This window comes from Melitaea cinxia, chromosome 6 (assembly GCF_905220565.1).
Source record: "Melitaea cinxia chromosome 6, ilMelCinx1.1, whole genome shotgun sequence".
NCBI lineage: Eukaryota > Metazoa > Arthropoda > Insecta > Lepidoptera > Nymphalidae > Melitaea > Melitaea cinxia.
The window spans coordinates 9,020,008-9,144,776 of NC_059399.1; the positions used below are offsets into that span (position 1 = coordinate 9,020,008).

Consider the following 124,769-nt stretch of genomic DNA (forward strand, 5'->3'; position numbering starts at 1 on the left):
TCAACCAACAACACAAAAAGTTTTTCTATATACATATATGTGATAAGGCAGAAATAAAAAAGGGTACATATATTTTTTATTTATTCATAAGCAATAAAAAGTAATTTCCATAATATGTGTCACAAAATTGAACTTATCAATACTTACAAAACGAATAGGAATGCATATATTAATTTATAAATCAATCCGTACTAAGTTTATTGAAGTTACAAGAACAAGGCAAAGAATACAATTAACACAAATAATATTCTGACAAACTGCTGTTAAGACGCAAAATGATGAATTCGTTATAGGCACGTGCACTCACGTTAAGCGTTCTCGAAATACGTAAAGGCACTTTTAATTTAGGAAGATTAATAAAATGAATTCGATAATAAAATTTTAAAATGTTGCTCATCGTCCTGTTGTTCGCTGGAGGACAATGTTGTTCAACACGCCATATGTTAACGATTTATAATAATTTAAACAGATTATTTTGCCATCTCGCCCCAGTTTGTCAAAAATGTAGAGGAAAATTGCGTGACAGAAATGAACAAACAAATTATATAAGGTAAAATTATAAAAGTACAATACTTACAATAACATTAGTTACATTCGTATTTAACTTCAATAAGTCTCTAAATTTCTGTTGTTCTTCCTACATTACTTTCAAATGTCATTGAAGTATGAAATACAATCGCAATTAATGAGCACATTTTCATTATTCACTCATATTTGTTTATTCATTTTATTAATTATATTTTCTTAGTATAACAATATCTATAAATTGATTGTATAAGTTCGTAATTATTAAATTCGAATATTTTAACATATGTATATTAATAAACAGGTTTTATTTAATAAATCACAAAACAATTTTGGATCTGATACTTAAAATTTGAAAAATAATTGTAATATGTGTTTGTGTGATAATTATAATATTACAATATCTAGACTGTATTAATACACAATATACAATAAATTTCAAAATTATCATATAACATTTAACAGTCTGTTATTAAAACCACATTATAGCATTTTACTGAACTTTGTTCGGTGATATGTCCCAACTTATAATTAATACACATAAAGCAATCATTGATATATCATTAGTAACAAAAAGTAAACATTACGTAATTTTTTAATACAACAAGCATTTTTACGTGATGTTAAGATTCATACTATTGTGTAACTATTAGGAATAGATTAAAATAAATTGTATACATACCTCCACTTATATAATCTCAATTATTTGCCGTTTTATTACAGCAAGAATATAATTGTTTCTTAATTTTGATGAATAAATACTAAAAATTAGGCGTTTAGTTCAGTTAAAGTTATACGGTGGTTTTGAATAACATTGTCACAATTTTACATCTGTAATTTAAAGAAATATTTATTTACTTATACCTCGAGGGTAACCCAAACAAACCGAGACATGGATACATGTTATATAATTTACCTAACCTATGATAGAAATTTCGAATTTGATCACGAAGAGAAATTATTATCAAAACTACCTAGTGTATTTTTTTTTCATAAGGTAAGGTGCATATTCAACTATAGGGTAGTTAAGTGATTGCGTTGCCGATGTGACCAAATAAAACGCAAATAGATTACAGCTAACTACTCTCACGATACATTTACTCAGTACTATGTTAACAGTGAGTTATAAAGAGCTTGGATAAGTACGTGTATACCTCGTTTGGCACTGAATACATATTGAAATTTCATCTTTGGCAAATACGTTGTATTAAACTAGGTTATCGTAAGAACATTTTCAACTTTTTCGATTGACTTGCTTTTATATTAAAAAGCGCCGGCTCTTTGAAAAATGATTACTCTATTTCGGCAAATAGGAAACGAATTAAAAAAAAACATAAAGCATCCTTTTTTATTTACTTATAGTTTCTTAAAAGTCTATTAGCTGCGAATTAACGTCTACGCTTCATTGTAAACCAAAATATAACAGCAGAAGTATACGTTAACGAATATATTGATATTGTCCTTTTACATAACTGGGGTTGACTTACTGATTTAGGGATTTCCATTAGATCTAACATGAATAAATGCAACCTAACAACTATCTGTAGTTATTTTCGTGACGTTCGCGTGAATGTTAAGTTCATGCGGAACTAGACAGGTTCGACGCAGCACATTTACTATTTTAATATTACGACCACGTGTCAAGTAACGTTATATACATAATTATATAAATAATTTTCCAACCAATTATTTTCCATTAAAGAAAATTTATATCTATAGTTTGAGTATTTATCTTTTCCATACAACAGACGAAACGTACACAGTCTTATTTTGGATGTAATTAAAATATTTGAGCATAAAATAAATTATGTTCATTCAACGGAAGAAACATAAAAACAAATAACTTTGAGCTTTAAGCAATTGATGTCGAACTTTTTCTATGGATAGTAAAAACATTATTTTCTTTTACTTTTTATACCTATTATATCTAAAACATTACTTTGCAAGGTAACAAATAGACCCAAGTGTTTTACTGTACGACCTGAACCCTACCATCTGTCTCTATTGATCACTAGTCATTGCCAGGTGCAAAGTGTTTCAGTGTGAATTTTTCAAACGCATGTTGATGATTATCTTTGCTTTATAAATATAATATATATACACATATATAATTTATAAAATAGCTAAAAAAACTCAAACGAATCTCGAAAATAATTATGATAAAAACAATATATGCAAAATCAAGAGTTTTTTGGTAAATAAAACTTATGTTTGTTGGGGATCAAGCCGGTTGAAATGGAAGAAATTACACATCTAGTATTATTTGCATCACCTAATAGTTTCATAAATATTACTAATAGATCGGACTCGTTTTTAAAAGTCTGTTTCAGCATTCATTGCTATGACACTATAAATGACCTTCTCTGACGTTCCTAACTTTAATGTATAAGTTTGGTCGCCATTTCTTTTTAAGTAAAACTGAACTAAAGTAAATTTATTAAAATTAAAGTGATTTATTACAACAGATCAAATATATACACTTTATAACATCAATTTAAATTAAATCAATGAATAAAATACTTTTTAGCAATTTTTTTTTCAAATTTAATTTTATTCTCTTCGTTGTTAGTCAAATTTATAAGGGAAATATTAATTAAGTACTTTGGAAAATAAAATTTTAAGACCGTTTAGTAAGTGAAATATCATATTAAATAAATTAGGAACTAGACTCTTGGCAGTAATTTTCCTATTGCATACAATTTTGGATTTGTGCATCAACATTCACTTGAAAACTTCACTTCGTATGTAATTGGAAGTGCACGTCTTTATTACAAATATATGATTTTTAACGTTGTATAAAATATATAATAAAATTAACTAATAAACATTTAACCTTTCTCTTAATATTGTTTATATACGTTATGTGCAATCGATTACAATTTTTTCGTGGTTACTGTATCTGAAAATATGAGGTTAATGTATTGCGAACGACGTTCTTATCCACGAATAACTTTCTAATTCTCATATTTGATTCCTTTTATAATATTATATTTTGTTTATGTTTAATTTAGGCTAATTAACGTGAAGTAAAGCCTTTTGTTTAGATACTACAAAATTGAATAATCATTTATAAAAACACTTAAAAATTATAAATTGTGCACTACAAACCCTTTACTTTTTAATGCATGCAAACAACGATTCGGATCGTCATTAAAGTTTTTGCATATGTCTGGCTTGTGAGCTGCATCTGATTATTTTATTTACTTGTACAGTCTCTTACAATCTTTTAAGTTATCCAGATTAATACAAATTATATTCATAAAACATAACAATACTTAAGTAATCAAATACTTTGACACTTTTTTTTTAAATTGGAAGCGTAAAATGGAAGATAGAAGAAGACACATGATTCAAAACATTTCAGCGTACGGTGCTATGAGCGCCCAGTTTGTAGTAATACATCTTTTTACACAAAAAAAATGTAAACAAGATGTCTATCTAATTTTTCTGCGATTTTAAAGTAGTTGATTATAATATAAATATTATGTTTCCTGTAGTAAAACAAATACAGCTATAAAAGACATGTTTGATCAAAAGACTTAAATAAACGCACACATAGTGCCTCACGCCAAGATGAGTTGAGCTATCAATAATATTGAAACAAAAACGTTTTAAAATCTAACGGGAAATGACTGGCATATATGTATTTTCAAAAAATCATAATTTTTTTTCTATTTAGTATTTTCAGTTACTAAGCAATAATATATCTATATTTAATTAATCTATTGAAGTTCTCTCTTAAATTATTTGTTAAGGATAATCTAATAGCTTTCCATGTGTAAAAGATTATCGCAATAGTGTTAGACATATACAGAAAATTAACAATATTTATAAAAAAAAGACTCGACGTCGTTTCGTACTAATTGTATGAAACACTATCAACAGATGCTCGCTTGTTTACTTGTGAGCCCTAAAAGTAGACAAGCGCGGGCATCGGTGATTTGAATATTTCGTTTTCAGTCCGATTCGTAAAAATAGAAACGGTCGCTCTGTAATAAAAAGATGAAGCCATCACATGAAAAGTGGAGGTACATCCTATCGGAGTTCGTGCGGTCGAGGGGGATGAATCAATCGGCGGTGACGGCCAGTGCCTAGTGGCGGTGGTCGGGCGCGAGCGACTTGCGGCTGGCGGACAGGTGCGCGGCGCGCGGCGCGGGGCGCTGCGGGCGCGGCAGCGTGGTGGGCGCGGCGGGCGCGGCCTCGCGGGCCACGTCGCGCGGCTTCCACACGGGCGACCCTACAACACACCAAACACCGAACTCTTTTACACGTCGCCCTCGCTCGAGCGTCGTCGTGACGCGTCCTCGACGTTTTTGATATATTTTTTTTTTTCAATTCGTACCGATCGCCGTGTATCCGGCTCCGCGAAAAGAGTTGAATGTTTGATGAACGTCGTCGCCGTCGCCGCGTCCGCAGCGCACGCCGCGTCCGAAACGAAGCCGACGGGCGACTTCGTTTCGGGCGCACGGTTACACCGTGACGAGTCACGTGATGCGAGTGAACGTAGTGAACGGTCGAAAGCTTTCAAGCTGTGCCATTTAAAGCGGCTAGTTTATGATTCTGAGGTCAACATTGTCATCGAACATTCAAAAAGCTTCGGCGGTGTCGTGACTTTGTGATCGATACTGTGTATTATATAATTTACGACTATTTTTGATTAAATATTTTTCTATTATTATAAACCTACAGTGCACCAATAATTAGACATTTTATGATTTATTACTATTTCGAGACACTAAGTTTTCGGGATTTTATTAGGTGCTGTATCTAGAGGGTATCCCGTGGATAGAGTGCATGTCTAATTGCTAAGTAGTTAGTTATTTTAATGAATATTTTTTCATCTACTTTTATCGATAAGTTATTACATCAATAGTGTATTATAATCATATAGGTTAAATGTTATAAGGCTAACTTATAATAAGATATCAGTATGATAATTGAGTGTTATATTCGTTATATCATGCACATAGATTATATAATTATTGATTATTTGAATATTATTATATGTATTTATCTCATTGCAGAAGAGTATTGCTTTACCTACAACTTGATAGTATAAGAGTTAAAATTAAGAGTAAAGAGCATTTTATTCGTGATAAGGACAATAATAATAATTTATTAGCACATTAAATAGTCAACTTAACTCTAAATTGAGCAGGCACAGAATAAATAATAAAAAATAAATTTGTATCATTAAATGTAGGTATTTCGAAATGGAAGACATAATGGTACAAATCCATGGCAATATAATTATAATGTACGTAATAATAACAATACGCTACTTACTTAATGAAATTTGTTTTAAGAATATCAGAAGTGAAATGATTAATTTAATAAGATAAACACTATGACAATTATATTAAGGATTATCATCAGTACGATTCCACAGCCATTAAATGTAACACTTAGCTCTTGAGATCTAGAATAAGAGTTTTTATTAATTTTATTATGAATCCAATATACGTCTATTTTTAATTTATTGTAGTTTTACATACCCTAGACGGGTTTGAATAGAGTGTTATGTATTTGTAAATATTGTTTACGTATACGTATTTTGAACCTTACCAGTTGTCTGAAGCTTCATCTTGCAGTCGAATATTATACTATTGGATTAACTTAATTGGTGTCATCTACTTAATATGTAGTGAGATTATATCTAAGATCTAAAACAAATCTAGGAATTTTCAAGTTATCTATCTAGTATCTTAAAATAACGTGCTTTTATCCTTTCTTAATCAATTCCATTCGTCAGTATTCCTTATAACTTTTTATCTTTTACACGACACACAAGTAATGCACATCTGTTTCCACATATATTTTGACTTTTGATTTCAACCAAGAGACGTTTCTGATAAACCAAAGTTTCAAATAAGGTACTTAGTGAGTAAAAAAAAACTAAAAAAAAAACGGTTGCAAGTGTTTGACATAATAAGGACCGCAAATTCCTTTGATCAAGTAATTATTTATGGAGTAGTTATTATTAAATGTTTATTATTATTTCGATCAACATGGTGCAACCGCTTTGTAAGCTGTTAAGTTTGTAAAATTAAACATGTATTTGATCAAAGTCGTTCTTCAGACAATGCCGGGAGGAAGGGCAGCGGCCACGCTCGGGACCGCAGCCGTCGAGTGTCTCAATACTGCTACGATCCGAAGACACCAAAATCGATTGCGATGTTAGAGACTTTCGACGAGGTTTGGGCTGCTTGCCCCTCCCCTTATGCTAGGACGTTTTACTTTGTTTTTTCCCAGAGAGGTAGCATTCGACACAGGTCGGATGCTCGATAGCTTTGGCGATTGATTCGGTCGATTTCGAGACAACAATACCCATTTTCATAGCTTTATCTTCCGCTTTCGCGAGTTGCGAATAGTGTGTCATTCTATCGAGAGAGTTTGTTCCTAGCTTTGCCAGTTTTTCACCACTAGACTTGGAAGATCTACGACTCATATTCGGAGATTTGCAAGGAGATCTATCGAAACTAGCCTGTGGAGTGCGCATTATACCCTTCTTAGGAGCTGGTTTCGGTGATTTCGCTCTATCTAGACTGCTTTCTCTCGACTTCATAATGCTACCGCGAGGAGATCTAGAACCATCGAAACTCTGTTGAGGGGAGCGAGATTTGTCGATTGATCCACGCGGGGACTTAGATTGATCAAAGCTTCCTCTTGGTGATCGATGGAGCGTCTTATTAGAATGCTTTAAACTTGATTTGTTTGGAGATTTACATATGATAACTTTAGTCACGCGGTCACGATCTGGTGAAATATGTTCGGTGGATCTTATTGGAGATTTATCCCTGTTAATACTGCTGCCACTCCCTGAACGGATAACTTTAATTTTTTTCTCCGACGCGGACGAGCTCCTCCTCTCAGGTGACGATTTAAGAGATTGTGAACCTTGCTTACCTAGCTCTCTGACCATCGTAGGTTGGTATTGGGTAGGTTGATGTGAAGATTGGATGAGTCGAGCCTGACTTCCCGTACTTCCAGCACTCAGCGTCGACGTCGTGCTGTAAAACGTTTCAAAAATAATAATATAATAAAACGAAAATAGAATGTTTTATCGGCTGGAGTGCAGCGCTAGTGTCACATAAAAGTCACAATCTAGGGGGCGACATATGTATGAGAAACAAGCGAACCTACGTCATATTTAGGCATAAATTTGGAGTCAGTGCGTAATTCGTCAGTTAGTTGGGTCGAATAGCGCAGGCGGTGCGGTGTGGTTAGCCCATACATATGTTGGTACCTGAGGGTGAGGTGGTTGGGAGTGCGGCCTAACCCTCGCTTGGCGGGCGGCGGCGGCGGCTCGTCCTCGCCCTCGGACTTGGAGCCGTCCGCGCCCGCGCCCGCGCCCGCGCCCGCGCTCGCTGCCGCCCGCTTGCCCGCTTCTGCTGATTAGAGCGAGTGATGCACTTTAAATTTCCAAAACACGTATTCATTCTAATATTTATATTGCATAAGTCATCAGAATAAATAAATAAATAAATATTTACACAATACACACACGGTCGTCTGTTCCTAAAGTAAGCAACTTAATGCTTGTGTTATAGGTAACAGCCGACTGGTATATAGCTACATATTTTTTTTTTTCGATAAACATACTTATAAATAATACATATATAAATATATAAATAAATATTTATCTTACACCCAGACACGGGGTGGGGATCGAACCCACAACCCTCGGAGCAGAAAGCAGGGTCACTACAAACTGCGCCAACGGGCTAGTCAAAGTCAGAATGCAAAGCTATTATCAATAAGTAAATAAATCTTCAGAAGATATAATACCATGTTTTGTTTTTGAGGTTTTAATATAATACTGTTATTGTTAGAATGCTTAAAACAATGATCACGAAATGTTTTATCCAACCTGCTGAATCACCAAGTGTTTTGCTTCTTTGCCTGAAAGTCGTCTCGTCTGATGATAGCTCAGATACTTGTGGTGGTTCCTCTGCTTCTTGTGAATTTTCCCTAGATAAATCGCCAACCTATAAAAAAATGAAACGTGCCTTTCAATAAACAGCTCCACAAATTCTAGAAACGTATTTAGAGAACTTCTTACTTAGGGCTAGTAAATAAATGGGTAACATATTTTTACCTCAATATTGCCAGCGGAAAGTCTTTGTCCGGTTGTTTTAGGTTTCTTTGTCTTTCCAAGAGTCTGAGAGCCCTGCATTACCTGTACCTATAAATGAAATGTATCAAACATCAAAAATATAAATTAAAAGTTAAAAACTTCTAAAAAGACATGCTTTGCTAGCCGCAATCTTGGGTGTTCCGCCATGTTAGCTTTAGAACGACGTCACATAGCTAACCGTGCAATTATGCATGACAATCCAAAATAAACGCGTATACAAAATTTCAGTTCGATCGATTGAACAAATATGTATGTACAAACATTGCAATTTAAAAAAAAGCTTTTAAAAATTACTTTTTACTAAAGTTTGGCTAGAATAAATTTTTAGAATGGATGTCAATTTTGTTCATTATTTGCTTGCAGTTGCTTTGTACTGTTTAAATTATTATTTTAATTTTATTTTTTAGTCATAGCATTTTTGAGCAGTCCAAAAACAATATTCTTTTTTGATCTTTTCTCATTTAAGACTTGGTAATTAAAGCAGTGCAAATTCCAGGTTCATTACATTTAGGATACTCTTATTCTTAATAGCTACGGCTACAAATTTTTCATATCTTATCTATTAGATCTTGAAGTACTTAATACATTTTACCTATCTTAAAATTCCAAATTAATTTCCTTTCTTTATTGTTAATCTTAAATTATTGTTCAAGTTAAGTTTGTTTGTGCATATTGGTAAACATTAGTTAACTGTTGCATATTTTGATTATGTAATGTCACAGCTCTCTTGATGGATAATCTCTGAGCAGAACATTCGTAATCAATAAATGCCGAAATAGTTCTAAATGGTTTGATTTCTTTTTTGGAACATTTAAAATAACAGGTATCATTCCTTGCTTGTTTCTACGTTGTTTCATTTCATTTTGTATTCCAAGTTTAAAAAGTTACCTGATCTAAAAAAGTTTCTTCACAAACTTTTAGATCAGCTAATGAGAAAAACTTTTTCAATATCTACTAGAAAAATTGTGGTTAGTTCTGTTATTAGCTGTAATTTAAGTCTTATCCAAGAACTTTATGAATATGTCATTTTTCGCTATCATCAATCATAATTTATGAGTAATAAAAATAATTATGATATAAATAACCAAAGCCATTTAGAACAACATGGAAAAATATAAGAAAAATATTAAATTGTTGATAAACTGTATGTACACTAAATATCAAATATTTTGCATGTATTGTTATATAATGTTTACGCGAATTTCACTCATTGTAATGAAACAATTTTTTTCGAATTATTTAGTGGTTTATTAGGCTTTCTCCCGTGACTATGGTTGCTGTAAAGTATCTAAAACGTTGGTAATGTGAAAAAACCTAATAAACTACGATAAAACCCGAAAAAAATGTTCCATTGTATTGTATGTACTAAGATTGCGGAGAAAATTTATTTTTCATTCTAATAAATGGATGTTTCGATATTTTATATAGAAACAGATGCGATCGGAACTCAATCCTTTTAACCCACTGAATTGAATCGAACCACATAAAAAACAAAGTACATTTATATTTTTTTTTCTGAAATTATTTTCAGAATGCCTAGATCAACTTTGGACGAGTCGCTGAAATCAAAATGGAATGGTCGTTTCTTTCACTGCGTTGAATTTTATAAATTGACACGCTGTGAATACTACATTACTTTTATTTGTATTTGGGTTGGCGATATGATTAGCAACGCGCTTGCAATGATTCTGGTTTTGCTGGCGTCAATAGGCTACGGTAATTGCTTACTAACAGGTGAGGCGAAAATATTTTTTTATAATCTTTATTTTTTTATATAGAGGGTTTGTTCACAGGTTGAACAGAGCCGTATACTTACTTGGCGATCTAAATGTAAAAAAGGATAATGAGGTGGAAATCGAGATGTAATCGATCGAGATTTGAATCAAGAGTGAATAGGCATCCTCTAGGCAAGCGCGCATCACCTTAGGCTGCATCTTCACTTGCCGTCAGGTGAGATCGCAGTCAAGCGCTAGCATAAATATATATATTATGTAGTATTTGTTTATGTAGTATATATGTATATATTTATTTGTATATATGTATGTGTATGTATATTGTGTGTATATGTATGTTTATATGTATATTTACTTCTGTTAATATCATACTACTGTTTGTACACTTCCCTCCCGCTTCTCTTTTTCTTCGCTATGTCCTATGCCCAAAGGTTGTCTGGAAGAAATCGCTCTTAGCGATAAGACCGCATTTGTACATCTTTCTTTTCATGTATCACTTTTTTGTAATGTTTCTTTGTGGTGTACAATAAAGAGTATTTATTATTATTATTATTAAGCGCTAGTCTATATCTATAATATAAAAATGAGTCGCTCAATGTGTTGCTAAGCGCAAAACTCGAGAACGGTTGGACCGATTTCGCTAATTCTTTTTTTAAAATATTCCTTAAAGTATGAGGATGGTTCTTACGGAGAGAAAAATTCTAAAAAAAAAATTTTTAAATTTCCTGAAAAAGTCTAAAAACAACACTTTTCTATACTCCCATACAAAAGATTTGTGATAATACTTAAAAGTCAATTTGAACTAATACCATACGATAAAGTTTGTGTTAGGCGATACGAAGTTCGCCGGGTCAGCTAGTATTAAAAAAAATGCAGCAGCCGGTACAGTACCTGGTGCTTGGGCCGCTCCAGCGTGTGGTGCGGCGCGGGCGCGGGCCGCGCGCTGGGCAGCGACATGTTGCGCACCGACTCGCGGATGATCTGCCGGATCGTCTTCAGGAACGCGTTCCGGAAGTCCGCGGTGCTGGCGAGTGCGTCTAATCTTAATTATCCGCCTATAAACGTACTGTAGCGCCTTACGACTTCAAATTTAATCTGTTTGATTCTTGAGTAAAACTTGAGATCTCGTAGAAAATTTTGAGTATTTTATCATAATATTGAAATAGAAAATCACCAAGAGAAAAGTTTTTAAAGAAATAATCGTGTACAGGTTCAATCACATTGAGCAATATGATTGTTTTGCTAATTAGTAACCTCTTTAATTTAGCTGATTTATTACGAAATTGTTATTTTACTTATGCAGATTTCTAATGAAATTGATATTTGTTTGCTACGAATGACGTCAAATGAAGTCTGTACTTCTGCCTATATATACTCAAAATAATCTTAATAAATTTAGTGTTAGATCGACTTTCATTGGGTTTGGTTTCCCTCATAACCTTCCCTCACATGTCGTCTCTCACTCAACCATAGACTGTACCATACAAATAGAGTACCTCAATAGATATAATATAAAAGTATTCAATTGTTTACTGTGTTCTTTTAAATATTTATTAATCACTATGTGTGAAGTAAAAATGGTGTAATTCCTTAAAGTAAAAATGGTGTAATTCCTTAAAGTTCCTTAAAGTAGGTTAAGGCTTAGGTAAAATTGCCTTACCTGTTTGATAATACGTAAACTTTTTCAGATCGACGTTGGAGCTGACTTCGCAAATGGATAAGCTCCCAGAGGAAGTGACTGTCCATGTCCTTGGCCGAAGAGGCCCGAACTTGCACTTCCGTTACTGGTATTAAAACTTGATAGCGTATTATTTCTACTTCATTTGAATTGTTTTTAGAAGACACCCCCTAGAAACATAAAAAAAATATGTAAATGGATGTTCTAAGAATAGATGTTATTAATGTTTCGCATGCGTTGGGAACGTCTAACAAGGTTGCGAGAAATATTTTTTGTATAAGAAAGTTTACATGATTGTTTAAATAATTATAATTAAGAGTGTATATGAATTATAGCGAAAGAGGAAGTTCATTAAGAGCTTTAATTAACTCTCAAATTTAGAAGAGCTACGGTTTCACGAAAAATAAACAAGTTTTTTAGAAACGAATTTAGTCCTCGCAGGAAAGTAATTTCTTTTAAACAACTTTGTATATCAGTTTTAATATCCATATCATATTTACACATTTTTAAAATAGAATAAAGATATGAGATTGTTTAAATTATTATTGTAAAAATCTTATTTTGTGTAACATACCATTAACTTTTTCTTCTGTCTCAGTCTTTCTTTGCAAAGGAAGACAACGGCCGACTTAAAAACAAAGCACATTGCGTGCAATTCAAGTCCTTTCTTTATTTTGCCTAAAAAGTCTGATATATTCAACCACTCTACACCTCCATAGTATAATAAATCACCTGAAAATATTCACAGATAAATGACATGTTCGTAGAATAGTTTTTCATTATAGTAATTTTTTATTTATTTGTAAATCTAACCAGGACTCAAGTCGATAGGTTGTTTGCAAGACTTTTGGTGTTGCCTAAACAAATGATCAAATATAGCACCGTATTCTTCGTGTATGCGCTGCATCTCATTTATGTGTTCTGCAACCTTTTCCATTCCCTTCAAAGCCTCTGGAATGTACAGTTTTCCAAATCAATAATGAGTTATTTTACAAAATAGATTATTTTTTTTAGTGTTTCATCCTCGTCTTACCTACTAAATGGAGGTGTTCTTCCGAATTTACGTCAGTTAGATTTCTCAACTGTTGTAAAAGTAACGGATATTTGAGAATTCTTTGTATTGGTTTAATTAGGTACGATTCTAAGGTCGATGAGTGTTGTTGTTTTGGATTGCGAGCTGCTAAGAATTCTTGTAGAGCTTGGTTTCCTTCATCTGTGAGTATGAAAACACGATTTAGTAGAAAATGCAAAATACTTTAAAAGATAAAATTGTGTGTAAAAACTTACTCGGATGTAAAACTTTCTGTGCCTTACTGTGACTAGCGCAGAAAGAACTGTATAATTTGAAATGGTTGACATAATAGAGAAAAGCATTTCCAACTGCGAAGAGAACGTTCTGAAAAGTTATATTTAAATCGTCATTTCAGTCATATTGTACATTTTACTGGTAGTTAATAATAAGTTATATATTATTGCTCCTGACGAGAAAATAACAAGATATTACGATTAAAGATATCAAAAATGGAAATAATATAATTATAAGGGAGGTATTCAATTAAAGACAACTAAAAGAAATATTTTTTTCATATGTCACAATTAAGGGATATTATGGACAAAATAACTAAAAAAATAGGTTGACAGGAAAATTATCTTCACGTAGCATGAATTACATATTTACGCAAACATAATACAGACCTTGAACTGATTAGAAAATTCAAAATGATTGAAATTTGGTTCAGCCTCGAGCGCTTCCTCTAAGTTTTGAAGAAATTGTCGTTGGAAAGTTACTATCTCTTGAATATTTCCAAACAAAGCGTTGATTTCGGCGTTTGATAAAAAAGTTTCCTTCTTTAACGGTTCCAGGTAATTTTCCAATAAATTGTTTAGATTCTGCAAGTATTGATAAAATACGTTTATAGACACCGTAAATAGCTAACTCAAAACATTGAAAAAGATAAAATAATAGTTGTTCGATTATGTCATTAAGTTATAGACTCAATTTTTTAGACAACAAAACATATTTCGCTAAATAGTTTATATTATTATACTAGATGAGCTCGCAAACGTTGTTTTGCCATATATTTTATTACCCTTCTCAATCCCCACCCCCTATAACTTAGGGGAATGAAAAATAGATGTTGGCCGATTTTCAGACCTACCCGATATGCACACAAAATTTCATAATATTTTATTAACCCTCTTAACCATATCCCCCTTATAATTTAGGGGTATGAAAAATAGATGTTGTTCGATTCTCAGACCTACCCGATATGCTCACAAAACTTCATGGGAATCGGTCAAGCCGTTTCGGAGGAGTTTAACTACAAACACCGCGACACGAGAATTTTATATATTAGATTAATTGTTTGGATAAATTTATGCCAACAAAATCTCTCCTTTAACGTGAAACTTCATATTTTTCCATTAAAATAATTCTAATATCGGACACCTATAACTGAATAAAAACGACGCTGTTAACACTCTTAAAAGTTACGAGAAAATTGCTTTTAAATTTTATTGAAGTCTTCATCCACAACTTTGTTAAGTTGCTTCGTATACGATAATGCTATTACTATAAATCTATATGTCTATTTATAATACGTAGGTCGTAGATCCTATATCCTAGTAGCTAACTCTCGGGAACAGTCAATATTTCATAACAGAATATTGATTATGTTCTAATTTATAAATATTTGGTACTTTTATGTAAATAAAAAACTGAAAGAAGAAAGAAATTTAATTACCATACGTAAATGTAATAATTAATTGGTGCAAGAGATTCGTGAAGCGATGCGTTCAGCGACAAAAATAGATATTTTACACGACAATCGTGTAACCGAGCGTGAAAGCGCAATCAGTCGATTATTTCAACAAGTCTTTACCATCTTAGACCCCTCGATAAAGTCGTAACGTCATACGGAGATACGAGATTGTCAGATAATATCTTACATCATCGAACGAAGCGCCCTCGTCATCGAGTCTCGGAGGGTGTGGTCACTTTGTTCATTATGTAGATAGTTTAACTCCTTTTAACACGCACATGTAGTATCTATATATTATGCGACTGAGTACACGTAAATATCTTGTTTCGATTTTTGTGTTAATAAGCGTTCTCGTTCGATTTCCTAACAACAATACTACAAGTACCTTGGAGACTAAGAGTGTTAATTAAAATGAAGTTTAATATTTTTTATATGTTCGAACAATAATAACTTCGTCGTGCGGATAAAGTCGATGAAAATAAACATAAATTTTTACGGAAAAAGACCACAAGTTTGACTGTATTTTTTTTTTTGGCGCACACTTATATACGATATCGGTTCAATTTTTAGCAATAAATAGAACCACAGGCTTAAATGGTTTAATTAGTCTTATATACTACAATCGCTTCAGCCTGTAATATCCCACTACTGGGCATAGGCCTTTTCCCCATGTAGGAGAAGGATCAGAGCTTTATCCACCCCCCCCCCTAACTCCCTAATTCCCTACTATGAGTAATGATCGCTATCAGGTGTACATGATAACAACCGGGACCGACGGCTTAACGTGCTCTCCGAGGCACGGTGGGGAGACCCACAAGGACTGCACAAACACCCAGACCACGCCAAACACCTGTATGGCCAATAAAATGTTTGTCACGTGCGGGGATCGAATCCACACCCGTCAGCGCAACAGGTACAATCCATGGCTGTAATGTGCGCCAATGCGGCGTCGGTCTTATATAGTACAATACACACACTTAATAAGGCAACGGTCGCTCTGACCTTGACGTAGGCGCGCTCGGTGTCGACGAGCTCCATGAGCACCTTGCGCAGCTTGTCGGCGTCGGAGAGGTGGCGCGAGGGCGTGACGGCGGCGCTGGCGGCGCTGCCGGTGGGGCTGCCGCGCCGCGTGTCGGCGGGCGAGCGGCACCAGCCCGTCACCTGCTCCGCGCTCTGCCGCACACGCACACGCCCACACTTCTATTTATGCCCACGGATGGAAAGCTATTACTGGCTACGTAGCGAATGACTGGCTGACAGCGAAACGATGACAGCGGGGAGGGACACGTGCGGGTCGATGTGTTCCATACGAACTTTCGATACGATACGTCGTTTATTTCTTTCGATTTTATCGGTATTAGTAAACAATGCTTACGGAAACGAAATTGATTAAATGCTCGTTTAGAAACGGATATCGTATCGAAGCGAGTGCTCTCGAGTAGTAGAGGGCAGGTTACGTAGATCGTTGAGACGTCGAGTCGAGCGGGTGAAGAGTGCGGGAGAGAGCAAAAAAGCTTTTAAGTGAAGTCTTCCTTAATAAGCACCTTAAGGAGGTTCTCGATCTCGAAGGAGTTAGTACGAGAGCTGACTTTCGGTGGTCCCGAGCTCGTCCCGTCTCCATGGGCTTCTGTTTCAGGGCTGTACAGTTCCTTACCTGTTTGAATGGAAATTAAAAACACATTTATTAAGACTCTTGTTTTTTTTTTTACTTATAACAAAAGCAAATAGAAATAAAAGTATGTGTCTTAATAAAAATGTATTAATTAAAGTATTTATTAATATTTTATAAATTGTATTGTATTGCTATTTTACAAAATTTAATATAATAACACACTACGCTGCTATAGTTCTGATGCTATTGCCTATAATTTTTTCTTTATAGAATACAAAATGTTTTGAAATGACTTTCATATACAATATTCTTGCTAAAATGTTAAATAGTTACTCTCTAAAATTAAAACTTAGATTAATATCAGCCCTATATCTAACCAAGAATGCAGTTGTAATTAAGTCTCTCCAAATTGCTATCAAGTACTATGCCGGAGCTTGAATGGCTTTAGGGATGAAATACGAAACGTTAATATTTATTTTGGGACTTTGATAACACAGCAGATTTCAAAATTAACGAGTAAATTACAACTCTCATAGCCAGGTTTTATTGTGATAAGAAGTGACACAATGAGTTTTTTGGTCGAGGTAAGTCGACATCAGGGGCGAGCAAATAGCCCAGGGAAAGGGTCGCGGCCTTTATTTGGAGGCCGCGATGAGTGGTTTTGCTTTCAGTTTTTAATTTACTGTAACCTATTTCATATTCTAAAATACTACATTCACGTATGAGTAATGAGTATTATCAATTGTAATATTAAAAGTACAAAGATATTATATCGGCAGGTTTGACGTGTTTTTATTATTAAAAATATATTCAGTAGGTACAAAAAATTAGTTGTGATGACCGTTATGGTATTGAACGAATAAAATTACGCTAATGATTACGTTTCGATTTCCTCTCGGAGTGTGTTATTTGTATTTATACATAACTGTTTCACGTGTGTTATCTTTGTTGATCTTCTCAACGTGGCTCAGATAACATGTTAATTGGACTAGATTTTTTTTTAACATCAAATAATGTTTAATACTCTTGTGAGTAAAAGGAATTTCAGTCCAGTGATTTGATATTTATTGACTGTTTCAGTAAAACAGACAAGTTTTGTTATTTAGGTAGTATGTTTCATAAGGTAAATATTAACTAATAATAATAATGTAACAATATAAAGTTTAAATGATATAACTATCAAATATAATTATATAATTATTTATTTGATTACTTATTAAAGTTTAAAAGTACTACAAAATATAGATTGTATTATCGTAACACGTTAAATTTAAAATGCCGAGTCTCGAATACAGCAACAACAACAGCGCGTAATAAAGATTTTTACTGTCGATGAGGCTCATTGTTCCGTTCGTATTCTCTATCACAGGGTCGAGTATCACCTCGCATGTCAAACCAATACGGTATTATAATTGCCTCTTGTGTTGCAAGCCCTCGTACTGAAATAGATCACAGCGAGTAATTCAAGAGCGTAGCAATTTCGGGCCGCTTATTCTAAATAATGACCACACCATCACAATGATACCGTTTCGGGAGTGAAAGAGGTCCATTTGTAATTAGCTCTTGCAACAAAATGATGTAAGTACTCTCTTATTTTTATTTCAAGCACGTTTCATATTTTATTTTTTCTTTACTGTATTTTATTTTTCGCGTTTGTAAAAAAAACATTTTATTGTTTTATAAACATGTAAATGTGTACACACTTTTAATATTTTTGTATTTTTATTGATTTTACTTTAAGAGATGATATGTGATAAAATGTATGATTCTTGTTAATTCTCTGTAATTATTGTTAGAAGTCACAATCGCAATGATCGTACGATTGTACTTAATAGATGTTCATTTTTAGACCTATTTATTACGGTCAAAATATAAGTAGTATAAGTATCGATAACAACGAACAATTAACAGAACTCTCTAGAATAGCATTGGAAATCAATAACCGCAAATTGAAATGATGCTAATTGTAATACTTCGATGTACTAATAACAATACTGGCTGACAGCCATGATATTGGTAGCTAATGAAATTTTAGTGTAGCGGAATCGTTGCCAAGTATTACGTCGACGAAAAAAACTGAAGATGCTTGTTAAGCATTTATTGTGAGATAAAAATAAAAGCTTTTTGTTCTGTATTGTCAATAGCGAAATAAATTGTATAATTGTATGTAATAACATATAGTGAAACAGCTTTGTTTGTCATTTTAACAAATTATTTATATTGTTTATCTCGAAGGCATTTCTGATTGTTATGATTTTGATTTTGAGAGCTCGGACCTCGATTTTCCGTCGTGGACGATTTCGTTACGATTTGAGTTTTATTAGCGCTTCGTTAGTTCGTAGGATTAAATGTTGCTATGGTTTTCAAGAGCAGCAGGATTAAAATATGATCACAAGTGCTATACAACGTGCGCATTGAATGCATCTGCGGATTTAGAGTTTGCACGGGCATACCTATCTTTAGACTCGCTACGATAACGGCATCGTTGTTTGGCCACCTGCGGCGAGCTCGCTGGAAATTTAATTGCATTCGACGCAGGATCATCACGCCATGTTTGCTAAAGTTCATTGATTATTAAAAGCAAATATTTTTCCTACTATTTTAAAATAACAATATATGGGGCATGAACAATATCGCTCGACAAACAAAGTTCATAAAAAATCGTTAAAATACGAATTAGATTAAAGTGTAAAGGATTGATATCAGCATAAAATATTTAATTTCGTATATTTTTTAAATATCCATCTCTGTCTATCATCTGTCTGCCTGTGTTTTTAAAGATACTTTTTGCTGTTTTTTCACTTTTATGTTTTAATTTTTTAGATATTTAGTCTGTAATGTCTTACTGTTGTAGGCCTCTTTCTCCGTCAAGGAGAAAGATCAGAGCTTAATTCTCGACGCAGTGCCAGTGAGGGTTACTGAATATATTCCCTGCTATGAGTAAAGATCATTATCAGGTGTATATGATAACAACTGGGACCGACAGCTTAAATTTAAATATTACTACTTATGCTGCGAAATTATCAAGTATTTTCTTCGAAAGATACCCTGAAAATAGTGTAAGGTGAAGTGTATGAAGCGGGTACTCACTCCAAGCGGGCGCGGGCACGATGAGGCCGGATATCATGTCGTCGGAGATGACGGGCGGGTCGCTGGGCGGCGGCGGGCACACCAGCGAATCGATTATGTCGTCCGTGGCCGCGCGCATCGCGCCGCTCAGCTCCGGCGGCTCCGTGCGCGACGACCTGCGGCAGCGAGCCGGCCTCAACATGCTGCTTGTATTGTTGCTTTTCAACTTGAAATAACTTTATTTATTCAAGAACATTACCGTTCACTTATGAGCACACTATTGCGTATATGGATACTTTATTGAATAAGACATGCAACAAATGGTTCGACCGTATGTATTAAGATAGATAATGACTCAAAAAAGGAAACGGCACCATTAAACAGAGAAGTTTATTTATTCGTTTAATACGAGTCAATCAATTTTGATAAGTGGTTTTCGTGTTTGTCCCTTAATTATAGCTAGTTTAATAAATTGTTGACAGTCATCGATAATAATCGACGAATGATAAGTGTCGTTGTACCGATACCCTTGTCGTTTTATTTAAAACTATATTTTTTTTATTTGAAGACATTTCTTGGATTATGGAAGTAAGACGTCTCCGAAGACCAAAATATTTAATTATATCTTTGCAAAAAAAATGTGTAGAAATTATTTAAAGATTCCTCGAGTTGAAATAAATCTAAAATGTACATAAAACAAAGATTAAAGCTAATTTAAAAACATTTATTTTTAAACAAATTGAATCTGTGAAAGGATCTCGTTCAATATGTGGGTATTAAAGGCTACAGGCACGTACACATAAAAGTTAATTAAATGTGATGTAGACTAAGTCTGGTTAAATCAATTCGATTCGAGGATGAGTACAGAGACTATTCTAGCATCGCTAGTTGTTTGCGTGGTGTCATGCATTTCCGTCAGTTCCGTAGAATATGTAAATCGCATGCACTATGCAGTCTGCTTCCTGCGTTTAGAACGTTCTAGTGTTTGAATTAGAAAACCGAGAAAGTAGGTTGAAATAAGCGTAACAGTTTTTTTTATGTAAGTTCGACTAAATGAAAATGTGCTACTTTCATGCTGTAGAACAAATTTAATTAACTAATCCTTTAAAAATTTAAAAACTCATGTGCAGTTTTTTTTATTAATAAAACTTCACATATACATCAGTTTTATAATTTAATATATTATGTATGTAATTTTAAAAGTAAAGCATACCTATATATTTGTAAGTTCGTAAACTTCTTGAAGAATATAAAAATATATAACAATAGCATTATCTTTTATATTCCTAGGGTAAAGCACAGTATTTCTACACTGGATGTCAACAATATTAATGTTGGCATACTGTAACAAGGACCACCTAGGTATATTTTCTAGTTTTGACATTAAGGCGTTTGTGAACAATAAATAAAGATTTTATGTTCTTCGTCAATGAAGTCGTCATGTCACATAAGTACGAACACATCCATTAAAAAATGAACATCAAATATGTGTTTTGTAAGATATAACAATATAAAATAGTAAAGTAATTGCGAAGATTTCAATAGGATAGAAATTAAGGAACAATATTCGGCAACAGTGTGTGATGTTTGGAAGTGGTACGTACATAAAAAAAAAATAACGAATTTATCTTGCGAACAGTTCCATAAACCTTATTATTATGTTGTTTTTACATTTGTTTTTTGAATGCAATAAAGTATTCAGTTCATGTAATATTATTCACAGTTATTTTTTTATGATAAAAAGTCATCCTATGTACGAATTTTGCAGAAATTTGGATCACGATTGGTTTTAATAAATTTAGGTTTAGTGATAACTATTGATTACTATTGATATTTGTTTTTGTATTTCCAATCCCAAAAGAAATAACGGTAAAACATATATCACATATTATGTCCATGAAAAGGAAATTGCGGACTCTCTGCCTGCTCAGATTCCGTCTTTCATTAGTGGCCCCATTCTGCAAGTGGCATTGGATTGATTAATTAAGGCCATCTTATCAACAGAGCTGCAACAATCTGAATATAAGTGTTACAAGTGAAACTTAAAAACCTTTAGCTAAATGGTTAGTATGTATGGATGACTCAACAAATTCATTACTTAATACCTCAATTGAAAGAGGAGACAATAATTTTTTCATAGTCGATGAAATATTGGAAAAATAACATTGTATTATATAATCCTATCAGATTAAATTTGAGTCATTGAAGTCGTAAATTACTATTAAAATGGTGCGAAAGAAAGAAATGTTTTGTTTTTCGTAAATGGAGCATTCCCGATCGATTAACCGCCTTCTTTACGCAGCCGATTTCACGCTGAAAAAAAGTTGAATCGAAATATTGCATAATTCTCCTGTTTTTATAACGAGGCGAAATTTTTTATTTTATTTAAAATATGATTTCTATGATCTAGGGGAGTGAGAATAGGTAATCATATCATTGTGGATCATTGGATCATTGGACTTACCACACTACCGAAGAGACTTGACTAACTTATCTCGACAATGTATTTTAAAACACTCATTACACCGAAGGAACAGGTAAGACGCAGCAAACTGTCATCCAATACTTGTACAGGGATGAAATAATAATTAAAGCGTGACGTCGAGAGACTCGACTGCGGCGCGCACAATGGCGCGCGGGCGGCGCCGCGCCGGTAGGGTCACCACAATTCGTTTTTGAAATAGACACTAGTCGCAAAACTTTGTGTACATTTAAATACATAAATAAATATAAATGTCTTTTAACATACACACATGGTCGTCTAATTCAATGGTAAGAAAGTCAATGATTGTGTCATAAGTAACAGTCATTACACATAGAAATTTTACATATGTAAATATATACATACAAATGTTACACCCAGACTGAGGCGGGAATCGAATCCGCAACCCGCGGAACAGATAGTAGGGCCACAAACTACGCCAACGGGCTACTGTGATTTTCTAAATCTAAATCATATTTTTAATTATTTTAACAAAGTTTTTATTAAATATGAGAAAGAAAATTACTTAATTATTAAAAAAATTGCAACTTGGAACTTTGCATATGAATGTTCTCAAAGTATATGGGTAATTGATAGGGACTTAAAAATAAACAAAATAAAATCAAAATCACTGTCTAGTTCATCGGATCCTGGTTAACCTAGCGAGGGAGCATGTAGGTCGGAGCAAGCGCTTCAGTAAACTCGTCGCGGTCGAAAGGTCAGGTGTATGAGGGCGGGAAATGCCGACATGAGCCTTCCACCGAGACTGCCACACAAGGTGCCACGCTTTGACTTCCGTTTTATTAGGTCCCACGACCCGCTTTCTAGTTCGCTTCAGGCTACTCTCACGAGCCAGGAAGTCTTTTTATTCATAACAAGCTCGCTTCGTATAGAATTATGCGAATCGATGCTAACGAATGCACTTGGAATACTTTGATTAATGAAAAGTTTACGTGTCTAGCAATCGACGAAATTGCATAAAAATGATAATTGATTAACGATTCAAAAAACCTTACCTCATCATCATAACCAGCGAGAGTTCCTCTTGTAGAACGCTTTCCAAATACATCATATCCAGGTCAGATACGATTGCTCCATTAATCACCATTATTTCGTCGCCTTTGATTATACCTGACAAAAAATTGACTGCATAATATCTATTTTTAAAAGATGTTTGGGTTCCTAAACTTTAAAACAATCTTTATATCTCAAAAATCAATCTCAAACATACATTTTTTGATGTGAATTACTGTAATGAAGATGTCTTGTCATCATAGTAATTATAGAGTTATGAGATGGTGTCAGTATTGATGAAAACAACTTTTATACATATTTATCATTATACCGTCTTTGATTGATATTTTTTACAAATTAATTAAATCATATATAGTTTATCTGCAAATATACAAACGTCGTCGTTTCAATATTAAAAGTTTTATAATAAATAATCTATTGTGGAGACACATTCGATTTTGCAATTTAGAATGACACCCTATTAAATCATACCTTTGTAATTATTTAAAATTGAACATTGTCAGGAAGTACAAGAATAAACGCTTAATACTAAATAGCTCTTAATTAAAGAAATTAAGAATTAAGATCTTTATACTTGTAAGTCAGGTGAAATGTGAAAAAATATAAAAGATTGACGAATATCTACCGCCATTCTTAAAGTAATTAAACGAATTGCAATTAATTTTACTTTAATTAATTTCAATTTTTTTTTTTCGTTTAGTAAGAAAAAATGTTTCACTTTAACAAAAAATTGAAAAGAACATTTAATACAAATAATCTTTAAAATTTCTTCCAAAATTAAGTTTAAGTGGGTACTTTCGTACTGAAAATAATCTGTAGAATAACTTGTATCAATAACAATAAAAATAAGTCATCATTTGACTGTAATCAACTTTTTGTTAAGTATTCAAAATAATTAAGAAAGTTTGTATTTTTGTTGCACTACCCGCTTTCAGCCCGTGATATATTTATAATAAAAATCGGGATCGAGGCCTTAATATGTCCTACGAGACACGGTGTGGAGACCCACAAGGATAGCCACATATCCAAAGCGGACAGAAATATTTGTACAAATACATTTTTTTTTCTACAAATTATTGTTAATGATGCTTGTTTATTTTATTTCTTGTTTGGCATACAATAAAGTGTAAATAAAATAAATAAATAAATATCCATCCTGAGCGAGAATCGAACCCGCAAACCGTCGGTGGCGACTACTCGCACTACGCCAGAGCAGTTATTACACTACTCAACAGTATAAAAATTGTACCACTAGATTAGATGTCCTTTGATATGCTGTCAAATTTATACTCCAATGTGACAACAAGTGTACTTATATAAACTTTTACGTTATCTTAGCTCTAAGTCTCACTTTTTTTTTTGTTAAGTATTAGCTTAATAAAAAAAGTTGGTTTCTTGGAAAAATTCCATTCCAATAATTGTCGACTTCTGACCAAATTTATTAGAATAACTTTTACTCTAAAATATAATAATTTTTTATATTTTAATTGTTCATACTAAATATCAATCGACTTAAATTTCATGTGACTTGTTAAAGAGTTGTTGTTAAAGAGTCCTTCTGTGAGCATCGTTCGAAACGTCAGGCATTTAAAAACTTAATAAATCGCGATAAAATCCGAAAACGTAGTTTCATTGTAATGAGTAAAATTCGCGTAAGCATTAGAAAACGATACTTGTAAAAGCTAAAACTATATATATTACTTGTAATATAGCTTAAACCAAAATACATTTATATTCTCAATTCAACGGTTGTTTATTTGTTATTTCCTCCGAACATTTTACTGGGGTCACCGATTTTCATGATTGTTTTTTTAATTGAAAGCTGGTGCTTGACTTGTGGGCTATTGAATTTGATTGGGATCTGACGAGTAGTTTTAAAGTTACTCCTAATAATGCGTTTATAATTAATTGTTGATATCAATTTAAGTCATTTTATTGATTTTCATTATTAGCATAAAGAGGAAAATAGTTGTTCAGCAGCAGCGTATTAATTTTAATGAAAAGGTTGCAAAATATTTTTATATCTAGGTAAAATGCTTTTATGATTTAGTTTTAGATACTATCATCTTCAATTTATAACAAAATCTTTATAGTGCAGCAGATTAAGTTAAAAAATATAAAACATGCAAAACCAGACAAAAGATTGTTGTTGCCCTTTTTTCTGAAATCGGCAATGTACATGAATATTTCGAGAAGTATATGGAGGTATGTCGAGTGTATTCTCAAAGGATTATCGAGGGATGATAGCTGAAAGTAATTTTGACAAATTATCAGTGAGTCGAAATATAATCCCCATACGGAGACACGCACATGTATCTGTTTAATGTACAATAAAATCTAATTTTGTTCCAAATGAGTTTGTTCTATCGTTATTTTCCAGAATTTGTTCCTAATTAACAATACTATCCAATAGGATATTGCAATAGTGCTTGATTTATATTTCAAAATGAAAAGCTAAAATACAGCTAAAATATAACCAGTAAATTAAAAATCTAGCAATGTGGTTTATATCTTTAGTTCTTCCATGTCGTTTTTGGATTGGCTATGTAATAAAGCCAACAAGTTTTTAACTTAATTTCACTGGGTCAAAATGACTTTAATTTTTTTCTTGTAATAATTTATATATACAATGGCGTTGTGCTGGTGCTATACATATATATATGTATTAATTCCGAACAATGTCCTGATTACTATCTATGTCTACTGTTTGATTGCGGCAGTAAAGAACATAGCCATCCCCTCTCTTCCCGTGGGTGTCGTTAGAGGCGACTAAGGGATAACACAGTTCCACTGCCACCTTGGAATTTATAAAGCCGACCGATGGCGGGATAACAATCCAACTGCTGGCTTTGAAATACACAGACCAGAGACGGGCAGCAGTATATTCTGTGCGACAAAGCCAGCCCTGCGGTCACCAACCCGCCTGCCCAGCGTGGTGACTATGGGCAAAACACATGAGTTGAACTTATGAAGGCCTATGTCCAGCAGTGGACTGCGATAGGCCGAAGTGATGATGAATGTCCTGATTTTTGTTTGTATTTTATTTATATCTAAATTTTCTCTTAATCTTATTCGCTGATTGATTATGTAAATAAAAAAAAAATATAAAAAAAATAAAATAAAAAATAAAATAAAATGTATTATTGAATTTACTTTTTAACCAACCTCAAAAATGGAGGAGGTTATCAATCTAGCTGTAATTTTTTAATATATATCATTGTAACATTTTACTGTCAATGTAAATTAAAGTCGGTTTTTCTCATTTGTGACGTCTTTCGTTCGACGGTTCTCTTTCGTTTGAAATACAAATATATATTATATATTTATTACAAGGTAAATATGAATACTTTCATATTGTTAGCATACTTAAATAAATACAATAGAGAAATGAATAGAGAAGGTAATGTTACCGTTCTGCATGGCGACGCTCTTGTCCTCGACGCGGCTGACGTAGCAGCACAGCTCGTCCTGGCGCTCGGCGTTCTCGATGAGCTCGGCCTCGACGCTGAAGCCCCACATCTGCTCCAGCGTCGTCCGCTGCAGCTCCACCTGGTACAGGATCTTCGCACACACTTCTACCACTTCGTGTGTGTGCAGCTGTGTGAGTAATTCATTTCATTTTTATTGAGGTAGGGCATACAAGAAAATAATCTGCTCAAATTTGGAGCAACCTGACTGGGGAAGTACCTTAACCTTACAGAATATCACAGCTAAATAATACTGCTTTCACGCAATGTTGTATTATTGTGGTGATTAAAGTAGCCACAGCTTCTGGGGAGATTCGGGGGTAGGGTCAGCAACGCATTTTCAATGATTCTGGTGTTGTACGCGTCTATAAGGTGGGATAATCGTTTACCATCAGGTAATTGTATAAAAATCTTTCAATAATGGGGCTTACCAATCGAAATGAACGGTTAGTCAGTTTTATTTCTGCAATTATGGGATATATAATTTGGATGATTTGGCGTAAGCCCTTACTCTTTTGGAACTATTTTTTATTGGAAGGAAGACGTAAATTGAAATTTATTTAACATTTTTACTACAACTGTGTAGGGCTTGATTTGAACAAGTTCACCGATTTAATGATCAAACTCCACTAGGCATCTCGATCAGTACAAAATTAATTTAAGTTTCAATTTAATTAAAAACGTACTGTTAATTATTTTGGTTTAATTAGATATTGCATACAAAATGCATTTTATTAAAATTTAAGGTCTTGAATAATAGAATGTAGGTAAAGTTAGTCTTTTACAGTATAAATTGATGTCCTTCAAAATTTTGTTTTAAAGAAATGTTATGTTTATTGATACTTCTTTTACGTATGTATCCTTGTAAATGAAACAAATATTAAAATGTTCTGTTTGTATAAACAGATATCAAACAGAACAATAAACAAATATCAATCTGTCTGGCTCCAAATAAATTTACATAAATCTACTTATTTACTTAGTGAAACTTTCTATATATTTACAACAATTGAATAAAGTATTTTTGAAAAAGTAATCTTTCAATTCAAATAAGTTATTATTTATTATTGTTATTGCTATAGAGTATAAGTTTATCATTTTGATTAAAACTCATTAAAGAAAATTGTATTTATATAACAGTATACAAAAATTATATTAATTACGATACGACAGTAACGATTCAGTCTGTAACATCCCACTATTGGGCATAGGCCTTTTTCTCAACATAGGAGAAAGATTGAAGCTTAATCTACCACGCTGCTCCACTGCAGATTGGCGGATATGTTCCCTACTATGAGTAGCGATCGCTATCAGATCTCATGATAGCAGCCGGGACCGATGGCTTAACGTACTCTTCGAGGCACGGAACTGTACAATAGGTAAGTTCCTATTATTCTCAACTGACCCCTATATTGTTCCGAGAGCTATATATAATTCATGCTCGACATTAAGAACGAATGGTGCGCGTCTCACGTAAGTCTCGATGAGATCGCTCCTGTGGGGCACGAAGTAGTTGTGGTCTTCCATGTCGCGTCGTTTCTTGACCCTAACGAAGTGCTCGAGCGGGTTGAGCGAGCGCCGCGCGCACGCGGCGGCGAGGAACTCCTCGACCGACATCCCGTCCCGCACGCCCACCGTCGCGGTCGTGCCTTCGGGCAACGAGACCCTTACCGCGGCTTCGCCTTCTTCACGCGACATCTGTTGTACAATGGAACCATCACAAAGGAGCGCCCACATAAAAGTCTCTGTCCATATTTAAAGAAAGTATAAAAGAAAAACAAAAACTTTGGTTTAATAGACAAAAGAACTTCTGACTGGAATATATGTATAACGTTCCTAGAATATAGTGGTCGGTTGTATTCTACGTTGGCGTAGAGCTCATTCAAGCTGTAAAGACGTCTCAATGGCCAGGCTTTAACGACGTTGTTTAATTATTATTTTCTTTGTTTTTATTGTTAGCTTTCGTAAGTTTACTTTATTAGATTACAAATGAGAAAAAAATATTTTATTTTAATACTACTACGAACATTTGCCACATGTCACCTTGGTGGCGTAAAAACCACGGTAAAGCTTAATTCAGATACCAAGGTAACCGTGTTTGTTCTTAGGCAATTTATTTTAAGTAATTTGTTCTCGTAACAAGGGAGAAATGTCTAACGACAGGCAGTCGGCGGATGTTGGTAACTAAGTAATCGTCGCTTTTCGTGACGGCGTATATTAAAAGTTCCTCTGATATTCAGGACACTAACTGAATATTTAGGAGCGAAATATTTTTTAGTTTCGCTTGGAGAAACTTTTATTCGTTTTAGATAAGTAAACGTTACGTTATTACATATGTAGCGACATAGTATAAAATAAAGTCCCTTCCCGCTGTTTCTATGCTTAAAACTACGCAACAAATTTTGATGCGGTTTTTTATAGATAGAGTAATTTCAGAGTAAGTTTTATATGTATAATACATGCATAATATAGTAGAGTGTAACTGATAGTTTTAGAGGTTTCTAATGTTATATGTTTCCAATGTGGTAAATAAACACATTTTTTTGCGTATATATTATATTTTATTTTATATTTCGTATCAGCATTGCACCCATGCAGCATGGCGGGTTTCAGATTGAAATACGATCGATAAAAAATCATCAAATATTCACTTTTAAGTACATTCATAAATGGAATATTAAAATATTTGTCGATACTGGGCAGTAGCGAGCAGTGCTCCATCTAATTGGGTACGACGGCCTCGACGTCGCATTTGCCTTTGTAATTTAATTTTTTACCATAACGAATACTTTCGTATTTTTATACCAGACCTTCGGTAATGAAATAAATACAATTTTTAAAAATTAATTTTTAGCTACAAAATATACTACTGACCTGCATCGAACGTCGGCTGGAACCAGAATTGGATCGCGACAGGTTCGGAGCTCTGCGCTTGGTGGCGCCGCGGCCGGCGAGCAAGTTGTTGAGCAGCGAGGGTGAGCGCGCGCAGATGAACGCGTGGAACGACGACACCGTGAACACGCCCAGCTTGTTGAGCGTGCTCTTGGTGCCGCGCGACACGTGCGTCAGCAGCGACTGGAACGGCACGCGCGCTTAGCTACGAGTACGCGACTACGATGCTTCTACGACACGCTACGACACGCTACGTAACGCACGTACGCCAACGCTACGTACTCTTTTACTACTTCTTATCATTGAAGTGAAGTCATTTTACAACTCAAATATTCAAATAAAACTTTATGATCTGAGACTACTTAAAAAATAACGGTTTTATTTTTAATAAAATAAAATTTAAATATTTTTTTAAGTAGCAACAACTCCTATTTATACATTTTGGAAATTATAAATATTTAATTAGAACACAAATTATTTATTTGATGTAAAATACTCAGTAATTATTCAATAAAGTAATATCGGATTGGTGTGGAGAAGTAAAAAATACTTTTGCCAAAAAGAAATTACTTTAAATTCTATTAATTTTAATAAAAATCACTTTTAATTTAAATATTGGATGATGATATAATTAACAGATATAATATTTAACTTGTTGTCAAAATTTTCATTAAAGCCACAATTATATACCCACCTATTTATTTATATACTTTATTGCACTCAAAAAATAGATATAAAACATAAAATAATAGTAAGGTTTATGGCAAAGGTGGACTTATCTCTGAAAGAGATTTCTTCCAGTCAACCCATGGGTCATGAGTAAGTGTTTCATATAGCGAGGCAAACAGTGCAAGAAGTATTCATTAATAAGAAAATAAAATATATAATATATATATAAAAAAAAAAAACATCACTACTTCATAATTTATTATAACATTAATACATTTAGTACTTGGAAACCGGACAAATTAAATACTATTTATACTTGTTTAAGCGATGTTAATAAAACAAAATCAGTGACTCGCAAAAAACATTCAATACGTCAGTTTGATGCGTCAATATAATTCAGTCGAGTATTATATTCGAACCAGGTCGACGTATTTCCAATATTGTAGGCATTTTCATTTCAATCATTGAAAGGCAATTTATAGAGGCGTGACATGGGTCGACGTAACAGATATGATCCACCACCCGGTCAACGGATCTGTCAATTTGGGCAACGAAGCTAACAAATATCACTTTTCTGTCGACTCGATGAAATCATTTCATAACATTTTTATTGCTCGTACGGTACAGGTTTTATATTCTTTCTCGTATAATAACTAATCTCTCATTTTGGAAGACTTATTTGAAACTTTAAAGGTCAATGATGTTGGATTATTGAAACCGTTTATTTATAGACTAGCAAAAGCTTCAATAAGAAGTTCTAAGTGTTAAAAACACTTGAAAAGTTTTGTCGACATAATAACTAGATAATTAATTTAAAATGATTATATTGTTATTTACCCTAATTTTCCATATCTATACTATTTAGATAAAATATTCTATAAATCTAAAGTTGTGCATGTAAGTTTTCGTTACCTTGGGATTAGGTAACTCGCCGCTCTGTAAGCTAGCCATGTAGCATCGAAGTCGGAATTGTTCGCAGTGTAATCTTTCTAGATTTTCTTCCCATTGCAACATTTGTACAGCCAACTGTGCTCTTGTTTCCGGATCTGATACTACAGATTGTTGAAGATCTGCCATGTGTTTCAGCTTGTGATCCTGTTTAAAATATTTATGATAATTTATTAAATTTAAGTAACATATATAATATAATAATTTGATTTATTGATAGTTGAATGGCTTTTAGTTGTGTCATTGAAAACACGCTTTGCGCGTCATATTGGATGGGGATGACAATATAATAATTATGATAATTATAGAGATTATGATAATTATAGATATTAAGAGAAGTATTTTTTTTTTAATGACCGAAAGCAGTGACGGTTCTATCACTTATTCAGACTGATTGTCAGTTATACTTAATATTTTTTTATTTTATCGCGATATATAATACTACACGTTTAAACAATATAGTATAGCTACTCGCTCAAGTTAATACGGATATTGTTAAAAAAGGTCTGATTTTCAATCAAACGCATAAAATGTTAGCGCTGAGTGAAAAAAATAGTCATTCGGAAGGGATTTATTTAAAAGGGTTTCCTTAAAAGGGTATTTGGACTAACGCTTATTTTACACAATTTAACGTTCATTTAAAAGTCATAAGTGCTAGATTGATACGAACATCAACATATTCATGCAGCCTTATTATTTATTTATCGTTTATTCGTCAGATATAGTTTTATGTGTATGATAAGGATTACGTTACCCGATACGAGAACCCGTTTGTGTGATAAAATATTCACACTATTTTTAGAATTACATAACAGAATTATTGTAAGGTCAACATACCTATACTAACAAATGTCATACATCAACAGCGGTTAAAGATAGCTCAGTATGACACAATTTGACGGCAGGCGCGGCCCTCAAACTGTACTAGGGCACGAGGTATGTCATGAATATTAATGAGCGAGCACCACCTGCCTGCTATCACTAGACCACGATAAACTTCAACATATATCTTACCCGACGCGTGTCGGTGTAAATCACGCATCAGTCAAAATTAGAAGTGTAATCATGCTATTCAAAGTTTGTGTAATTATAATAGCTAGAATTTACCGGAACTGATAATTTGATACGACTGTAATCAAATGGGAGGAAACGAAGAGCATCGATCGCACTGAATTGCAATTATGCAGTGTAAACGTCAGGTATTAGGGTCACATGGTTATTACTATTCGCTATTACTAGCAAGCTAGTGCCTATTGGTCCGTACACAAATAAATATACTCAATTAACATATCAAATTCTGTGCGGGATTTAATGAATCCATGGAAAATATAGTCATAATTTGTAGCAGAAATTGATAAAGCAAACTGCAATCAACCGTAACATAATATCCTGGGTTCGTAACATAATATCGGGAATTTCGATCCCCTTTTCCTTCATTTTAAGGGATGTTTGTTCGCTGTAGTCGTGTCTGCATACAACTCTACATCTGTCGTTATTTAAATACAGCGCATACAGTACGAGCTCAAGGAATTAAAGCATTTATCTGCTTGTGGTGAACATGTAATGATCAGAGACTGCGGCAAAGGCTTTGATGCGTGTTGCGGTTACACGATGAGGGCCAGAAATTGGCTCAATTCGTACGAGAAATGTCGTCGACCGCACGCCACTAACACAGATTACAAGTATGTATAAACTGTCGTCTTGTATAATACGTTTTTAATTTTATATTTTTTACAAAAAATCGTTAATAATAAATGGAACCTGCTATTATTGTTTCATAAATAAAAAAATATGTAACGTTTCATATAATTAAGCTTTCGTCAATATAAATGACAGATCAGATAACTGTGTCAAATAATAAAAAATATACCACACAACATGTTTTGGAAAATAAATAATTAAAGGTTATTTTATTTTATTCAATTAAAAATTACAGTCTCTAATTGTTCTAAAGTAGTATACTTACGGATTCTATTGCTTTCTCTAGACGGTATATTTCTTCTTGCAGTAAGTGAAGCGTTCCCGTTTTTCCACGATGTCGAGCGAACGCCGCCGCGCATGCACTGTGTATGCTATTCACCCAGTTTTCGAGCTCAATCTACGGAATACAATTATTTTTATCACAGTTGATTGTGCAATTATAATACATAACTTTTGAAGAAAAAGAGCTTACCTGGCACGGCGCTTGAAACAGATATGCATCACCAAAAGCTGTACTTAAGCAGAATATGTGATCACGTTTAGGATGTTCAGGTATCGGTTGCATGATGGCTCCATCGACTATAATGAGGTGTTTTGGTGCAGCTTCTACTGAACGGCCCTCACGAGAGTCACAGGGGTAGAAAAGCAGTGTTGTTCCCTTTAGGCACACCCAATAACCTTTCCATCCTCGCTTGCGAGCTAGCTCAATCTGGTGTTTCTTGCGTAGCAACCACTTTTTCACACTAAGAAAACTATAAAAAAATGTGTGTTAACGAAAAAAATGTTATTATTAAAATACAAGTATATCATACGTATTAATTTCGACTCTCAATCAATCGAACTTCAACATTTTGTTCATCATACACGTATTTTGTACATGTTTGTGTGTATATTCTGAATTTTCAATATCGAAACTATTAATTCACGTTGAAGCAATTTAAAGTACTTCGGTACGTTATATGAATTAAATACACGTTATATTTATATCTTTAAATGCCTGTTTCACTAGTTGTGGATAACGCTGTTTGACGGATGACGGTGTCTAACAGATAAAAGTTTATGATATATATAACATATTCTTGTTATATTTTGCCATTGATATCCATTGTACTTATGACTCATTTCTATTTGCAAATGTGAATCTGGAAATGGCCTCTTTCACTTTCTCTGTTAATCGTAACTTATGTGTAGGATAAAATTCATCCGCAACCAGTGAAACAGGCCTTAATCATTTAAGGCCTGTTTCACCGATAGCAATCAGTCGATAACTTCAGGATGACTACACCGTTTTGTAGAATTAAAAACACGAACAGGAAATTGAGCGGAAATAATAATAGGGCGGTATGAAGTTTACCAAATCAGAGTATTTTAATAATCATTAAAAAAAATGTGTTTGTAGTCCATTATTATTGACGCTTATTTTAAATTAACATATTATGATTTATTCTAATAATATATACTTTATTGCTTACGCGTAAATGATGTGCTGATTATTAAATAAACTTACAAAATTATTTGCATTAATATTTTCACTAAATACATTATTTTTATCGTTTTCAAAATAAAATTATAAAAATAAAACAGAGATTTTTAAATTTGTTTCCATATATTTAGGAAAATATGGCGATGTAAAGATAGAATTATTAAAAATGATTATGAGTAATCTGACATTTTGCCACTAAGATAACAATTATAAAGATGTAAAACTATCATTAAAAAATTAATGATAAAATGGTGTAGTAGTAATTAATTTAATAAAAACTTAATTTCATTATTTATAGCTATATATTTCAAATGAATACGAATCCATATAGTCTTATACTTCAAATTAAATTGTAGATTAAAAGTATCTTTTTAGATGCCTTCAAGTCAAGATAATAAGTTATAAAAGGAACTCATCGAAGGTGAGACATCCTGCCGTCTTACTTTTCCCCGACGTTTTTACAGCGTCATTGAATGGGTCACGGCTAAGATTTCCCTCCGGTCATTTGGGATTCATGGAACAGGAATTGTTGCCTTAAGGAATATAAAAGACGCTGTAGGCTCTAGGAAACTCGTCAACTTTCCACGACATCGTTTTCTTTGTTTTTTTTTTCCCAGTAATAAAAGAGGATAGGAACCCTTTTGCAATAATTTTAAACACTACAACGTACAGGTCCTTTTAGCGAAGTATCATTTTTATTTGTGTAGTAAAAATATGAAGAAAAAAGAAATAATTTTCGATATGGACGTGTTTCCCGATTGTGCAAGCAAAGGTATTATTTAAGTACAGAATATGGTTAAATAGCTGATATATATATATAAAAAAAATATATTACCCAGCCTTCCTGACAGCACCGGTACAATTGAAGGATGCGGCAGCGGCGCCTGTCTGTTTGCCCTTATACGGTGAGTTCATTGCGCTCTCACCGGGTTCCTCTTCATCAGACACAGCTGTGGTCAGCGACATGCGGTCATCGTCCGATATCTGCGTAGTTAAATTTATGAGAGTAAAGTATGCAATAAGCATATATTTAGTGAGTAATATTTCGTCTTCAGTTATATAGCTTGTACCTACCTGTAGGTTGTATTAAAATTACAACAAAGAAAGTTGCTTATACTTTGTCTATATTTTTTGTATAGGACAAGAATGGAAATATATAAATAATATGAGACACGTATTAAACCTAAAATTATTTGGGCTTAAAATTTCGTACATAAAAAATTTCAAATCCTATTAAAAATATAAAATTATTTTTCTTTTAAACTCTTAGTTAACTTTACACTACAGTAAGCTGCTTAAGTTACGACATTTTTACCGTCCTTCAATTACGTCTGTAGAAATGCATAATATATTCGATAAAACGTTACGGGCTGGCAAAACGAGGATTTGCTTCACGCTTTCGTGATTTCATTTAATTTTCTTTAAATGTTTTTACCATTTTGATGGAGTAGGTAAATAAATACTTAAAAGCTAAACTAAAGTACAAATCAGTTTAGATAAGAGAATACTTTAAATTTTAACGAGAATTACACTTACGAAATAATTACTTAATGTCATACATAATTTGATGATTCTTATTTATATTATGAATGTGTCTTTAACTGTCTCACACAACCTTTTTTCTTAGGCTACGAATTCAGCTACAAAATACGCCTATTGTAATTCCATTATGAAAACATCTAATTGTGGATACAATACAAATTTCTATTGATGTCAAATAAATTCGAGTAAATAAGCTGAAAAATGTATTGGAAAATAGTGTTTGCTTCAGTGTTAAAACAATGTTCATAGAATCGCTATGAATACACACTCAAAACATTTTTTTAATGTTAAAAAAATACTAAGAAGAAAAAACATACGTTTATATATTCTTGCTATATTTTACAGTATAACGCAATTTACCGGCTCTCGCGCCCTCATTTCCAGCACTGAAAATTGTTCCCTCTCTTGCCGTCTGTAGCTAGATAGGTATTTGTACAATATATAACTTTAGTTAATATATGTTTGTCATTAATGATATAAAATACAATTGGAATAGCGATTAAATTAACTGTAAAATTCTATAACCTGATTATATCAGTAATAACTACGTAACAACTATTTTGATTTATTTAATGTTCACAATATATAGTGTAATTTCCTTATTTATTGGCTGTAATGACACAATAAATTTAAAACCAGCAACATAAACATATACATATACACTTCGACTAGCCCGTTGGCGCAGTTTGTAGTGGCCCTGCTTTCTGTGCCGCAGGTTGCGGGTTCGATTCCCGCCTGAGTCTGGGTGTAATATTTGTATTTATATATTTATATATGTATTATTTCTATGTATATTTATCAAAAAAAAATATAGTTATAGCAGTTGACTGTTACCTGTAACACAAGCATTAGGTTACTTACCATAGGAACAGACGACCGTGTGTGTACGTTATATGATATTTATTTATTATACTTTTAGACACTTTTTAAACAAATTCAATTGAAAACTCATTCGTAAAAAAAAATACAAAATAAGTACCACAAAAATTTATATAAATACGAATATAAGAATTCGAGCGGCGAGTTTCGTTCGAGACAGACGTGCATACAAATTTCTTAAGAAATGTCTGTATCATTGGTATTCAACTGTAAACCGTATTAAGCAGCTGTTTAAGCAAAAATTGTCTTATCACACCTTAGTGATTTACGGCAAATTGTATCGCAAAATGATTTATTTACTAGCCTACCGTCACCGACGCATCAAACTCTTCACCAAGCTTACGTTGTGCACTGTTTCACGGATCTACTACGCTCACCGGATGGAAGTTAGTTTGAAGAATCTCAACCCAATCTAACAAAATTATCTACAGTAAACATTAGCGATCTAGGTAGGTCTCAAATAACAAAACGTAACAAACGCAAACAGCCTGATGATGACAGCGACAATAAAGCGGAATAATAATATTTCTAAATCAAAAAAAAAAACAAATGACAGAGATGATGGCTTTTTCAACATTCACTACCAACTTGCCGATGGAAAGTATTAAAAAAATTAATAAGCTACCTCAGGATATTTGTTCTACAAAGAATATGGTATGTAAAATTGGAACTATTTTAGTTATTATTTTAGAACAAAACTGCCTAAAACTTTAATTCGAGACCCTAAAGGGAACCTCAAGAAATACTAAAAAGAAAATGGAAGTTATAAAATCTGAAGTCATCTACTTAAAAAAACACATTATATGAATCCACTATAGTACCAGCAACACACAAAGAATTACTTGATGAAATACATAATCAAAGTGCAAGAGCAAAGAACGTTATTATAGTAGGAATCCCGGAGTAAATGTCAAGAGTAAATAGTTAGAGATAGTTCAGAGGATGAAGATATCTGTTGTCTTCGGAGATTTTGATGTGGATCTGTTAAATTCTGAATATTCCAAGAGTAAGTATAAAAATATGTATAAAGTGAATAGCTATAGATTTTTAAATAAAACCGATTATAAACACTGTACGCGTGAGACAGAATAAACCAAAAATCTAAGATAGTTTAGACCATGTGTGCTTCAACCTCAAAGATAATTGCTTTCATTGGGCTATTGTTGACTCAGCCATGTCTAACAACACATATATTATGAGACACAGAACTACTAACTTCCTACCATAAGGAAAATTTTCTACACAGTTTTGGATTATGATAAATTCTACAAACACTTTCAAAATGAACAACAGACCCAAAATGACATTTCTTACGAGATAATAATACAAAAGATACTATCATCTAACTATATAGGACATAGTCAAATATAAAAAAACAAATTAAACTCGCCCAGACAAGACTGGATAAATAAGGAAATTAAAAAAGGCTTAGCAAATAGAAACAAACTATGGCAAGAATATAAAAAAGATACTGCAAATAAAGAAGATATAAAATGAATTTAAAAAATAGAAAAATAATATGATAGAATTAATTCAGACCAAAAATAATACCTTCTACCACAAAAGTTTTGTTGCTATAGCAAAGAAACTTCGTAAAATGTGGAAATTGAAAAATGACTTATACAAAAATATAATAAAGGATATCACAGGCCCGGAGAAAGTAATCACTGAAAGTAGGGAAATAATAGACGGAAAAGAAATTTGTGAAGAGTTCAACACCTAGGTATTTTTCAACAGGATGTACGATCTTAGCAAATGAAATCGCACAAGAGTATCACATTTTTCGTGTACCAACACTAACATCAAGTTCAACTTAGAGCTATGAATAGTATAAAATGTTTGAGGAAATATTTTATTCTCGTTTGGAAACATTCTTAAATTCAATAAAATTCTTTTATAAAAATCAGTATTTCTTCCGGCGAAAATCTAACACGTTATTAGCGACCGCCTAACAAGTAGCTCATGGTGTGTTTATTGATAGTAAAAAGGCATTCGATACTGTAAGTCACTATTTACTGTCAAAAAAACTAAAGTTTTCCAATCAAAAATCGGTAAAAATCGAAGTAGGGCTAAATTGATTTCCCGCGGAGTCCCACAAGGATCGATCTAGGTTCACTCTTATTATCTGTACAAATAAATAAAATCGGAGTGTCTGTTTGAATATTAAAATAACCGCTTTATACTAAATTCATATGGATGTGTGATGTATGCACGGCACATATACCTAAATAATATTTTTTAATATTTTTTATCTGTCTGTATGTCTGTTTGTTCCGGCTAATCTCTGAAACGGCAGGACCGATTTTAACTGGACTTTCACTGGCATATAGCTGATGAATAAATAAAATAAAATAAATAATAAGGAGTAACTTAGGCTACTTTTATTTCAGAAATTTTATTTATTTTGTAACTGCGAACTGAACAACAATTTTTTTTTAATTCCACGCGGATGAATTCGCAGTCTTAGTTACGGCATAGCTAGTTAGTCTATATAAATGATATTTATCAGATCGACTTATAAGCGATACGAGTATCTTATATTACGGCTACTCTGTGGACGCTATTTTACCGCAAGCTCAATGTGATTTAAGTAGGTTGGATGATGAACACAATCTGTTGACGCTTAATACTAAATCAAGTGATCCATGTTTTAGTAACATTATATTTGGTTTGTGACCTTTTTTGAATTAAATCTTCTTTACGCACGCTTCACTTTGGGAGTAAGTTGGTGAATGCGTGACGAGAGCGTTACGAAAAGTGTGATCGGGCGAGGCGAACGGAGCAAGAGAGATCTGCGAGCACACATTTTCTTTCTCTCTTTATCTCTAAGCCAGTTACGTTTCGTATACCTAAGACAAGGTGCAGGCCTATTGTGTAGGCCTATTGCTCAAAAAGTTTTACTTCAGTCGTGTCATCAAAAGGATACCGGGTTTTTTTTATATAAATAGGTCGGTAAACAAGCGTACGGGTTACTTGCTGGTAAGCGATTACCGTAGTTTATAGACAGGAACACAACACTGCTTGACAGCAGTGAGTTGTGATCTTCTGTAAGGTCGAGGTTACTACCCAAGTCGGGCTGTTCCATATATTAAGCTGGAAATTTCCTGCTGTGCCCTACCTCAGTTTAACTACCGGCATTTTTTGATAGCTCAAGTCGCATTTTACCCTAATTATTATTGTAATTGTGTTATTATGTTTTTCAGTGAGTGAATTGTAATTCTGATAAGAAATGAAGTTCTTCAACCTCGAAGCACTGCAATCTTTTTTTAAGATAAGCTAAGTGGGGTTTTGACGGAAATAAGGTTCAAGAAAAATAAAACAAGCCAATCTTGAAATTATTAAGTGTATCTAAAAAGTGTTCACTATTTTAACAAACGGAAATATGTGAAAATTGAAGAGCAAAAAATATTTTATATAAAAAATTACAGGACAAGGTTTAAAATGCATTTTAAGAAAGGTTCTTTTTATAAAGCGCATGCGGGTCTCGCCACCGTGCACTTCGCTCGATGGCTCTTGACGTCGCTGCCGACTTTTGAAAACAATGAGAAATATATTTCATTTTAAAAGCAAACAAAGTTGACCACAATAATGGATAATTGAAACGTGCTTTTTTTAACCGACTTCCAAAAAAGGAGGAGGTTCTCAATTCGACTGTATTTTTTTTATGTATGTTACATCAGAACTTTTGACTGGGTGGAGCGATTTCGACAAATTTTCTTTTAATTAAAAGGTGGTGTGTGCCAATTGGTCCCATTTAAATTTATTTGAGATCTAAAAACTACTTTTCGAGCTATATCTAATAATGCGGTTTTACTTGACGCTTTTTTCGTCGACCTACGTTGTATTTTACCACATAACTTTCTACTGGATATACCGATTTTGATAATTCTTTTTTTGTTGGAAAGAGTATATCACTGGTTTGGTACCATGATAAGAAAACCAGGATCTGATGATGGAATCCCAGAGAAATCGAGGGAACTTCTTGAAAATCCGCAATAACTTTTTACTGGGTGTACCGATTTTAATAATTTGTAATTTAATCGAAAGTTGGTGTTTGTCATGTGGTCACATATAAATTTTATTGAGATCTGATAACTAATTTTTGAGTAATCTTTGATAACGCGCAGTTACTTGACTATTTTTTTGTCGATCTACGTTGTATTACTCGTCGATGTAATTGAAGTCGGTTTTTTTTTCGTTTGCGAGCAAACACAATTATTAAAAATAATAGTAATAATAAAAAACTCACACTGAAGGCCTCAATTCAAGTCAGTTTAAATATAAATCGAATTATATAAAATAAAAAATACGAGATACTTCTGTTTCTTCACTAAAATCTTACTATTCGAATTTGTTTTAAATAATATACTGTAATATATGGCACTTACTATCTTTGTGCGTAATAACTCACTCAGTTTCAACCACGGTACAAATATACTTTAACAGTAAATTTATCAGCCACTTTCCTCATTAAACGGGTTTTTTTTTAGTTAAAAAATAACTCTTTAAATACGAGTAAGACCAGTCAATCCAAACTTTTATAAACTAGATTAAACAAACCAACAGAACCTGATTTTTTATTGTACAGATATAAATAATAGATAATGTTTTTAATTGAAAAAAAAAAGAAAAAATATTAAAATAGAAAATGTTTAAATATTTTATCAATCCTAACAGCGAGTAAAGCCATTATTATTATGTATGTGTACAACCAAGGAAGTAATTGTTTGAAAGAACTAATATATTATAAACCTAATATTAATTTGCTCTCTCATAGAAAATCGTTGTTTCATTAGAGCTATTTTAATAAAGAAAGGAGACTACTCAAAAGAGAACAACGCAGGCAGTTGATAAAATTGTCTACTAAATGCGTATTATTAGGGATAACCCCAAAAGTACTTATCATATCTCGATTAATTTTAAAGAGGACCACACGTCAAGCACCAGCTTTCGAATGAAAAAAGAATTATCAAAATCGGTGTACCCAGTAGTAAACTATGAAGTAATACAACAAAAAAGTACAATTCAGATGAGAACCAACCTTATTTAAAGTCGGTTAAAAAGTCGATATTTGTTCACAACTGAATATTAATTTTATCGCATGCAAAACTTGTAATAAAGCACTCGGTATTAAATTAAACCTAAGAAATGAATATTCCATTTTCTTGAAGCCTCGCAATAACAATTTTATTTTTGTAGAAACATTGAAAACAAATCACAGGAAATTAAACTTACATTACAGGTAACTTAACAGCTCTTCTAATATACGAGATATTAAAATAAGCGATAACAAAACATTAATATTTACTAAAAATAGAACGCGAAGTTTTTGTGTTAAAATAGTAACATAAAACTGGATCATAAATTATTCTACAACTTTATAATGAAATACCAATTTGTAGTCTAGTTGAAAGCAGAATTCATAGTTGTGCAACTAACTTTCCCATTGCTAAATCGTTTGTGTGCAATTAAGTAGCTACGAGTATGCATGGTTAAATATGAGTTTGCGGCAACTTATAAGTATCATTTTATTTCCGAACGATTTTCCTCGCTTAAAACTTTAAATTGGGGTGCAAACGGCACCTACTACGCTGAATAGTATAAAGGTTTTTTCACTTCAGGGTTATGATAACCATAAAAGGTGTTTAATATAAGTTTATATGTTGCAGATTGAGACGTAAAAGTTGAACCGTTAAACTTATTAACTCATCACTCAACTCAACAGCATCAACATAAGAAAAGTGTTACATATTTGGTCTAGTTATTTTATCTCTTCTCGATCACGATTACAAACGCTTTACAAATAGTTCTATGTAATTTCTATAAATTTAATTCAAACAGATAAACGACAACATTAAAGTTAGTCCAAAAATAAATTGCAAGGATTGACGCTCACATACGTCATTACGTACGTACATTACGATGTCTGACGTAATCTGCTCACATGAGCATCCTGGAATTACGTCACAAATCTTTAATTTTATTGTACTATTTCACTGAGAGAGTAAGGGGCAGTTGGGGATGATAGCCCTTCACCAATATTACGACATCGTGACGCGTCGTAAAAAAGCACAAATAAAATAATCGATACATTTTGGTGCTCCACGTCATCATTAAATTTTCGCTTATACTAGAATAAAACTCAAAGATTGAATATAATAGTTACAATTAAAATAATTAATTTTATATATGTATGAAATTATCAATGTTGGATTCTATAAAATTCAAATGGAATAGTTTGCATCAAATTAATTTTTGCAGTAAAACAATGAAAACGGCTATTATTATTACTACTTGTTATGGTGTATTTGTAACTTTTATACAATGTAAATATAGTTATTTTAAGTTAGTTTTTTAATAAATCTCAACTAAATATTTACTCATAATTACTTAAATCACTATTCCGATCCTCTGAGCAAAAATGAACAACCGTTTTTGTTACAACTAATGACTATATAAGTGTGAAGTTAAAGGATTTTTAGCAGTCCAACGTTAGCTCAATATTCAAGTGTTTTGGCTGCAAACTCTCGAAAGATATAATTTGAATTATTTGTATCATTTACTCGATACATATTTACTTTCATTAACTCTACTGCATTTTTTCTACACCTATGACTGAATGTTTAAATAAGTCAATATTGTCAGTTATCTACAAAGGCTAAACTTAGACATATTTTCAATAACTATCTCCTCGTTCATTAAATTGATCTCTGGAAATTCAACACAAAAAATTAAAAAGTAGTTAATATTCCATAAAAGCTTATACCTTAGCGCCATAGCTTATTTATCGTAAGACAAATCCCTTGCTTTCGTAATTTATACTTTCACAGATCTATAGCACGAAGAACAGTCAAAAATAGGAAAAGAGATAGGTACTTAGGTTGAGCTATAGAGTAGAAAATAAAAGGCCTCATTAGCAGAAAAGGAAATTGCAGCCTCGCAGAGGAATCTAAAATAAGGTCAAAATGTTATATTTTACTGGCTTTTATTCTTCAAGCTATCCATTGTAAAGGTTATTGTGAAACCTATTGAGCTTTACAGGTACATAAGTGGAACTTTAAAACCTGCAGTAGACAATGTCTTTATGTTATAAGACTGAAGTTTATTTTTAGATTAAAAAGATCTTTAAGCTTTTTGGTTACACTCAGTTAAAAATAAAATCTGTAAGAAACATTATTGTGATTTGGGATTTAGCATAACAAATCAATTTAGATATTTTGAATCGATGTATATAGGTATATACATATATTTATCAATTTTGATATTTTGGGAAATGAAAGCAATGAAATTTACTGACCTTTCGAAGGAATGCTTCATTGCAGGTTTGAGCTGTGCCTTTCCAATGATAGTGACGAAACCTTACATTTCCAAGGAGTTTTGCACCTTGCAAAGTTGAAACTTCGTATACGATTCTCCGTATGTTGAGAACATCAGTACGTTTCTTATATTTATTAAGTTTACGCCGACGAACTATGCGTTCATCTGGCTCGGAATATTCGCCAGTGCTCGTCAGTCCTTCCTCTGCAGCCCACGCACTCAGAACACTCTCAATGAAACTGAACAACTGTTGCACGTTGGGTTCTAGCTTGCTAGGTATATAGAGGTAAGGCGAAACTGTTTTTTTTGGTACTAATGATTTTTCCTCTGGTTCATCTTCTGGAGGAGGTGCGACATCGTGGTAAGGACAATTATGTATCTTGTGGTGATGGTGGTGGTGGTGATGTTTTGTTTTTCGCTTCGGTTCTTTTGCTACCGATCCGCTACCGCCATCTCCTTTATCTGCGGTTTCGCCACCACTTGAGTGAGAGTCTGCACTACGGTCCCGGTGCGGTTTTGGACGTTCATTTGAAGTCAATGCCACGAGAGCACCGGCAGCCAAGCAACAATGATGCGCAACGCAGCAAAAGCGCGCGTCTCCTTTAGCAACACCTGTGTGGGCTTTATGACAAAAGGATATATCTGGTACTCTGGCTCCAAGCGCTGTCAAATGGGCACGGTCAGCGCAAACCTGCATTAAGAGATTTTCCCCAAAATGTACAGTCTTGTGGCGGCGGCGGCGGAGGTGCATCACTGTGCCGCTGCCAGCAAGCGAGGGTGGCGCGGAAGCAGACGCGGGTTTCCCTCGGGGCTCGGGCACGCGCGCACATCGGGGCGGCGGCACGCGGTGCGTCTCCACCATCATTGGCGAGGAGCGGCGTCAGCGGCCGGCGCGTGAGCGTCACCTCATCACGATCAACAAATAATCCGCCTCTTTTTTCTGTTCCCGCTTCACCTCTAATCTACTTAACTTTTTTGTAGCATCACATTTGGCGTCGTTTAATTTTTTTAAATTTTAAAGTCATTTTGAATACCGAAACAATTACACACCAAATGGTTTTAAATTAAAATTAACGTGACGTTATCAGTTTTCAAGCGTAGTCTCTGCTTAATGTTAATAGGTACCATTGTTTATCATTAGAAAAAAGAAAAAATATGAAAAGTTAACTGTTGATTTGTGTTATTAAAACATATCCAAAAAGACCTTATATGAAAATATTATAATTTTTCTTTTATACCCGTTTACTTATTTTGTAACTTTCTTTAGGCGAATCAAACAGGTATCGTAAAATATTGAAAACTAGCTGTCCGGACAGACTTCGTTCTGTCAAAAGTTATATTAATATAATTTTTTTTTTAATATTAATCTTCCGTGGGCCTTAAGAAACATACAAAAAAAATTTCCGAATTAGTCGAGGTATTCTCGAGTTATGCGCTTAGCAATATTCATTTTTATTCAATAGATTAGTCTTCTGTCATACGTGAACAGGTAATAAATTTAATTTTTATTAAAAAGAAATAATCATAAAATAGGTATGAAAAGAAGTTTAAACTTTCTACAGTTTTGAGTTATGAAAATAAAAAATGTTTGTTTTTCAAGTTTTTAATAGAAAAAATTTAATTTTTAAAGAACCATTAGAGAAAACTAACTAACTTTTGAAATAGGATAATTTTAGCGTCGGTATAGCACTAGTCATTAATAATTGTGGAAACAATAGTCACACCACCAGGGGTAAAAACCAAATTGTAGAAATTTTAAGCATTTTTTTTTCTGGAAATAATTATTTGCCGAAAAAAAATCTTGATTTGACTATTTTCGAGATTTAAAATTTTAAAGGAATAGAATAGTTAAAACGTAGGTTACGGAGAGTTTTATTTTTTCGTAAGAACGGTAGATACGTAAATTTTCAAGGACAGACGTTTCCTGCCGTTTCACCTGTTTTTCGAAACTTTCTAGATATGCGTACGTACATAAATTTTTGCTACCTTCTAGTTATGTTTTATAGTCTTTTTTTTTAATGTCACCGTAAAGTCTGAAAAAGTTAATAAGTATTTAAATAATAATGACATTAACAAATATTAAGTCATATGTTAAGTCATAGCAACTTACTCGAAAATTAAAAATAATCGATTTTAAGTCTGTTACTTCTTTTCTGGAATAATAATAATTAAATCTTGACGACTAACTTAATGCTTATCTCGTATATAATTTAATGTCACGCAATAGGTTCACTTCGAAATTTTTTCTTTTCAATACCTTAAAAACAATATATACATTATACATATTACAAAAGTAACAAAATGCTTAATACAAGCATAAGTCGAATCTTGCTGTAGTTAGTATTTCTATTTTTTGAAGATGTTGGGTACATTAAAACTATATACAAAAACTCTTCTTTCATCTTTTTATCGTTAAAATAATTGGAAAAATAAAAAATGATAATAAATGGTCGAATATCCAATGTAAACGTCCTGCATCTGAAATAGCTCGTTGTCTGAAATAGACGTTAACAAGGTGTCAAGAAATTGTGTTAAACCGGAAATAAATCATAGATATTTTTCTGTTGCCTGTAGTTTTTTTTATCTCGATAATGACAACAATAATGTATTTCGTAAATGCTAGAAATTTTAAAATTATTAAAATATTAATATGTTAAGAAATTATCATAACATCGAAAAAAAATTATTTCTTGACATGCAAATAGTGTACATATATTGATTGGGAAACGGAAGTTATTTTTTATACAATTAAACACAGTAAAAAATAATTTTTAAGATTAAAATTAACAACAAAAATGGTTAATTAATTAATCATTAAGTTAATTTTTGTACAATCGCTAAAATATAATAAATTATAATTTTTTTTTATTCTGTGTGCTTTTTTGCTATTGATTTAATTATAATAATATAACTCTTTATTGTATACCAAAATGAACATAACTAGAAAAATATAAGGAATAAGTACAAAAAGTGGCCTTGTCGCTAAAGAGCGATCTCCAGGCGACCTTAGGGTAGAGGAAATGGTATATTAATGGTGTACGTGTACAGTTTTTTTAGGAATGAATATATAAAAATTATATAATTTTTTTTTGATTATTCGTTTTTGGAGCACGCTAATGTGTGCTCTTCTAGCTATAGGCTCTAGGATGTTTACAGGGAACGGTTTATTATAAATATGTTTGTCCTAATGAGACAAAAAAATATGACGAGGATTGGAAAAATTCGGGAATTATGGTACATATATCTCTTTATTCATACATGAGGAAGGAGGGACTCTTCCTGTTATATATTTACATTATCTATTTTTTTATTCTTTATTACAGCCATACAGCCATCAATACTAAGTCGGCTATTTACAGTATCTATTGATTATTTCAAATTTTACATAATAATAACGATTGATTTCTCTTTTAAACGTTGAAAAAAAATATACTCATCATGTACTTTATCTAATTCATGTATTTCACTAAAAATGCTTAACATAACATACGGCTTTAGAAGAAAACCTCAGGAAAACTTAGACTATATATACGATGTAAGTTGAGGATCGTTAGGAAAAGGCAAAACCGACACTCTGATTCGAAATTGCGCAAATTAGGCGCGACGTGTTAACAATTAATTAATTTGAGCAATACAGGAATGAACTTCTTTTATTTATACATTATTATTAAGATAGTAAAAAGTTACTGTATAGATTTTTTTTGTATGTATTAGAATGTGGCATAAATTACACTAAACGTTTACACTAAAAAGATAAAAACTAACGTTTAATTAAATGTTGGCATGTTGATGAGCACAAACGGATGACAAAGGAAAATTATTTTCAGAATTTTATTTAATGAAGATATGTTTCGTTTTTTTCGTACATCTAAAATTAGTTCAAATACCTATATGCTATTTTGCGCTTATTCAGATGAAAATGATGATTTTTTTTTTTGTAGTTTTGTCTTGTTTTAATTACGCTAACAGCCAACGCGTCCCAAGAGAAGTAGGGCGTGTTATAGCACAGCAAGGCAACATTGCATTTGGTTTATCGTGTTGACATCAACCTTATACCAATATTTGATTTCTTATCATTTTAATTTTCGGGCAAGATGATCTTATCTCAATCTTAGGTACATTCAAGTATGTAGAACATGTTAAATTTTACTTGAAATTAAATTAAAAGTTGTACGTACATGGTATAAGAACCTCCAGTAAAATGTACCCGTCTGGAATATCACTAAAGAGTGATTATTATTAAAAACCTTTACAAAATTACAGCACTGCTTACAATTTACATGTAATTAAAATCAGCAATTAAACTTGAATTTTTAAATGTAGTACATCGTTTATTACTTCTAGCGAATTTATAGAAATTTTAATGAATAATTTGTTGCATAACTGTAGTCTCTGTCAACAGATATTTGGAATAAAAAGGACCCCGCACAATTTGTATGGAAAATGGCTCTCGGCTAAATTGGCTGAAATTTTGCATAGGGGTAGTTTTCAACATGCTGATCAAAAGTCTCAAGGGACACAAACCCCCAAGTTCAACCTACGACCCTCTGCAGCCCCCCGAACCCCCCAAAATGCACTTTGCAATAATCGACTGCAGTTTTGCGAAGAGATAGGCACCAACATGCTTAACATAATTCTAAACTATACCCCCTCAAAATAGACCCCCAACTACCTACAGCTCGACCCCCACTCCACCAACCCCCACACACCCTCCCTTAATTCACTTTGCAAGAATTAGCTTAAGTTTTTAAAAGAGATGGATATCAACATGCTGGTCGAAATTCTCAATCGACATCCCCCACCCCCCCCCCTAAAATCAACCCCGACCAACAACCCCACTTAAACCCCCAACCACCCTAAAATTGAGTAAAGACTCGTGAATGTACCAACTGTAAAGCTATTTACAGCGAATACTGCTATTCTAAAATTAATTTTCTTAGGGTCCGCAGAATACGGTGATTCAGCAGTCCTTTTCAGGATAGTAGACCCGATCTTCATCACTTTTGCGAACTTTAGTTCGTGTTCGCAAAAGTCCTTTCCAGTTTTAAACGAACTTTTTACAAAAATGCGGTGTTACGTTTGTAATGGAGAATTCAACGTGCGACAGTTGGCATTTATGAACGGTGATGACATTGCTGATAAACGTCAACTTGCGATTACTAAAAGGCATGATCATGGCCATCCACCCCTAGTTCTTAATGAAAATTCAAGACTTTGCATCAACTGCAATAGGTCAATAATAGATGAAATAAGTTTAATTAACAAGTTGTTTGCGATTGAACGTTCTAATACAAACAGCATCGCGTTCGTGCGTTATTTGTAACGAACAAAATAACACCCAGAGATTGTCTATGCAATGCAATTCGTAAAAAGAAATATTTTTGTGCCGGATAATGTTCGCAGTTGTGGTCATCATTTAGACAAGAATGGCTATCTCCTCAACCATATTCATAAAGGTTTGTTAAGTTCGCAAAAGTGATGAAGATCGGGTCTACTACCCTGAAAAGGACTGCTGAATCACCGTATTCTGCGGACCCTAAGAAAAATATTTTTAGAATAGCAGTATTCTCTGTGAATAGCTTTACAGTTGGTACATTCACGAGTCTTTACTCAATTTTAGGGTGGTTGGGGGTTTGTGTGGAGGGTCGGGGTTGATTTTAGGGGGGGTGTCGATTGAGAATTTCGAACAGCATGTTGATATCCATCTCTTTTAAAAATTTAAGCTGATTCTTGCAAAGTGAATTAAGGGAGGGTGTGTCGGGGTTGGTGGGAGTGGGGGGTCGAGCTGTAGGTGGTCGGGGGTCTATTTTGAGGGGGTATAGTTTAGAATTATGTTAAGCATGTTGGTGCCTATCTCTTCGCAAAACTGCAGTCGATTATTGCAAAGTGCATTTTGAGGGGTTTGGGGCGTTGTAGAGGGTCGTGGGTTGAACTTGGGGGTTTGTGTCTTGAGACTTTTGATCAGCATGTTGAAAACTACCCCTATGCAAAATTTCAGCCAATTTAGCCGAGAGCCATTTTCCATACAAATTGTGCGGGGTCCTTTATTACTGTAGAAGATTTATATTTTCCTTTTATACTGCTACATTGTGTGTGTGTTTTTTTTACAGCAGATTGCATTATAAAAAAGTTCATTCTACAAAAGTAACCAGAAACTCTTCCAACTAACATAATTAGCACCAAAGTTATTATGTACTAAAGTAGTCCGTACTGTTATTCCCGAATTGAATTTATAGTTCTTTCACACTACCTTTTATTTCTCTTACACCTAAAAGAACTTTCCGTATCAGTTAGGCATTAACAAGCTGTTACAATATAGAACCTAATCATGACTATTAATTATTATCCACGGAAATATTTTTTTATGATTCGACCTTCTAATTTAACATCTTTAGCATAACCAAAAAGGTGAATATTTAATGAGTTCACAAAAGTGTTGTGTGTAACAAATAACATAATCGCTTTAAATAAAAAACGAAATAAAATTTTACAAAAATGGAATTAATTTTATTAATTACTTGTAGTCAATAAAATAACCCAAGTATATTGGCTATTCTTTAATCTAATTCTTTAGTCTTTCTGTAATCTACAATATAAATATAATCTAATAAATAATCTCCTGTTTTCGTAAAATTAAATATAAACGTCGGTTAATATTTAATAAAGTGCAAGTTTATGATATATTTCATATTATGTGCTGCTCCCACTTAAAGGTTACTAACTATTTCTTATTGTATATAATTATTACTATATTGTATATATTACCATCTACACACATATATATATATATATATATATATATATATATATATATATATATATATATATATATATATATATATATATATATATATAAATACGTGAAGCAAAAAGTCTGTACCCCTTTTACGAAAATTGCGTGAACGGAGGAGTATGAAATTTCCCACACTTATAGTTTAAGAGTCTATAGAGAAGGAGTGCAGAATGCTGATAATTTTTTTAAAAATTATACTTAAAAAACTACGTTACATACGTGACTAAAAATTTATGCTTTTCGACTCTTTCCTTTATCTGTGTTATGAGACTTTGCTTCGTACCAAATTTCAAGATTCTGAACTCACGGGAAGTTCCCTGTAGGTTTTCATTCCCTTGCGAGTGTCGAAAATTTGCAGTATAAACGGTTGTATCTTTTGATTGCGTTGGCTTAGAAGTTAGATTTTTTTACAGTTCTAAGGAACAGCAGACTTGAGTGTTTGGTATGAATTTTAGCTTGATACCTCTACGCGTTACTGAGAAAAAGGGTCTTGACAGAGAGACGGACATCAAAGCGATCCTATAAGGTTTCCGTTTTTTCCTTTTGAGGTACGGAACCCTAAAAATACATTAGATTAATAAAAAAAACATTACAAACAATACTATGTATTTGACATACACTACACGTATATATACTCTTTTGTTTATTATTATAGAAGTATAGTCTTTGACAACAGAACCTTAAATAATGTTAAAACTAATTTTAATATTATATAATAAAATTTAAATTAATTACGGTCGAATTTCTACCACTGGGCAACCACCTGTATAATATATGTGCATAAATTATTATTTGAAAATGCCGTGACAAAAAACGTCAGCTTTTATTTAATTCTTATACATCAAATAATCTAAACATATAAATAAAATTGAAGTGTCTGTCTGTAATTTCACAATTACTGTGTTTTTCAAGTGCATTTAGTCATTTATACTATATATACTAAAACAAACAAACGATTTGAAAATTTTATCTGTCTGTCTGTCTTTCTGTTTATCCGGGCTAATCTTCGGGAGGGCTGAACTAATTCTTATGGAATTTCATTATAGAAGATAGAGGAGATTGTGGAACAACATTCAGACTAATTTTTATCCCGGAACTCTCGCAAAATCGGGATTTACACAAAAAAAAAAACACAATAGATAAGCACAAACTCCCAAAACACAACAAACATCTGTATGGCCAATACAAACGTTTGTCATGTACCCGTAGCGAACCCGCAACTACCAGCACCCGGAACTACCAGCACAACACCCACAAACCAGTGCTGTGACCGTTACGCTAGCGCGTCGTCAGATATGAAATAATTAAAAGTTTTATATTATATATTAGAAGGTTTGAGAGCAATTCTATACACTAATATTATGAAGCTGAAAAATTTGTTCGTTTGTTTTAAAGCGCTAATCTCAAGAACTACTGGTTCGAATTAAAAGATTATTTTTTGTGTTGCATAGTCCATTTACCGAGGAAATCTATAGGCTATTTTTTCTCAAATTAACCCAGGTAAAACCCACGAGGCACAGCTAGTTAAAAATAAATTGGGTCATTACACATTCGTATCGAAAAGATTTGAATTTAATTTTATTTATGCTAAAAATTAAAGTATAATAATTATATCAGCTTAATTAAAAACGCAACGAGACAACCAGGTAATTAATAATTCTGCTGGATGGACGTAATCCAATACAGACATTTATGTCATTTTCTATTTAACTTACATGTATGTTAATACTTCATTTTATTTTGTATGATTTTTTATTTTTTGTGTTACCAACACATTAGGAAGTTCTAAACGTTAAGTAATAAATACAATTTTTATTTATTCTATTCTAATTAAGTGCAAAATATATGAAACTTAAAATATAATGTTGATGTATTTAATATTTTAAGTAAATGGCAGATGCCTATCATTGCACCAAATTTATTATGTATTATGTAAATTTTCAAGAACCAAGTTCGTAATCAGTCACGAAAATCCATTGAAACGGGGCAGAAATCTGAACTTTTTTTAAAACTGCAAATTGGATTAAAGGTGAAAGTGTACAACGTAAAAAATAAACCTCAAGATTAGATAGAATTCTCTGTGTACGCTTTTAGGTCAAGTATTGTCGCCGAGTTTTGCATCATACAAATGTTTGGCACTTGTTTTTGCTGATTCTACACAAGTTTAAAGAGCTAAAAGATCTTCATTTATTTACGAGATAATCCTCCTTTACCTTGATCTATCTATAATGGCAGTTGCTATTTCAAATCCATTATTTGATCCGTTTTATAACCACTATCATTCGTCGTCGTCGAATCTGTGTGTTTTTATTGAAATTTATTGAATTAGCGTTTCGTTTTATAATTGAAACAATTTATCGCATGTAAATTTCATTAAACAAATGATCAGGTGGTCAAGAATTAAAATCGAACAAAGGTTAATGACTCATTGATTTTACCAAGCAGATACCGTTGTTGTCTGCCTGTTGTCTCAATGACAGTACTAAAATTAATAAAATGTAATACTATAGTAATAGTACGTATTATTAACCATACATTTGTTTACAAAATACAATCAAATTGCAAATGAGCAGTGAAAAACTTTATAGACCTTTTTCAAACAAGCGTCCTGCATTGCGCCAAATTTCTGTTTGTGTTGTTCTATTTGTTCTTTTAATTGGAACAGCTTCTATAAGCATGACCTGGCATGTGAAAAATTAAAAACGTTCATCGTATTTCGGTTCATTATGATCGCTTGTATTTTTAAAAATAATTTATCACCTAATCACATTTATATATATTTTTAGGTCATGTTTGAATAACACAAATACGAACAGTTGAGATAAATGATGACGTTCAAAATAAAATTGAAACAACATTTTTGAACGAAACGATAAACCTGTGCCGATGTCTATTGCCGCGAGGATAGGCGGAGGTACACATCACTTTTACACACGTTGTCGGAAAACATATGTAATAGGATTTTAATATCAGAGTTAACAATTTTTATCACTAATGCGCCTGAAGATAATTTCAAGACTTTTAGTTGATATATAAATAAGTTTACTGAGTTACATAACCGAGCACCGGGTACACATAAAAGTGTTCCAACGCCCAGGCGGACCTCACTGCGACTGGATCCGGCACGCGTCGACAGAGGGTGGCTGCGATCGTCGAACTTCGTTATGGTTCGGAGAGAAACGATCGTAATTCCTCGGGCGGATTCGGGACACGCGCGCCTGCGGGCGGGCGGCACCGCGGCGCCTGTGTGCCCTGCATTACTCGCCTAGTACTACACAATGCCGACCAATCTTTTCATGAAAATTCCTTAAATCGAAGTAAATTAATGTTTAGGTTATCAAATCTCTATTAAGGTAGCGCGTAGCACGTTGACAAAACGTACGGAATAGTATATTCTATGTCATTGAAGGGAAATTTTACATTTACTTTCTTTAGTTTTGTTTGGCTTAAATTTTGAGTAAATTTTAATTATCTTCAATATTGTTACATTATATCTTAGAATTTTAATAATATGAAATCTTAGCTTTTAAGCCGAATTTATCAACAAACTTAGTAGAAGCGCACAATTTGTGCTTCCATGAACGACATAACATAAAAAAGTTTTATTATTTTGTTATATAGGAACATAAAATATGTATATGTAGAAGTGCTACTAAACTTCGTCCGCAAAAACGAGCGTAATCTAATTTAATACAAAAAATTATCTCGCGGCCGTGACATCCATCAACTGCGGATCACGGAGAGAATATTCTTACAGACTGCTATTTAAATCGAGAAGGCAGAAAATAAAACGTTTTGTTTATACTGACGAGAAAACGAAGAATGTATCGGTTACATAAATACCTCTTAGGCATCACGTATAACATGTCAACACATTATTAATTGATGTCATTTTTATATTAATTTTCGACATTTTTCGTTTATTTTGCCGAAATTGACGTACAGAAGCGATAGTAACGGTCGTTCATCATATTTAAGTTATGAAAGTGCTCAGTCATTTATGAAAACAGGCATATCTTCGACGATAAATACACATGTGGACTTCATTTTATCTGCATATTTTACTAAAAAGTAAGAAGTACACGACATACATGCACAGGATTGTTCATAGCATACAATAATTGTTAATTACGTTAAAAATAGATTTCTTTAGTAGGTAAAAACAATAATTTAATCTTTATTTTTAAATATAATCGTAAAGAATTGTAAAAATATGATTTTCATTGAACACAAATGCATAGATTTATATTATAACGAGACTTATGTTATAATAGTGTCTGGTTGTGTAACCGAGCATATAAAATGTGTCTGGAAGTAAGAGGGGTGGCGACGACATCCTCTTTGAAAATTTGTTATTACATTTTTCTTCTCCCTTTGATATTCTGCTTCAAACGAAATTTTGAAAAACATGAAATTTATTCATTATTACGAGTGATATTACTTATGTCTTCTTTGGACTGTGTATACAATTTTTACGGCCTTGCGTAGATGATAGAAATAACTATTTAACTATTAATTATTTAACAATACTATCCGTAGTACGTTTGTACGAATATTAAAAAAAATATCATTTACCTGACAAAGTCTTATTAAATAAGCTAATAAGCTTGACAAGGTCGTTGACACTCTCGATTTTAACTAAGTGCAATAATGAATAAGTAAAAATAACATTAAGAATGCAGGAATAAATTTAACATGATTATACCAATTTTTAATTTGATCTTCGCTTATCTTTCGATGAGGCAAGAGCTTTATAGATATCTTGTAGTCTTCGGACTACTTCAACTTTTTATAACGTAGTAGTAATTTTTTACTACATAAAAGAATAAATTTTAATGTTAAACAATTGGGTTTATTAATCCAATTACTTGTCTGTAATGTATATTTTAATGTTTAGTTTATGTAAAATCTACTGGTTTAAGTTCGGTATAAACTATTATTAAAAAAATAAGTAAATTATAACTGTATCGATATTTTGTCGCTTTTACAATATGTGGAAGATAATTGACCGAGTAAACGAACTGAAAACACGTTACAAGGGAATAATATGGCGTTGGTTGTTAAGCGCAGGCGTGAGTTCCTGTCTCCCTGCACAGTGCACGGAATGAGGCGATGCGACGTCGAGGCCACCACCGGCGTCACTAGCGTCAGAGCCGCCAATTTCAACACTATCTATAGCCATTGAAATCTAATGCAATCTCGGATAAAGGGAACAGAATCGTCAGAACGTGATGATACAAAGTTTAATATTTAGGGAATGACGCAAGAAATGAATCAAGAATCCTGTCAAATATCTATGTTGCGCAACAATGTTTCTTAATTATTTAACACGCTATTGAGTCTCAAGTATTTACCGTAGAAGCGTGCACATTGTTTAAGCGTGACAAAGCGCTTCGGGTGACTTTGTTAAGCCTTAGTTAATATAGTTTAATATTGCCCCTTTTTAATCTAACTATATTATTTAAATAATAATGTTGTGAATAAACTGCTAGAAATTTGATATTGTCATTATATATATTGTCATTATATATATTGTTATTATATATTGAATATATAAAAATATATATATATTAGCCTACACCAGTGTTCGCAACCGTACGATGACTATCGTACATGTACGATAATTTCATGCCTACTTACGATGTAATAGTATCCTAGTATCGTCAGTAAATAAAATAGGGGTCAGTTGAGAATAAAAGGAGCTTACCTATTATTACAGCTTCTGTGCCTCGCAGATGACGCTACGTTGTCGGTCCCGGTTGTTATAATAAATACTTGATAACGATCATTATTCAGAGTAGCGTGCAGTGGTGAATTAAGTTCCGATCGTTCTTCTACATGGAGAGGCCTATGCACAGCAGTGGGGTGTTAAAGGCTAAATCGTTATTATCGTTATCGTATATATTAAATACATATATGAACATCCTATATATTGTATCGACTGTATTCCTAGCACAATATGATAATATAAAACTTAAAAAGACAACAAAACCCACAAATAAGACAAAAACTGTGAAGAGTTTATTGAATTTCTTTTCTAACGGTATCCCTTTGTGTTTCGTGAATATTCAGAACATGTTTATTTTTAGTGTAGAAGAGTGTATATAATATATAAGTACGACTTCAGTATTACCATTAGGAAAGGTAAACCATGCCGTACATTTTCTAAAAGCTTTTACTCTATCCGGCCTGTCCGAAACATTGCCAAAATGTGAGAAAATAAAAATGTTTGTTCGCTGAGTCTATACTTTATTCGAACTTATTCTATATATAAAGGCCTGAACATTCGTAGTAGAAAACTGCATGCGTACTTACTTTTTAAAAACGAAAGCGTTGATATTCACTTACCTGAAAACAGAGAGTTTAGTTATTAGAAGGTGTAACAAAGATAAAGGCATATATAAAAAAACGTATTTTTAGTAAATCGAGTGCATTGAAAGCACTCGTAATAAAGTTAAAAATAGGTATCGATAGAGTATTTATTTATATTCAAACAGTTATAATATGACTCACGAATAATACAGACATAATAACCCTTTAGTTATTAGGTCTAAATAACTTGAAAATCAGATTGGAAATTATTGAACGTACGGTTCATTTTTAACTGGCTCAAGTAGTTTTTTTTCTATAGGCTAATGAAAAAGATGGTATGTGCGAACATAGTTATGTGTAAGCTGTAAAGACTAAAACATTATTATAGTAGTTGTTCAATACTTATTTATTTTATACAAATTTTGGTGTTTTATACAACAGCTTAAGCGCTTTGCTTACTTCAAATTTTTTATAGTTTTATAATAATAAAAACTTAGATTAAAACCAAATAAAGATTAACTTAGACTACCATTTTTATTTATTTATTTTTTATTTAAAAATTTACACCCACGGGCTCAAAATGCCCATGCCTTTTGTCAAACATGCATTATAATTATATTAATACCACAGGCGATTTGTCATACAAACTACGGATCGACAGTCCTGTGACTGCCTAGTAAAACTAGTACGTGGTCCGACGCTGACGGTTCTTTTTTTCCGTTACAAATACTCTAAGATCACTCATTATTCATTCATTCATAATTTCTGAACATTTTATTCAATTTCTTATCTATTAGTCTACCATTCAGACTTCTTCAAATTTGCGAATATGTACATATAGTACTTTTACTGTGGAATGGAATATAAATTAGAAAGTTAAGGCGGATTTATATTTGACTGATGTGTCGTGTCGTGTCGCATCAGAACAGAATCAGTATCATAAATTTTGTATGACAACGTTTACAATGATGTAACATGTCGTGATGGCTTTTGATGTGTCGCATCAGAATCGATCCCGATTTGCGACATATAAAGGCGGATTTATATTTCATCAATGAGTTTTCTGCTAACTTAATTTAACTGTACTTGCTTTTATTTGTATGTATAATAGTTTATGTAAGATCAACATGTTTAATTTACTAAGCCACCTTTTCTTTTTATGATTGATTATAATTTATTATAAGTTTAAGATTTTTTTTGAGAAAGCCAGATATTGTAATAAAAATGGTCACTTCCTATTGATACGTAAACAAGACTTTTCTTAACTATGATTGAGTAAATATTTCTGTAAGGCTGTTTTACTGATATTAAAGTTACCGAAATAGAATAAATATTAAAAAAGTTTACATATTCATTCTGTTCGACTTTAAAGTAGAATGGTACGAATGAAAACCGACATGCAAGAGACTTATACTTTTCATCTGATCATACAATGTTACTGAAGACGAACAATCTTAATCTATACCTACATAAAAATACAAAAAAAGTCTGACTTAGGTATCAATTGTTGTTATTGTTCGATGTTTTACATCGACCAAAAGGTCGACGTAAAGAAGAGTTATTATTCTCTTTAAAATGAGTAATAAATAATCAATGTCAACACATAATTTAAAATTTATATATAAATATTAAAACGCAAGTTTTATTCATTACAACTTCTTTAAAAAATACTTTAAAACATTTTAACTTCTGATAAAATTAAATTATCCACGTCTTAAAACAAGAGGCCGGATTCATTAGAAGTATAATGAAGCACAAAATTAAGGGATAACTTTAGCAAAGACAGCTAAGGGAAACGAGGACAAGTTATTTTGAACTGTTAAGGAGGTTAAATTTTACATTAGTACAGTTAAGAGTATTGTTACTTATACATTTATTTCGAAAAAAGGCTGATTTCGTTTTTTTTTTTTTCGTTTTTTTTAACCTGCAATGTAAGTACGATTGTGCACGTATTTGTTTGTTACGGTGGAATCTTGCAAATCAATTTTGAATTATTTATCTTCAACCGATTGAGCTGCAATGCTGTATAAACATAATTATATATATACAAAATCCAGTAAGGCGGAATACCCATACCACACCACAACGCAGAAGATACCGGATTAATTAGTTTTCATGCTTGAGATATACCTGTGTAGATAAAAAAGTAAAGTAGCAACTAAATAACTTTATCTGATTTATTTTACCGTTTAAAATTTTCAAACTGTGTACTTAAATACGAGTGCTTAAATCTCGAGACAAGCTTTTGTATCATATTAGCAGCTGCCTGTGGCTACGGTCACGAAGAAATTCATTATATATATATCAATTTATGAGGTTACTCAATTCGGCCGTATATTCTAATATATAAAATTCTCGTGTCGCGGTGTTTGTAGTTAAACTCCTCCAAACGGCTTGACTGATTCTCATGAAATTTTGTATGCATATTGGGTAGGTCTGAGAATCGAAAATTTTTTAATCCCCCTAAATGTTAAGGGTAGTCAACCCCAAACCTTTTCTTTTAATTTTTAGATAAATTACTTATTCTTTATTATATTATGTTTTGAAATACATACAACCCTAAATTTTCACCCTTCTACCACCAACCCCTACTTTTAAATAGCGTTTGGGCAAGACAACGTTTGCTGAGTAAGCTAGTATATATATATATATATATATATATATATATATATATATATATATATATATATATGTGTATATATATATATTGCCTGCAAACACAATTATTAATAATGAATTAACGCACGATGTGTAACAAAGGCAATGTATAAAAAAATAGTGGTAAATTAAAAATTGATACGAATTACAAAATTACAAGATTGAGAGTAATTGCTTCTCAAAAACTGATAGGCGCTCCAACAAATTGTGTTTTTTGGAAATCATATTTAAATACGAATAACATATTTATTAAATATGAATAATAATTTTACCGACAATAATAAAAAATATAAATAAATATAAAAAAATAAAAAAAAAATTAAAAAATCATGATGAAATATGAATAATATTTTTAGATTTTACATTTATTATTTTATAATAAAAAATAAGAACTGCCTAAAAAATAACGAGTGCAATTAGAAAAAAAGGAAAAAAAATAATCGATCAGGGACGTGGGGATTTGAACTATGATCTTCTCGATTGACCCGATTTCCCACCGAGCTATTACAGCTTTATTGAGAGTTGCAAAATTTACTTTCGTATTCTAACGATATTGTAGCTATTTTTTTCACTCCCTAAAAACAGGGATAAAACGACATTTTCTAAAAATGAATCCTAGCTAGATGAATTTATCTCCCCCGAAACCTCCTATATACTAAATTTTATGAAAATCGTTGGAGCCGTTTCAGAGATTCAGATTATATATATATACACACACACACACACACACACACACACACACATATATACAAGAATTGCTCGTTTAATAGTATAAGATTTCCGATATGACAGGATTTAGATATGTCGAGGCGTAATAATTACATCAAGACTAAAAAAAATTCATTAGACTAAATATGCTTATTTATATTTTCTTATTAGTAGTTAGTAACATTTATTTATTTTTACTAAATACCTAACCCGGTGGGCCTAACCGGGTGTAATGGGTATAAGTAATCCAGGGTAAAATAATATTTATTATTTATCGTTGTGTCCATTTGTTATAAGTATTATTTGACGATGATGGATTTGCGTACATATTTCATCCCTATTTCACCCAATTAAGGTTAGAATTTTAACAAAAACTGAAACACGTGTTCATAACATTTTTGAAATGACGAATTTCCATCTTAAACTGTCAACACCTATTTAATTTCACCCCTTTAAGGGTAGATTGTCCAATTATGCTGCCATGCATATTTATTAGTTTTTAATTAATAGTGCAAAAATTAAGTTTCATGCTTCTTCTTTAAAAAATGACGGACGGACGGACGGATAGAACGACAAATACAAACTTTCAAGCTCTATTTGATTTCCTTAAAGGTATCATTTTTCAAAAGTGTTCTTATTGGACGTCTATTACAATAAATTTGTAGTATTTGTAGCATAAAAAATTAAAGACCTACCTACAAACTTGTTCGAGGCCTTAGACCACCTTTATCCAGGCCTGTCACAAAAATTGTTCTTAGGGGACATTCATTAAGTATTAACTATCTCTCTGCCATATTTCAAGCTAATAGCACAAACAATTAAGGGTTCTCATAGAAACTTATGAGAGCTCTTAGACCCCTTTAATCAGGCCCAATCACAAAATCTGTTATTAGCGGAAGTCTACTAACTATAAACTACTTACTTCCTTCATTACTTATAATACTTCTCCAATCGGGTTGCTCAAGATTTTGAGTTGGATATACACTGCCGTGCCCTACCTCACCAAAAATGCATATTGCATGTTACTTACTACAATAAATTAAAGAATAAAAAAAAACAACAGCCATAATTCTTACCTGCTTGCACTAATGTTCATTACAACACGAAATTTAATAACTATACTAAGTGACCGAAACCATTCTAAAATCATAGCACATGAATCATTATAAACTTTAAATAAATGAAACAATGCAAACTACTAAACTTTGAAAGTAGTACGACTACTGTCGAACTTTGTTGTTCTCCATGTGCAGTGTGTACTAAAAACTATCACGTTCAGTATCAGCGTTATTGCGAGACTACTACGACGGTTTCAATATTTTTATCTTTTAGTATTAATGGTTACGCTTATTAAACTATACCTTTTTTTAGATATAATATAAATTATTTTGATGACTTTTAAAAACTTGTCAATCCAATAAAGAGATAATTAGGTATTTATAAAGGAAAGCGGTACTTCAGCAGGTGTATACAATAAATTTATGAGACAGTGAAAAATACGTTTTGTACCTTACCTAAAAAAAATCTTTCTTACGAAGTTGAAACGCTAAATCTTTAAATGGTAGAACAAAAGCTTGATTTGAATCTATGTTCTTTCAACGGTCCTTTGTTTGAAAAGTTGTCACTGTGCAATGGACCAAGAAAAATAATTATTCCGTTTATTAATTAGTCCCGTTCTAAACGTAAAAGACAGTGAACGGCTCGACTGTCCCAGTGAAGAAGTTAAATCAATAGGAACCGACCCTGACACAAATCTCAGTATCCGTAAGGCAGACAGAGTTGCGGTGTTTGAGAATAAACATTCAGCTTCTGCATCCCGTTACAAAGTGGAGCTTGTTGAACAAAACGTAATCTCGACTATTATGTTTGTTTACCGCCTAAAATGCTATTTCTAATATGACCACAAAGACTTTATTAAAAGCGTTGTGTGCTATTCTCTTAGTGCGGTTTATACAAATCTGTAAAAAAAAAAACACTTACAACTTTTTATTATGATTGTAGTGTATGATTTCGGAATTATTAAGTTACAAAACTATATTATTTTGACGTACTTTTACTATAAATTATAGAGGTAGATGCATTTTTTTTTTTAGTTCTGAACTGAACTGATACATGAGATACGTTCTTTGAAAAGTGTCATTAACTTTACAATTCTTTTCTTATACAAAATGAATGCAACTTTAGTTTTCTGTCTGACTTTGTTGATGTGATTTATAATATTTAATTTATAACATTATATACATAAAATATATGTTTTTATGCTATTGACACAACAAATATAAATATGTAGACGTAACGTACGCGACCTAAGTATAATTGTGTTTGCTCACCATAGAAAAAAAGCGACTTCAATAACATCGTAGGTAGACGAATGGATGGTCAACTAAATATGCACTATTAAAGATAACTCTAAGAGTACTCGTCAAATTTCTATTAAATTTAATTAAAACAACGTGACAAGCACCAGCTTTTGACTAAAAAATCTTGATTAAAATCGGTAGAGACATAAAAACTACCAAACTTAAATTTTTATTTGACCAAATGGCAACTTTTCTGCATCGAATAAAAAAAGAATCACGTAAATCCTACTTTTTGATGTCGGTAAAAATAAATAGGTTGTTGATGTTTGCATGAATTACAAGTTTAGATTAATACGAGCCAAAAGTTTCGTCACTCAGAATTACTTTGTAGAATGACACACTAAACAAAAAACTACTTCCTCAAGTCAATATATGGCGTAAATATATATCTAATAAATAAGTGTCTAAAGTGTATTGTAGAAGAAATTTAATGTCTAAGTATTTGAATTTTTTTTTAATTACAATCAAGTAATGCTATAATAAATTAATCATCATCTTCTTCAATTATAAATCACCAAGTATTTCTAATTATGAGAACATTTCAAAGCTCTATAACTGTTGCCAATCCAAAATATTTTATAGAATATGTTATCACTTATTTTGTGTGAATACAAAGGTTTAAAAAAATACAGCCACTAATGGGTTTTTTAGCCTATCGCCTACCAGGATCAAGTGGTAATGGAGATCATTACTTGAATCAAGCACACTTTAATAATAGTTCTAAGATATTTGTTGTACTTTTTATTATTGGGTACTCGTTATTATTAGGACACAGCAAGAAATATTTTTCTCGAAATTTGAAGCAATCCGACTTTGAAAATAACACAACGTTTTAAATCGTGAGACTCTAAATTGATGATTAAAGCATAGCCAGTTTCAAACTTGATTCAATTACGGAAACTTTGATGTTAGTTTAATTCAATTTTTAGCATATCTAGATGTGTATTTGTTTTTCTTGTGTTTATTCTTAGTTTCAAAAAGTTGTTTGAAGATTTTAATTCTTTTAGAGACTAACATAATCTAATGATTTTAAAATAAAACTGCAATAACTTTCTAATATTTTTTCTAGACATACAAGACACACATGGAAAATAAGTAATAGCGGGGACTATCAAATTTCAGTAAATCGAAAACAAGAAAGATATGACAGAGAAAAATAATAAAACTACAAAATAGCTCACTACAACACTTACATAGTACTTTAGTGAAACAAGTTTGAAAGCCAAGATAAATTCACCTGATTGCCACAATAAACTTAATAATAAGATTTAAGGGTGGCAGTAAAAAGATGTGTTATGTAAGAAATTAGATATTTATATTATTATGAATCATTTTTACCTTTATAAACCCAGCATTCTTCGATTTGATGGCCCCCATGCAGTTATCATATAATATTTTTATTAGCACCTTATATTTAAGTTTCTATAACATTCCACTTTACTATGTAAATAAGATTTTTAAAGACAGGTATATACAACTTTCAACAATGGATATAAATAGAAACACTATACACAAAATTAATTTTATTCTATATTCCTACTTTTAGTTACAATCAATTTCTAACACCCAATAAACACAATTTAGCAAATGAACTGAACTTTTAAAAGGTGTTAATGTTTGTATTATTAACTAGCACTTAGAAGTTATTTACAAGAGTCAACAGTCACTTAGAAAAGAATATCACAGATGAATCAAGCAACATACAAGCGAGAATTCTAATATTTAAAAATCTATAACATTTATTTCTATTCAACTTATGGAATCACTTCAACAAGAGATAGGCCTTACAATTGACACAGGATATGTATGTACAACACTATAACTCAATAACATATAATTTGTAATCAGTCTACAGTTTAACTGTATTGTAACAACCATCAGATATATTATCCATTAACGAAAAATGTACTGAGGATGATAAAATCTTCTTTGTCCGTGCACTTGACAGTAAAAGCTTTGTATTTACACAAATAAAACGTCTTAGTTTTCGGTGCAATGTTCTCTTTCGCGACATTCGACACGTCAATGTTTGAACAAATTTATGTTTTCGGAACACACGTTTGTCATCAGTTCATTTTATTCTAAGTAGAGAAAGTTAACCTCAAAATAATATTTTTAATGCTACGTTTAGGATACGATTGTGGTGCCTACGGCGCAGCCCTGAGCGCCGCGGACTGCGCACGCCCTGCCGAGCGTCACCGAACTCTCCCAGATCTTATTTCGGAACTACCTCGAGTATATGCTTCTACTTTACATATTTTAGATGTTACAGTAGGCTTAATTATTTTACTGATATTGAGCGAAGTTTATACAGTAAAGGGTATAGTTATCTACTTGTGTAATATGTACGATCATTTTATAAAGACAAGTGGGAGCGAAGTAAGTTATCGGAATGACCGCTATTATTGATTTATCTTTCCCCTGACCGACTGAATGTATTCGTACATTGAGTAACATTGAATTATAACAACCCGCCCTACATGTAAAGAGCGTAAATAAATATTTTCTTATACTCTTTATAATAATTATAGGTTATTGTGGAAAGGAAGGAATATAAGTATATTAATTAATCCCGGTTTTTCCGTGGTTACATCACGGTTGAGAAACAATTTAGTGAGATCATTCATCTGTTTTTAACGTTTTCCAAAACTTTGTAAAAGATATTTACGCAAAGAAAAATTACGGAAATCGTGCAGAAATTGGGAGTTCCGTAAAAACGGAACGATTGATATATATAGGTACGAGTGAAACGCGTCTGGTTTAAATACTCGCGTGAAGTTCGCAGGACAACTTCTATCGCGTCGACTAGTATTTTTTACAATAATATACAAGCTCCTATAGATATGTTCGCATCGAAAGGTTTCCTACATATTAGTATATTTAACTAGCTCATCTGGCGCTTCGTATCGCCTTATTTTTTTTCTTATATACAATAATTACATATCACTACATAGTCCTACTTAATATTATAAAAGCGAAAGTTTGTATGTATGGATGTATGGATGTTTGTTCCACTTTCACGCAAAAACTACTGAATGGATTTTAATGAAAGTTTACAATAATATAGCTTATACATTAGAATAACACATAAGCTAGAATTTTTAAAGATAGTGTGTGAATTGTCTAAAAGATAACGATAATTGTCAAGTAAGTTGGAAAAAAATCTACCGTCTGCGAGCTATTCTGGCGTACGCTGTAAAAACTGTAGAGTTTACACGTATATAATGTATATCTTAATGAAGAAATGTTTATCTTAATTAGTACTACAAAAAAGTCCGCGACAGTATATATCTACCTTTTATGAGTAAGCCATTAATCGCAAAAACAGTGAACCATAAATACAGTAAAAGTTGATAATATATTTCTAATGCTCATTTCGTAATAACAAATTAATTTTTATGTCACAGAACCAATTTTGATGAATTTTGGTATAAAGATATAGATATTGAAAAGATAAACTACTCGAAGTACTTACTAATCCTATGCAGACGAAGTCACGGGTACAAAATAAAGTCTTTTTTTTTTCTTCTTAAATATAATAATTACATATCATTACATAGTATAAAAAAAGTCGCTTCCCGTTGTCTGTACGCTTAGATCTTTAAAACTACGCACGGATTTTGATGCAGTTTTCGTTTGTAAATGGAGTGATTCCAGAGGAAGGTTTATATGTATAATACACACTACACAAGATAAAAGGAATCCTAAAATTAAACCAACAGAAACAGTTTCTGAATTTTTTATTGCTAAACAAAGATTGTTCGCATATTTATGGGTAAAGGTGAAATACGTCACTTTGCTTTTTATTGTGTTAGGGAATAATTATCCTGTAAAGAATTACAATGCAAACACCAGAAAAAAACCCGTGTGATGCCGTTGGACACCAGATGGGAACGATGTTGTTTATTATAAAATATTAATTTCAAGTTCTACTCGAGGTATAAAGAAAATAATTATTCGAGTATACATTTTCTATTTCGATTTTTAATAGATAAAAATTAAAAAACTACTTTATAAAATTATCTTAACACCTTTAATTTATTTATAATGATATATAAAAATTAATATATAATAATTATTGAATGATATAATAATAATAGCAAACTGCAATAATAATAACAGTCATCTATCTCTAGACTATACGTTAAATACTGTATAGCCATCATACATGAATATATATAAGAATGTTACGCTTCATTTAACGCTACGGACGTTTTTTGCCGGCTAGGGTATCCCTCCGCAATATAAGGAACTTCGTTCCAAAAATATTATAATGTAATCACTTTATACAAAGCGGGGTCGAACTGTCGTAGGCTGTAATAAAACTTCGGTCACTATAAACAATTATGTTGGTAGTGAAGAAAGTTTTGTCGATAATATGTGTTTTGAGTAGTTCTACTAATTGATGCAATAGATTTTAATACAGTTTCATATATTTATATCGTCTGAAAAATTTCAAAGTTCTTGTTATTTAGAAAATAGAAATAAAGTACGAAAAGTTGAGTAGTTAGCGTTAATTTCGATTAAGTACTCGTACAGTAACAACTATGTAGTAAGGGTTCTCTTTTATACTTTGTTTTATTCTCATTTAAACAAAACTAACAAGTCGTTTAAGGTATACTATGACCGTGGCTAACATATGACCGTAAGTTGTGTAAATGATATGTCTAATTATATCCACATCAAGCGTTTGGTAAAATTATGTAAAAAATAGACAAATGTAAGTATATTTTATTCTTCGACTTTTAATGATAAAGTTGATAGAATATAATAATTCAATATTATTAATTAAATTAGTATCTACTAAAGAATTTATAAGCTATTATAACTCACTATAGAATGTAATAAAGTTGTTTACTATTTTTATTGTGAATTTTATACAAAAATAGTTTGTATATTTGGTGTCAATTTAGGCAGATCTTTTTCTAGCGGTGAAGAACGGTGCGTCAAGAACTTTTGTTATATTGATGAAATAATACGGTACTTGATTCCTGCTGACTTTACAAAGAATAAATATCTTTATACAACCTTTCATTAAATTATATATTTGTGATCAATAGCGTTAAAACCTGTAGCGATCACAAATGGAATGATTTTTTTACCTTATCGGAAATCTGAAAAGAGTCTGGCTGGTTACATATATTCTTCCACGCCCACATACTTTATCCAAAATTCTCAGAGACTCCAATTATAAAAGGTTGCTTATGTATTGAAAACCGTTTTTGTGTGACGATATTAAACAGAGGTTGGTAGAAATTGTCCCAATGTAATAAAATGCCCATTTAAAAAATTTATTTAAATTATTTCAGACCAGATTTACAAGTTCATGAAAAAATGATTATATTTATAGCAAGTTTTACCTCCAAAACATTCTAACTCATAAATTATATAAGATATATTATGTAAACATACATTTATTTATTTTTTTCCATATTTAGGATTAAATTTAAAATGTATTACAATGTCCATTAATTTCAGTGTTATTGATTTTTTTTAGGATTTGTAGTGAACAATAAAATGAAAACAAAGAATAACACACACAAACATTAATAAAGATATTTTCACAATGGTACAAATTATTTTATTTGTGTGAAAGTAGATTGAACAATATAATTGGAAGCTAGATTAGATATCAACAACCCATGTAAATTAATTTTGTCAGTGCATTGGGGAAGTAATCGACGAGTCGAGTATTATCAAGTCCTAAATTCTCAATTCAATCAGAAACTAATTCGTGTTTCGATGGCACTTGTAATCTTCATCCTACGCTTCAGGTCCACAGTTAAATTAAAATGTGTGCTAACTATTTATTACAAAATCAAACACATATATTATTATTGTAAGCAAATACATTAAACAGGGATTAGGATAAAATTAAGCGTCTAATCGAAAATGTACAAGCATAATTCAAGCATAAAAAGCTTTATAAGGCCAAAGACTAATTTCTAAAGCTTTTTCTGTCTACAATTTAACCCTCGTTACGTTCTATTGATGCAAGATAAAATGTTAGAGTTTACCGCATAGAAACCTTTTCTACAGCCTTTCGTACGTTTAAGTGCTCATGAGGTTTAATAACTGTATGATACTTAAAAGAGTGCACTCTATTTTTAGACATAAGTGCGTTATTGAAATCATTTTCAAAAGTGCTGCAATACGTAAGAACAGTGTTTTATTTTTCAATTTAATCAGATAAAATATCGTCCTTTTTCATTATTTTAAGAAAAACCGTATCTCGCCACTTAAATGTCACCTGACGTAAGTCGGACTTTTCACTTTGAAGTAAATAAAGTTATTGAAAATCTAAGCTTTATTGCTCTAAATATATCTTTGTGTGTATTAAAGACAGGCGTTAGTCTGTATATCTATTTAGTTGCTAGTTAGTAACTCATAAAAAAGTATTATAGTACAGTATGTTATGAGACAACGGCCATAACTTAATGATACTCGTAAAATAAAACAAGAGAGAAATAAGAGTGTGTGAGAAATTTGTGTTTGTCAACGGTAGCCAATGCCAGGTGAAGGGAACTACTAATATCGAAAGAAATTATGAGAAGTTCTTAAAAGTTGTGGTTTGTTAACTTTCTTAGGCTTTTCGTAGAAAAAAGATATTAGCATGCTGTTGAACATTAACAATTTATTTGTCGTAAATAGTTTTATATGATAATAACTGAAGACTCATTAGCGCAACGGTTACAGCTCTAGCTAGTGATTGTTGCGATAGCGGTCGCAGGTTCGATTCCCGCACATGGCATACATTTGTATTGGCCATACAGACGCTTGCCGTGGTCTGGGCATTTGGGCATATTTATTTTATGTTTCCGGCCCCTCGACACAAGAGTAAGTCTTAGTGGAATGTGAAACGTTAATTTTTTTTTGTAAATTTGTTTTTTTTGTACGTAATTGGGAGTGAAGTGCATGAAAATATATTAATTGAGATATCAAATGATATTGCTTGCCGATTCAGGTAAGAATAATAATTACCTGAATAGATAAGATATTTAACAATATACGAGTCAATATGATCAAAATTGTGTAATAATCTGCCCATTAATAAAATGACTATGAAAGTTGAATAAATTTACACAGTGTGATTTTACTTGAGCTTGGAACACTCATAATTTTTATGTAAATCGCTGCTTAAAATATAATAGATAAGAGATTATGCTTAATTAATTTCCAGTACATTCTTTTTCTGAATTTTCCTTAATATTGTAATGTTGTTTCCTTATATTAACGGGCGATATTAAAATTAACTTCTAAATATTTCTTTAGCATACGTAAATCCCTACAGGCTCATATATCTATCAGATCTAAGAAAGTTTAATTTTGTATTATTTCGTGTAATTTTGTGCGATCAAATGTACGAGTATGTTACCAATTTCAATCAATTTATGTTATCAATATTTTTCTACTATATTAATATGTTTTTATTAACAAGTACAAAATGTACACAGCATTCAAATAATTAAATACTCGAAACGAATTTTCGATATATATATGTCCAGATAATCGGGTGTTTTATTATATTTTGTCGTAAAAAAGTAAGGAAACGTTTTATTTCGTTAAGCTTACCTCACTAGATGTCAGGTAGCAGATCCTGGAGTCAGTGCTGTCAATGGAGGCCTGTTGCACGATGCCGTAGCGCGACGACTCGCGGTCGCTCGTGTACTCGGACCGCACGCTGTCTTGACGATCGAACACTCCTCTGTAACCAAATTATTTGCATTCTTCTTTCCTCAGATATAATAAAGCGCTGTATTTTTCATATTATTTCCTTTAATATATTACATTTCAGAAGAGAGTTCATGGATAAATTTGTATTAGCCAATTTTTGCTAAAATTATATGAAACACTAGCTCCTGTTCGCGTTTTCGCTCGCGTGGATTACACAATTTTGGCTCCATTTTCTCCCGTTAAATTGGTCCAGTTGTTATTCAGTTTAATTATTACAAATAAACCAAAATATCAAATCTATCCACTTTACGTATAATATTGGTATAGAAATACAGAATAGATTACATATCTATACATTTAGAAACTATTTTGTGCAAGACACCCACTTTTCTTAACTCAACTGATACCTTAAATCCCATGGTCAAAAAAAATCAATGTTTAGTTTTTTCTCCCATTGATAGAAATACTTAACAATTTAAAAACTGATTTTTGACCCCTTAATTTTTTTGGACCACTTTGGGAATCTCTCTTCGGTAATTATATAACCTCTAGACATTTAGCATTTACTAGTAGATGTGTAGTAATAAGATAAACGTTTTCCTTTACATACTGATTTTGATTTTCATTGTTACGTCAATAATACATTATATCTGTGTGACCTATAAAATCACACACTGAACAAGGAAAGCAATAAAAGTTGGAGTAATGTTCTTGGTACGTGACAACTAAAGGAAAATAAAAAAGAAATAGTTATTTTTACAGCTTTCTCCATTATTCTTTTACTTGAGCATTATTACTTTTGTTCGCCATTAGCTATTCTAGCTATTTCCCAGACTTCAGCCAAGAGCAATTAGGTACTTGATTATAGCATTTTTTTAAAAATATTTTTGTAGATGCAATATAAACAAATAATTCTAAGGTAAGCAACTTATTGTTGTGCTCGGCAATGATATGCCGGCTGATACGGCTATATATATATAACCATTTGATATAAATATATTTGTATCAAATGGTTTTTTTTTTATTAATATGTCGCTTTTCATTACGCCGCCCTTCATTACCTCCCAGCAGACTTTATAAACTTTACATATAGGTAGGGCATAATCAGCAAATTTAATAAAAGAGGTCAGGTATACACACAAATGGATCAATTTATCAGGCCGTAATTTCTAAAAGACGTTCGAGTAAGGATGCCATTCAATTCATTGGAATAAGTGAGTGATTAACATGAATTTCTTTTATAAATATTAAATACACTAAACGATATCTGCATTCTCTTATATACATACATTGGTGAAGTAAATGACGTGTAAAAATTATTTTACGTAGCAAGCTACATCAGAAAAGCATACCAAATCAGACCAAAGTCATGAAAGCTTTGGAATGAAGTAATGATCTAGGTCGCTTCACAACGATTCGAATCACCAGTACCAGCTATTCCATTGTTACGTTTCACAAAGGCTGATCAATGCAGAAAGCATACGCGCAATTAAATAACACTTTGAAATTCAGTCGCAATCTTTTGTAACAATTTCTAATTATTAAAATCTGTTGACTGAAAGATTAACTCATCGTAATCAATGATATTTTCCCTCTGATCCCTAATATTTAAATATTAAAATTCCATATTAAGAAAGATAATGTTTTCAATATCAAATAATGAAAAATGAAATTTGGGTGATACAGAATTTTTATTAAAAATTAAAAAAAAAAACTTGTTCTTTTAATACGGGCGTAAATATAATTTTAACTTTTAAAGTTTATTTTTAGAACAAGCGTATTGTTTTAATCTTTATGTATTTCTATCAACGACTAATTACAAGCCTGAATATGTCATAATTAAATCGTATTTTAGTTAAAAATGTGAAAATATCACAAAATTTTAATAGAATAAATTTTTTAACCCCTTAAGTTTAAGGATATATAAGCCATGATTTTGTTGAATAGATAAATTATGTTTTAAAAGTTATTAACATATTTAAAGTTAGCGTATTACGCGTAATTATTAAAAACGTAAAATTTAAGGAGTGTAACAACTGCAAAATGGTGAGGTGTACCTATGTAAAAAAAGTCAAGTAATTTTATAATAGATTTTGCTTGAGTAATTTAACCTAGTTTATTTTTTCTTTCGGCTTTTATCGACCAAGATACATATAATATATAATAATAAATATTATATAATACTAGCTGTACACTGCGCGCGTTGCTACGCTTTTTTTTTGGTCGTACCAACTCAGAAATCTTTGTGGGCTAATGCACAACCTTTGCTGAAGATCATGGTATGATCAAATGTATAGTTTACAATTCTATAAAGGACATACAGACAAATATTCATTTTATATGTAAATATTTTAGTAATTTAGACGTAAAAAAAATTATTTCTACGACAGAAAACTTAAATAAATACATTAATAAATAAATTGTAATGTTATTATTTATAGCTTTAGTTAATAATCTAAATTACTTAGTATATTTTTTCTTCTAGCCTTTTTTGTGTTTTCCGTTCCTGGCATTAAAATATTATAGAATAGAGACTCTTGAGAACGCCACATAGTACTTCCCGACGGTGAACAGTTTTTTTTTTTAAATACTTTTGTTACTTTCAGTTTTTATTATGGTATCGCTGTATATAAAGAGAATCGTAGTCCCGTGAAAGTAAGTGTTCATAGTGACCGTGAAAGTTTGAAAATTTATATTTAAAACAAAACTCTATCGGTTTCTATTGCCTTCGTAAAGAACCCCATAGCTATTTTTTTCTACATATCTCTCCTGTACAGAGATCGGTCGGCTAAAACATAATTGTATTGTATCTAAAAAAAGCAACTGCAACCTCAACTTAATTATAAAAGCAAAGTATATCTCCTGAAATTTAAAAAAGAATTGCTTCGTCAAATGAAAAAGCTTTTAAAAGACTTTCTCAGAATTCAAATAAACTTAAACATTGCTTTCAAGTTACGAAATTAAACATGGATACTACAGTAATTTATTCATAAAACTTTTACAATTCATCGTATTCTAAGATTTAACCTATACTACTTTGTAGCCGTGGTATAACTGTTTAGTTGTTTTTGTCCTAATAAAGGAAATCCTCAATAATGTCAATATTTTGACACCTATTATTGTACTTTAGCTATACTAATAATAACTTACAGTGGCGAAATTATCTGTGCTCATTTGGCACTATTGAAAGCCATTAATCAAGAAGAAGAAGAAGAATAACTTTCAGGTAACATAACATTTAAGCTAATAAAAGTACTATTTTTAATTATAGGTACTACAGGAAGGCATTTTGTATACCGACGTAACAGTTATTTGAGTAATTTATTAGTTACTTTGTTACAGAAATTTATAGTATTTTATTTATAACATATGTCAAATAACAGTTAATAAGTTATTAATACCCAATTAGTGAAGTTCTATTCATTATGTTAACGAAGGGACTTGTCGGGGTAGGGAGAACTTTCCGATTAGTTTTATCAATAAATATATAACTAAGCGTTCATTATCACTATCTAAATATCTTGTATCTTCTTTACAATAATAAAATAATAACATACATATGACATTATAAAATTAAATATTTGATTATTTGTTTAATATTAAACTAGCCAATGATGTACTGTTTCCTTAGTAAAAAAAAATGTGATTTTTTTTCTTCTAAAAACTAATAGTTAATATTTGGGGTGTGATCTACAATCGATACCGAAGCCAAAAATATAGTTTTTAGAATTTTAAGTTTGTCTGTTTGTCTGTATATATATCCGGGATAAACTCAAAAAGTACTGCATGGATTTATTTCTAATTTGGCACGAATATTATTAAGAAGTGGGGTCAACATATAGGCTACATATTATCACCCTATCACCTACGGGGAACGAGCAGTGAACCTTTATTTCTTCAATGCATTCTGTAACAACGTATAATCTAACGAAGCATATTTGAATTTTGTTGTTATTATGTTAATAACCATGCTATAAGCTAGCTTCACACTATAAATAAAGACATTCACAAAATAATAACCATTTTAACGTAATTTGAAATAGCGTATTTTTTCTTCGACAGTACATCTATTAGAACTTACCGTTGTTCGAAGCTGTCAGCTCTGTTGCTCCTGTATCCGGAATCATTCAAGCTTCCTTCATGTCGCAGACTTGGAAGCGAGTCCCAGGGCGAGCGGCGGGGGCCGGGCACGGGCGCGCCGCGCCAGCCGTCCGAGTGCCGGTACCACGCCGAGCGCGCTGACTCCCCGATACAAGACGCGCAGCGAGACGCGCTCACGAAACTACAACGTAGTTACAGTTACAGTTCGGAGTATTACTCATTTATTTAAACAGAATGAAATTATTTAAATATACGTATGTACAATAGTTTATTGAGGTAGAGTACAGAAGTAAATATCCTGTTCAAAATCTGAGAAACCCGTCTGGTAAAGCACCTCAACCACACAGAAGATCATAACTAAATTACTCTAAAGTAGTATTGTGTCCTGTGGTGAGTAAGGCGGTCAGAGTTCCTGGGGAAGGTTAAAGATATCAGCGGGATTTTGATGTTTTGGTCTTGCAGTCGTCTATATGCGACTGTAACTGGATATGATCAGCCTCAAAAATTGTATATATGTCTATTATAATTAATGTAACTTATTTGTCATTTATGTTCATTCATTGCTTATTTGCTCCATCTATTAAAGTGATTTCTATAAAGCGATAAGTAGGTATACGTGGTCAGTGGTAATTGATATTACTATGTTTATACACTAATATTATAAATCTGAAATGTTTGTTTGTTCGTTTATTTGTTTTAACGCCCTAATCTCAGGAATAGTTTTTCAACACAGCAGTCAAGTTTGAATTTAAAAATTATATTTAAATTGGATGGCCCATTTACTGGGAAAGGATAAAGGCTTTTTTCCTCAAATTAGCGCGCGTAATCCTGCTGCGTATTTTTTTTAAACAGTTTATTTTTAATATGTGGTGTGTAGGTATTTAATGAAACAAAAATATTTACAATTTGTTACTCGTTTATGACTGTATCAGACGCCAAATATTTCGAAATGGGCAGAGTAATATTTGAAAACGTTTGTAGTGACATTCTTAGTACTTGAATTCGAGAACATTTAGTTTCGATTTAGATGTTTCTATTACTTAGTACTTGGCGATCGCAGCCTTTCATGCATAAGACATAAACAAGAGTTGTAGGAGTTAAGGCAAGCTAGATTACATTCCGTTTGTTAGTAACGGTAAGTGTGTTTAGAACTTCTCCTAAAATGAAAGTTAATCATAAACTTTACGCATAATGCACAATTCAGCTTCATAAACACGCTCGGAAACTTTGTAGTAAAGGTGAACATTCAACAAAACGCTACGTTACAAACCAGAGATAGCTTAAGAGAGAGACAGTGGAGATAATGCGCTATTTCAATGCATTTAACACAGCCGTTCTCTCTTCGGAGTGAAATGAAATGACTGTACTTAGAAATGTTCCACGTTAAGAAAGTACCACTTTTCTGAATTCCTTACGTTTATCTGAAGATTAACTGTTACAATTTCAATTTACTCAGAGATTAACAATGGTGCAAATGGATAAATGAAGTTATTAAATTAAACGTTTTAAATCAAATTTTGTTATGTTATTACGCTAATGAAATTAGTACAAATTTTCTTACAGGTACATTTCAACAGGTAACTAGGGTATCCATATACAATCTCAAATTATACAATTTAATATTCATATAAGTTTTTATAACAGTTTGAAAGGTATATTCGACAAATAGAAAGTAGCTTTTTTTAAATTCTGGAGATTCGGAGCTAAAAAGTAATAAAGTAAAGAGGAAAATCGAACCATTTATTCCGTCGGATAACCTAATTTAGAATGGACGTTTCGACAATTCCCAGGAGCCACAACAGCTTCGTGTCAGGTTGCAACTCGCTTTGGATCTATTACGAATTTAACTTTACCGATATTATGAGAGGAAATGTATATAGGCTAACATGTCTGTGCCGCCATGTGCCTTTTACGAGAATAATGTCGCATTTTATATGTTCTAATATCATTTTAAAATTGTATTTATAATTTTGTTTGAATAATTTATTCGTTGTATCTAAAAAAATCTTTGCATTTTTAGGTCTTTAAAATAATTGTAACTTGTTTTATATACTACTTTGCTATTAATTATTACTTACTTTTTTATCAGTCAAAAGAAAATTAGTATATATAAATAATTAAATTTTATGTAGCAAAAATATTTTAAGCATCACCGTTCGTTCAAATAAAGTCAAATCTACGCAAAGTTACGCCCCGCAGCGGAAATTGTCCTATAAACACTACGGGCGTTCCTTGATAGAATTGAAAATTGTATGATGCTTTTATCTTACGGCATTAAAATAGCTCATGATTTAGCTTTCTATTAATGTTTTATTGAGTGCTACAAATTGTGGATTTGATCAAATAAAATCTTTATACAAACAAAAGTGTTTCTACAATTACGAGAATATTTATTATGCTCAATTTTATATCATTCACAATAACACGTATTCGTACTTATTAGTAGTAAGTGAGTATATACGCTCTTTTTAGTCTTGAGTAAATTTAAAGTTAACTTTTTTATTTCTTTTAATAGTTTAAGTACGACAAGATAACAATTTAATAAAGTATAATATTTAACAAAGAGCTTTCTTAAGACAAATACTCAGAAACTAAAATAATTTTTTGTAGATATTTCGTTATACAGTAGTGTGTAAATAATAGGCAATTTTTACTTCCAACACTTTCAGCTATAAATATTTTACTAGTGTCCATACAAAATTTAACTGTATCACTTTAAATTTAGCAATTAGTAATGTGACGCAAATTTACATTGAGGTTTGTGAAAAAAAAGTATTTTTTCGTAGCATCATTATTTTCTGCCATGTTCAAAGGCTACACTGGGAATGCCTCGCAATGCCGCAAAGCTTTGATAAACGTAACATGGATGTATTATAACTTCATTCGAAGTGTTAGTAACCGGTAGCACGTTTGAAAACAATGCCTCACATCCCACAGTAACGTATATTTAACGCATGTAATTCATACTTTTTAACTTTAGTTTTTGCTTGTCAAATTATTTGTATGATTTGACATTATACTTGAAACTCTAATAAACACTTTTATTGGAGTGAACTATAAAACATGAAAATATAAATTTATCAAAGGCATATAACAGATAAACATATTGCTTTCATTTTATTAAGTAATTGAAGGCCTATATTTTGGTTTTCGTCAAACAACAATTAAACTATAAAATGTTTACAGAAGTCAATAATTTGTATTGTGATTTATCATTTTTGCTGTTTGTACTGTGTTATTTCTTATTTTTGTTAAATAAACAAAACATGTCGCTCTTATCAGTACCATAGAATAGATAGAATGTTAAATATAACTTTTCTTACCTTGACTGATGGTCACTTAGGTATCCTTGGTCTCGATCTCGTATACGATCCCTATAAATAAACATATAATTAATGTTCTTTATTTTTATAAAAAAATACTTAATTATTGATGAAAAACAGGATTTTGCAATCGTTTTTCGTTAAGAAATAATTATAAATTTATAAATAAGGCGTATATATTTTTTATAGAATAATTTCATTTTTATTTTTTATTATTTTTAATGTTTTGTCATTTGAAAACGTTACTTAGATAAAATTTCAGATTAAAAATTCGGGCAAAAGCACTTGAACTATGTAGTATATGATTTTTTTTTGGAAATATAAAGGGTTTCTATTATAATTGTCAAAAATAACAACAGTAAAAATTATCAAATTCGAATTCTTTAGAGTGTAGTTTATTAATATAGGGAAAAGAAAATTGCTTTGTTTTCCTCTTGCTGAATGTAAGATAAACAATTAAACAGACCTCGTATTGTGGTCGCTAAGGTAGCCACGCTCGCGCTCGCGGTCCCTCTCGCGCTCCCGCATCAGCTCGTTTCGATCGCTGGAACAATGGCGGATTTTAATCAAACCGTAGATTAAAAATGAATCGACTTACAAGAATGGTCTGAGATGACAATAAAAGTTCGTAATAATTGAGAATGAAGATCTTGAATGAAATCATTTTAGTTTTGACAGCAATCTGAGTTTTTTTTCCTAAAAATTTCGACTTAATAACTAGAAAAAAATTATTTGATACATTAAATCGATATACATAAATACAGGTGTCCCAAACATCAACGTCAAACCGGAAACTGGAGCCTGGGTAAGTAGTGACAGTTACGAGAAAAATAAAAAAAAAGCCTTAGACCTGAACTTTTATGCCTTTTGCCAGTTTGTTAGTTTTTTTTTGCCTTCAAAAAGAATAACAAACTAACACCTATGATGAACATTCAAGTACTGCGAGATTCAAGTACTTTATTTTTCTTAGTTTTATTTTTTAATTGTAATCCTGAATGGCGCGGGCGCAGCGTACCTGACTCTATTTAAAGATATTTATTTATTATTATAATTTATACATCTTTATGTTTACTTTATTGAATAAAATCCAACGTTGTACAAATAATAATGTTATCTATTTCTAATGGAACAATAAAATAAAACATAAAATAAAATAAAATTACTTCTTCTCGTAAGATAATTCACGAATTAATCACTTTACAAAGAACAACAACAAGGTATTGAGAACAAATAAATTTCGTATTTACAAAAATATTTACACAACCGGAGTTTCTCATAACATTACTCTGAATTTAATCGCCTTCGAAAGGTAATTTATAAATTAATGATTGTGTTTGCTCGCAAACGAAAAAAAGTCCGACTTCAATTACATTACGAGTAATACAACGTATATCGACGAAAAAATAGTCTAGTAACAACGCTTTATCAAAGATTACTCAAAAAGTAGTTATCAGATCTCGATGAAATTTAAATGTGACCACATGATAAACATTGGCTTTCGATTAAATTAAAAATCATCAAAATCGGTACACCTAGTAAAAAGTTATTGCGGATTTTCAAGAAGTTCCCTTGATTTCTCTAGGATGCCATCATCAGATCCTGGTTTCCTTATCATGGTACTAAACTTGGGATATCTCCTTTCCAACAAAAAAAGAATTATCAAAATCGGTATATCCAGTAGAAAGTTATGCGGTATAATACAACGTAGGTCGACGAAAAAAGCGTCAATTAAAAACGCATTATTAGATATAGCTCGAAAAGTAGTTGTTAGATCTCAAATAAATTTAAATGGGACCAATTGGCACACACCGCCTTTCGATTAAAAGAAAATTTGTCGAAATCGCTCCACCCAGTCAAAAGTTCTGATGTAACATACATAAAAAAATATAAAAAAAATACAGTCGAATTGAGAACCTCCTCATTTTTGGAAGTCGGTTAAAAATTTATGTAAGCTTCAAATTCTTATCCAAAATTTTATTTACAACGAGTTTGTAATACTAATCAGGGATTAAGGAAAACAATAAAAAAATAAGTGCCTTTGTCGACGTTACGCCAAAGAAAATTGTCATCTTTAAGAGATTGAGAAGATGGCATATTAAAATGTTTTTTGTCGATCATTAACCTAGATTTAATGTTTCAAATCTATTTTAGTTTCAAATCGTAAAATATATAAAAAGTACGTAATTAAAAACTACACTAAAAATGAATATGGCAATATTATTTTATTATATATTTACAACAGTTAAATCATTACACTACAAATAAAATTACTGTCTCATAATATTGTGATATTTATTTCAAAGACTTTCATACGTAACTATTATGCACGAGATATGAAAAACAATTTGCTTTAACTTTACAACAGTATATTATTATGAATGACAGTGAATGACATAAACTGTCAACAGCAACCATTACGAAGGCATAATCTTTGTTACTCAAAATATAGTACTGGAATTAGTTAGCTGGATTCAACCGGTATTTCGTTAAGTAGTAATATGTAAATAAATGTTTAAAATTCATCTGCTATGCCTCCGTGTTTTGTATAGTTAGTAACTTCTTTACCTTATTAAAAATCAATTTAAACTAGCACAACAACTAGCCTTACATTAATATCCACATATATTAAACACTAAAACCTGACGAAAAACCTATTTAGAAAAATTCATTTGCTTTCAGTATATTACGTAATCACTGTGTGCCATAGGCTTTAATGTTAGACAAAAAAAACAGCCAAAATTGTGTAGGTAATCTACGCCAGCGAAGCCGCGGGCGGAAAGCTACTCTACTATATAAATACACAACAGCCACATAAATGTGAATTGTATTGAAATACTCGACTACATCGACTACAAAAAAAAAAAAAAAAAAAATTGTAACATATTCAGATAAACTAAATATGTGTATTAGTATTATGTGTATGTCATGTAAATGTAAACGTAATATATATATATATATATATATATATATATATATATATATATATATACCTACGTATGAATTTAACTCTAGGAAAATATCTAACAGTAAAACATTTACAAAATGCTACAGTTTAGTTTAGTGAATATGTGTCACTGCGGTTCTCATATTGCTTTATTTTTTTCCAACTTTTTTGTCCGTTGATAGTTTAATCTTACAATAAAATTAGACGGCAGCAGCGCTAGAATTGGGTTGATAGATTTTTAGGTTTCGTTACTTAACCTGTTAATCAATGAAAAAAAAAAAGGATTTCAAACTATAGTTAAAATAAAAAAATAAAAAAAATGTAGGTACTTTAAATCGTATTAATTTTAACTTTTATTTGTGTTGGCTAAGCTCTAGATATCCATGGTTAAAGTTTTAAGATTAGATGAAGAATTTAAAGCTATTATAATACCTTTGAGCTCCGCGTCTGACTTTACCTTAGCTCCGGCGCTGCGGGCAGTGCAATCCATGCGCCGTTTTGCAACTTTATAAGGGATTTTCCGAACAGGAGTACGTAAAAATGATCTCGACTCCAAGATCAACAAACGATACAACTTGCGGTAACCATGCTTAGTTCCGTAGCTTTCAGATGTTATATTCACATTTCGCACTTGATATTAACATTTCAGACGTTATGTTATTGTTTTCACACGGTTTTTTTAACAAACGATACAACTGATGTTTAATGACTGAGATATAGATGCTTTAAAAAAAATGGCGCGCCACTTATCGTTTCGCTCCAAAGTAATGTAAGCATAAACTCATTTTTAGTTTAAATAACTATAAAGGCAAAGGTCTAAGACCATACAGCCTTGTTTCATGTTATGTTTTTTGATTAAATATATTTTATTTTTATTTACTGTTATAAAATTACGTTGATAAACGGTGTAATTTTTAAATTAGATAGGTTAGGATTTTTTTTGTAACGGAATTATGCCTATAAACGGCCCCTTTCTAAAGTCAGATAGATTATGGTAATTTTTTTTATTAATGTCATGTTTTTCACTTCATTATATTTTATTTATTTATTTATTGACATATAAAATGAACTAAAATATTGAGTATTTTTCGTTTATAACAAACAGTAAATAAATAAAATAAAATATATTTTAGTACAAAACATAACATGAAACAAGGCTGTATGGTCTTAGACCTTTGCTTTTACAGTTATTTAAACAAAAACAATGAATTTATGCTTACATTGTTTTGGAGCGAAACAATAAGTGGCCTGTCATTTTTTATTAAAACATCTATTTCTCAGTTGTTAGATTTCGACAATTTTTTTTTTAATCGAAAGGTGGTATGTGCCAATTGGTCTCATTTAAATTTATTTGAGATCTAACAACTAGTTTTCGAGTTATATCAAATAATGCGTTTTTACTTGACGCTTATTTCGTCGACCTACGTTGTATTATACCGCATAACTTTCCTTTGGATGTAGCGATTTTGATAATTCTTTTTTTGTTGGAAAAGAGATATCCCTAGTTTGGTACCATGATAAGGAAACTAGAATCTGATGATGGGGTCCCATAGAAATCGAGGGAAACTCTCGAAAATCCGCAATAACTTTTTACTGGGTGTACCGATTTTGATAATTTTTAATTTTATCGAAAGCGGATGTTTATCATGTGGTCACATTTAAATTTTATCGAGATGTGATAACTACTTTTTGAGTAATCTTTGATAACGCATAGTTACTTGACTATTTTTTCGTCGATCTACGTTGTTTACTCGTCGATGTAATTGAAGTCGGTTTTTTTTCGTTTGGGAGCAAACACAATTATATGAGTAAGCCATTGTCGCCAAAACAATGAAACATAAAAATAATAAAAATTGATAATATATTTCTAGTGCACATTTGGTAGTAACAAATTGGTTTTTATATCGCAGAACCCATTTTGATGAATTTTGGTATAAAGATATATATTGAGAAGATAAAAAGCTACTCGAAGTACTTACTAATCCTGCGCAGTCGAAGTCGCGGGTAACAGCTAGTATGTAATATAAAACGGTATTGCAAACTTTATTGTAAATATATTAATTAATAAACATTTATTAAACGTTGAAATGAACAAGTGTTATAAATAATAATTATATACTTATGTACTGTCACACAATGTAGCTTGTAGGTATAGGTATAATATTTTACATATAGTTAATTTTTTATGTTTTTACGCAACCCAAATTTACTACTAGTTTTTATACGTATGTCGGCGCAATTACATTCAATTCACTTTATTAATTTAATAATTTGATTGTTTTATAATTACTTCATAAGCTTTTGATTAATCATTACTATGTAAAAATTATCACTTTTATGTAAAACAATAAATTGCAATCCACGTTTGATTTATTGAAATACTTAAGGTGCACATACCTACCTACCTACGTGCCTACGTGCGTGGTACCTACGTGCAATAAAATGTATAAAAATAAAATACGGCCGCATTCAGTTTGTTACAATAATTCAGGCTTCAGCCACTGGAAAGTGCGGCCCTCTCTAAGACATAATTAAGCTATCAGTTTTATAAGCGAAGCTTTGGAAACTATTTTGAAGTTCTACTTCTAAGATGAGCATCAACCAAGAATCCCTGAGCAAGCAAAGCTGACGTCAGGTTTTTTAAAAACAATAAAGCTGTTATTTGTTTAGTAAAATTATTATAAAACATACAAATATATAAAAAAAAATTGGAGTGTCTGTAATATTAAAATAACCGCTTTTTACACGGTACAAATGCCAAAATGACCTTTTTTAAAAAAAAATGTCTGTCTGTCTGTTTGTCCCGGCTAATCTCTGAAACGGCTGGACCGATTTTGACAGGCCTTTCACTGGCAGATATCTGATGTAATAAGGAGTAACTAAAGCTACTTTTATTATAGAAATTTATTTATTATGTAACTCTGCGAACTGAACAATATTTTTTTAATTACACGCGGATGAAGTCGCGGGTGCAGCTAGTTCCTAAATATATGATTGATTCAGCTCGTAAAATCTCACTGCTGTACACAGGTCTTTTTCTCCATGTAGGAGAAGGGGCAAAGTTTAACCCTAATTCTTACGATACATAAACAGCACGTATAGTGGATTATAGGCTTGCGCTTGTTACGTTTATATATGAATAACAATTGCGCGTGTTACGTTTATATATGAATAAGTGCTTGCGCTTGTTACGTTTATATATGAATAAGTACTTACGCGTGTTACGTTTATATATGAATAAGTATATTACATCTACCCAATGAGCTAGATATCTATTTACAAGAGACTGGTTGCTTCTATTAGACGACAAATTCACTGAACTGAATGATGTTCTGTCCATTCGTCATATAGACGGTAATATATACACATACATGTGCCATATGTGTGTACACGTTTCTCTCGCTGCCGACATCGCTGGGGACTGACGGGTGAAAAAAATGTCTACATTCTACGTTCATGTTAAGAAACCAATAAAGTGTCATGATAACAATAACGACGAAAAAATATAGGTGCTCCAACATTTGTAAGTATTCTTTACCAAAAATTAAGCGTTGAGTTTAAAGGTCAAAATACAAAGCAATTATATTTAGCTTCGTTGTTACCTGATGGTGATATTTATTGTGTTATTTCTATTTCTACTTTCGATCCTTTTATAACTTTAAGTTTAACTTTAGTTAAGGGAAGATACGAATAAAAATATACAGACTTATTTTGAAAATGAATGATTATTATAATAAATATATTATGAGTGGCAAAAATCTCAAGCAAGAAAATGTCCTATTTAATTTATAAGGCTTTTTTTTCTCCAACAAAAATAGTTAATATGTGAGTTCTAGGATCAGCTAAGGAGTATATTTAACTGATCTCTAACATATGAACGCGACTTATGGATTTACAGTTTGCGGATCTCTGAATAAATCTTACGGTTTCTGACCAATAAAGGAGCTTCTAATTTAGTTAAATATTACTGATAAAAACATAGGTCTTTGGAAATAAAATTATAAATTTCATATACAAATGTTTAAAGGAAAAACAAATTACAACTGATATACTATTTTTTTGCGTATAATTTATAATGTAGTAATTTAAAACTATTTTTTTTTCTATTGTAAGATCTTATATAGAATATTTAAAGTATTACAATATATTTGCGAAATTTCTAGATAATTATGTATTGTGTTTGTGCAAAAGCGCCAGTGAAATTATAATTGATGTATTTGCGGTTTCTACCGCTCTGGTGTAATAGTGCGTGTTTCGTGTCGGCGACGCCTAAACGCCGACGGTCTAGGGTTCGTTCCTACTCGGAGTGGATATTTGTGTTCATACAAATATTTATTTCCGGTCTGGTTGTTGGTCCTCTACACCGTGCCTCGAAGAGCACGTTAAGCCGTCGGTCCCAGTTGTTATCATGTACACCTGACGGCAACCCGGAGAAGCGTGGTGGATTAAGCTCTGATCCTTCTCGCTCAAACGAGGAAAGAGGCCTATGCCCAGCAGTGGGATATTACAGGCTGTAGCGAAGCAAAGCACACATAAATCTTCGTCTCTATTTCTATACTATATATTTACCAATAGAGGTAAAGTGTTTAACGTTGCTTGAAACCTACACACCAACATCTAGGGGCTTACTTCTGGAACTAATTATCGATTTTTAAAATTCTTTTACTAATAGAAAGCTTAGAAGTGGTTAAAGCCAATGATATACAATACCTTGCAGGATTCTTTCCTTCTAAGGATATATAATAACTTTCATAAGCAATATTCAAAACAATTTTTTAGTCAAAAAAGTTTACATTTGAGAAACAAACAGAAGAAAAAGCTAAAGCATATTCACGTAATTTTTACATTAACATAATTTAGTACAAAAGTATCAGTTTAATAGCTCTAAATTAAAGTAAGCCACAATATGGGATTTTTGACAAAATTTTAATAAAATTTAAAAAGTGTTTCAAGTGTCATGCTATGAGCAGGTTACTTCGTCATCAATTCTATTTCACAAAAGTATATTTAGCTTGTAATAGCTATATAAATATAAAATTTATATAGATCGTCTAGAAAGGGTCTAAAATTTTTTTTTCAAACACATTCTTTACCGAAGTCGACAACCCTCCCTATCTTATTCTAAAAATTGCCGCCTAAATAACCTTCTGACACTGGAGGAACGTCGCAAAATACCTTAGTCTCTCTTTATTATATGACATAGTTCATGGCCATGTGGATTGTCCCGAGCTTGTACGAGTAAGAGCAATATCATATTGGGCACCCAAGTGTCGTACCCGACATACATCACTCCTATATGTGACCAAATGTAGTACTAATTACTCAGCCAATTCTGTCTGTCTAGACTGCCGCGTCTGTTTAATGAGATGTGTAAGGACACAGATATATTCAAGTCAAAGTCTCAGTTGAAGAATAGTTAAATCAAAGTTTTTCAAAAAGTAAATTAGGAATCTCATAAGCAATCATTATAAGCGAAATAAATGTAATAGGTACATACAAGTTATATGTCTGCGTGTGTATGTTATTGTGTTTGTTATATAACTACTACAAAGTTTTATTATCTATACAAATGAATTAAATTGGAGTGTCTGTTTGTAATTAAATATAAAAATTATGTTACAATGGCTATTTGTATACATTTGGACTCACTGTACTTATTCTACGTCTTGTTGTTAGTCTAATGTTCTACTATCCTATTAACTTTTAATTTTGTTTTGTTTTTCAAGTCATTTTAATATTGGCTCTCAATACTGCTCTCTTGTAACAGTACTAAGATGTATAGATAGGAAAACCTATTATTGACCTTATTATTGTTAATATTATGTTAAATTTTATATATGTACGAGTGGTAACGCTGTTGGTATTCAAATAATAATAAAAAATAGCCTTTAGACGCATAGAGGTATAGAGTTATGGGAAGTTGAACATTAACGTAGTTTTTGAAATTGACTCAACATAAATTTAAAGTTTTGATTAAAAAAAATTAATAGTAAATCTATTTATTCGATGCAGGATAACATAGTTGATAAAGACGTATGGACTTAGTGACGCACAGTTTATATATTATTTTTCAAAAGAGTAACTGCGGAGTTCCTTGCCGATTCTTATCTGAGAATTTACATTCCGAATCGGTGGTAGCTTTACTTTTACAAAAATAATAACTTATGTTTAACGCTTTAATTTGTAAAAGGACGATTCGAAAGTGCTCATGGGGCTTATTTCAATAAAGCTGTTTTTTATTTTGATTTTGTTTACGCAGCTGCTAGGTAGAACAAATAGTATTCGATAAACTCGGAGTCAGTAAAAAAATTAGGCACATAGCAAAATGAGCAGAAGCTAGCTAGTCATTAGTTATTATTTTTATTCGTATTTTATAAAGACTTAACAACATAAGTTTTTATAAAGACTTAACAACATAAGTTTGCTAGTCAAGAATAATATTGGTACAAGAAAATTATTTTAATATCACACTTCATCATCACTTCAGCCTATCGCAATCCACTGCTGGACATAGGTCACCACCAGTTTGTGCCAAAAATGGCGCGAACTCATTTGTTTTGCCCACAGTCACCACGCTGGCCAGGCGGGTTGGTGACCGCAGGGATGGCTTTGCCGCACCGAAGACACTGCTGCCTGTCTTCGGCCTGTGTAAAGCCAGCAGTTGGATGGTTATACCGCCATCGGTCGACTTTTTAAGTTCCAAGGTGGTAGTGGAACTGTGTTATCCCTTAATCGCCTCTTACGACACCCACTTGAAGGGAGGGGGTGGCTATATTCTTCATTGCCGTAAGCACACAGCAAGATATTAATATACTTATAGTAAACAACGGAAAATTAGGAGTAAAATTTAACGGCTCCTGTTCGACCACAACTTCTTTCGTTAGTAAAAAAAAAAACTCAGGAATAATATTTTCCCGTCTTGGTTTTTCGAGAATTAGGTTAGAAAGCAAGAATCTAAAACATTAGTAAATCATTTAGCATGACGTAATATATCACCAGCAAATTACCCAGAAGACTAACCGAGCGTAGAAGGCAGTATTTGTAGTTATATCGTTTCGGATTGAATGCGAAAACTAAAAAGAAATCACTTCACTCTTAAAAGCGAGTACCGTAATAAAGACGGCGTTTCAAAAAAAACAATTTCTCCCTTTTCTAAAATATCGTGAAGTCAGTGTAGTGTGTACCGTATTTACAATTAAATAAAATCTAATGTTTGTAACATAGAGTAAAAAATACGAGTTCATAATAAATAAGCGGTTACAACATGATCTTAGCAACCTATTTGATTACTATACAAAGAATAAAATAAACTAGAGTTCGCACAATGGTCGAAATTCAACCATAATTTTTGTAAATTATAAGTTTAAACATAATTATATATACACTCCGGCGCCGCGTTGGCGCAACGGTCACAGGCATGGATTGTACCTGTTGCGCTGGCGATTGCGGGTTCGATCCCCGCACATGACAAACATTTGTATTGGCTATACAGGTGTTTGCCGTGGCCTGCGTGTTTTGTAGTTTTGGTGGGTCTCCCCACTGTGCCTCGGAGAGCACGTTAAGCCGTCGGTCCCAGTTGTTATCAAGTACACCTGATAGCGATCGTTACTCATAATAGGGAATATATCCGCCAACCCGCATTGGAGCAGCGTGGTGGATTAAGCTCTGATCCTTCTCCTACATGGGGAAAGAGGCCTATGCCCAGTAGTGGGATATTACAGGCTGAAGCGTATGCTTTTTATTAGTAAACAAGAAAGAATATATATTTGGCATTAGGCAAGGAGCAGATTTTATAAAGGAAGCCACCCAAAATTTTATAAAAGAAAGTGTACGACTTGGCGAGGGACATTCTTTGTCCGATAGTAGTATCAGTACACACGTTGTATTGATTTATTTCCTTAGGAATAATCACATCATTATTACTATATTATTTTTTTCAATAATAAATCAAGATGTCGTATTTGTAACTGTAAATGGCAAGTAATACCTGTAGTATCCGTCGCGCTCGGCGCGCGCGCCGTGTGGTCGCTCCAGGCGATGCGGTAAGGGCAGCGTGGATGAGCGACTGCCTCCACCCGAGCACTGTGACGCCGGCCCTGCACATACCACATCGTATATATATCCATAATTTTCAGAAAAAAAAAACAATATTTATTTGACTAAGATTTAAGTTGGTATTAGTTAAGTTTCCATTAGAAAATGATTTGAGGAATTAATTATATAAGTCGTAGTTATGCAGTCCATGCGTATGTTAATGTTAGTTCGGTACAGTAAAAATAACTACTTAGTCTCATAACCACTATCAGCAATATCTCCAAAAATCGAAAATACTTCAATTTCTGCTACTCTTTTATGAAATCCCGAGTTTTGTAAGTAAAATGCATTTATTTTATTTTTTATTCTATTTTATACTTTATTGTACACCACAAATATATTACAAACAAAGCATAAAGATAGTTACAGACAGTGAAGTACAATGGGCGGACTTATGGCTAATTATTCCATAATTTAATAGCCTGAACAGTAAAAGACTGACTAAAGTACTTGGACTTATGTGCGGGTAGCTTCAGCATAAGTCTAAATACATAATTCTGATAAAAATCAATATCCAAAATAAATTTGTAAATTATATGTTAATTGTATTGTAAATTTGTACGAGTTACCGCACACTCAGCAATGTTATTGTCTGTACGATGTAATTTAGGTTAGTTGGAAATACGGAATACAGAATAGCGTACGGAGCATGTGACGTCTGTACTTCTGCCTATATACACTCACAATTATTATAATAAACTTAGTGTTTGATCTTTTTTCTTTAAGTTTGGTTTACCTCATGACATTCCCTCACGTGTCATCTCTCACTCACACATAAATTGTACATCGTAAACATCTTTACCAAAATAACGATTTCATTTTGTTATTGAATAAAAAAAAATATTTTACTACCTGTCTTTACTAATATTAAGAGTGCATTATAAACAATGAGCTACTAAATTCAAATATATACGGTTATTTTAGGATTAGCAAACGAGTGAACAGTATAATCATAAAAATACACAATCATTAATTAATTATATGCAATCTAATTATAATCCGGTCAACTTAACTTGACACCTGGCCAGAATGACGGTACCGACAGCATAAAAAATTAAAATATTATATGTACTCGTAAATAATAATAAAAAAACATAAAATTTTGAACATATTTTTTTTATTATTAAATTAAAAAGAATCATCACTGCTAAGGTCCATAGGTTCCACCCCAGACATGGTATCACTGCCGTTATCGTCCTCAAACTCGCTCTCCGACTCATCACTTTCTTCACCTCCAACGGAAATTATTAATTCTCTTTCTTGAATCTCTTGGAGGCGATCATTATCCCAGTACTGCTTTTCTAATCTTTCAACGTGATTTATTTCTTTTCGCCAATCCTCTGTTGTTATCGAAGCTATTGCCTCTTTTGTTAGCGTTTCGATCTGCCTTTCAGACTGATCAATATTTTTATCTGCTACCCTTTGTTTAGTTAAATTCCATATATATTCGATAGGATTTAGGTCGCAATGGTAGGGTGGCAGACGCAAAACTTCGTGTCCATGTTGTTTTAATAATTCGTCGACTATATATTTTTTTGGAGGTTTGTTGACGACAATAAGGTGGTATAACTCACGTTTTGTCATTCTTTCTTCGTATGGGATATTATTGTCGGAGAGCCATTTTTGCATTTCGCTTTTCAAAGACGCACTGGACGGTAACTTTTCAATTTGAGTAGAATGATACGGTGCGTTATCTATGACAACTATGCCGTTTGGTGGCAAATTTGGAATTAATTTTTCCTTCAACCACTTAATGAAGTTGGTCGTATCCATCTCGTTATAATAATCACCGGTGGAGCTTTTGCATTTATATAATAACTCGGCTCCAGGTATAAATCCATTTTCCCCACCGGCGTAAACTAATATTTTTTAGCATTTTTTTTTAATGCTTGTGTCCTTAGTATTCTGCCAACATTTTCGCACGGTATAATGGGAATGGATCCACGTTTCGTCTAAATATGTGATAGACTTTTTATTAGCACATAAATCTTGATTTTCTTTTTTGCGACGTAGGTACCTATCCCTCCAGGCAGCAATATCTGGTTTTTGAACAAGAACAAGTCTTGCATTTTTGCACTTCTTAAATCGATACCCCAAATAATCCACAAGAAAACGGCGTAATGTGGTCCTTTCACCTGAAAAAAAAAATTGGTTGTCGGTAAAGTTGGATACGGTCGGATGATCGACGGAGAAGACAGGTAGTAAAGTGAGTAATTAGTAGGTAGGTATGTATTATATTGATGTTTTTTTACTAATACTAAGTCAGTTAAAGTTAAAAAAAAGAGTAACGATTATTATTTACAAAAGATTTAATGTATGCACCTATACACATGAATTCATTAATTAATTGAAAAGTAGATATGTGCGTATTAGTAAACAAAAATTAGTTTTCTTAGTTTTCGTTAACCTATACGTACATAGTCGTATTAATTTTTAAACGTACTTTACATGAAAAAATGTTAAAAAAAAATATAGATTTAATGTAAATACCTCGAAAATTTAGGTCTCTTTTGGCAACGGCCAGTATTTTCTTCAACGTTGGTATTTCTTTTTTAACTGTGTAAAAACTGTTTACTATGTTTCTTAGCGCGCAGAGATCAAAGTTGTCAAGTATTATTTTTTGAGAACTCGGTTTTCTTTTGGTGTTGTTTCTTTTGTTCTCTGGTGTTGAAAGTTTTACTGGAACCGTAGATGCTAATCCAGAAGTAGAAGTCCCCGGCGTCGGTGCAGTTTCCGGTTGCAGCGCTGCTGCATGTCTTGCCTCTTTTTTGATTCTCATCAAAGTCGATTTCGAAATCCCAGTTGCGGCACATGTTCTCGCAATAACTTGATCCACGGGAATAATAAACTTCTTAATTATTTTCTCACGTTCACGTGCTGCTTGCGAATTTTGAGTTGGATCAATTGGAATAACGAATTTACTCATTTCCTTTTCTCGTTCAAAAAACGCCAACACTTTCAATATAAGCTCACGCTCTCTGCTATGGATAGTTTTACCCATTTTATATAAAGAAAATTAATTAGCTAAACTTAACAAATAACAAAAACTGACTAACAAAAAACAACAACTGAACAACAAAAAACAACAACCAAAAACTTAACAAAAACAGCAAAAGAATATTCAAAAACTCAAAAGTCAAATAAATCACGCGCGTATCGTTAACAAGTATGCTAACGCTACTGAAAGGGCGATGGCGGGGTGAGGTATGCAGAACGGGAAGAGGGGCACATTTCGAGCTAGGTGTCAAGTTAAGTTGACCGAGTAGTATAATACTAACGTCTACGTGGTGGATATGGGCTGCGTTGGTTCGAAGGCGGCAGATTGTCGTTGTATTCTATATAAAAAAAAGAGATATTAATATCTTGATTGTTATTTTATATTACTAAGTGTGTTTTAGCTAACCCAAATCAAAAATATTAAAATATGAGAGTGCATACTTTCAAGTGTTTAGCGATATCCAAGAAACCCATTCATTTTTTCTAATACTAACACAACACTCGTGAAACAACATCATACCTCTTCGTTCTCGCGCAAGCTATCTATTCAAAGTGCAACTTGTACTTAGCACATAATTTTGGATATCTCACCCAAATCCTCCATACTCTGGCTCAAGAGAGCTTCGAATGTGTGTAGGCTATAACTCTCGGCGTCCATACCCTTGGCGAGCGTATTGCGGAGGTGCATCTCATACTCGAGCAGCAGGCGCGACGTCGGCGAGCCCGGTGCCGGCGTGGCGCTGGACTGCGACGCCTGCCGCGACAGACACGGCTTTTGCTGGTGGCGACATGTTTAGATTAGGATCTGTCCAAAAACGAATATCACTCGAAGTGATAAAGTAAACCAATTCAGAATATATTTCATGCATTAAGTAGGCTTTTGAAAGTATTTCGTCATTTTGAATGAGTATACATAAAAATAATAATAGCAGTGCAAAATTTTGTTAAGTGAATCTAGATAATAGTGACTATTTTAAAATATATACATGTTTAAAAAAATTTCATACGATAAGGTTAGTAATCATTTTCCTTAAAACTAAGTTAGGGGTCCTCTATTTCTCACGTGATGATTTTAGCAATTTATTAACATCTATTCCCTTATGGTGATTTCGATGAGGCTATACCCCCTCCCTCATTTCCAAAAATCACGTGTATTTTTTTGTGCAAATTAAATTGAAATTTTTAGTATATTATCTTTAAACACAAATATAATCTGATTAAATGTTGAAAAATTAAACATCGTGACAGCAATTTCTAGCCAGACGTCAAGGTTGTAGGGTGTTTGTTGGTTGTCTTATTGGTTTAGAAAAGTTACATTAAATTTTAGATTAAAAATCTAATAATTAGGGAGTCTGATAAAATGTAATAAAAGTTGTGTTTTGCCCTTATTACTCGTTCACTGAACATATGTTCACTGACAAGGTATACGTTTGTATAGTATTTTATGTTTCAAATGAGTTACATTGAATGACAATGTCAGATTCTACAGACATTTCAAATCGATAAAACTTTCGTTAGAGCTTAGGTAGATATCAGTTTCATAAAGGTTCTTATTATTAAAAATTTATTTCGCTTAGTTTTAATTAATTTAAAGCAAAATTCCTATTCATCTTTACAGTAATAGGTAAGTGGTAATTCATGTTTGGTAATGCGCCTAGGCATTTAATTATATTTCAAAATATAAATCACATATGTTGTACTTACTCCGTGGTGATGCTGACGAGGGTCACGGTCACGGCGTTGACACGGCTCCTGATCGGAGTTCCCGTTAGAAGATGAAGGCGTGGTGGCGTAGCACTGATTATCAAACATGACGTTGTCGGAAGGCGGTGACAAATCACGCTCACCGCCGCCTAGCTCCAAGTACAGGCCGCGCCCTGGGTAGCCACTTGGCGCCGCGCCCACGCCTACGCCGCGGCTGTAATAATTTTTTTACGTTAACTATTGATTTTAGCGCTATATCATGAAAGTATTTGTGGCATGATCTGAATTGTCAAAAAAAAGCGTCTTCGGTGCGACAAAGCCAGTACTGCGGTCACCAACCCGCCTGCCCAGCGTGGTGACTATGGGCAAAACACATAAGTTCACGTTATTTTTGGCGTAAACTTGTGGAGGTCTATGTCTAGCAGTGGACTGTATAGGCTGTAATGATGATCTGAATTGTGGAAGCCAGAAACCTACTGAAGTTCATCGCATTTGGATAAAATTGCGTTTTTTTTTCAAATTCGGATACCAACGCTTAAACTAGAGTAGTAGGAAAACTTTGAAATTTTTTTAATTCATTCTTATAGTTCAGAAAAAAAAGGTTAGGGTTGTTAACAAGGCCTTATTTACAATTTTGGTACTAGTGACAGTAATGTTAGGTTTTCACAACATTAAATATGGACGTGATATGACATTATAAAGACTTCACTTGTTTATGTACTTACACACGTGTTCAGCTATCTTATAATTTTATACACGTACACGGACTAGGTCTGGAATACAGATAATTAATTATAAAGCTTACCTAGCCGAAGAATATCTCTGCGAACTCTGCCGACTGTTGTTATTGATGACGTGCGCATAGTGCCCGTGGTGCATGTGGGGCTGGTGGCGGTGGCCGTGCGCGCCGCAGGTCGGCGGACACGGCGCCGCGCCGCCGTATCGCCGGCGGCCCATCTCCGGTGATGTCACCGGGCTCTCTGTTGATGGCATTGGCTTCAGCATACGTTTCAGTGTGCTCGAATCTAAATTGTAAAATTATAACAATTTAATAATAAATAAATAATAATAATAAATAAATATCTTATAACATACACACACGGTCGTCTGTTCCTGTTACAGGTGTTAACAGATCACTGTTATAACTATATTTTTTTGATAAATATACATAGAAATATTACATATATAAATATATTAATACCAATATTACACTTAGACTCGGACGGGAACCGAACCCGCAACCCGCGGAAGAGAAAGCAGGGCCACTACATACTGCGCCAACGGGTTAGCCATATGATATAATATCCTTATAATATACGAAACACTATATATATGTTTGTGTTTATTATTGCTGTTTACTTCTTAAGAAACGATATAACGCAATCGGTATAAAAAAAGAATGGGGAGTGTAATCGTGTGAAACAGGAAAACAACAGTGATGCTGATAGTGACACTGACGAGTGACGCTTTATAGCGCTTTTAGCTATAGCAAAATAGATGTATAATATACTGGACGTATAGTATACTAGAGATATAATAGTATAATTAGCATCCACTGTACCCATACGATAAGCAAGCGTCAATGTATGTTTAAATTTTAGAATTTTTAATAATTATGACTTGATTAATTCATTCGAATATTTTAATTTTTAAACATTTAAGGAGTAAACTTTTTATATAAACGTTTTACGTTAAACTTTTTATATAAAAGATTGTATTTTGTAATTACGTGTTTCATTAGTAAATAAAGAAATAACACTGAGACAAAAGAAACAAAGATATTGTCATAGAGATAGTTAAAAAATCTCTTTATTTTCACAACTATCTATAATTATATTAATAATAATGTTAAGATGACTGCTCTGGTATAGTGGTGCGTGTGTTGTATTGGTGCTTAAGTACCAGGGGTAGAGGATTCAATTCCCGCTCGGAGTGGATATTTGTTTTTATTAGTTTCCCGGTCTGGTTGTCTATCCTTGAAGATTTCCCCACCGTGAAGGCGCGATTAACTGTCGGTCACAGTTGTTATCAAAGACGCCTGCTCGTTACTCGTAGTAGGAAGTATGTATATCCACCAACATGCAATGGAGCAGTGTGATGAATTAAGCTTCGACTATGGCCAGCAGTAGGATACTACAAACTAAATTAATCAAATCAATAAATGTTGAAATAGAACTTTTTTACAATATAAAAGAGGCCTATGCTCAGCAGTGGAATTTGACAGGCTCAATCGTACTTTTTATAACGTTTCATTGTATCAACAGGATTGTGATGGAAAATAGTCTTTATTATTATTAATATTATTAATTACTAGCTGTGCCCGCAACTTCGTCCGCGTGGAGTTTAACAAAATAGTTATGGTTTAGTTCGCAGAAATATCAAATAAAAATCTAAAATAAAAGTAGCCTAAGTTACTCCTTATTACATCAGATATCTGCAAGTGAAGCAGCCGTTTCAGAGATTAGTCGGAACAAATAGACAGGCAGACAAATTATAAAAAAAAAAAATATTTTCGTTTATGAACCGTGTATACATCCATATGCATTTAGTAAAAAGCAGTTATTTTAATATTACAAACAGACACATAACTACATAACTTTTACTGGGTGTACCGATCTTGATGATTTTTAATTTAATCGAAAGCAGATGTTTATTGTGTGGTCACATTTAAATTTAATCGAGATCTGGTAACAACTTTTTGAGTAATCCTCTATAACGCGTATTTACGTGACTAATTTTTCGTCTACCTACGTTGTATTACTTTTCGATGTAAGTGAAGTCGGTTTTTTTTCGTTTGCGAGCAAACACAATTATCATCCCATAAATTGAGTACGACTTTACTGATTTCCTACATCTTTTCTTTAAGTTTTCTTATCTTTTGTACACAGTTATTACGACTTTTTTTTAATAAAGAACATTATGAATATTACAACTTGGCAATTATTTAAACGAAAAACAGGCCGTCGGGTCAGTTTATACAGCATCAACACAAAGAAGTCTGCAGGTCGGGTTAAAAACTGTTGCGAAATTATAGTACGTACCAGTTACTGTTAAAGCTATCTGACGTGTAACGGTATCCAGCAGATAAGATCTCAGGAATTATATAATAAATATTTTAGTTTTTATTTTCAGGTGTCAACATATTTTAGGTGTGTTTTGTAAATGTTTATTTATTTATTTTTTAAATTTGAAAACACAAACTGTAGAAAAGTTAAGTTTATATATAAATTTAAGAAAATCGTAAGTCACTCAGTCAGTTCAACCTGTTTCAGTCTAGTGCTGGACATAGGCCTCCCCAAGGAAATCGTAAAACATAACCTAAAAACTTAATTCTATCAAAAATACTTCAACTTGAATAATAGGCGCGAACTTATGTGTTTTACAAATCAATGTAAAATACACAGCAAAAACAGATTATATAGCCAGAACATACAATGATTGAAAATAATTAAGCATGATGTATTTGTCTATTTCTTGGTAAAAAATTAGAATAACTAGAACTAGAACGTGTAGATCTTGACCGAAAAAAAAAGGTTGAGGGCTAGAGGCGCGAAATTTTGATTGATTAAATTCGTTCACAAATTCATCCTGAGTATGGTAGTGAATGAAAATATTGAGTGACTAAACCTGTATGTCTAGAGAGAAATCTTAATAGATATTCCGATTTGCAATAAACTAGGCAGAGTATGTTCAAGTCTTTTCTTTAGCAGCAAACGATTAATACATTTTGTGTCCATCATATTTTAGTCAAAAAATCAGGCTTGGTTGTTATCTATATCTATTTCTGTTCATTGAAATAAAAATCTTTTAACTAAACTTACCCATATTCATGTCTTCTGTGCTCTTAGATTTAGTACGCCGCGACCCAGAAGTATTATTATTAATTACGTTGTGATTATGCATAGTGTGTCTGTCTTGCTCTCGAGACTGTAAAGAAAATATGTTAAACATAATTACTACATTATTTGTTACTTTTTGAATTAACCGCCTGTCAGGTAAGCATATTTAATGATATTTAAATTTTGTATGATGATTTATTATCTATTAGATTATTTGTTACTAACAATTCTATTTTTAGATTCCTTCGACTTATAGTTTCTTTTTAAAATACTTGTATTGATTTAAAGTAAGACATATCTATGTGCGATAAAGCCACTTTTGCATCACAGTATTAATTTGCAATTATGTCATATTTTTTGTAATTTTCAATGTTTTTGATTTAATTTAATAAATAAATGATAGTTAATCAAAAATTAATTCAATACTTACGTATCACCGATATCTAAAGATCGTTGGTGATAATATAAGAATACAAATATCTTGGAAAATTGGTGCATGCATTTTTACCGCCTTCACTTAACTTCACTCACTTCAGCCTATCGCAGTCCACTGCTGGACATAGGCCTTCGCGCCAAAAATGGTGTGAACTCATATGTGTTGTCACCACGCTGGGCAGGCGGGTTGGTGATCGTAGGGCTGGCTTTGTCGCACCGAAGACACTGCTGCCTGTTCTCGGCCTGTGTATTTTAAAGCCAGCAGCTGTCGGCTTTTTACATTCCTAGTTGGTAGTGGAACTGTGTTATCCCTTAGTCGCCTCTTACGACACCCATGCGAAGAGAGGGGGTGGCTATATTCTGTACTGCCGTAACCACACAGCATTAAGCACATGAAAATTATTTTGTTATACGAAACAAAATAACAAATAAACTACTTATAGAGACTAAGTTGTAAAAGAACTAAAAATGTCTTTGTTTTTCAGTCTCTACTCTCTGAGAAATTCCAAAACCTTGCTTGGACATTTTTAGCTTTGTTAAAAACCTACGGTAATACTAAAGTAATCAAAAGAGATACTTACGGATTCATTTTCATCTCCGTAGTCTACACTTTTGGGCATGTGTTGCAAGTGTTCTTTTGAGCGTGTAGAAGTTGCAGAGGATTTTGAAGAAGTTAACGTACCACCCGCCTGTACACCTTCTGACTTGAGATCTTGTCCATGCTGGGTCGCCTGACCAGTGCTTACTTGTGATTCTTCGTTAGTCTGAAATTGTCAAACAAACATCTACTATGGCAAAATATTTTTTCTCCCACTACACGAGCTATCTCTCCTTTCTCATGTTTTAACACGAGAAAGGACCACTGACTCGTGCGCTCGTGTGAAGGTCTTAAAAATGTAAAATATTTTCTGAAATTAGAAATAAGGAAAATACGTTATTCAGCTTTTTCGTTATCAATGTGGACTTTTGATGGTTTCCATCCATACAATGGAAAAAGGAAATCATACACAAAAATCCAAATTTTTCGTCACCAACACCTTGTCCTAATTCAAATATCACTGAAAATTGTAATAAAACTAACACGAGCTGTATTATATAAACGTTATAGAAACAAGTTATCTTAAACAGCTGCTTTTCAATATAATGAATAAAATGAGATCACTATTACATTAGGTGTAAGAATTTGTTTTATTCGTATCTTATATTTACAAGACATTCTAAACATTTTTGAATATCATATCAAAAATGTTTAGAATTCCTAATGTGAGGGTAACACAAAAATAAAATCGTACATATTTACAAGACATTTTTCAAATTTTAAGTACATTTAATTATAATTTAAATTTGCCGTTATGACCAGTAGTAGAGACAGACCAAACAGATAAAAATTTGATGAAGCAAATTCAGATTTGTATTTGGAGTGGATCCGATTGGAAGTCCGAATTAACGGTTTAGCTCGATGATAAAAGGTTGTAATTAACGATGCCTTTACAATCAAACATGCACTCAGTATAACGTTGTTACGTTTTAGCTACCCCTTGATTATGATCATTTTAAAAGGTGTTCAGAAATAGTTCAATTTTATTACATTTTAACAGAAAATCGCAAATAAGTACCTATTATGGATTCATTAGGTTTCCTTCAGTGAAATCGCGTGGCACCTAAATATAGAATCCGACTTTTTCAAATAGATCAAAACTCTTTTGCGGTTAAGTCTCAATTCTAGTAGGCTATGTTGTATTAATACGTCGATTTTTTTAATTTTTTCAAAAATGGAATCATCTTCATTCGATGAACTTGAACCAATTATGTTGTAATTTTATCGACACTGCATAATGTTCATGAATTTGTCGCACGGTCACTGTTATTTATAGATATTAAAACTAGTCAGATAACAAAGAGACAAAAAAAAAGATGAGTTAGACAAACAAAGAGAATTTCCTTCGCTTTTATAAATACAAAATATGATACTAATCTCCTCGATCCATAATTATTAAAGTAACATTAAACTAACCTATATAAACCAATATCAATAATGCTATTAACTATGGAGGACGATACACCAAATACTAAAACAGAGCTTTAAAATGCAATCAGGGTTTAGTATAGTTTTGTTCTACCGTCAATTCCATCCTCCTGGAATTGTATTATTTGTGTCGTCAGGCAGGCTTTTACGCCTAGATAAAGAAAAGTTGCCCGCAATAATGCTTACTTGAATATTTGACTAACCGACTTATTTATTTATTTTAATTACAAGGAATCTTAACTAAAAACATTAGCATTCCATACACCGGTATTTGATATCGTACGGTCACAATATTAAAAATAAGTCAATAGCATAATTATAACAACTTAACAGTAACAATACAATCAACATTTTTACACAACTCCAAGTTTTAATGATAAAATAATATAGTCGCAGTAGCGTGTGGTGACACACAGGGTGATTTACATTGAACGATATTATTTAATGTTTATTTTTATAAACGACTAGCTGAAACGTTGTTTTTCGATATATGTTATTCATCATTACAGCCTATCACAGTCCACTGCTGGACATAGGCCTCCACAAGTTCGCGCCAAAAATGACGTGAATTTATGTGTTTTGCCCATAGTCATCACGCTGGGCAGGCGGGCTGGTGACCGCAGGGCTGGCATATATGTTATTAAAGCACCTTGATCCCCCTTCCCCTTATAACTTAGCTGTATAAAAAATAGATGTTGACCGATTCTCAGACCTATCCGATACAAAATTTCATAAAAAGCAGACCAGCCGTTTTGAAGGACTATTGTAACCATTGTAACTAACACTGTGACATGAGAATTTTATATATAAGACTTTTCACAATTTTTTTTTTTTTTTTTTTGTTTAATAACACCTATGTCACTCGGATAGTATTTGCGAAGATACCCCCTACAAACAAACAAAGTTAGAAACTACCTCTTTATAATATTAGTATAGATAAGAAATGTTGTTCTAATTTATATTTTATATTTGTTTTGTAATTTCATTTTTAGTGAAGCTGGTAGGTCGGTTAGTAATTTTGGTAGTTGATATTGCAGTAGTAGTAGGTTCGTCTGGTGACATGTTGCTGTTCACCATTCTGAAACTGCTCAAGCAGTAGTATTTATTTAGCCTGATTATGTATTGGTATTATGTTACAATAATAAAAGAGCTCGTGATAGGTTAGTTACGTTACGTTATATGTTTTAATTTTTTTTAGGTATTATAGCTTTCATAATTCTTATTTGCAAATTATATATTGTATCAAGGTTTGATTTACATGTTCTACCATAGCCTAAAGCTTTATATAGGTTTAATAAAATTTTATATGGAATTTTTAAATATAGTGCGCAGCTTATCACATACGTGACTAATATGTTGCGTCCATTTTAGTCGATGGTCAGTTATAAGTCCTAGATATTTTTATTTATTGACTATTTCAACCACCTTACAAGAACAGTTGTGTAGATTAGCATGGTGACTGTGTGCTATTAGTTTTAATTATTATGTGATTTCCTATTTAGGGTAGAACTGATGTACATTAGTTTCGTTTTATCGGCATTTAGAATCATCATCATGAAACCACTTTAACAACAGGGTGAAATCTGTCTGTAAGTCTCTCAGAGCTGCATCTAGATCGTTATTTGCTGCTATAAGACAGGTAAATTTTTCAGTTAGATATTAGATTGACGATATCATTTACATAGGTTATATAATGCAAGGGACCAAGTACGGAGCCCTGCTGTTCCGTCTAATACTCGTGCGTTTTTACTGATGCTATTGCCAATCTTCACCACATATGATCTATTATTAAGATAGTTTTGACACCAATTACTTTAGGAAATCATGATTTAGCGTGTCAAATGCTTTAATAGTCAATAAACACGACCAGAACGTGTTTTTAGCGTTGATGTATTTATAAATATTATCCATAATATTTGAGAGTAATTTGGTTGAGCTCTTACCTGATTAAAATCCAAATTGTTTGTTAATTATTATATTGTGATATTTATAGGAGTGAATTTGTTTTGAAAAAACTTTTTCAACTATTTTATCTATTGTAGAAAGTATAGTAACTGGGCGATAGTTGTCATAGCCTAGCTTCCTTTTTTATGTATGGGCCTTACTATTCCAGTTTTAAGTTCATGAGGATATACCTTGTTGACAGTTATATTAATAAAATGTAACAGTGCTTCTGCAATTTCAGTATTTATAATTTTTAGATCTTGTGCTCTGATTTTATATATACCTTAAATAGTATATTCTAATATCTATCTAAATATGTATTAAAGTATTATTACGAGGTGTATATAACTTAAATACATTCCGTAATATTTATATTTCAAAATCGTCAAGCTTACATTTGTGCCATGTGTGCCAACAGAGGCAGTGACGGTTTTCGGCGCAGTTGACGTGTTGGTGGTCATAGTCGAGGTCTCTTGTGACTTAGGAGGTCGTGATGGAGGCTGCGTTTCAGTTTGCCGAGCGACCGCTACGAGAAAAGTATTAAAGAATATTATTATTGTTTGTCACACTAGTAATATTTTATGTAATTAATAAATATAACAGAAAATAATTTATAAATATCTATTAGGCATATAACGCGTAGTATATAATTTCAATTAAAACTAGTTATTCTTATTTTATACAATATATTTTGATCGTCTGGGGTTTTATTTTTAAAGCATGCGTGTCTCCGACATGGTATTTCATCCTACTGAATCGTATATTTATTTATATTATTTATATATTTGTAAGAGATTTATTAAAAAATATTTATTCTCTTTTTCGCCGGAACTCGCTTGCTTCAGCCTGTAAAATCCCATTCACTGTTGGGCATAGACCTCTTTTCCCATGTAGGAGAGGGATCAGAGCTTAATCCACCACGATGCTCCAATGCGGGTTGGTGGATATATATGAGTATATATGTACTATGAGTAACGACAGCTTTACGTGCTTTCCGAGGTACGGTAGGGAAACAAGGACTAACAACCAGACCGGAAATAAATATTTGTATAAACACAAATATCCACTCCGAGTGGGAAACGAATCCGAGACCGTAGGTGTTTAGGCGCCGCCGACACGGTGCACGCACCACTACACCATAGCGGTCGACATAAAATATTTAATTACGACTTTATTATTGGGCGATAATATTTTTACCTGAAGAAAGTAGAAAATACTAATTCCTTTTAATAAAAATAATTACGTTTCGGTGGTGCTTGATTAGCGGGTTGTGAGCCGGTGACGTTGTCGTAGAGCGACGTGGACGAGGTCGCCGCAGCGACCTTATCCGAGCGGCCGGCGGCTCCCGCGCCCGCATCTGTTTCAATGGCACGTGTAGTTGTACGCGGCAGAGTAGATGAGCCTATTCCAAAAGAACACATGATTCTTGACTGTAAAATTTATTTTAGATCGTGCGGCTCAACTTAATTTTTTATGTAAAAGGCCACTTCATTTATATATATTGCCAGTGTAATTAGTTGGACACAGAAGATATGAAATCTATTAAATCAAAGAAACTAAATCTTATTGTATAATTTAATGAAATCTGAACATAACGAATTTTTAGTTTTACAATTATAATTTATCGATTTTTAAGACTTCAATAATGTATTATAGAAAAAAAAAAAACTTCGTTTACTTACGGTATCGTGGATCTTGAGCTCTCAATCTAGCATATTGCTCTTGTGTCATGCAGGTACACTGTGGCTCGCGGCCGTAGGTTAGGCTGTAACAAAGGCAATATTAATGAATAACTTTAATTATACTTAAGTCTTATTCGTCAGATTTTAAATAAGAAAGGATTGAAGTTTCAGTTACCTTGATCGGTTTGGACTCGCCGGCGTGGAGACTGGTTTCCTCTTCGTTTTGAATTTTTGTTTACTGCCTGGCGGCTCCAGCTTGAGACTGTAGCTCGATGAAGCCTTACGTGAGAATTTGAATGACGGTGACTAAAATCACAAAATGGCAGCATTTTGTTATTAGTTTTTAGTTTTTATTGCGAGGGTGCTCATTTACTTTCTCCGTGTTACGCCAGCCAATCAAAATTTATAACATAATTATCTTATTTGTGGGTATTTGTATAATAAATGACCTATACTACTTTAGTTTTTTTGGTTAATTTAAACTCAGTATGACGTAATGCAACTTACACAACACTCTCTGAATTGTTTGGCGTCGATGGGAGAGGTGAAGTTTAAGCCCCACGTGTCGTTGGTCATCGGATCTTTCCAATAGACGAAACATTCTGAAGCCTGGCCGATACGAGTACCTGAAAATTAGAATAAAATAGTTAGTGTAGAAATAGTTAAATTACACAATTATTATTATGAATCATCTACTATTTATTTAATTTTATTTTAAACATTCACACAAAGCATATAATGTTTTATTACACCGAATATTAACACAAACTTGTAAATTGTATAATTTGAGAGTATTTTAAATACTTTTACAGTCTTAGAAAGTACTTAATCAATCTACAAGTAAAATGTAGTATTTCCAAGAAGTTCTACGTACTGTTAGTCTTTATCTCTCAAAGAGAATCAATTACAAATAGTTACAAAGCAGAAACAAAGTGTCGGGTCTCGATCAATAACGCACTTCACTGATCACAAGTAGAGCTAGTGAGATGCAGCTTATCGTAAATACACACAATTATGTATGTTATTCGAAGAAATTGTAGGTTGTGTGACTTCCGAAATTCAAAAGGGAACATTAGATTCAATATTCAGTTTTTCGTTTATGCGAAATTCGGTCAATTATACCATCTAGTGTAAATTTAAAACTAGGTTACAGCGGCCGCCGTTGCTACTTTCGGATTTGCTCGTAAAATTTACTACTACGTATCTCAAAACAAAGCACTCGAATAAATGAGGGTATTACCGAAATATCAACGATTAGATATATACGAGTGGAATATATTAATATAGATAATTTGTTAGCTATTTCTTATATTCATCCCTATTATTACTAAGCATCGATATTGAGTAGTAATAGCGACGTTTAACAAAACCCAATCCCCAAAACACTTGCGCAAATAATAGTAAGAAGATATAACTTTAAATTTATTAATAGATACAAAATAATAAATAAAAACATACCGGGTTGCAATAGTCTGACGTCAAGTATTTTGTCGACCTGCGAGTTGTAAGCGGTGATATGAAACACGCACTCGGGTGAATCTTGTATGCATGTGATGTTCACCGGCACTAAGTCCTCGGAAACCTGCTGCCATTTCACAGTGCCGGCCCCACTAGCTGACACGTGAAATACTTCTGCCCATAATCTGAAAGACAAATATTTATACTAGCCTTAATTACTTTTTACTTTTACATTACGTGTACTGCACCAATTTGTGTACCTATAGCATAGTCTAGTACCTATATACTCATAGTTGATACGCTAGTTATAATGAGCCGAAAAACACACGACACAATTTTTAATTTTTTCAGTCTACTTTAAACTGTATTATTTTAACAATAATGTTATGATAGTAATTAAGAAAAAAATGTATTAAAATGTCACATTGCATTCATTTGCCATTAAAGCTATGAATTAAAATTAGATTTTAAAATATTTAAAATAGTCAAAATATTTAAAATAGTGCACATAACATAAATATTAACTAAGGTTTTCTTATTTATTTACTACGATTTATATACAACTTTAAGCTTACCAATATAAATCAGCAAAGCTATTATATTATTTGTCTTGATTTGAAATTATATTTGTACCGTAACTACATTAGCCGAGATAATTTTAGAAAATCATAAGTTTGAAAGTAATGCAAACTGAAATAAGATAATATTTGAAAATGGATGGTTAACCATTTTATTGTTATATTTTGTTTTGCGTTAAATACGAATACAGTTCTAACATTTAAGGAGTAAAGATTGAAAATAATTATGAAATAACTATCATTATTTTCAATAAGTCGTTACTCTAGTTATGTGTATAACAAAATAAATTTATAGAAAGACAATTTTATCGTATATATAAATTACAAGGAAGTCTCATGAGATAGTCTATTAAGATTGTATTCTATAATATTAATAACGTCTCAATATTCGCGTAATTAATAAACGAGTAAGTCAAGATATTAAGATAAAAATTAAATTTTGTTAATTCAGAGTCAAAAACCATAGTTTTGTTTTGGTCTTAGCTAAAAGGATGTCTTAGATCTTGGATTGGGGTGACAATACATCAATGCCAACGGCGAGTACATCCCTCACTCTTGTTTTGCTGACGATATTGTCATCTTTGATGTTGGAGGAACTAGGCCAAATACTGGGCGGCCTAAATGAATCCTCCCGACGAGGCGGTCTCGGTATGAATTTGGACAAAACGAAAGTTATGTTTAACAACCAAGTCATACTGAGACCGGTTTCGGTCGGTGGTAAACTTCTGGAAGTTTTTCAGTATATCTACTTAGGCCATACCATTCAACTAGACCAAAACAGATTCGAGGAGGAAGCCGATAGGAGGATTTGGTTGGGCTGGACGGCGTTAGGCTTCGTCATGTCTTCACTTCGAAGATTCCGCAATGCTTGAAGACAAAAGTCTTAGAACAATGTATCCTGCCTGTTTAGTACACAAGCTTAAAGTCGCTCAACGTGCAATGAAACGGACTATACTTGGTGTCTCTCTCAATGATAGGATTAGAAATGAGACTATACGTAAGAGAACGAAAGAAACCGACATAGCCCATAGAATTAGCAAGTTGAAGTGGCAGTGAGCTGGTCACTTGTATCGCAACACCGATGACCGCTGGAGCAGACGTGTCCTGGAGAGAGTTCTACGTAAAATTGCCGGTGGAAGTTAGATGAGGATTGCGGAAAACCAGGATTTTTGGCGCAAACTTGGGGCTGACGTGTGTTCTCGTGTGGTCGTACTCTTAAATTTTACATAATATGACAAGATTTACTACTTTCGACTAGTGGTTGATGGCGATAAAAATAATTAATAAGAATTTTTCCTGTAGATCGATGTACGCAAGAATATTTATATAAAATCTTTTTTTATTATATCTAAGTAGTAAAAATGTATAATATTGTAAAATATTGAAGTTGAAAAGAAAAATTAAAAAGTAAATTGAATATCGAGATGATTCTACGTATATTTTAATGTTGCAGATTTTGGACTGATATGTAAAGAAACTAAATTTTAATATTTTTAAGTATCACGATGGGTCGAGTACAAACATTGTATAAGTATAATTTTATATATTATATCACTGGCGGCGACCAGAATTTTGCAAAATTACACAGTTACAATTTGCTAATGAAGAATATAAGCTTAGTAAAAGATAAACTAACTAACGACAAAATTTCTTATTTTTTAAATAAAAAATAAATGCTTATAGTTACGGAATTAATAACAAGTTACTTAACAATGATAATGTTATATTTTTATTCATCCTTAAGAATATTGTACACTTCCTATCCGTCACTACTATATCATGTCCTGTGCCCAAAGGTTATCTGGAAGAAATCGCTCTTCAGCGATAAGATCGCCTTTGTACATCTTTTATTTTGTAATTACTACTGTTTGTTTATATTTTGGTGTACAATAAAGAATATATTATTATTATTATTAATGTAATTATCCATATAACACGTAAAAAGCATAATAAATAAGTTTAGAAGGTCTCTGTGAGGAGTGAAATCGTATGAAACAACTGACGATCAGTGACTTTGACGCTTATTGACGCGGAGTGTGACACTTTTAATTGCTTATAGCGCTTTCAATTTTTAACATAACAAGCGTCAACTTATGTTTCGACTTTTAAAGTTCTATAATCTAAATTTTAGTTTTACAAATATCATATTAATCGTTCTTAAAGAGTGAACTTTAGTTGCGTGTTGAAGCTGACAATACATTTTTCTTTTAACTTTCAAATAATTCATAATAAAAAATATTTCTGGCTGGGTATAAAAGTTTGAATTAAAATTATATATAAAAAGAAAATATTACCGCAATAAATGTCCATCTCGTCGGCGAGAGTTCTGCCACGGGCTGTCTTCGTAGCGGTACGCCTTGCGGAGGATGGGCGCGCACGAACACGATGATAGTTTGTTGCCCATCGTGCGCTGGCCGCACTCGGCGCACGTTACTACACTGCCTGTAATATTTGATTTAATTAGGTATTTCAACTTGCTTCATCACAAGTTTTCATACTATTTAAGGCTTTTTATAAACCTTCATCATCATCATCATCATTACAGCCTATACAGTCCACTGCTGTACATAGGCATCCACAAGTTTACGCCAAAAATAACGTGAACTCATGTGTTTTGCCTATAGTCACCACGCTGGGCAGGCGGGTTGGTGACCGCAGTATTGGCTGTGTCGCACCGAAGACGCTGCTGCCCGTCTTCGGCCTGTGTATTTCAAAGCCAGCAGTTGGATGGTTATCCCGCCACCGCTCGGCTTTTTAAGTTCCAAAATGGTAGCGGAACTGTGGTATCCCTTAGTCGCCTCTTACGACACCCACGGGAAGAGAGGGGGTGGCTATATTCTTTAGTACCGTAGCCACACAGTACCTATAACTAGGCTCGACACTATAAATCAACTTAAACAAATAATTTGTACGTTACAACTATCTATCAACTATCGAGTTACCCTTAAAATCTGTCAAGTATTAATTATCGTTTTACAACAATAGATAACATGAAGTACTTCACAATAGATCTATTATTTCAAATCAATTTCTTTATATTAAGTTTTTTTATTAAATATTATTTCTGTTAGGTCTACTCTAATGGGCTTATTTAATAAATGATGTATATCTTTAAAAAGTTCTAAAGTAAAGTTCCGTTAGTATTCGAATTGAAGTTTTTTTTTTTTTACAAAAAAAAAACACTCATATACCCGTGGTCCCGTGATGTCACCAGGTGCCATCGGATCGAGAGAGCGAATGTCCACGATTGAGACTCTGTGATCGCTGAGTGCCGTGTCTATGATGATGTTTCACAACTCCATGCTGTAATCATAAACACACTTAGTATTTTGTTACGTGTCTCATGGAGACTCAAATTTTTACATTCACCATTTCCCACAATCATTTCGAATTGCGCTTATAACACATATAATTTTTAATTAAAAAATTAAATGCTTTATCCATCATTTAACCTTTTCCATGAACTTAGAAAAATCAATTCATGCTTATACATATTTGTTACATTGTTTTGATATTAAAACACAAAAAACTAAAGGTTTGGTAAATAAGCTTACAACTACTATATTATTGTTATAGTTTAGTTTTTATTTTATTTTAGGTATTAGAAACATTCTACTATGAGCATGCTTTAAAAGAAAATCATTCGCAACTACTATACATTTGCTGAATTTTGAAAAAGAAAGCTGAACATCAGCTGTAGCAGCGGATGACTTACTTCAATTAACAAGTATGTATGTACCCTCATAGCTTTAGTGTTTATGCCAAATGGTGTGATCATGCATGAAAAAACAGTTTTTTTTTTTAATTTAAATGTAATTCATGTAACGCGATTAGTTTATGAGGTGATTAAGTAAATTGTTTATCATAAGTTTTATACTCGACTAGATAATTATGTGTATACTAGTACGTTAATTCGAGAATTGAAAGCTTTAATTTTTTTTTTTTGACTATGAGTTTCAATAGTAAATGACTACCACTACATTATATCTACTTATTTAATATCTCTATACCTATTCGATGCAGTAACAAATTTAATATAAATATCATTGCGCGCATTTATAATATATAGTGCGCTACTTCAAAGCTATATTTTAATGCAATTGTAGGCTGCTGTCTTGCACAAGCATTATCTATTGTCTAAGCGGGATTACTAAACATTAAAATCAATAAATTGTCATTTCTGAAAATCTGTCGATATACATTGAGTTTTTGAATATGTTTTTTATGAAATGGATAAGAAGCCTTAGCAGCTATGTTAGGAATGCGCGACCTCCATTTCCAGACATCAAATAACCTACCTGTAACTATCATACCACAGATCGCGTTATCTAAAATATTTGCTTAAATCATTTGAGATATTACAGTCGATTATGATATTTTATTAGAGTTTCTGTTTAAAAATTAATTTTAATCGTATGAAATATGGAATATATAATTAGGATCAAATGATGTCAAGAGTATATACAACCTCAGCTCCCCGTCATAGTTTGTAGGTCAGTTAATTTGGACTTTATAAAAATTGTAATTCTAAACATTAATTACTGTATTATGATTTAAAGTTTTTGAAGATATTTATAGGATCTTCGTTAAAATTAATTGACATTCAGATCATACTGTTAATATTTTGACTAGTCGATACACACTCCAATTAAGTCTTTTAAAATTATTATTATTTTAAATAATAGATGAATTTAAAATTTATATAAAGTTACGAATTAAAATATAAAACTTTTATATAATATTTATAGTTTGAAAATTTAGCACTATAAATTCAAATTAGTCCATCCAATTTAAATGTATTTATTCTGAAATGTTTAACCGTTATTATATTTAATCATAAAGTGTACATGCATGGGGTTGCGTTGCTTTACTGTGCATAAAATTTATTATATATTTATTTTATTTAATTCAAGTATTTTCACTTTATTAATTATTCAATGCCCACAATACAAAATACACGGGACGAAGGGGTAACAAACACTCCATGTGCAAATTAATTTAAAGGTACTACGAACCTCAAAATTGTTCCAATTTTGCGCAGAAAATTTAGCAGCCTCCACGCTTTCTTTAGCACCCATACTTATGTATTCGTAATATCACTCGAATGAACTATGACAATTCGGTTTCGATGCGTATGTTATACGTTTCGTGACACTGTGAAAATATGCGCTACAACTGTGCTCACTGTGGATATTCGGGTTGAATAATTATTAAATACCTCTAAGTTGCTGGTTCGAAATTTAAAAATTCACAGCGTCGAATCTTATATTCCGGGTGGATTGCAGCGAGCAAGCGCACGGGTAGAGCGGGTCGCGGGTGCAGGCGCGGCGTGTAAACACCGCCAGCTGGCTTGGAGCGCTCGCCCGTCCGCCGCAGCCCGAGCTGCTCGCGCCGCACGCGCGTTCCCGATTGACCTCTGCACCACCCCAACGACTACCTACGATTACGACGCTTTTTGTCACTACTCGCCCAACTGCTGTTATGTGTAACACCTTGTGTCTAAAAATCCGCACAAATTAATTTGCGACGGCACAGTAAAACGAATAGATCGACACGGCGGCACCGGCGACTACGTAAAACGTCAGAGCGGACTGGGTCGCGAGGCGAGCGTGCGTGGCGGCGCTGTCGCGCACGGTTGCCGGCCACCGCCGCGCACCGTCCGCCCGCCGAAAGCCGAGACGCAGCGACGCCCAAACTTAGCGAATACGACGGCCAGCGCCCACCGTTGCAAAATGTTTGTTACTGAACAATTAAGTAATTCAGCGTGGTGCTAAAATCTTAAAACATTTTTTATCAACTCTTATTATTTTCATATTGTAACTTAACTATAAATTTGTCATCAGTGAGCTTCCATACGAATAATGTTAATAAAGTATATTGAGATTAAGAAGATCATCAATGGGCGTTTGGAGCGGTGCGGCGTGAGAGGGGGATGCGCGCGCAATTTGCCTGAGACATTCGATTTTGGTCCATGACTGTAGGATGCTTACTGTGGCCCACCGAGTGATTTAATAGTTCATTCTAAGCCATGACACGACTTGCGGGTGTTCATCATATTTTATGTTGTCCTTAAGTAATAGGGGTTTATATATTGAAAGACACCTTTTAAAAACATTTTTTGACTTAATGCTAACAATTAATTAATAATCTTATTATAGTTGCGTGTACGTAACGTATTTTTAAAATAATTTAGTTAAATATTACTCACGCATTCTTGATAAAATAACCAAGACAAATAATATAAAGTATTCATAAAGTCATTGCTGAAACGTTCAACCTAATTTCAGTTATGACTAAGATAAGGAAAATTTCAACACAACAATAAATCAAACACGCGTAAACATGCATTTCCCGAAATCTTTAAATTAATATGGTTTACCATTAATAACGTAAAATAGCTAGTCTAATACGAAACCTGAACGGAGGTAACATAATAAACTAAAACGGTTTATCTACCTATATACTTTAATGTAGTATTACCTAATATAATATTCAAGGGCACAATATTTTTTCAAATCAAAGATTTTCATACAGCATAATTTTTTTTAATTAAAAATAGAAAATGCTAAAATGCTAAAAGTGCACATTTTCCTGCAGAAATAAATTATTTTGGATAACATTATATATTATTTAGTATAGTATATATGATTGAGTATATTTATTAATATATCATATAATTCTTTAATACACATTTACGTCAAAAAAATTGGTCAAGTACGAATAAAAGTAGCGCACTAAACGCTTTTCTTACATGACACGCCTATTACATTACTTCGTATAAATATAATTAAAATATTTATTAATTTACACTAGTGAGTAAATACACCAGTTACAAGAATAAGACAGATTGATAGAATATTCGTAATATTATTAGTATTATTATTTTAAAACGATGTGAACTTAAAATTTAGCAGTCTAACCAGAACTTCGAATAAGTTTTATTTATATATTTTTTATAGTTCCTCACTACTTATTGTAAAAGTTGTTACAAAGTAACTGGCTGTTTTACTTGACTTTATTATAACATTATACGACCTGTAGTTAGATATAGAGATACGGAATGAGAAAATTAACATGTCAGTTATGAATTATATATTAAGATAAAATTATAGAAGGCTTATCATTTTTATATAATACCCTGCAAATTTTATTTTGCCATTTATGTTATAAACACCTTTAATCTCCACCCCCCCCCCCCCCACTATTAAAAAGCCAACCGATGGCGAGATAACCATCCATCTGCTGGCTTTGAAATACATAGGGCAAAGACGGGCAGAAGCGTCTTCGGTGCGATAAAGCCAGCTCTGCGGTCACCAACCCGCCTGCCCAGCGTGGTGACTATGGGCTACACACATGAGTTAAAGCCATTATCGGCGTGAGCTTGTGGAGGCCTATGTCCAGCAGTAGACTGCGATAGGCTGAAGTGGTGATAATGATAATGATGAGTAAATAAAATGATACAATATACTACTAGGCTCCAGAGTCAAACCACTAATAACAACGTGACAACAATCTCATTTACTCGTAACATCGTAATAAACTCAACAGCACTTGTAATGGATAAACATTAACTTTGATTGATATTATTAAATTCTTAGATTGATTTTCAGACAGCTCACAAACAATATAGAAACAGTAACAGTATAAGGCTGAAACTTTGACATTTGTTATGAAAAAAAAAATGTATGATTGCAAAGTTACAATTAAAATGTGATGTTTTATCTCTTTTGTAGAAATTCGTCTCCCGAAGAGGTAAAACCGGAACTCGCTTGCTTCGGCCTGTAATATCCCAATCTCTATAATAATAATAATAATCTCTGTTGGGCATAGGCCTCTTTCCCTGTGTAGGAGAAGGATCAGAGCTTAATCCACCACGCTGCTCCAATGCGGGTTGGCGGATATATTCTCTGTTATGAGTAACGATCACAATCAGGTGTACATGATAACAAGGGGAACCGACGGCTTAACGGCGTGCTCTCCGAGTTCATGTACGAGGATCGAACCTGCAACCGCCAGCGGAGCAGCCAAAAACCAGTGCTGTGATCATTGTGCCAACGCGCAAACCGGAACTGATCTATATTAAAATCTCTGTATGCTATGTATACTTCAAAAAATCACTGACAGATAATCGAATTGAATGTCCAACTATTCTTGGGCCATTAATATATATTATATGAAATTTAGTTTAATTTTTATCAGCTATGCATATAAAATAAGACATTTTTGTCTCAATTTGTTTGCTTCTACGTAAAGTAACATATATAATCAGAAATACATTTTCTCTGAAGGTCAAAATATAGTTGGTTGCATGTTTGAAAGATCGTCCAAATTTTCAAAGCAAACTGACTGATTTTACAGATATTTTGCTAGCTGAAATGAAACTTTTGATGTTTTCGAAACCATTAACTTCATCGTTAGTTTTTGAATTTTAATCAATTTATCTGGGTAAAGCGAGGCATAAAATACACATAATTAACAATATTTTTACTATTTTGCTTAGCGTTTATTTCTTTAGTAAGTTGTGCCGCTAGAAATATTCAAACATTCAATGAAACTAACGAAATTAAATGTAGCGAAGTTAAATGTAGTTAATATTTATATTATTATCTAAATAAAGATAAATGAAATTACTTAAGGAGTTTTAACAGAGTCTATTGGAATAGTTGAAAAATAATTTAACTACGGACAAACTATAACTTTATTGCTACACTATTTTTCACATCAAAAATTTCTTCATATGACATGTGAATAAGACTGACATGTGAGTAAGAGTGAGTAATCATTTATAGCATCTATTACGCCTTCTAATATGTAATAGCAAGCAAGCAGCTACTAAAATGGAGACAACACTGATCTGATCGTAAAATTCAATACAGTATATACAATATGTTTTAGTTGTTTGATTTTTAGGAGGTCAATAAAATCAACGCATTTTGTTAAATTTTACGTATCTAGTACGGTGTTTGGTTAACCTTATTTAAACCAAAAAATTTAAAAATTTTTTTGTTTAACGTATTGAAAACGAAACAATTTAAATGTTATTTCCTACTAATTATTCTACAAAGCTTATTAATTATGAAAACAAACATTTCTAATTCTTTAAGAAATTTAGGTCAACTGATATACATAGCAATCATAATTTTATTTAGCTATACTAGCGAACGGTTATATAAATGGTATCGAACATATTATTTAATAATCTTATTTTTGTTTAGTTAGTCACGATAGTAATTCCATTATATAATTGTAAATCTTAAATTCACTATCATCTGGTAAATAAGAGGTCTACCCCATTGAATTTCCAGTGTGAAGTCATTCCAGCAACTAAGTTACTATATTTTTCAATGGATCTCCTAGTTTCTGGTTTGATCTCATTATGATATGCTCTTTTCATAGCTTATCCACACACCTTTTTCTACAACTGACTACACCAGTACGGTGATTTTGGTCAGGTACTGAGGAATCTTGAAGATGTTATAAGGGAGCTTAGCGAATAGTATCTGGTTCTAAGGGACGATACTTTGTTGTTACTCAGCTAATTAGAGCCATACTTTAATGACTGAAGGCAGGAATGTCTTCGGTATCCATTGACAAATCTTCAACAGGCTTTTGTGTTGTAGTGTATTGTGTATTTTCCGTAGACCCTCTTGACCTCTCTTAGGATCCGAGTTGGAAGAAATAAAGCTGTGATTGTTAGACCACTGCTGTTTATCCGATAGTCCCTTTACTTTGGCACTTTTCAGCATCTATTTTTCTCGGTGTTACTTTTACACGTTCGGTGTTAACACTGCATAAGTTGCGTCTTTATAATTTACGTGTCTGTTAGTAACTCGAATCTTATTTTTGTCTCTTTTACACATGTTTAAGATATTTTTTTGCTCTACTTATACAGTACATTATAACGGCTGCGACATTCGACTCATTTGTATAAACAATTTCTTAGCCTGTTGATAAATCTTCATTTGTCTCATACTCCGAATATTATAAAAACGGTTTTTATTCTTCTCATTGTAAAGCCGACACCACATTGAAACTACTGGAACCTCTGCATGTGATTAGATGAACTGTTTCTATGTCTACAAATTTCGTTGTCACTGGATATAATTATAAGTTTTTCATTTATAAGTTTCGTGTTCTGTAGCAGTTTTTATGATTTTAAATACGGAAATACGGAATATGGAAAAGGTTTCAAGAGCTTATTAAAATGACACATTTTTTGATATTATTTATTCTGCCTAAATATAAAATATAAATTAATCAACCAAGAAGTAGTGATTAAATCATATATTTTTTTTTAAATCCTGCTATTAATGTTTATGCTAGAGATAACGAGTGCGAAGCAGAAACTTCTAAGCAAATTATTATTGTATTCCATTTGAGCGAGACTTGACAAGCACTGTTACCCCTGATACATATCTTATACTATTAAATGAGCAAGTATTGTATATATATCTAATATATAAAATTCTCGTGTCGCGGTGTTTGTAGTTAAACTCCTCCGAAACAGCTTGACCGATTCTCATGAAATTTTGTCTGCATATTGGATAGGTCTGAGAATCGAACTACATCTATTTTTCATCCCCCTATAACGGGGAGGGGGGGGTTGAAGAAGCTAATAACCTATATAGCAAAACAACGTTTGCGGGGTCAGCTAGTATATATATAATCTGAATCTCGGAAACGGCTCCAACGATTTTCATGAAATTTGGAACGTTGATGATGTTCTCATTTTATTATATCAAAATCGATCTCGATGTAAATTAAAATTGTTTGTTTAATAACAAACACAATTATTTCAACTTATTTCCACTTTGCTGTAAAGAGTCAACAACAATAAATTTTATAAGATTGTTGAAGCGTGTTTATAAAATTCATAGATTCCTGTTACAAGACTACATTTTATATATTATATTATATGGCTGATTATAATTCTGTAAAATTTTCTGACTGTAAAGACGCTGGGAGCTTAATATAAAAATTGAATAGTACAAGTAAATAAATAAACAATTATAGACTGACATAATACAAAATAAATGGACAAACTTCAAACTGTTTTTCCTATGATTTACGAGTCAGTCTGTCACATCCCACTGCTGGGCATCCATGTAGGAAAAGGATTGGAGCTTAATCCGCCACGCTGCTCCTCTGTGGGTTTGCGGATTAATCTATATTATGAGTAACGTTTGCTTATCAGGTATTAAAAATGTCGGCGGTAGACGAGAATATGTGAACATACGTTTTTTAAGTGCTCTTATAATTTAAATATAGTAATAAGTGTGTATATATATTTTATATATGTAATTAGTAGGAAGCCCCAACGGCTACAATCTCCTTTATTCAAATCACTTATTTTAACCTTAAAATTATTACCACATCGACATCGCTATGAACTCCGTGAAGGATACTCTGGCCTGATTATCCGATACTAATGAGAGAATTGTTCAACATCAGGATGGAAGAGTTCCAGCGTGATCTACAGAGAATTTCTTCACCTACCTCGACGTCATCTTTAGCGGTTGAGTTCTCCACGTTTGGGGCCTCTGTTATCTCTACACTGGACATCTTGCAGAAGCAAGTTGAATTGCTTGCCAAGGAGGTTGATAACCAGGAAATGCGGGAGAAAACGTCGGATGTTTCTTCTTCATGGTATTCCGGAGGAAAAGTCAGAAGACACGACAACTCGCGTTACAAGCCTGATTGGTGAACATCTTCTTCTTCCAGATTTTTCCAGGTCTTGTATTAAGTATTCATATCGTCTGTGTCGTACTAGAAGCCAAGACCCGTTGTCGTTAAATTCTGTGACGTCAGTACTCGTGACAAGGTTTGGTATGCATAAACAAAGTTTAAGGGAACCTGTGTCACACAATCTGAGTGCTTAGTGAGAAATAGACATGATGTTTTTTTGGAGGCACGATCACGATTCGGTATTAGTAACTGCTGGACACGGGACGGGATTGTTTACATCATAACGGCGGATGGATTCCGGTATAAAGCTGAATGGTTGTCGGATCTTAACGACATTCCGAAATCAGCGTTAGATAATAAGTCTCGGACACAAGCTAAAGCTGTTGAAACGAAGTCTACGAACAGGGTAACTAAATCACGCACAAAGAGGGTTTTTAAAAAGTAGTTGATACTGTTTGTTTTCATAATTGTTATCAGAAACTTTAATTACCCTCTTTATACAATTTTTTTTATCATTCTATGCTTTTTTGTGATTACCCTCTTTTAAGTCATGTTATGTTGTGTCATCATCGGATGTCTAAGTCTCTTCCATACATAGGGATACATTGGTCATATCCATAAATTAAAGTTTATTAATTGTCTATTTACATTTGTTTATATATATATTTTTTGTTTGCTTCTTGACTTACTGTTATACTTTTTTATTTGCAGTTTGAGTAACAGACATCCGACTTATATGTGTGTAAAATAGCAATGATTTTTTTATTTAATAATTATTTTCCTAATGCTGGAGGGTAAAAGGATATGACATAAGTAATTCTTGATAACATAATTTTTTTAAAATTATTATTGATTTTATTTTATTACTTATTTATCTATCTAGTTTTAATTGGCTTATTTTTTAATATATTTTTAATATCATTCATAATTATTATTTAAATAACATATATACAACATAACATGTATAACACACACAACATTTCATCCTCCGAATCCAACAGTGACAGTAACTTTCACAGCATTTCCCCTTCTCTGACTGATTTCCTCGACTCATATTTTAATGGCGTTGGGAATAATCTAAATCTCGTTGGGAATAATCTAAATGTTATTCATATCAATGCTCAGAGTATTCCAGCACATTTTCCTGAATTGTTATCTTCTTTTAAAAATAAAAATTTACACGCTATTCTTATATCAGAGACTTGGCTTAAACCTTGCTTACCTTCAATCTTCTACTCTCTTCCGGGATACCACTTAATTCAGAACGATCGTACTAGGCGGCCAGGCGGTGGTGTCGCCATCTACCTCAGATCTCATATTCCTTTCTCTATTATAAGCTTTTCTCAAAATCGTAATGACTGTGACCCAAAGCACCTTTTTGTTGAGGTTACCCTCTATTGCACAAAATTGCTTTTAGGCGTATACTATAGTCCTTCAAAAAACGTTGACTACTTTCAATCTTTTAAAAATTTGTTGGACAATTTTTCTCCTACATACAGCCATACTGTGATAATGGGTGACTTCAATACGTGCCTGCTGAAAAAGAATGCTCGAACATTGCGTTTGACTTCAGCTATGAATGGATCAGATTTAAATATTCTTCCTCTTACTGCAACTTACTGCTTTCCAAATTGCGCTCCCTCCTTGCTAGATTTAATTATTGTTTAATCTATTGATCATGTTGTGAAATAGAGGGGCGTTCTATCGCCTCTGCTATTTTCAGCTTTTATTAATAGTATAACTTCCCTTATTTCTTCTCTCTACCACTTGTATGCAGACGATCTACAGATTTATGCGCATTCTAAGTTAGATCATATATAATATGTATATGTATGTAATGGACCATAAGTAGTAATGGATCATATGTAATATGTATATGTATGTATGATTGTGATGTGATATGTGATGTGTGATGTGTGATTATTATATGTATATAATAGCTGTGCCCGCGGCTTTGCCTGCGTTGAAATCAGTGTGTCACAAAATTTTCCCGGCAAACTTCCAGTGAAACTCTCACCAAAATCGGCTTAGACCCCTCTCCGTTGGTGTAACGACATGAAAATCCGTTCAGTAGATTTTGAGGGAATCGATCACATACACTTTTGGGGACTTTGTTTTATAATACACTTACGGTTGCCCGCGACTACGTCCGCATGGTTAAGAAGATATGCACTACTACTATATTTCAGTCACTTGAAATGCTTATCACACTGAGTAACTTTTTAAAAGACACAATTTAGTATAATTTAATAGTTATTTTTATAAAACCCCTCTATACACCACATTTTTAGTTTTATTTTCAGGCTGCAGTATAAATAACCTATCAGGCAAACTAACTCTAGAATGAACTCAAGAACAGGCCACATGTAACTGACCGTGAGAGAAACAATTGTTTCTTAGATCTACGCCAGCTACTTCTAATGTTTGGCCCTGCGCCTTATTAATAGTCATGGCATAATACAATTTAACTGGAAATTCGAGGTGCGTAAATTGAATTTGGTAATCTGATGGTATTAGAGAAATCCGCGGTATGAACACAATTTCTCCTTGATACACACCAGTAAAATAATAATCTATAATAAAATAATAATGCATGCCTCAATTACGTGTTTATGTAGAGTCTTTATTCGAAGTCTAGTTCCATTAACCAGTTTAGGTGGATTAAGATTCCGTAGCAAAATTATCGGTGCCCTTACTTTCAGGTACAAAGCATAAGGGGGAATTCCAGGTTGTTCCACAGAATGGAGGAACTCTACAGGATAATGTATAGCATCATCGACTTCTATAACAGAGTCCACCGACTCATATTTTAATTCAGCACGGAGCAATTTCGGTAGTAAATATGAGTTAATGCTATTGGCTGTATCATTCTTGGGGGTTTGAATTGCTCTTTCTCTTAACCATGCACTATCACTATTATTTTTATGTTGATGAATACTAGGATATACTTTATTAGTTAAACTATTTATATCTTTTCCAACGGTACCAAGATTTTTAGGGATATTAATTTTCCCTTCCACTTCCGAAATCTTCAATGTTAAGTAATAACTTTGAAAATTCTTCTGCTTTGGAATTTGGTCGGAAACGTACACGCATATTAATTCTTATAGTAATTGTTTTAACTTTAGGCCATAATAATGAAGATTTCAAGCATGCTTGGACTTTGTCTGCACGCGTCTCGCGTGGCATGACAATGGCAAAGGCAATGTTTGTCTGAAGTCACCGGCAAAAAAAACTGTAATAACTCGACTTCCAAAAAAGGAGGAGTTTCTCAATTCGACTGTATTTTTTTTATGTATGTTACATCAGAACTTTTGACCGGGTAGACCGATTTCGACAAATTTTGTTTTAATCGAAAGGTGGTGTGTGCCAATTGGTCCCATTTAAATTTATTTGAGATCTAATAACTACTTTTCGGGTTATATCTAATAATGCGTTTTTACTTGACGCTTTTTTCGTCGACCTATGTTGTATTATACCGCATAACTTTCTACTGGATGTACCGATTTTGATAATTCTTTTTTTTGTTGGAAAGTCCCTAGTCTGGTACTATGATAAGGAAACCAGTATCTGATGGTGGGATCCCAGATAAATCGAGGGAAACTCTCGAAAATCCGCAATAACTTTTTACTGGGTGTACCGATTTTGATAATTTAATCGAATTTATCATGTGGTCACATATAAATTTTATTGAGATCTGATAACTACTTTTTGAGTAATCTTTGATAACGCGTAGTTGCTTGACTATTTTTTCGTCGATCTACGTTGTATTACTTGTCGATGTAATTGAAGTCGGTTTTTTTTCGTTTGCGAGCAAACACAATTATGCCACCCATAAGTCTATTGCAATTCCTTGCATCCTGAAGAGTTCTATCTAGGGCCTCATAGTCTAGTGTACAACAAAGAGTGTTGGTATTTGTATTTGTGTATTTATATCTATGGTAACAACCGGGACTGATAGCGTAACGTGCCCTCCGAGGCACTGTGGGGACCCACAAGGACAGACATCTAAACCGGAAAGAAATATTTGTACAAATACAAATATCAATTCCAAGCGGGAATCGAGCGCAAATCGCCGGTGATTAGGCGCATACATGGCACATGAAACATTACATTAGAGCAGTAAAGTTGTTATAAATATTATTCTTAATGGTTAGTAACTATATATCTAATATATTTTTGATTCACAGTAATGCCAAGGTGTTTAATTTTTTCAGTTGAACTGATGAGAATGAAAATAGTTTTTAGTTTAGTTTTTAGTAGCCTCTAACGTGTTTAGAACCAAGCAGATTGTAAATGTAGTTTTGAAAATGACTAAGCTAAATAAAATAAATGTGTTTGTTCTGAAAACAAAAGAACCGACTACAATTTACCTCGACTAGTAATAAAATAATAACATCATTAACATAGGAAGCAGAAAAAATAATCAATTATTACTTTATCTAGTACTTATACTGATATTTTTTTTATTACTGTATTTCAGTGAAACCAAATACGAATAATTACGTAAGATAGTTAAATGATATGTTAACGGGTAAGCACGATTTGAGGTCGATCCAATTTAATTTGAAATTTCTTATAATATAAAATCTATAAGATTTACATAAAATTAAATATTACTACATTTTATATATTTGTTTGAGTATAAACTCTACACTTATGGGATGTTATATATACTATGGCATAAATGTAATTCCACTAATTTTAATTTTGTAAATAATGGAGGTAGAGTCTACAGGTATATTGGAAAATATACTAACATAAATATATATATTTTATTATTAATTCAATATTATTTAATTCATTTTTTTAGTCATGAACATATTTTAAATGTTCTGCGATTAATTTAATTGTTATTTTACCTGTTACAACCTACATCGTCAGCATAATTAAGTTACAAAATCTTAATTTAACTAAGTAAATAATATTGTTTTCTAATTTATAATTCATACTGTTATTGTATTTAATATGTTTCACGACATAGATATAGTTTTCATCCTAGTAAATATGATAAAACGAACCTAGCTTCATTATTGTTGAACATATATATATACATACCATCTGACTCTCGACACAATGACATGATCCTTAAACTTTGAGTATGCTTAGACAGGAGTACTCAAGTATTAGTGACAAAACAGTTATCCACTACGATTATTTGAAAAATGTATTAATTTTTTTTTTTTAAGTTAGCATTTGCAAAATGCCAAGAATCAAACATGACTTGATTAAGAAATTTTAGTGTTATTGTCGATATTATCAATATTCTTACTTTATTTTTAAGAGAAAATTTATCAATTTCAAATGTCATTTTCCAGAAGATGATAAGCTGTGAAGATATGCCAATCACATTTAGCAAATAAAATCATAAAGTTTAAAACCTCATTCATACAATCGCTATTCAAGTTTAATTGATAAATTTATTTTATTTTAGCGATCTATAGGAGCGCAAAAAAGAAAGTACGTATTTTTTATATATTTTTATATAGGTTAAAAAGACTCACGGTTAAAAACAGGAAAGAAAAAGCTTCTTAAATTTTAGTGATGCCGTGGAAGAATTCAAGATAAAGCTTTCGAATGAAAGCCTACGTTCGAAAAAATATTAAAATAAAAAAATTAACAATGTTTAAATCAATAAAAACACTTTAATTTAATATGTAATTTTAAAAATATATAAGAGTCTCTTATGTCCATATATGTAAATATAGAATAAATAAATAAATTGAATAAATTCGTTTTCGTTGAAAATAATAGCCATATTTGTAATACACGGTTAATAATGAGGCTATGAGGTAATAAGCAATGATAATGATTCTTGGATATATGACAGAGAAGCAATTACATATCGTGGTCCATTCATATCACAGGATCTAGGTTTTAAAGCTATGTAACATAACATGGATTAACAGTATCACAAACATCTATGTTAACGCTATAAGTCTGAAATGGCTGTTTATTTACTTCAATGCTTGTGTCGAACGACTGGTCTAATTTTTTTTGCGTAAACGTGCCTTCTCGTAGAAAAGTTCTAGAAATTGTCACGCTACGGTTTTAATATTAAGTATAAACACGTGTTAAATGGCGTGGATTATCAAGTTCACTAAACTTTTAAGGAAATATAATAAGAGTACGGAACGAAAATAATACAAAATAATAGTTATTATATTATACATTTTATTCGTTCTATAAGAATATTTTACCTCATATTCTTACGTATTCAGGCTGATGTTGATCACGCACACATTACTAACTGCTCATACTTTCACTCAATGAAAACCATTGCAGTAGGTATATCACTTCGTTTTAGAAGCGGTTTCGTATTAAGAAGTTTTATGTATTAGATATGTTTAAAAAATATTCAAACGTTTCGATTAAAATTTATTAAATTATTGCTTAATACATATAAACAGATTTGGTAAATCTTAATTTTTTACTCTTGGAGCAAGAAATTATTTGTTTTATAATTTTACTTCTAAAAGCACACTAAAATCATTAATTGTCTATAATAATATAATTATATAATATAGTAATAGAGTTAATTTTATACTATGGGAAGTAGTTGCGACTCATTCTCGTATACAACAGAATTAACACTAGCTATTTCTTAAAAATGTTAAATTACTATCTTTTATTTTTTAATATCATTATGGCGTATGTATAGATTTTTTTTTAATTTATTTATCAAATAAACAAATTTGTACATATTTAATATAAATAGCATTAAAAACCCCGATACAAATTCTACCAGATTTTATTGATGTTTCAAGTATACAGCTTTGTCGCAAAAGCTTAAGTTACAATCTCAAAAATACAACTTATCATAACAGAAATTTTACAATACACATACAAGTTTTAAAATATTAATATTCCGTAATAATATTGATTGTTTTAGAATACATCATTATAAGAATTGATTATATTATATATCTATATTTTTCTATTTTTATATAACACTAGCTGACCCGGCGAACTTCGTATCGCCTAACACAAACTTTATCGTATGGTATTAAAGATCAAATTGACTTTTAAGTATTATCACAAATCTTTTGTATGGGAGTATAGAAAAGTGTTGTTTTTAGACTTTTTCAGGAAATTTAAATTTTTTTTTTTTAGAATTTTTCTCTCCGTAAGAACCATCCTCGTACTTTAAGGAATATTTTAAAAAAAGAATTAGCGAAATCGGTCCAACCGTTCTCGAGTTTTGCGCTTAGCAACACATTCAGCGACTCATTTTTATATTATAGACTAGCTGTACCCTGCGCGCGTTGCTACGCTTTTATTTATTTATTTATTTATTTATTTGTCGTAACAACTCAGAAACGTTTGTGGGATCGTGCACAACACTTTGCTGAAGATCATGACATGATCAACATGAAACTTTTTAAAAATAAATCAAGACACGTGTTAGTTAATAGTTCTTAAATTACTATTGAGACGTAACATCCCTTTTTACTCTTAGTAATATACATTAAATAAATCTTTCAAGTTGATAATCTGTTAAATAAAGCTATGTTTTCCTAAGA

The 124,769-nt window shown here is 32.4% G+C and overlaps 1 protein-coding gene across 1 annotated transcript; it reads right to left on the reverse strand.

The window, feature by feature from the left end:
* Window positions 1-3,045: 3,045 nt before the first annotated feature.
* On the reverse strand, window positions 3,046-107,965 carry LOC123654562. The gene is given in 43 exon segments (XM_045590462.1): window positions 3,046-4,762; window positions 7,432-7,535; window positions 7,760-7,916; window positions 8,396-8,513; window positions 8,624-8,710; window positions 11,287-11,419; window positions 12,056-12,243; window positions 12,648-12,805; window positions 12,887-13,024; window positions 13,107-13,286; window positions 13,361-13,469; window positions 13,769-13,963; window positions 15,838-16,008; window positions 16,380-16,489; window positions 19,538-19,692; window positions 23,015-23,129; window positions 26,444-26,630; window positions 27,974-28,198; window positions 29,375-29,575; window positions 30,974-31,158; window positions 32,954-33,107; window positions 33,183-33,462; window positions 35,029-35,177; window positions 70,335-70,467; window positions 74,518-74,718; window positions 77,861-77,911; window positions 78,327-78,404; window positions 88,792-88,900; window positions 90,044-90,757; window positions 91,389-91,832; window positions 92,177-92,233; window positions 92,487-92,673; window positions 93,600-93,813; window positions 94,405-94,624; window positions 97,421-97,526; window positions 98,455-98,637; window positions 102,239-102,369; window positions 103,087-103,245; window positions 103,526-103,608; window positions 103,701-103,831; window positions 104,033-104,151; window positions 104,984-105,168; window positions 107,856-107,965. Coding segments are annotated over 43 exon segments (7,260 nt in total). The 3' UTR covers window positions 3,046-4,616.
* Window positions 107,966-124,769: the final 16,804 nt, after the last annotated feature.